This window comes from Pan troglodytes, chromosome 7 (assembly GCF_028858775.2).
Source record: "Pan troglodytes isolate AG18354 chromosome 7, NHGRI_mPanTro3-v2.0_pri, whole genome shotgun sequence".
Lineage (NCBI taxonomy): Eukaryota > Metazoa > Chordata > Mammalia > Primates > Hominidae > Pan > Pan troglodytes.
This window is the reverse complement of record NC_072405.2, coordinates 17,787,720-17,931,233: the sequence shown is the minus strand read 5'-3', so window position 1 is coordinate 17,931,233 and position 143,514 is coordinate 17,787,720. Positions and strand designations below refer to the sequence as shown.

Below are 143,514 nucleotides of genomic sequence, written 5' to 3'. Positions count from 1 at the left end.
GCCATATTGGGAGTAATATCATCCTGTCGACCTGAGGAGAGAAGCCATTTCTCTGCTGTCTCTTGTCTCTGAAGAGAAGGAGGAAGTAAAAGTTGAAAAACAACAGGAATGAAGTCGGTGGCAAGACCAGCCAGTGGCACTGATGAGCCGGCCTGAGGTGAAAAGATTAACCACCCCCACTCTAAGCGCATGTGCTCTCAATCCATCACGATTCTTTCACGTGGAACCCCTTAGAGTTGTAAGCCCTTAAACGGGCCAGGAACCCTGTCTTCCTTTGGGGGTTGGGCTCTTAAGACAAGAGTCTGCCGACACTCCCGGCTGAATAAAAAAATCTCTTCCTTCTTCAATCCACTGTCTGAGGGGCTTAAAATCTCTTCCTTCTTCAATCCACTGTCTGAGGGGCTTATTCTGCAGCTCCTCCTGCTCCATTTCTTGGTTCACGTGACTGGGAATCCAACCCTGGCAGCGGCAAAGCCTAACTACTAGACTACCAGGGGGACCTAGAACCTTGTGGGAAATAGATTGCTCACAATTAGAAGTGGGTTGGCCATACGAAGGAAGCCTGGACATGTCCCTTGTTTCTAAGGTGTGGCACAAGGTAACTGGTAAAGGATACCTAGACCAGTTCGCATACATAGACACTTGGTGACAGCTGGTGCTAGACCCCCCACAGTGGCTAAGAGGGCAGGCAGCAGCAATACTAGTACCAAAGGGACAGATGACTAAGGAAGGATCCCGCTCCACCCACCCAGAGAAATCAGCTCCTGAAGTTCTGCTCCACCCAGCATCAGAAGATCCATTGCAGGAGATGGCACCAGAGATCCCAGTGGTGCCCTCCCCTTACCGGGAAAAGAGGCTCCCCACTCTTGAGCCATCAGTGCTTGTGCCTCTGTAAGACAAGCGTATCCCCAGGCCACCCAGAGTAGACAAGAGAGGAGGCGAGGACTCAGGAGAAACCCCTCCCTTGGCAGCTCATTTAAGACCCAAAATGGGGATCCAAATGCCCCTGAGAGAGCAGCGGTATACTGGGATAGATGAGGATGGTCATCTGGTGGGGAGGCGTGTTTTTGGGTACCAGCCCTTCACCTCTGCCCACCTTCTCAACTGGAAAAATAATACCCCGCCCTATACTGAAAAGCCACGAGCTCTAATTGATTTACTCCAAACTAATATCCGGACCCACAACCCCACCTGGGCTGATTGCCACCAGTTGCTCATGTTCCTCTTTAACAGAGATGAAAGGTGGAGAGTGCTCCAAGCAGCAACTAAGTGGCTAGAGGAACACGCACCAGCTGATTATCAAAACCCCCAAGAGTATGGAAGGACCCAGTTACCAGGAACCGACCCCCAGGGGGACCCACATGAAAGAGAGGATATGCAAAGGCTAAACCAAGACAGAGAAGCTCTCTTGGAAGGACTACAGAGGGGAGCTCAGAAGGCCACAAACGTTAACAAGCTCTCTGAGGTCATTCAGGGAAAAGAAGAAAGTCCAGCACAATTCTAGGAGAGACTGTGTGAGGCCTATGGTATGTATACTCCCTTTGATCCCAATAGCCCTGAAAATCAGCGCATGATTAACATGGCTTTAGTCAGTCAAAGCGCAGAAGACATTAGAAGAAAACTGCAGAAACAGGCTGGGCTTGCAGGGATGAATACATCGCAATGATTAGAAATAGCCAACCAGGTGTTTGTAAACAGGGAAGCAGTAAGCCGTAAGGAAAACGGCAAAGAGAATGAACGTCAGGCCCAGATAAATGCCAACCTGTTTGTTAGCTGCAGTAATCAGAGGGGTCACCACAAAGGGCAAGGGAAGGGGGGCCCCGGGAAAGAAACTCAGCTTGGCTGTCAGAGTTTGCAACGTAACCAGTGTGCTGATTGTAAAGAAATAAGACAGTGGAAGAACAAATGCCCTCAGCTAAAAAGAAAACCAGGTGACTGAGAGCAGGAGGCCCTGGACAAGGAGGAAGGGGCCCTGGTCAACCTGGCAGAAGTGTTTCTGGACTGAGAGAGACCGGGCTCAAGTGTCCCCAAAAAGTCTCTGGTCAGAATGACAGTCGGGGGTAGAGACATTGATTTCCTTGTAGATACTGGTGCTGAACATTCGGTAGTAACTACCCTAGTGGCCCCCTTATCCAAAAAGGCTATTGACATCATCGGAGCCATGGGGGTTTCAGCAAAGCAAGCTTTCTGCTTGCCTCGGAGTTGTGCTGTAGGAGGACATAAAGTGATTCAGCAGTTTTTGTCCATGCCTGACTGTCCCTTGCGCTGGTTGGGAAGAGACTTGCTTAGCAAGCTGAGAGCCACTATCTCTTTTACAGAGCACGGCTCTTTGCTGCTAAAGTTACCTGGAACGGGACCCATTATGACCCTTACAGTCCCCTGAGAGGAGGAATGGAGACTTTTCTTAACTGAGCCCTGCCAAGAGTGAAGACCAGCTCTGGCTAAGTGGTGGCCAAGAGTACGGGTGGGACACAACCCTCCAGGGTTGGCAGTCAACCCAGCCCACATATTCATAGAAGTGAATCCTGGGGCCCAGCCGGTTATGCAAAAACAGGACCGGGTCCCCAGAGAAGCCCTTCAAGGTATCCAGGTCCATCTCAAGCACCTAAGAACTTTTGGAATTAGAGTTCCTTGTCAGTCTCCATGGAACACTCCCATCCTGCCTGTTCCCAAGCCAGGGACCAAGGACTACAGGCTGGTACAGGATTTGTGCTTGCTTCATCAAGCTACACTGACTTTACATCCAACAGTACCTAACCCGTCCACATTGTTGGGGTTACTTCCAGCTAAGGACAGCTGGTTCACCTGTTTGGACTGGAAAGACGCTTTCTTTCATATTGGATTAGCCCCTGAGAGCCAGAAGCTGTCTGCCTTTCAGTGGGAAGATCCAGAGTCAGGTGTCACTACTCAGTACACTTGGACCCGGCTTCCCCAAGGGTTCAAGAACTCCCCCACCATCTTTGGGGAGACGTTGGCTCGAGACCTCCAGAATTTTCCCACCAGAGACCTGGGCTGCGTGTTGCTCCAGTAGGTTCATGAACTTTTGCTGGGACACCCCACGGCAGTCGGGTGTGCCAAGGGAATGGATGCCCTACACTGGCACCTGGAGGACTGTTGGTATAAGGTGTCCAAGAAGAAAGCTCAGATCTGCTGACAGCAGGTACATTACTGGGGATTTACTATCTGACAGGGGGAACACAGCCTGGGATTAGCAAGAAAGCAGGTCATTTGCAATCTAGCAGAGCCTAAGAGCAGAAGGCAGGTGAGAGAATTCTTAGGAGCTGTGGGGTTTTGTAGACTGTGGATCCCAAACTTTGCAGTATTAGCCAAGCCTTTGTGTGAGGTCACAAAGGCGGCGGGGACCGGGAAGCTTTTGAATGGGGATCCCTACAATGGCAAGACTTTCATGACCTAAAGGAAAAACTTATGTCAGCCCCAGGCCTGGGGCTACCTGATCTGACAAAGCCTTTTCCATTATATGTGTCAGAGAGACAAAAGATGGCAACTGGACTTTGAACCCAAACTGTGGGGCCCTGGCCGAGGCTGGTGGCCTACCTCTCTAAACAACCAGACAGGGTTTCTAAAGGATGGCCCCAGTGTTTAAGGGCCTTGGCAGCAACTGCCCTGCTAGTACAAGAAGCAAATAAGCTGACTCTTGGGCAAAGCCTGAACATAAAGGCCCCCCATGCTGTGGTAACTTTAATGAGTACTAAAGGACATCATTGGCTAACGAATGCCAGACTCACCAAGTACCAAACTTTGCTCTGTGAAAATCCCCATATAACCACTGAAGTTTGCAACACCCTACACCCCACCACCTTGCTCCCGGTATCAGAGAGCCCTGTCAAGCCTGATTGTGTAGAAATGTTGGACTCAATTGACTCTAGCAGACCTGACCTCCAGGACCAGGCTTGGGCATCAGGAGACTGGGAACTATACGTGGATGGGAGCAGCTTCTTCAACCCCCAAGGAAAGAGAGGTGCAGGGTATGCAGTGATAACTCTGGACACTGTTTTTGAAGCCAGAATGTTGCCCCAGGCCACTTCAGCCCAGAAAGCTGAGCTCATTGCTTTCATTCGGGCCTTAGAACTCAGTGAGGGTGAGACTTTCAACATTTCCACTGATTCTCGTATGTCTTTTTGACCCTTCAAGTTCATGGAGCATGATAGAAAGAAAAAGGCCTATTGAACTCTGGGGGAAAAGACAGAAAATATCCACAAGAAATCTTGCAATGATTAGAAGCAGTATGGAAACCCCACAAGATGGCAGTTAGGCATTGCAGAGGACACCAGCGAGCTTCCACCTTGCTGGGTTTGGGGAATCCCCGCGCTGACTCAGAGGCTTGAAAAGCAGCATCTGCCCCCTTCCAGGCATCAGTGCTCCCTCAAGCACCTGATCTTGGACCTGCTTCTTCTAAAGAAGAAAAGGACTTTCTCCAAGTAGAGGGAAGGACAAGTGATGGAGGAAGGATGGATTCGGTTACCAGATGGGAGAGTAGCTGTGCCACAGCTGCTAGGAGCTGCAGTTGTACTGGCTGTGCAAGAAACCGCCCATCGAGGTCTGGAGTCACTGGAAAAGTTGTTAGGCCGGTATTTCTACATCTCGCCTTTGTCAGCCCTTGCCAAAACGGTGAGGCAGCGGTGTGTTACCTGCCGACAGCATGATGTGAGGCAAGGTCCAACCGTTCTGCCCGGCATACGAGCTTGTGGAGCAGCCCCCTTTGAAGGTCTCCAGGTAGGCTTCACAGAGATGCCAAAGTGTGGAGGTAACAAGTATATACTAGTTCTTGGGCGTACCTACTCGGGGTGGGTGGAGGTCTATCCAACACGAACTGAGAAAGCTCATGAAGTAACCCCTGTGCTTCTTCGAGATGTGATTCCTAGATTTCGACTGCCGTTACGGATCGGCTCAGATAACGGGCCTGCGTTTTTGGCTGCCTTGGTGCAGAAGACGGCAAAGGTATTGGGGATCACATGGAATTTGCATGACGCCTCCCAGCCTCAGAGTTCCGGAAAGGTGGAGCGGATGAATCGGACGATCAAAAATAGTGCTATTGTCTTCCCCGCTGGATATTTAAAACAACACCACAAGGGGCGTCAAACCACCTGCTAAATTTGAGGGAATGTTATCCTCTCCCCACCTCCCCCGGCCCCGGATATTAGAGACAATAACACAGGGGTAATGTACACCCACTGCTTTATTGGCAGTAATATCATCCTCTCCCTTCTTGGATATTAGGAACAATATCACACTGTGCGTGTACGCCTGTCGCGAAATTCAGTGGAATGTCATCCTGCGTCTCCCTGGATATGACGAACAATATCACGGGGGATGTACAACTTCTGAGATATTGGGAGTGATATCATCCTCTCCCCTCTGGAAGTTAGGGACAATATCACAGGGGTAGTGTACACCCTCTGGGATGTTGGGACTAATATCATCCTTCTGCCCACTGGATATTAAAAACCATATCACAAGGGGCATGTACACACACTTCGATATTGGTATGAATACCATCCTCTCCCACTTTGGATATTCGGTGCCATATTTCAGGTGGGGTATACACCACCTGATTTTGGTGTATACACCAATACACCACCAATATTGGAAGTAATATGATTTTCTCCCCGTTGGATATCAGAAACAATATCACAGGGGGTTGTGAACAACCCCTGCGATATTTGGAGTAATATCATCGTCTCCCCTCATGATTATTAAGAACAATATCGTAGGGGTGGGGGATGTACACCCCCTTTCATACTGGATATCGTCCTCTTCCCCCCTGGATATTAGGAACAATATCAGGAAGGGATGTACAGACCCTGCGACCTTTGCTGTCATATAATTGTCTCTCCCCTAGATATTAGGAAAAATGTCACTGGGGATGTGGACAGCCCTGCGATATTGAGAATAGTATCATCCTATGCCCCCTTGCATATTGGGAACAACATCACAGGTGGGGTGTACTGCCTCTGTGATATTGGGAGTAAAATTTTCCTCTCCTCCCCTGGACATTAGGAAGGGTATCAGAGGGGGAGGGTGTACATTCCCTGTGATATTCAACGTAACCTTGTCCTCTCCCTCCCAGGGTATTCAGAACAATATTACAGGAGGGGTGTACACCCTCTGCAATATTGAGAGTCATATCATCCTCTTTCGCTCTGGATGTTAGGAACAATATCACAGGGTTGTGTACACCCCCTGTGATATTGGGAGTCATATCATCCTCTCTCCCTGTGGATATTAGGAAGAGTATCACAGGGCTGTGGAAACCCTCTGCGGTACTGGGAGTAATATCATCCTCTCTCCCTCTGAATATAGGAAGATTTTCACAGGGGTGTGTACACCCTCTGCGATATTGGGAGTAAGATCATCCTCTCCACCCAGGAAATGACTAACAAGGTCATGGGGGTGTGTACTCCCCCTGCGATATTGGGAGTAATGTCGTCCTCCCCAAACCTGGATGTTAGCAACGAGATCACAGAGGGGCTGTACACACCCTGCGACATTGGAAGTAATAGGATCCTCTCCCCACCTGGATACGGGGAAAGATACCACAGCGCGGTTATACATTTCCTACGCTGTTGGGAGTAATATCATTCTTTTCCTTTCTGGATATTAGGAAGAATATCACAGGGGTGCTGTACAATTACTTCGATATTGGGAGTAATATGATACTCTATTTTCCTGGATATTGGGCACAAAAACACAAAAGGGTGTACAACCCCTGCGATATTGGGACTAATAGCACACTCTCCTTCCCTGGATGTTAGAAAACAATATCATCAGGGCTGAACACCCGCCGCGATAATGGGGGTCATATTTACTCTTTCACAGGCCATTTGGAACCATATCACAGGGGGTGTTTACAAACAGGTGTGGTGTACACCCCCTGTGATATTGGGAGTAACATCATTCTCTCCACCTCTGGATATTAAGAACAATATCCCGGCAGGGAGTGGTGCACACCCAGTGATATTGGGAATAATGTCATCCTCTCCTTCCCTGGATATTAGGAGCAATATCACAGGGGGGGTGTACAACTTCTGTGACATTGGAAGCAATATCATCCTCTCCCCCAATGGATATTAGAAAAAAATATCACTCACTGTGTACACCCACTGTGATATTAGGAAGAATATTGCAGGGTGTACACCCACTCTGACTTTAAGAGAAATAGCTCCCTCAAATGTCCCAAACAATATCACAGGGTATACAAGGATATTTTCCTAGGATATTACAAATACTATCACAGGGTGTACACGCACCGTAATATTAGGAATCGTCTCTCCCTAGGTGATATTAGGAGTAATATCTACCTAGTAGATAACAAATAATATGGCAGGGTGTACACCCACTTTGATATTAGCTGTAATATTTTTCTAAGTTGTTACAAATAAGATCACAGGGTGTACCAACATGGTGTACACTCACTATGATATCAGGAGTCATATCTCTGTAATATATTATGAATAATATCACAGGGTGTACACCCACTGTATTATTAGGAGTAAGATCTCTGTAGGATATTACAATTAAGATCACAGGGTGTAGAGCCACCGTGATATTAGGAGCAATATCTTTCTAGGATATTACAAATAATATCACAGGGTGTACGCCCACTCTACTGTCAGGAGCAATATCTCCCTAGGATATCAAAAATCCTATCACAGGGTGTCCAATCTCTGCCTTCCAGGTTCTAAGGGATTCTCCTTCTTCAGCCTCCCGAGTAGCTAGGGTTACCCGCCACCACGCCAGGCTAATTTTTTTTTTATTTTCACTGGGGACGGGGTTTCACCACGTTGGCCAGGCTGGTCTGGAACTCCTGACCTCAGGTGATCCATCAGCCTCGGCCGCCCAAAGTGCTGGGATTATAGGTGTGAGCCATGGTGCTGGGCCAGGAGTTATAGATTCTGTTCATTTGGAAACCCAGCTCCCATCTTTCAGTGTGCATGTACTTTTATGAAGAAATGATGTCAGAAAACCGAAGGATGATAATAAATATGAAAAGTAACAGGCATGTGAAAAGGTCTTCCGATTGAGAAGTATAAGGTTCGATTTCATTTTCAGATAATGGGGTCCTAGCTCTTGTGTCGTCCTTTTACATATTCTACATCAATGGAAGTTGTAGCACGGTGTCAGAATAAAATAGAGTGTATTTCATGGCTTCTTAATTTCTTTCAATTAGACTGGGATATTTTTCTTAAAGAGAGAAGGACATTTTCATTGCATTGTATTTTTTCTGAAAAGAGTAGGGCCGTATTTTACTGAGATCACGGATTTGTTATATATGAAGTTTTAGTCTTCTAATGTTCTTCAGTGGATATTCTCTAAAGTAGTATATACAGAAAGCCTCGTATAGCAAAAAAGTAAATCATGTAATAATTCTGAGATTTTTGGAATTGTCACAACTGAGAAACATTGCTGGCGGTGTATGGTCCGCAAGTGTGAAGATGTTCCTTGTGAATTGCTCGCATCTAGCATTAAGGGCTGGTTTTTATCTTTTATTTTTCCAATCCTCTTTCCTTCTCAAGGTGTCCAAGACACACAGAGCCACGGAATCTCACAGGTGTCTGAGAATTCCTCCTCTTGGGACTCTCAAAGGATCCAGAACTGCAGCCAGTCCTCGCTTTGCTGTCCCTGTCCCTGTCCATGTATCTGGTCACGGTGCTGAGGAACCTGCTCAGCATCCTGGCTGTCAGCTCTGACTCCCCCCTCCACACTCCCGTGTACTTCTTCCTCTCCAACCTGTGCTGGGCTGACATCGGTTTCACCTCGGCCACGGTTCCCAAGATGATTGTGGACATGCAGTCGCATAGCAGAGTCATCTCTCATGGGGGCTGCCTGACACAGATATCTTTCTTGGTCCGTTTTGCATGTATAGAAGGCATGCTCCTGACTGTGATGGCCTATGACTGCTTTGTAGCCATCTGTCACCCTCTGCACTACCCAGTAATCGTGAATCCTCACCTCTGTGTCTTCTTCGTTTTGGTGTCCTTTTTCCTCAGCCTGTTGGATTCCCAGCTGCACAGTTGGATTGTGTTACAATTCACCGTCATCAAGAATGTGGAAATCTCTCATTTTGTCTGTGACCCCTCTCAACTTCTCAAACTTGCCTGTTCTGACAGCGTCATTAATAGCGTATTCATATATTTCGATAGTACTATGTTTGGTTTTCTTCCCATTTCAGGGATCCTTTTGTCTTACTATAAAATTGTCCTCTCCATTCTAAGGATTTCATCTTCAGATGAGAAGTATAAAGACTTCTTCAACTGTGGCTCTCACCTAGCAGTTGTTTGCTGGTTTTAGGGAACAGGCATTGGCATGTACCTGATTTCAGCTGTGTCACCACCCCCCAGGAATGGTGTGGTGGTGTCAGTGATGTAGGCTGTGGTCACCCCCATGCTGAACCTTTTCATGTACAGCCTGAGAAACAGGGACATACAAAGTGCCCTGCGGAGGCTGCTCAGCAGAACAGTGGAATCTCATGATCTGTTCCATCCTTTTTCTTGTGTGGGTGAGAAAGGGCAACCACATTAAATCTCTACATCTGCAAATCCTGCCCCTTAGTCACGTTATTTTTGTGGCTTGATGGCTTTTATTCCTTTCTGCATTTCCTATGTGAATATTGTTTTCTTCTTTATGTCTTTAACTGGAATGGGTGAGGATTCTGGGATCCTTTGTTTAGCTTAAACCTCATGACTGAATCATCTATACCTAGGCGGCCTCCTTTGGTTTCTGAGCAATAACCCTGTCATCCAGGTGGAATCACAACCATCTTTTTATATACGTGAAGTCCTCACTTCATTTTGGAATTCCTTCAAAATTGACTTTATGGAAACAATGTACAGCAGGTCCTCCAACACCACTGGTTGTTCTAAGTTGTGTAGTTATAATGCTGGAGAGGAATAAGTGGTTTCACTATTCCTAATTTTGCCTCAAGGTGAAGTTTCCAAGAGACTTTCAAAGATGTTAAGTGAGGACATACTGTACATCAAATTCATATCCTCTTCCACAGTTCATGTGGAATTTCTTTATAAACTGCTTCTAGAGAATCTATTTAGGCAGGTTATGTGTAGAGATCCATGTCGCCGTTCCTCAATCTTGGCTTTGAGTCAAATCGCCTGGGGAGCTTACACATGATGAGGCCTGGGTCTCATTACCTGAGATTCTGATTTCTCTGCACCTGTGTGAGTGTGTGGATTTTTTTTTTTTTTTTTTTTAAGCACCAGAGGTGGTTGCAATGACGAAGTTTTTAGAGGCATCAAGCTCCAATGAGTAAGAACAGAAGTTAATTGTAATATGATTTCTTCAAATATTATCTTCCAATGCATTGTCCATCAACACCGTACCAATGTTTATTATGCTGTTGTTTCTTACCATTTAGCATTTTCTATTTTTTTCTTTTTCTTTCTTTTTTTTTTTTTTTTTTTTTTTTGAGGCAGAGTTTCACTCTTGTTGCCCAGGCTGGAGTGCAATGGCACGATCTCGGCTCACTGCAATCTCTGCCTCCCGTATTCAAGCGATTCTCCTGTCTCAGCCTTCCAAGTAGCTGGGATTACAGGCATGCGCTACCATGCCTGGCTAATTTTTTTTTTTTTTTTTTTTTTTTTTGGTATTTTTAGTACAGACAGTGGTTCTCCATAATGGTTAGGCTGGTCTTGAACTCCCGACCTCAGGTGATCCGTCAGCTTCCGCCTCCCAAAGTGCTGGGATTACAGGAGGGAGCGACCACGCCCAGCCACCACTTAGCATTTTCATTTTACATTTGTTGAAATTACAGATTTATACACACATTGATTGCTGCTTTGTTATACACTTGCATATACATAAGATGGGAAATAGAAAAGAATAAAATGGGCACAGTATCCCTGAAGTTTCACATTCCGAGACATGTTAAAAATATTTGCTTTTTAGAAATTTGTTTCAATTGAGAAACTGTGGTATACACACACAATGAAGTATTATTCAGCCTAAAAAGGAATAAATAAAATTCTCTCCACTGCAGACAAAATGGGTGAGATTGCAGGTCTGTATATGAAGTGAAATAAGCCAGGCACAGAATGACAACTATTTCATGTCCTCACTTCTATGTAGGAACAAAAAAGAAAATCTTGGCCAAGTGTGGTGGCTCAGGCCTGTAATCCCAGCACTGTGGGAGGCCGAGTCGTACGGATCCCTTGAGGCCAGGAGTTCGAGACCCGCCTGGCCAACATGGTGAAACCCCCGTCTCTACTGAAAACACAAACAATTAGCCAGGCGTGGTGACGTGTGCCTGTAGTCTCAGCTGCTCAGAGGGCTGGGGCCCAAGAAGCGCTTGAGCTGGGGAGGCAGAGCTTGCAGTGAGCCCGGATTGTACCTGTATACTCCAACCTGGGCAACAGAAAGAGACTCCATCACACACCTACACACAAAAGGAATCTCAGGAAGGTGGAGAGTGTAAAGGGGGTTAGCAGATGCTAGGAAGAAAAGGGGTGGGACGGGGAATGAAGACAAGTGGATAATTGGGTCCCAAAATACAGAAAGATGGAATAAGTGAGTTCTAGTGTTTGATAGTACAGTATGAAAATTTTAGTTCACAAGAATTGCTTGTATATTTCCAGATGCTTTGGTAAGAAGCTTCCTCATTTTCTCCTTATGCTGGTTTTTCAGCTACTCTCTTTCTGCTCTCGAAATCGTGCTGGATTTTCTGTTTTTGGCTTTTTGTTTTGAGACAGAGTTTCACTTTTGTTGCCCAGACTGGAGTGTCATGGTGCCATCTTGGCTCACCGCAACCTCTGCCTCCTGGGTTCAAGCGATTCTCCTGCCTTCATCTCCCGAGCAGCCGGGATTACAGGCATGCCCCAGCACGCTCAGCTAATGTTGTATTTGTAGTAGAGATGGGGGCTTCTTCCTGTCTGTCAGGCTGGTCTTGAACTCCTGACCTCAGGTGATCCGCCCGCCTCGGCCTCCCAAAGTGCTTGGATTACAGGTGTGAGCAACCGTGCCCGGCCCATGCTGTATCCTTATCTGTTGTCTGTTGTTGGTTTGTTCTGGAGCCCAGAAATAACTTCTCACCTATATGTTCAAATGATTTTTAACATGAATGCTAGGAAAGCTCATTGGTGGAAAAGCAGCCTTTTCAAGAAATGGTGTTGGAGAAACTTGATTTCCACATGCAGAAGAATGAAGGTGGACCCTATGTCACACCAGGTGCAAAAATTAACACAAACTGGGTCAAAGACCTAACCCCAAGTGCTGAAAGTATAATATGCCTAAAAGAAAATATTGGCCACACTTTCATGACATCAGATTGGGCAATGTTTTCTGGGATATGACACCAAAAGCATTGGCAACAAAAGAAAATTAGATTCCTTGGATTACATCTAAATGACAGACACTTCTGTGCATCAGCAAACACTGTGAACTGAGTGAAAAAATAACCCATGGATTAGGAAAAATATTTGCAAATCATATCTCTGAAAAGAGGCTGATATGCATCATATACAAAGAACAGCTAGAAATGAACAACAAGAAACCCAAAGCATCCCATTAACAATGGTCAGAAGACTCGAGTAGATGCGTCATTAAGAAGATATAGCAATGGCCAATAAGCATCTAAAATGATGTCCAAAATCACTCATCACAGGGAAGCGCAAATCAAACCAAGAATGTGATACCACACATTAGGATGGATATGATAAACAAACAAGCATTGGTGAGACTAGAGGAAAGTAGGAATGCTCGAATCTGATTGGAGGGAATGTAAAACCATTAAGGAACAGGGAAAATAGTATGGTATGTACCGGAAAAAGTAGAAACAGGATTATCAGATGTTCCCGCTGTTGCACTTGTGGGTACCTGCCAAAAAGAATTAGAAGCCAGGAGTGGAAGAGAGATTTGTACACCCAAATTCATAGCAGCATTATTCACAAGAGCCAAAATGTGGAGGCAACCCAAGAGATCGTGGACTGATGAATGAAAAAGCACACTGCAGTTCCTTCATACAATGGAAGACTATTCAGCCTTCAAAAGGCAGGCACTTCTGGCCGGTGCGGTGGCTCACGCCTGGAATCCCAGCATCTTGGAAGACCGAGATGGGCGGATCACCTGAGGTCAGGAATTCAAGACCAGCCTGGCCATCTTGGTGAAACCCTGTCTCTACTGAAAATGCAAAAAATGAGACGAGCGTGGTGACTTGTGCCTATAGTCACAGCTACTCGGGAGGCTGAGGCACAAGAATCGCTGGAACCCGGGAGGTGGAGGTTGCAATGAGCCCAGATTGTGCCACTGCATTCCAGCCTGTGCGACAGAGTGAGACTCCATGTAAACACACAACAAAACAAAACCAAAAAAAAAAAAAACACCCAAACACCCAGACAGGCACTTCTGACACAGGATGCAACACGGATGAACCTTGAAGACATTCTCATCAGTGAAATAAAGAAATCCCAAAAGGACGAACACGCTCAGGCTCAGTGGCTCGCACCTGTAACCCCAGCACTTTGGGAGGCTGAGGCAGGCGGATCACTTAAGGTCAGGAGTTCGAGACCAGCCTGCCCAATATGGTGAAAGCTTGTCTCTATTAAAAATACAAAAATTAGCTGGGCGTGGTGGCGCACGCCTGTAATCCCAGCTACTCGGGAGACTGAGACACAAGAATCGCTTGAACCCACGATGTGGAGGTTGCAGTCAGCCCAGACCACGCCACTGCACTCCAGCCTGGGCAACAGAGAAAGACTCTGTCTCCAAAACAAGCAAACCAAAAAAATTAAACACGGTATGATTCCACTTATATCACGTGTCTAGAGTAGTTAAACTAATAGAGTTGCAAACTAGAATGGTGGCCCCCAGGGGTGGGCGAGAGAGAGAGGAATGGAGAGTTTGTTTAATGGGTGCAATTTCCATTTTCAACGATAAAACTGTTCTGGAGATGATGGCGGTGTTGGTTGCTAAACAATGCAAATGTATCTAATGTGATTAAACTATAAACTGAAAAACAGTGGAAATTGTAAATGTTTATACTGGCCATTCTATATGAAATAATCTATATTTATAATTTTTAACATTTATACGTGGTATATTTTCCCATAATAAAAGATGAAAATTAAAGCAATTGGATCTTGTAAAAGAAAAGAAAGAAGCGAATAATACACACAAGCTCTCTCCTGATTAGAGGAAGAGCCCCAAAGCTTCTATGGACACTCGCTTTTCTCTTCTTCTTCTTGCATGATGATGAGGAAATCCTTAGAGCCTGGGGAACTTGGGTGACTCTGGCTAATGAGGGGCTCTGTGCCTTGAGCCCCCCAGGCCATAGAATAGTAAATACTCAGTCTGTGCCTCCAGCCCTGCAGTGTGAGGTTGCAGTCCTGTGGGCTCCACAACCGTCACCTGTATCGGGAGGCTCATGTCTCACCCTGTCTTCTGGCCAGCCTTGTGGACGGAGTCTGAGCCTCCAATGTGCACCATGCAGGGAGAACAGTGGACCTGTTCTCAGTGGTCATGGCCTAGCAGAGGGGAAGGGCAGTTCAGTGAGTGCTGAGGGACGGTTGGGAGCCTTGTTTGTTTCCTCATCCTCAGGACAAACAGGACAGTGCGGTGGGCAGACGGGAGGAGACCAATGTGCAAACTGTCAGCTCAGCAGACTGTGGAGTTTCTGTTCTTGGTTGTGGTGGGGGTCTCTCTCAGGAATCTTCTTCAAAATTTTGCTTCCCTCCCCCACTGGTTGTCATTTTCATAGACATCTCACCCATGATAGCAGGGAATGAGTCCCTCTAAACTGTTCCCTCAGAACAACAAAAAGACGATGAAGGTGATGATGAGGATAAAGAGGATGTTGACAGACACCATGGCATCATGAACCCTTACTGAGGGCTTCCTAAAGGCCAGGCTCTGAGCTCTGTGTTCTATGCAGCTTGTTTCATTTCATCTGCATAGTCTCCCAGTTATTAGTGCACATTTCATGATGATTTTACAGACTAGAAAAGGAGCAACAAATTTTCATAGAACTTGTACCAGATCATGAAGTCAAAAAGGGTGAAGCCCAATTTGATCCAGGCAGTCTAAGTCCAGACACATGGCATTTGGCCAGTCCTCTCCCTGCAATCAACCTGCCCTCTCAAATCCTCGTCACTCAGGCGGATGCCCCTGCTCACTGTGCCCTTCCCTTTGGGGGTTCCTTGTAGACCACAGCTAGACCAGTGGGTGCCACAATCACTGTGTCAAGAATGGAAAGGGCAGCTGAGATCACATCAAGGATTCCAGAAACAATTGGCACAGGATCATTCAGGATGCATCTCTCCCTTACCCCTGTTCCTGGCTTTCCGTACAGCTCTCGGCTTCCTCAAAGGACTCATCATTTCGGGGTTTGGCTTCCATTCTTATTGAGGAAGCTGGAAAGTGTTTCAAAAATGCTCCTCCGATGTGCCTGTGGTTAAGACCTCTGAGCTCTGTTGAAAACTTTTGGAAGCTGGGCGCGGTGGCTCACGCCTGTAATCCCAGCCCTTTGGGAGGCTGAGGCAGGCGAATCACAAGGTCAGGAATTCGAGACCAGCCTGGCCAACATGGTGAAACCCCTTCTCTCCTAAAAAGAGAAAAATATTAGCCGGGCATAGTGGCGGGCGCCTGTCATCTCAGCTACTCAGCAGGCTGAGGCAAGAGAATAGCTTGAACCTGGGATGCGGAGGTTGCAGTGAGCCGAGCTCACTCCACTGCACTCCAGCCTGGGCAACAGAACGACTCTGTCTCAAAATAAAAAACAAAAACAAAAACAAAAGACAACCCAAACATTTTGAGTGTTGGGAGACCATCAAGTATATTGCCCGGGACTTAGAGTCTGGCCATTAATTTTCAATACCACCCTTTCTACTTATCTGTATGGCAAAGGGTGAGACGTCCATCCTCTGAGATTCAGCACTCTCATCTGAGTTGATTTCTAGTTGATCCAATGGAAGTGAGCGATGATTAAACCAATCGTGGGTGCCCGCTGCGTGATCTCTATGTGATGGACGCATAAAGTAAAGGCAAAGTGAATTTTAGATACATTCATTAATATTTTAAGCTTAAACTCCACACGGTTCAACAGAAATGTCCCCTGACCTGAAGTTCTGGTTTCCCTGCATTCCAGACAGGACATTTTGTTTTGTCCTTCTCTCAGTAAGGACTGAGTGCTGTGAGAGGAACAAGTGATTCTCTTTTGTTTCTGATTCCCCAGAGCCTATATCTTGCTTGGCACACAGGAGACAGCAAAAGGAAACACCTATGTGAATTATTGCATTGACACTTCCTCGGTTCACAAAAATTGGCTGTCATCAGTGTGACGTCAGTGTCACAGAGCGTGTGTTTTTGGTTTTTTGTTTTTTGAGACAGTTTTGCTCTTGTTGCCCAGGCTGGCGTGCAGTGGTGTGATCTCCGCTCGCTGTAGCCTCTGCCTCCCAGGTTCAAGCCATTCTCCTGCCTCAGCCTCCCGAGTAGCTGGGACTATAGGCGCGCGCCACCATACCGGGCAAAGTTTTTGTATTTTTAGTAGAGGCGGGGTTTCACCATGTTGGCCAGGATGGTTTTGATCTCCTGACCCCGTGATCCGCCCTCCTCGGCCTCCCAAAGTGCTGGGATTAGAGGCGTGAGCCACCGCGTCCGGCCAAACTTTCTGATGAAAACTCTAAGTCCACCGAAGCTAATGACAGGAGTTAGAGCTTCCATGAATTTTAAAACAAGACCCACCGATGTGATTAAGCAATTACTCTCTCGAAGGAGAAAAGTCCGAAAACACAATGATGAAATCACTAGGACCTAACTGGCATGTGGAACTATTTTCTGCTTATGAACTATCAACTTTCATTTCATTTCTGGATGGCATGGTCTCAGCTGTTATACAGTGTTTACAAATGTTCTAAATCAAGGGAATTTGTATCAATCTATTCGAATCAAATAAAATATTTGAGTTCTTAATTTCCTTTAATTAGGATAACCATTTTCTTAAAGTGAAGAGAATGGTTTTATTACATATTTTTCTTCGGAAAAGATAGGCTGTATTTTCTAGCAATTACGAATTTGTTGTTCTATATGACGATCTGGTTCTTGGAGCATTCTTGAATCTAGTATCTCTAAGACAGGTGTGTATAGCAAGAAGTGAATAACACAGAAATCAATGATGAAAGCATTAGAAGACAATTGAGTTTGTCAGAACTGCAAAATATTGCTGAGTGTGGATTGTTCTGAAATCTGAAAACATTAATTGTGAATTGCTTCTATCCAAAATGCAGACACAATGCTGGGTGTTGGTTTAGTTGTTTCCGATTTTTCAACCCTCTTTTCTAGGCAAAAGCTGTCCAAACTCTACAGACCCACAGAATCTAACAGATGTCTCTCTATTCCTCCTCCTAGAACCTCAGAGGATCCAGAACTGCAGCTGGTCGTCGCTGGGCTGTTCCTTCCCATGTGCCTGGTCACGGTGCTGGGGAACCCGCTCATCCTCCTGGCTGTCAGCCCTGAGTCCCACCTCCACACCCCCATGTACTTCTTCCTCTCCAATCTGTCCTTGCCTGACATCGGTTTCACCTCCACCGTGGTCCCCAAGATGATTGTGGACATCCAATCTCACAGCAGAGTCATCTCCTATGCAGGCTGTCTGACTCACATGTCTCTCTTTGCCATTTTTGGAGGCATGGAAGAGAGACATGCTCCTGAGTGTGATGGCCTATGACTGGTTTGCAGCCATCTGTCACCCTCTATATCATTCAGCCACCATGAACCCGTGTTTCTGTGGCTTCCTACTTTTGTTGTCTTTTTTTTTTTTTTGGTCTTTTAGAAGCCCAGCTGCACAACTTGATTGCCTTATGAATGACCTGCTTCAAGGATGTGGAAATTCCTAATTTCTTCTGCGACCCTTCTCAACTCCCCCATCTTGCATGTTGTGACACCTTCACCAATAACATAATCATGCATTTCCCTGCTGCCATATTTGGTTTTCCTCCCATCTCAGGGACCCTTTTCTCTTACTCTAAAATTGTTTCCTCCATTCTGAGGGTTTCATCATCAGGTGGGAAGTATAAGGTCTTCTCCACCTGTGGGTCTTACCTGTCAATTGTTTGCTGATTTTATGGAACAGGCGTTGGAAGCTACCTCAGTTCAGATGTGTCATCTTCCCCGAGACAGGGTGCAGTGGCCTCAGTGATGTACATGGTGGTCACCCCCATGTCACCCTCTGTGACATTAGGAGTAGCATCTTTCTAAAATATTATGAATAATTTCAAAAAATGTACACCCCCTGTGACATTAGAAGTAACATCGCCCGAGGATATAAGAAATAATATCAGATTGTGTACCTGCATTGTGACATCAGTAGTAACATCCCTTTAGGGTATTACGAATATTATCAGAGTGTGAAGACCTTCTGTGACATTAGGAGTAACATCACCCTACAATATTGGGAATGATACCCCACAGTGTACACCACCTGTGACACTGGTAGTAACATTTCTTTAGGATATTACAAATAGTATGACAGGGTGTTCAGCCCCTGGGATATTAGGAGTAATATATCTGAAAAAACTTTACAAATAATATCACGGATTGTACACCACGTGTGACATTAGGAGTAACATCCCCTGAAACGATTATGAATAACTTCACAGATTGTACACCCTCTGTGATATTAGGAGTAAACATCTTTCTAGAATGTGAAGAATACCATCGCAGGGTGGACACCCCCGTGACATGAGGAGTAACATCACTCTAGGATATTAGGAATAATATAACAACGTGTACACAATTTGTATGGTAGGAGTAACATCCGCCTGGGATACTAGGAATCATAGCACAGAAAGCACACCCCCTGTGACAATAGGAGTCACATCCCCTTAGGATATTAGGAATAATATCACAAGGTGTACATGCACTGTGACATTAGTAACTATAACCAGCTAGTAGATTGGGAATAATATGACAGCGTGCACAGATTTGCGACATTAGGAGTAACATCCCCCTAGAATATTACGAATAATATCACAGGGTGTACACACCCTGCGACTTTAGGGTAATCATCACCCTAGATTACTACAAATAATTTCACAGGATGTTAAACCCCTGTGACAATAGGAATAATATACTTCCATGATATGATGAATAATATCACAGTGTGTACACCCACTGTGATATTAAAATTTATCCCTCCCTCAGATATTGTGAGTAATATCACAGGCTGTACACCATGTGTTCACACCCACTGTGATTTTTAAAGTACTATCTCCTTAGGATATTACGAATAATTTCAAGGGGTGTACACACCCTATGACATTAAGATAGCATCCCTTTAGGATATTCAAAATAATATCCCAAGGTGTACACCCCATGTGACATTGCAAGTAACATTTTCCTAGGATATTACCAATAAGATCCCACGGTTGACACCCTCTGTGATTTTAAAAGTAAAATCCCCCTAGAATATTGCTAATCGTAACACAGGGTGTACACCCCGTGATGTTAGGAGTAACATCCTCCCAGGATATTACAAATAATATCACAAGGTATACACACATGTTGACATTTGTAGTAATATCCCGTTAGTATATTGTGAATACTATCACAGGGTATACACACCTGTGACTTTAGGAGTAACACGCCCCTACAATCTTGGGAACAATATCACACAGTGTACACCCCTGTAACGTTAGGAATAACGTCCCCCCTGAATATTGCTAATAATATCACAAGGTGTACACGTATTGTGACATTAGTAGTAATATCCTGTTAGCATATTTTCAAAACTATCACAGAAGGAACACACCTGTGACATTAAGAGTAACATCCCCCTAGAATAGTAAGAATAATATCACGGGGTGTACACCCCCAGTGACATTAGGAGTATCATCTCGCTAGAATATTACGAATAATGTCAGAAGGTGTCATCTTCTGTGACAATAGGAGTATAGACCCCTGGGAAATTATTCATACTATCACAGGGTGTACACCCCTGTGACATTAGGAGTAACATCTTTCTAGAATATCACGAATAATATGACAATGTCTACAACCCTGTGTCATTGAAAGTAAAATTGCCCTAGGATATTACGAAATAGAACACAGGGAGTACACGCGTGTGACATTAGAAGGAACATCCCCCAAGGATATAACGAATAATATCAGAGAATGTACCTGCATAGGGACATCAGTAGTAACATCTCTTCAGGATAATACGAATAATATTAAAGGGTGTACATGCATTGTGAAATGAGTAGTGAACACCAGCTAGCATATTATGAATTTTATGACAGGGTCCACACGCCCTGTGACATTAGCAGTAACGTTTTCCTAGGCTATTACGAAGAATATTAAAGAGTGTACAGGACCTGTGATTTACGAGTAACATTTCTATAGAATATTGCACATAATATCACTGCGTGTACACCCCGTGTGACCTTAGGGGTAACATCCCACAAAATTATAAGGAATAATTTCACAAGGTGTACACCCTCTGTGACATTAAAAGTAACAATTCCCTAGAAAATGACGATAATATCACAGAGTGTACGCCCTCTGTGATATGAGGAGTGACATCTTCTAAGGATAATACGAGTAATTTGACAAAGTGTACAAACCCTGTGACACAAGGAGTGACATCCCTCCAGGATATGATGAATAATATCAAAGGGAAGATATCCAGTGTGACAATAACAGTAACCTACCCTTAGGAGATTAAGAAAAATACCACAAGGTGCACACACATGGTGACATCATTACTAACATTCCCCTAGGATATTGGGAATAACATCACAGTGTGTAGAGTCCTGTGACATCAGAATGAACATTCCCCTACAGTATTACAAATAATATCGCAGGGTGTCTATCCCCTGTGACTTTAATAGTGGTAACTCACTAGAACATGGAAAATAATGAACCAGGGTGTTAACCAAGTGTGGCAGTAGAGAAAAGATCATAGGAGTACTTGAGTAAAATCCCCCCCTCTCCCCCCCCCCCGGATATAACGATCCACACCGCAGGGGTGGGGGAGACGCCCCCCACGATGCAGGGAGTAATATCACCACCCTCTCCCCCTCTGGGTATTACGATCCACACCACAGCGGGGGCGGAGACGCCCCCCGCGATGCCGGGAGTAATATCTCCCCCCTCTCCCCCCCTGGATATAACGGTTCACGGTGGTCACACCGCTTGCGGACGTTATTGTCAGTAATATCTTCTCCGCCTCTGGAAATTACCAACTATATCACAGACGGGTGTGCATCCTCTGCACTAGTTGCAGTAACAGCATCCTCTTCTCCCTCGATATTAAGAACAATATCACAGGAATGTTTTTACCCCCAGCGGCATTGGGTGTAGTATCATCTTCTCCCACATTGAAATAAGGAGCAATATCACTGGGGGTGTGTCCACCCCATACGATATTGATAGTAGCATCATTCTCTTCTCTCCTGGAACACGGGAGCAATGTCACTGGGGTGGTGTACACTTTCTGCGGTATTGGGAGTAAGATCCTCCTCTCCGCCTTGGAATATGAAGGACCATATCACAGGGGGGCTGTACACACCCTGTGCTGTTAAGAAGAATGTTATGCTCTCCCGCCCTGCACATTAGAAAACATATCGCAGAGTGGGTGTACACCTCCTGCGATATGGGAGGTAATATCATCTTCTCTTCTTCTGGATAGTAGCAACAATATCACACGGGTTTGTACACTTTCTGTGGTATTGGGAGTAATATCAACCTCTCCGCCTTTGAATATTAAGAACAATATCGCAGACTGGATGTACAGCCCCTGCGATATTGGGAGTCATATCAGCCTCTCCTCTCCATGGATATTAGGAATAATATCCCAGAATGGGTGTACACCTCCTGCTGTATGGGAAGTCATATCGTCCTCTCCCTTCCTGGCTACTAGGAACCATATCAGAGGGTGGGTGTACACAGCCTGCGATATCGCGAATAATATCACCCTCTCCCCCTCCGGATATTAGGAACAATATCACAGGGGGTGTACTCCCCATATCCCAGGTTGTTGATAGTATCCCGATCTGTGATAGACTCCTCCATGATGCCGGGAGTAATGTCATCCTCCTCTCCTTCCCTTGCTATTACGATACACATCGCAGGAGGGCGGGCGACCCCCACGATGCGGGGAGAAATATCGCCCACCCACCCCCGATATGACGAGCCACATCGCAGGGGGGTGGACACCCCCAGTGATGCGGAGAGTCATATCTATCCCCTTTCCCCATGGATATAGGAGCCACATCTCAGAGGCGTGGACACGCTCCGCTGATGCGCAGAGTAATATCAACCCCCATCCCTCCCTGCATGTTAGCAGCCACTGAGGACATACAGTGTATTTACGATATTTCCAGTAAAATCACCTTTTCTAATGAACCTTATGAACAAGAACACAGAGGGGTGTACCCCTCCTGCGATATTGGGGGTAATATCATTCTCTCCTGCACTGAATACGGGGAACAATATCACAGGGGCGTGTATTCCTCCTTCCATGTTAGGAGTCATATCATACTTCCTTCCATATATTAAGAACAATAGCAAAGTGGAGGGGGGTGGACACTTTGACGATACTGGGAGTAACATCATTCTCTCTACCCCTGGATATTAGTAGCAATATCACAGGGGGATGTGCATTTCTTGTGATATCGAGAGTAGTATTATTGTCTTCCCCGCTGGATATTAAAAACAATACCACAAGGGGCATCAAACCACTTGCCAAATTTGAGGGAATGTTATCCTCTCTGCCCCACCTCCGCCCCCGGATATGAGAGACAATAACACAGGGGTAAAGTACACCCACTGCTTCATTGGGAGAAGTATCATTCTCTCCCTTCTTGGATATTAGGAACAATATCACGGGTGTGGGGGGCTGGTGTGCTGCCTCTGCGATATTGGGAGTAAAATTATCCTCTCTTCCCCTGGATGTGAGGAAGTGTATCAGAGGCGGAGGGTGCACATCCCCTGCGATATTCAATGTAATCTTATGCTCTCCCTCCCAGGGTATTAAGGACAATATTACAGGAGGGGTGTACACTCTCTGCGATATTGAGAGTCATATCATCCTCTTTCGCTCTGGATATTAGGAACAATATCACAGGGCTGTGTACACCCCCTGCGATATTGGGAGTAATACCATCCTGTCACCCTGAGGAGAGAAGCCATTTGTCTACTGTCTCCTGTCTCTGAAGAGGAGGAGGAAGTAAAAGTTGAAAAACAACAGGAATGAAGTCAGTGGCAAGACCAGCCGGTGGCACTGATGAGCCGGCCTGAGGTGAAAAGATTAACCCCCGCCCCCGCACTCTAAGCACATGTGCTCTCAATCCATCACCACTCTTTCACGTGGAACCCCTTAGCGTCGTAAGCCCTTAAACGGGCCAGGAACTCTGTCTTCCTTCGGGGAGGTGGGCTCTTAAGACGAGAATCTGCCGACGCTCCCAGCCAAATAAAAAAGCCTCTTCCTTCTTGAATCTGCTGTCTGAGGGGTTTTTCCGCGGCTCCTCCTGCTCCATTTCTTGGTTCCCTGACTGGAAATCAAACCCGGGTAGTGGCGGTGAGAGCGCCAAAGCCTAACCACTAGACCACCAGGGAGACCTAGAACTTTGTGGGAAATAGATTGCCCACCATTAGAAGTGGGTTGGCCATCAGAAGGAAGCCTGGACAGGTCCCTTGTTTCTGAGGTGTGGCACAAGGTAACTGGTAAAGGATAGCTAGACCAGTTCCCATACACAGACACTTGGTGACGGCTGGTGCTAGACCCCCCACAGTGGCTGAGAGGGCAGGCAGCAGCAATACTATTACCAAAGGGACAGATGGCTAAGGAAGGATCCCGCTCCACCTGCCCAGGGAAATCAACTCCTCAAGTTCTGTTCGACCCAACATCAGAAGATCCATTGCAGGAGATGGCACCAGTGATCCCAGTGGTGCCCTCCCCTTACCGGGGAAAGAGGCTCCCCACTCTTGAGCCCTCTGTGCTTGCGCCTCCTCAAGACAAGCATATCCCCAGGCCACCCAGAATAGACAAGAGAGGAGGTGAAGACTCGGGAGGAACCCCTCCCTTGGCAGCTCGTTTATGACCCAAAATGGGGATCCAAATGCCCCTGGGAGAGCAGCGGTATACTGGGATAGATGAGGATGGGCACATGATGGGGAGGCGTGTTTTTGGGTACCAGCCCTTGAGCTCTGCCGACCTTCTCAACTGGAAAAACAATAGCCCATCCTATACCGAAAAGCCACGAGCTCTAATTGATTTGCTCCAAACTAATATCCGAACCCACAACCCCACCTGGGCTGATTGCCACCAGTTGCTCATGTTCCTCTTTAACACAGATGAAAGGCGGAGAGTGCTCCAAGCAGCAACTAAGTGGCTAGAGGAACATGCACCAGCTGATTATCAAAACCCCCAAGAGTATGGAAGGATCCAGTTACCAGGAACCAACCCCCAGGGGGACCCACATGAAAGAGAGGATATGCAAAGGCTAAACCGAGACCGGGAAGCTCTCTTGGAAGGATTAATGAGGGGAGCTCAGAAGGCCACAAATGTTAACAAGCTCTCTGAGGTCTTTCAGGGAAAAGAAGAAAGTCCAGCACAATTCTAGGAGAGACTGTGTGAGTCCTATGGTATGTATACTCCCTTTGATCCTGATATCCCTGAAAATCAGCGCATGATTCACATGGCTTCAGTCCCTCAAAGGCAGAAGACATGAGAAGAAAACTGCAGAAACACGCTGGGCTTGCAGGGATGAATCCATCACAATGATTATATGGTATGAGGCCACCACTTCTCCTGTTGTCCTTCCCAGTTTCTCCACAACCTCCCCTTTTCCCTAGTTTAATAAGACAGGAGAAAAGGGAGAAAGCAAAAAGTTGGAAATAGAAGTAAGATAAATAGCTAGATGACCTTGGCGCCACCACCTGGCCCTGGTGGTTAAAATAATAATAATATTAACCCCTGAGCAAAACTACTGGTGTTATCTGTAAATTCCAGACGTTGTATGAGAAAGCACTGTAAAACTTTTTGTTCTGTTAGCTGATGTTTGTAGCTCCCAGTCACGTTCCTCATGCTTACTTGATCTATTATGACTTTTTCACATAGACCCCTGAGAGTGGTAAGCCCTTAAAAGGGCTAGGAATTTCTTTTTCAGGGAGCTCAGCTCTTAAGACACGAGTCTGCTGACACTCTCGGCCAAATAAAAAACCTCTTCCTTCTTTAATCCGGTGTCCGAGGAGTTTTGTCTGTGACTCGTCCTGCTACATTTCATGGTTCCCTGACCGGGAAGCGAGGTAATTGACGGACAGTCTAGGCAGCCTCTTAGGCAGCTTAGGCCTGCCCTGTGGAGCATCCCTGCGGGGGACTCCGGCCAGCTTGAGCAACACAGATGCTGAGTGCGCTCCCGGGTAGGCAATTGCCCCGGTGGAACGCCTCGTCAGAGCAGTGTGTGGTAGGCCCCTGTGGAGGATAAATGCAGTGGCTGAACACCAGGGAGGAAGAGGCACTTGGAGTCCGGACATTTGAAACTTGGTAAGACTGGTCTTTGGAACTTGCCCACTCCATTTGAGTGGAAGCGTGGCCTGATAACCCATGGCGTGCCTGTACTGGCACTTTGGTTTTTGTTTTTGACTTGACTTGAATTGCTTGATACTTTGGTTTTGGTTTGACCTGGCTTGGATTTCTGGATACTCCGATTTTGGTTTTGATTCTGGTTTCTTGAAAACTGAAAAAGTGTGTGTGTGCCCTTTTTACCCATTCTTTGTTCTGTGGCGTGCGTGTGGTGTGAGCTTGGTGTTTTGTCTCGAGGAAACGTGGGTCAGACACAAAGTAAGCCCACTCTGCTAGGAACTATGTTGAAAAATTTTAAGAAGGGATTTAATGGAGACTATGGGGTTACTATGACACCAGGGAAACTTAGAACTCCTTGTGAAATAGATTGGCCACCATTAGAAGTGGGTTGGCCATCAGAAGGAAGCCTGGACAGGTCCCTTGTTTCTAAGGTATGGCACAAGGTAACTGTTAAGTCAGGACACTCAGACCAGTTTCCAGACATAGACACTTGGTTACAGCTGGTGCTAGACCCCCCACAGTGGCTGAGAGGGCAGGCAGCAGCAGTGCTAATAGCGAAGGGACAGGTAGCCAAGGAAGGATCCCACTCCACCTGCCCAGGGAAATCAACTCCTGAAGTTCTTTTCAACCCAACATCAGAAGATCCATTGCAGGAGATGGCACCAGTGATCCCAGTGGTGCCCTCCCCTTACCAAGGAGATAGGCTCCCCACTTTTGAGTCCACAGTGCTTGTGCCTCTCCCAGACAAACATATCCCTAGGCCACCCAGAGTAGACAAGAGAGGAGGTGAAGCCTCAGAAGAAACCCCTCCCTTGGCAGCTCATTTAAGACCCAAAACGGGGATACAAATGCCCCTGAGAGAGCAGCGGTATACTGGGATAGATGAGGATGGGCACATGGTGGGGACGCGTGTTTCTGTGTTCCAGCCCTTCACCTCTGCCCACCTTCTCAACTGGAAAAACAATACCCCATGCTATACCGAAAAGCCACAAGCTCTGATTGATTTGCTCCAAACTATTATCCAGACCCATAACCCCACCTGGGCTGATTGCCACCAGTTGCTCATGTTCCTCTTTAACAGAGATGAAAGGCAGAGAGTGCTCCAAGCAGCAGCTAAGTGGCTAGAGGAACATACACCGGCTGATTACCAAAACCCCCAAGAGTATGAAAAGACCCAGTTGCCAGGAACCAACCCCCAGTGGGACCCAAATGAAAGAGAGGATATGCAAAGGCTAAACCGAGACAGGGAAGCTCTCTTGGAAGGATTACAGAGGGGAGCCCAGAAGGCCACAAATGTTAACAAGGTCTCTGAGGTCATTCAGGGAAAAGAAGAAAGTCCAGCACAATTCTAGGAGAGACTGTGTGAGGCCTATGGTATGTATACTCCCTTTGATCCCGATAGCCCTGAAAATCAGCGCATGATTAACATGGCTTTAGTTAGTCAAAGCGCATAAGACATTAGAAGAAAACTGCAGAAACAGGCTGGGTTTGCAGGGATGAACACATCACAGTTATTAGAAATAGCTAACCAGGTGTTTGTAAACAGGGACACAGTAAATCATAAGGAAAACTGCAGAGAGAATGAACGTCAGGCCCGGCAAAATGCCAACCTGTTAGCTGCAGGAATCAGAGGGGTCCCCCCAAAGAGGCAAGGGAAGGGGGGCCCCGGGAAAGAAACTCAGCCTGGCTGTCAGAGCTTGCAGCGTAATCAGTGTGCTGATTGTAAAGAAATAGGACAGTGGAAGAACAAATGCCCTCAGCTGAAAAGAAAACCAGGTGACTCAGAGCAGGAGGCCCCGGACAAGGAGGAACGGGCCCTGCTCAACCTGGCAGAAGGTTTATTGGACTGAGGGAGACCGGGCTCAAGTGTCCCCAAAGACCCTCTGGTCAGAATGACAGCTGGGGGTAGAGACAATGATTTTCTTGTAGATACCGGTGCTGAACATTCGGTAGTAACCACCCCGGTCACCCCCTTATCCAAAAAGTCTATTGACATCATCGGAGCCATGGGGGTTTCAGCAAAGCAAGCTTTCTGCTTGCCTCGGACTTGTGCTGTAGGAGGACATAAAGTGATTCAGCAGTTTTTGTCCAATCCTGACTGTCCCTTGCGCTTGTTGGGAAGGGACTTGCTTAGCAAGCTGAGAGCCACTATCTCTTTTACAGAGCACGGCTCTTTGCTGCTAAAGTTACCTGGAACGGGAGCCATTATGACCCTTATGGTCCCCCGAGAGGAGGAATGGAGACTTTTCTTAACTGAGCCGGGCCAAGAGAGAAGACCAGCTCTGGCTAAGCGGTGGCCAAGAGTACGGGTGGGACACAACCGTCCAGGGTTGGCAGTCAACCCAGCCCCCGTACTCATAGAAGTGAAGCCTGGGGCCCAGCCAGTTATGCAAAAACAGGACCCGATCCCCAGAGAAGCTCTTCAAGGTATCCAGGTCCATCTCAAGCACCTAAGAACTTTTGGAATTAGAGTTCCTTGTCAGTCTCCATGGAACACTCCCCTCCTGCCTGTTCCCAAGCCAGGGACCAAGGACTACAGGCCGGTACAGGATTTGTGCTTGCTTCATCAAGCTACACTGACTTTACATCCAACAGTACCTAACCTGTCCACATTGTTGGGGTTACAGCCAGCTAAGGACAGCTGGTTCACCTGTTTGGACCAGAAAGATGCTTTCTTTCATATCAGATTAGCCCCTGAGAGCCAGAAGCTGTTTGCCTTTCAGCGGAAAGATCCAGAGTCAGGTGTGACTACTCAGTACACTTGCACCCAGCTTCCCCAAGGGCTCAAGAACTCCCCCACCATCTTCGGGGAGGCGTTGGCTCGAGACCACCAGAAATTTCCCACCACAGATGTAGACTGCATGTGGCTCCAGTGGATTGATGCCCTTTTGCTGGGACACCCCATGGCAGTCAGGTGCGCCAAGGGAACAGTTGCCCTACACCGGCACCTGGTGGACTGTGGGTACAAAGTGTCCAAGAAAAAAGCTGAGATCTGCCGACAGCAGGTACTTTACTTAGGATTTACTACCTGACAGGGGGAACACAGCCTGGGATCAGAAAGAAAGCAGGTCATTTGCAATCTACCGAAGCCTAAGAGCAGAAGGCAGTTGAGAGAATTCTTAGGAGCTGTGGGGTTTTGTAGACTGTGGGTCCCAAACTTTGCAGTATTAGCCAAGCATTTGTATGAGGTCACAAAGCGGCAGGGACCAGGAACCTTTGGAATAGGGATCCCTACAATGGCAAGCCTTTCACGACCTAAAGGAAATACTTATGTCCGCCCCAGCCCTGGGGCTACCCGATCTGACAAAGCCTTTTCCATTGTATGTGTCAGAGAGAGAAAAGATGGCAGCTGGACTTTTCAACCAAACTGTGCGGCCCTGGCCGAGGCCGGTGGCCTACCTCTCTAAACAACTAGACAAGGTTTCTAAAGGATGGCCCCCCTGTTGGAGGGCCTTGGCAGCAACTGCCCTGCTAGTACAAGAAGCAAATAAGCTGACTCTTGGGCAAAACTTGAACATAAAGGCCTCCCGTGCTGTGGTGACTTTAATGAGTACTAAAGGACATCATTGGCTAACGAATGCTAGACTCACCAAGTACCAAATTTGCTCTGCGAAAATCCCCATATAACCATTGAAGTTTGTAACAGCCTACACCCCGCCACCTTGCTCCCGGTATCAGAGAGCCCTGTCGAGCCTGATTGTGTAGAAGTGTTGGACTAAATTGACTCTAGCAGACCTGACCTCTGGGACCAGGCTTGAGCATCAGTAAACTGGGAACTATACGTGGATGGGAGCAGCTTCTTCAACCCCCAAGGAGAGAGAGGTGCAGCGTATGCAATGATAACCCTGGACACTGTTGTTGAAGCCAGATCGTTGCCCCAGGCCACTTCAGCCCAGAAAGCTGAACTCATTGCTTTCATTCAGGCCTTAGAACTCAGTGAGGGTGAGACTGACAACATTTACACTGATACTCCGTATGTCTTTTTAACCCTTCAAGTGCATGGAGCGTGACAGAAAGAAAAGGACCTATTGAACTCTGGGGGAAAAGACAGAAAATATCAACAAGAAATCTTGCAATGATTAGAAGCAGTATGGAAACCCCACAAGGTGGCAGTTAGGCATTGCAGAGGACACCAGCGAGCTTCCATCTTGCTGGGTTTGGGGAATTCCCGCGCTGACACAGAGGCTCGAAAAGCAGCATCTGTCCAGAGCTACCTTAAACCAAGTCCAAAGTTTGATGTTCCTTGGTCCACCCAGGCAATGAGAACTTTAGCTGATAACCCCCAGAAGGACTGGTATATATCTGGTTTACCTTTACTCTAGAGTTGTGACCTTTTGCAATCCTAGCCTCTTGTAGGGGAAATTTCCTATTCAACTTCCCAACTTTCATGGGCTTAAATATTTATTTCCATGTGGCGTCATCCATGAGACGGTCAAAGGAAAGTCCAAATTTGTCAGGATCAAAAAGTGTCATCAAGGCAACAATGACTTCCAAATTCTGTTTACATCTCTCAGTACCTATTTACATGTCAGTTTTGGCCTAATAATTCGGTACTTACGTGGGTAAATCCCCAAACTCCTTCCCGTGGCTGAGCCCTTTCTGGTCACATCTCTGAGCTCTGACTCCATCCTTCCTTAGGCCTGAGCTGCCTGTCACCTCCCAGGCCCCCACTTCTGCCCCCACAGCCAGGAGACTGCCACCAGCCACCCGAGGCCACCCTCTTGGCTCTATCTGCAGCCATGTCTGGCCCGGGCATCTCTGAGAATCTCCCAGGCTGGGGCCAATGGGCATGCAGGCAGCGTCATGGGGACACCGTGGGGAGACAGAGGGTGCCAAGCAGTGGGAGATGAAAACAGGAAGGTGAAGGTGATAAGGAGAGAGTTTCAAGGGAACTATAACATATTTTTTAAAATACCAAGGTGATTAGGAGAGAGTTTCAAGGGAACTATAACATATTTTTTAAAATACCAAGGCTTGGGGAAATCCCGGCCTAAAGAATAGCAGTGCCTGGTCATCAGGATCAAAGCAAAGCTGAAACACCCCTTGGCACAGAGCTGGGAAGAAGAGGCAGCTGTGTGCTGTTGGGAGTGGCTCCTCCAGGAGGTGGGACCATTCGTTCATTCAATCCAACATTGATAGAGGTCTTATTTTTTTTTTTTTTGAGACGGAATCTTGCTCTGTCACCCAGGATGGAGGGCAGTGGCGTCATCTCCGCTCACTGCAAGCTCCACCTCCCGGGTTCATGCCATTCTCCTGCCTCAGCCTCCCGAGTAGCTAGGACCACAGGTGCCCACCACCATGCCTGGCTAATTTTTTTGTATTTTTAGTAGAGACGGGGTTTCATCATGTTAGCCAGGATGGTCTCGATCTCCTGACCTCGTGATCTGCCTGCCTCGGCCTCCCAAAATGCTGGGATTACAGGAGTGAGCCACCGAGCCTGGCTTCAAGGGCCTATTTTTTTTAGGTTTTGCACAAGCACAAATCTGGCAGGTCCCCCTGGGCCATGGCACCTGGCGAGTACCCAGGTTTACTTTTCCTGGGCATCCCAGGCACACTGCTGCCTCCACACCTTCGTACTCACTTTTCCTCTGCCTGGAGATCACTTTCAGTTATATCTACAGATACCACTCCTTTCCTCCTCTTCTTTAGTAAAATGTCACCTTCCCTGCCCATTCTACTTAAAATTGCAGTGACACCCCACCCCCCGTCTCCATATCTATCTTCCCAGTCCTGTCCCTAACATTTGGAAAGCCTGGAAATAGATTAAAAATGGGCTGGGAATGGGGGCTTATGCCGGTAATCCCAGCACTTTGGAGGCCGAGGTGGGCAGATCACCTGAGGTTAGGAGTTCAAGACCAGCCTGGACAACATGGTGAAACCCCATCTCTACTAAAAATACAAAAAATTAGAAGGCATGGTGGCATGTGCCCGTAACCCCAGCTACTCCGAAGGCTGAGGCAGGAGAATCGCTTTAACCCAGGAGGTGGAGGTTGCAGTGAGCCGAGATCAGCGCACTGCACTCCAGCCTGGGTGACAGAGCAAAACTCTGTTGCAAAAAAAAAAAAAAAGAATAAAAATGATGGTTTACCCCCTTTCTCTTCCCACCCCCATTTCCATCCTGCACCTCAGTCATACATGTGAACATCCCAGCTACATCCCCAGGAAACAGTCACCTCTTGACTGTACTTTTGGCTTACAGGTACATTCCACTCTCCAGGGTCAGACCTATGGGAACACAAACAAGCCCCGAACATGGGTTCAGTGCCATTTGAGCAGGAACTCTTGAGGTCTTGGATAACCAGAGTGAAACCTAGAGAAGGATCTTGGGCTCCCAGGGGCCACATCCCCTTGTCCTGGCAGACTCTTTGCCCTGGAGGGGCTTAGAGAAGGGTGGAGCTTGGGGAAAGGGTCCCTCTTACCCAGGTCTAAGGATAGGAGTGTCCCTTCCACTTTATTTTTCCCCAAACACTCAACACCGTCTAACATACTATATATTTTAAGTATTTACTTTGTTTACTGTCTGAATGCCTCCAGTAAAATGTAAGTCCCATAGAAGGCAAGGATTTCTGTTTTGTTCACTGTTATACTCTCTGAACTTAGTATCTGGCACATAGTAGGTGCTCAATCAATATTTGTTGAATAAATAATGGATTAGCAGCTTTGAGGTTCCAGGATAGAAGATAGGCTAGAGGCACCTAGTCTTCATAAAACTCCTTTGGTCTGCAGAGCGCTTCTGGCAAGAAGAGTGTTAGGTGCATGGTGCAAAACCCCATCTTTTCAAATCTGCAAACCCTAGAGAGGAATCTATGCATTCTGCTCGTTTAGAAGACGGCAGCACCCAGGCACGGTGGCTCATGGTTGTAATCCCAGCACTTCGGGTGGCCGAGGCAGGCAGATTGCTTGAGTTCAGGAGTTCAAGACCAGCCTGGGCAGCACAGCTAAACCCCATCTCTAGAAAAAGTAAAAAATTAGCTGCCCCTGAGGGTGCCATGTGTTCCAATCAAGTGGAGAGTTCAGATGCATAAACCAATAGCCAAATATAAGACAATAAGTACCAAAATTAAAGTGTGGTCAAGGTATCATCCACAGCCAGGTGAGAGGACAGTAAACACTGCCTGTGTGAGTCACAGAGACCTCCAGGGTGGAGTGACACGGGCTGCACTTTGAAGGATTGGTAGGAGCTTCCACTTTTGAGAAGCTCAGTAACCGGCTGCAGAGGCATAACTTCTCCACACTAAAAGATGGTTAGTACATGTGGTCCACGTATGTAAAATACATATATGTATTTGCACAGAAAAATGTTTTTAAGTCTAAGTAACACATTAATTAAAAATTAATAATAGGGGCACAGCGCAGTGGCTCATGACTGGAATCCCAGCACTTTGGGAGGCCAAGGAAGGCAGATTGTTTGAGGCCAGCAGTTCAAGACCAACCTGGCCAATACGGCCAGACCCTGTCTCTACAAGTATATATATATATAAAATAGTTAAATCAGAATAGTGGAATAATTCAGGAAAGTGGGTGATACTTTTTCTTTACACTTTTTGTGTATAGAAGAGCACATATAATTAGAAAACATTAAGATAGTAATACCCCGCATCTACACATCCAATATGAACATTTGTGTGGATCTCAGGAGGGCTGGGGGAGATGCCTTCCAGGCACCATGGATGGTGTGGAGGTGGGAAACCATGGAGATATTTCAGAGGGACAGTGAGCCCCTCTGGCTGAGTAAAAAGTAGATGGAATCGGCCAGGCGCAGTGGCTCACACCTGTAATCCTAGCACTTTGGGAGGCCAAGGCGGGTGGATCATGAGGTCAGGAGTTCGGGACGAGCCTGGCCAATATGGTGAAACCCCATCACTACTAAAAATACAAAAATTAGCCAGGCATGGTGGTGTGCGCCTGTAGTCCCAGTTACTTGGGAGGCTGAGGCAGAAGAATCTCTTGAACCCAGGAGCAGAGGTTGCAGTGAGCCGAGATCGTGCCACTGCACTCCAGCCTGGGTAACAAAGCAAGACTCCATCTCAAAAATAAAAAAGTAGCTGGAGTTGAGGCTAGAAGAGGAGGCCAGTCTTGGTGGCTCACGACTGTAATCCCAGTACTTCAGGAGGCCAAGGCAGGAGGATCGCTTGAGGCAGGAATTTGAGACTAGCCTGGACAATATAGTGAGACCTTCGTCTCTGCAAAAACTCAAAACTTGGCGGGCAGGTAGCACTGGCTTGTCCCAGCTTCGCCAGAGGTTGAGGTGGATCACTTGAGCTCAGGAGTTCGAGGTTGCAGTGAGTTATAATCGCCCCACTGCACTCCAGCCTGGGTGACAGAGTGAGACTTGTCTCTAAAAAAATAAATAAATAAAACTGGAAGAGGAGACTAAGGCCCAACTGCGGGGCCGTAAATTTCAGGCAAAGCCTTTTGGCCTCTGACCTACCTCCCTGGCATGGCTTGCAGCAAGAAGGTTTAGCTTTCAACCGGGGATGTCTCTCTGCACCCCATTTCCCAGATGGCAAGAAGCTCAGACGTGGCCGAGCTGAGCCTGGATCCCATCTCTGGTGACTGCAAGGCCTGGGTAGAAGGGCAGGGCAGGGGCAGCGGAGATGGAGGCGCAGGTGCCCCATCTGCCCGCAGATGCCCTCCAGGCACAGACAGGAAGGTCCCGAGACAGACCTCACAGGAGAGCTTCCCAGTCCCGCAGACACAGCCCCGGCCACAGACCCTACTCGAGGAGGGAACGCTTGCGTCACAACAGAAGCCACAGAGGCGGGCCTCAGGATGCTCCAACAGGCGTGTGTGTCGCCATCCGTCCTCGTGGGAAGGCTCCTCCCCGCCGGGATGGTGTCCACCGGATCGCGACCGAAGCGGGGCTCTCCCCACTCTCTTCGCCTCCCCGCTTCCTTGGAATGAGGTGGCCGCTCTTTCCCAGCTGCCCGCTTGGCGGCGCTGCCAGCATGAATCGAGGGCGGCGCCGGGCCCCGCAGCCGCTGGAGCTCGGTGGAGAAACGCTCCGTGGTGCCTTACAGTGGCCCAGAGGCCTGCGTCACGTTAGCCCTGCATTAGACTCAGATCCAGGCCTGGAGAGGCCTGTCAAACCCACATAAGGTAGATAGGACAGAAATGGTGGCTGTCCATCATTCAAGGACATGTGGTCCCTTGAGGTTATGAGATCCACTCAAGTTTCCTTGGCTCAAATATCCAGCAAGCCACCCGGGGCAATCTAACGAGACTCATCTCGACAAAACATGAAAAAAATTAGCCAGGCATGGTAGCAGCCTAGCTACTCCCGAGGCTCAGGTGGGAGGATGGCTTCAGCCTGGGAGAAAGAGGCTGCAATAAGGCATGACCACACCACTGCTTTCAAGCCTGGGCGACAAAGACAGACCCTGTCTCAAACAAACAAGCAAAAAGTCTAGTAAACAGAATTGCTTCCCTTTTTGTTGTTTGTTTTCTGAACAGTGCCTATTTGTGCAGTAAACAAAAAGGCAGGACTCAGGGGGATCAACGGGGTATTGGTGGGTCCAAACTGTCACCAACAGGACTCCAGTAGAGAACAAAAGCAGACAGTCTTGAACTTTGATTTCAGAGCTGGGAAACTGTGGGAGGTCGCTACTATAAGATGCAGGAGACATCGCTGGGAATGGCTCAACGTGGGTCTCTGGACTGAGGAGAGAGTCAAGGCCATGAAGTGAGCCTGACTCTTCCTCCCAGCCTCTCAGGACCTGGCTCACTTTAACTGTGAAGTGGGAACACTGGCCAGTGGCCTGCTCAGCTGGGAGGGAAGAAGTCTGGTAGGCAGAAAAGACTTTTAAAATTATTACATGCTCAATGAAGATAAAGAATTCTCAATATCACCATCTTCATCATCATTATTGGAAAAAGACATCTCATCCAGTGCCCAGGAACAGCAGAGCAAAGACCATGAAGCACACACTCCTGGCTGCTCCTACTTTACATGGACATTAACATAGATGGGATTCAACTATGGTCTTTTCACTCTGCAGCCAAATTTCCTGGTAATTTATAAGTCATCAGCTTGAGGGATACTCAACCTGGAGCCATTTGGGTACTGGGGCCAAAGGATTTCTGGAGGAACCCAAACTCAGTGACCTCCCCCATCACAAGGGCCCCATTTCAGAGGTTATGATGCCATAAACTTGACCTTGCCTCTCTCTCTTCTCTACCCTCTCCACCTCTGCCATATGACTTTGTTTGCCGCATTTGCCCCAGGTCCTCACAATTGCCCTCCACCTCCACCAACAGATTTCTAGCCACAATGGCGGCAGCAAGCTACAGAAGTCAGGAGCAAAACTGGACAGGGACCACTGAATAACTGTCGTGTTTATAACACCCTTTATATTTCTCATTTCACTCATGTAGAAGTAGACAAATGGCCCTATTTCAAAAAAGCCTTGAACAAACATCTCACAAATGATGTATGAATGGTTATTGAGCACACGAAAAGATGCTCAATGTCGTTAATCATCAGGGAAATGCAAATTGAAGCTACAATGAGATCCTACCGCACACTGACGAGAGCAGTTACATTAAAACGACTGACCACACTGATTGTCGCTGAGGATGTGGAACAACTGGAACTCTCATCGCTGCTGGTGGAAGTATAAAGTAGTACAACCACTTCAACACAGTTTGATCATTTCTTTAAAAGTTAAGCATGTGATCCAGTGGTTTCACTTTTAGATATTTACCCAAGAGAAATGAAAACACAAGAGTTGCAATAGAATGGCCGCTGTGATTTTCCTTATAATGGCCAAGAAATGGAAACTCAAACTTCTGTCAACAGGTAAGGAGATAAACAAATTGAAGTCTATCTATTTGATGGGATACTACTCAACAATGAAAAAGAATGAAGTGTTGATACAGGCCCCTGTATAAAGGAATCTCGAAATAAGAACCCAGACCCCCTGAAAAAAAAAAAAAGCATACTATGTGATCTCATTGATATATAATTCTAGAAAATGCAAATGAATCCCAAGTGAGAGCAGAATCAGTGGTTGCCTAGAGATAGAGGTGGAAGGAGCAGGAGGGAGGGATGATAAAGGGCCACCAGAAAATTCTGGGAGGTGATGAGTGTTTTCATTGTCTTGGTTGTAGGGATGGCTCACAATGTATATTCATGAGTTTAATGTTATTGGCAGGGCATGGTAGCTCATGCCTTTAATCCCAACACTCTTGGGGGCTAAGGCAGGAGGACCACTTGAGGCCAGCCTGGGCAACACAGCAAAACCCCACCTCTACAAAAAAATAAAAATTATCCAGGTATGGTGGTGTGTACTTCTACTCCCAGCTACTCAGGAGGGTGAAATAGGAAGATCACTTGGGTCCAAGAGTTAAAAGTTGCAGTGTGCCATGATCACACCATCGCACTTCAGCATGGGCGACACAGCAAAACCCTGTCTCCAAAACAAAACAAAACTTATCAAAGTGTACACTTTAAACACATGCAGTTTACTGTACGTCAGTTATACCTCATGAAAGCCGTTAGTATTTTTTTAATTTTTAAAAAAACAAACCACTGATACTTGTAACAGATGGATGATTGTCAAAATCATTCTGTTGAATGAAAGAAGCCAGACATGAAAGATAATGTTTTGTTTCGTTCCATTTATTCAAAATGCCTAGAAATGAAAACTAATGGGGGCCAGGCGTGGTGGCTCATGCCTATAATCCCAGCACTTTGGGAGGCCGAGGCAGGCAGATCTCCTGAGGTCAGGTGTTCAAGACAAGCTTGGTCAACATGGGGAAACTGCATCTTTACTTAAAAAAAAAAAAAAAATATATATATATATATATATATAAATTAGCTGGGTGTGCTGGCACATGCCTTTAGTCCCAGCTACTCAGGAGGCTGAGACAGGAGAATCACTTGAACCTGGGAGGCGGAGGTTGTAGTGAGCCAAGATCGTGCTACTGCACTACAGCCTGGGTGACAGAGCAAGACTCCATGTCAAAAAAAAAAAAGAAAAGAAAATTAATGGGAACAGACAATATCAGTGGCTGCCTGGGGCAAACGTGGGCGTAGAGACAGATTGCATATAGTTGTTGAAAAATATATCAGAGGCTTCAGGAGGCTGAAGCAGGCAGATCACTTGAACCCAGGAGTTCAAGACCAGCCTGGGCAACACGGTGAGACATCATCTCTACAAAAAAAAATACAAAAATTAGCAGGGCATGGTGGCACGCACCTGTAGTCCCAGCTACACAGGAAGCTGAGGCGGATGGATCACCTGAGCCCAGGAAGTCGAGCTGTGATTATGCCATTGCATTCCAGCCTGGGCGACAGAGTGAGACCCTGTCTCAAAAAAAATTAATAATAAAAATACATCAAAGCAGCCGGGCGCAGTAGCTCACGCCTGTAATCCCAGCACTCTGGGAGGCCAAGGTGGGCAGATCACTTGAGGTCAGGAGATCAAGACCAGCCTGGACAAAATGGTGAAACCCCACCTGTAATCCCAGCTACTCAGGAGGCTGAGGTAGGAGAAACGCTTGAACCCGGGTGGAGGAGGTTACAGTGAGCTGAGATTGTGCCACTGCACTCCAGCTTGGGCAACAAGAGCGCAACTCTGTCTCAAAAAAAAAAAAAGAAAATGCTATTCCTGTATTGACTGTTTTTCAGCAGCCAACACCGACATCCACGTTCGCTGGAGTCATACCCCTGTGCTTCCTCTCTGGACCTTGGTCCTGCCCAGCGACCTCAACATCTGCTGATCCTCCTGTACTGCACAGGGCCGGCCTGTGTAGCCACTGGGATATTGCAGAAATGACTGTGTGGCATCCAAGGCAAGGTCCGAAAAGACATTGCAGCTTTTGCCTTGCTCTCTTTTGTGTCACTCGCTCAGGGAGAAGCCAGCACCACGTGGAGAAGGTGCTCAAGCAGCTCAAATGAGGAGAAACTGGGGCCTCCTGGCAAGAGCCAGCACCAACTTGCCGGCCATGCAAGTGAGCCACCTCAGAAGCAGAAGCAGCAGCCTCATCAAGCCTTCAGATGACAGCAGCCCCCAGCAGACCCCTTACAGAGATTCCATGAGAGACCCTATGTCAGAACAGCCCAGCTACACCACTCCCAGATCCCTGATTCACAGAAACCGTGAGATCATAAATGACTGTTGTTGTCTTAAACCACTAAGTTTGGAAGTAAACTGCTTCTCAGCAAAAGATAACTGGGATAAGCAGTGATGGGCAAAGCACAAACCATGAGATAGCAGAGATGTGTTTCAGTTCCTGTGCTTCCACTTACTGCTGTGCCTGTTTGAGCCTCAGTGAACTCACCTAAAAAAGACAATAGTGTGAAAATACTACTGGCTTCACAAGTGTGTTAAAGGATCAAACATATATAAAGCGAACAGCACAGTGTTAGGCCCAGAAGGGTAATAAATGCTGTTTCTCTTCTTCAACCACGCTTCCCACCCCACCATTCTCCCACTCAGTGGCAGATTTTCTCATCTGTAAGATGGAGTTGAAACACCTACCATGAGATTGCTGTGGGGATCAAATCAAAGTCTGTCTTTGGAGAGGCTTTGTAAATCCTAAAGTACTCACCAAAGGCTCTTACTAGCACGTAAGGACCTGTCTCAGGAGAATCTGCCTAGCATGACTTCCTTTGTTGAAGATTACAATCAAGGGCTCCCCCAAAAATCTATTTTAGGTTGGAGTCACGTAGACATGAATGGAAAGTGGCAGGAAGACTGTTCCCCACTGCTGACACCAGGCCCACAAACCAGCTATTGGCAAAGAGTTGCAGTTTTGAAAAGCTCAAACTCCAAAGTAGATACGGGCATGTGATTCCATGGTCAGGAGATACTGAGGTCACTGTGCAGGCCAAAGATTCAGAGAGGAAGCAAAACTACAAAAATGAAAGCTCCTTTCTAAAGACTTGTGAAGAAACAAGTGGAGTTTCGCTGTGTTGTCAAGTTTGTGCCCTCTCCTTGCCTGTGCATGGACAGGTCTGACATCCATGGTTTGGCAGCTCCCCCCAACCCCCTTCACCCTGCCCTCAAGTCCTTCTGGGGAGGGAACTGGCCTGTGGGGGCCTCCACTCAAGCTAAGCAAACAACCCTCTTAAATCATGCCCTGACAGCAGGCCAGGAACCACGCAGATAGGGGGACAGAAAGAGAAAGAAAAACAATCTGGTCGAATGACCTGGTCAAATTATGCCTGAAAGTCCCTGTGAAAGTTTTGCTCTCTGAAATTTTGCTTCAAAACCTGGATTTCTTTAAAGATGGCTGCATCTGGGCCAGTTGAGCGGAGGTTGCAGTGAGCCCCGGTGTGGCTGAGGAAGACTGGAGAGGCACTGGCTGCTGGGAGAAGGGGAGTATAATGCTAAGATGCAAAGTCATCAACCAGATGATAGTATACTATCAAGGAAAATGTAGCAACATTCAGTATCATAACCAGAAAAATTAACCAACTTCCACAAGCAGAAAGGAATCTGTGTGAGCATGGGATCGACATATGTTGGACTGAACACTGCCCTTCATGGCTTCATACCAATGGCAGTGAGCCCCCCTACCTTTTTTTTTTTTTTTTTTGAGACAAAGTTTCACTCTTTCGCCCAGGCTGGAATGCAGTGGCACATTCTCGGCTCACTGCAACCTCCGCCTCCGTGTTCAAGCAATTCTCCTGCCTCAGCCTCCTGACTAGCTGGGATTACAGGCACCCACCACCATAATCGGCTAATTTTTTTTTTTTTTTTTTTTTTTGAGATGGAGTCTCGCTCTGTCACCCAGGCTGGAGTGTAGTGGCGCGATCTCGACTCACTGCAACCTCCGCCTCCCAGGTTCAAGCAATTCTCCTGCCTCAGCCTCCTGAGTAGCTGGGATTACAGGTGCCTGCCACCATGTCCATATAATTTTTGTATTTTTAGTAGAGATGGGGTTTCACCATGTTGGTCAGGCTGGTCTCGAACCCATGACTTCGTGATCCACCCACCTCGGCCTCCGAAAGCGCTGGGATTACAGGTGTGAGCCTCCGTGCCCGGCCATGATCAGCTAATTTTTGTTTATTAGTAGAGACGGGGTTTCACCATATTGGCCAGGCTGGTCTTGAACTCCTGACCTCAGGTGATCCACACGCTTCGGCCTCCCAAAGTGCTGGGATTACAGGCATGAGCCGCCGTGCCCAGCCAGTGATCCCCCTTTGGACAGCATGCATCTCACAAGGGGTTTGTGAGTTTATTTTTGCAGGCAGGTGATTTGAATTTTGAAACCTGTACCATCAAACGGCATGCATTGGCTGGCCTTGTTTTGGGTGGACTGTACCGGTTTCATAGGCTATACCTATAAATGGTGGCCTAGCAGTCAGGCATGACTCAACCCTGCTACCTGGGAAAGAAAACAGTTTACTGGATTAGAATTTCTATGCTCATCTCCAGAAACATGTTATTTCCCATTTTGCTTCAGACTGTGTTTGCAGTAAACATTGGAAACACAATATAGAAAATATAAACCACTTATAAAGATATAGAAAATATAAAGATATAGAAAATATAAACCACTTATAAAGATATAGACCACTTATAAAAACATAAGCCACTTATAAAGATATAGAAAATATAAACCACTTATAAAGGCCCTTCAGTTACCTGAAGCTGGCCTAGAAATTCACTGATTTTAAGGAAATATGTACACAAAAATAAAATGGTTCCCCCAAAAATGTTAATCTAAATTTCTTTTATTCAATTTTCCTATCATATTTTTCCACAGAAGTGAAATAATCAGCACATTAAAATTTTTTGTGTGCTTCTGCGAGCAGAGCTTTTAAATTTTTTAAATTTTAATTTTAAAATGTTTTTCTTTAAAAATTCTTGTCCAAAGTTGATGCAAAAAAATTTTTTAAATAGAGGTGGAGGCAGGTCATGGTGGCTTATGTCTGTAATCCCAGCACTCTGGGACGCCAAGGCAGGTAGATGGCTTGAGCCCAGGAGTTCGAGACCAGCCTGGGCAACATGGTGAGACACTGTCTCTACAAAAAATAAAAACTAAATATAAGTGGAGCAATATGGCCAAATAGAAGCCCCCACTGATCATACTCCATACAGGAACACCAAATTTAACAACTATCCACACACAAAATTACCTTCATAAGAACCAAAAATCAGGAGAGTAATGACAGTACCTGGTTTTAACTTCATATCGCTGAAAGAGTCACTGAAGAGCGTGGGAAAGACAATCTTAAATTGGCGATCACCTCCCCCCACCCCTCAACATCCCCTGGCAGTGGCTGGCTGCGTGGCATGAAGAGAGAATCTGTGTGCTTGGGAGAAGGAGAGCACAGCAATCGCGGGAACTTGAATTGGAATTCAGAGCTACTGACATAGGGCAGAACTCAGCCAGTGGCCCTGGAGGGAGCATGTAGACCAGTCCTAGCCAGAAGGATAGATTCCAACCCATCCCAGAGGTTGGAACTTGAGTTTTGGCAAGCCTCACCACCATGGGCTAAAGTGCAGTGGGGCTCTCAATAAACTTGAAAGATGTTTAGGCCACAAGGACTGCAAATCCTAGGCAAGTCCTGGTGCTGTGGTGGGCTCAGAGCCAGTGGACATTGAGGGGCACATGAGCTAGTAAGACACCACCCAGGGTGCCTAAGGGAGTGCTTGCAGCACCCCTCCCACAATCCCAGGCAGCACAGCTCACAGCTCCAAAACAGACCCCTTCCTGATGCATAGGAGAAGAGAAGGAAAACTAAAGAGGACTTTGTCTTGCAACTTGGATACCAGCTCAGCCACAGTAGGATAGGACACTAGTCACAGTCTTGAGGGCTCCATTCCAGGCCCTATCTCCTGGATGACATTTCTAGACACACCCTGGGCCAGAAGGGAACCCACTGACCTGGAGAGAAGAGCTCAGTGCTGGAAGAATTAATCACTTGCTGACTAAAGAGCCCTTGGACCCTGAATAATCAGCAGCAGTAACCAAGTAGTACAGGCAGTTGGCCTTGAGTGAGACTCTGAGACATACTGGCTTCAGGTGTGATCAGAAGCACATTCACAGTTCTGGTGGCTACGAGGAGAGAGTCCTTCTGCTTGAGAAAGAGAGAGGGAAGAGGAAAGAGCACTTTGTGATGAGCTTAGGTGCCAGCTCAGCCGCAGTGAGGAAGAGCACCAAAAGGGCCCTTAAGGCCCTCGATTCCAGGCTTGATCCAGCAGAAGAAAGAATGAGTGAGCTTGAAGACAGACTACTTGAAAATACACAGTCAGAGAAGACAAAAAAAAGAGAGAATAAAAAACAACAAAGCATGCCTATAAGACCTAGAAATTAGCCTCAAAAGGGCAAATCCAAGTAATTGTTCTTAAAGAGAAAATAGAGAGAGATTGGGTAGAAAGTTTATTCAATAAAATAATAACAGAGAACTTCCCAAACCTAGAGAAAGGTATCAATTTTAAAGTACAAGAAGGTTATTGAACACCAATCAGATTTAACCCAAAGAAGACTACCTCAAGGCATTTAATAATCAAACTCCCAAAGATCAAGGATAAAGAAAGGATCCTAAAATCAGCAAGAGAAAAGAAACAAATGACATCCAATGGAGCTCCAATCCATCTGGCAACAGACTTTTCAGTGGAAAGGCCAGGAGAGAATAGTATGACATATTTAAAGTGCTGAGGAAAGAAACTTTTACCTAGAATAGTTTATCTAGCACAAATATCCTTCCAACATGAAGGAGAAAAACTTCCCCGACAAACAAATGCTGAGGGATTTCATCGACTCTAGACCTGTCCTCCAAGAAATGCTAAGGGCCGGGGTCGTGGCTCATGCCTGTAATTCCAGCACTTTAGGAGACTGAGGCAAGCGGGTCACTTGAGGCTAGGAGTTCGAGATCAGCCCGGTCAACGTGGCGAAACACCATCTCTACTAAAAATACAAAAATTAGTCGAGCGTGTTGGCGTACGTCTGTAATCCTGGGTACTCGGGAGACTGGGACATGAGAATCACTTGAACCCGGAAAACGGAGGTTGCAGTGAGTCAAGATTGTGCCACTGCACTGCAGCCTGGGTGACAGAGTGAGACTCCATCTCACAAAACAAACAAACAAAAAAAAGCTAAAGGAAGTTCTTCAATCTGAAAGAAAAGGACATCAATGAATAATAGGAAATCATATGAAGGTGCAAAACTCACTGGTAAGTACACAGAAAAACAGAAAATATTATAACACCGTAATTATCATGTGTAAACTACTCATGTCTTAAGGAAGAAGACTAAAAGATGAACCAATCAAAAATAATCACTACCATGACTTTTCAACTCATAGACAGTACAATAAGTTATAAATAGAAACAGTGGGCCAGATGTGGTGGCTCACTACTGTAATCCCAGTACTTTGGGAGGGGGAGGCAGGTGGATCACCTGAGGTCAGGTGTTCAAGACCAACCTGGCCAACATGGTGAAACCCTGTCTCTACTAAAAATACAAAAATTTGCCAGGCATGATAATTTAAAAATTAGTACACACCTTTAATCCCAGCTACTAGAGAGGCTGAGCCAGGAGAATTGCTTGAACCTGGGGGACAGAGGTTGCAGTGAGCTAAGATAGTGCCACTGCACTCCAGCCTAGGTGACAGAGTGAGACTCTGTCTCAAAAAAAAAATAAATAAATAATACGTGGGGAGAGCAAGTTAAAGTGTAGAATTTTTATTAGTTTTCTTTTTGCTTGTTTGTTAGTTTGGTTTTTGTTTATGCAATCAATGCTGTCATCAATTTAAAATAATTGTTTACAAGATATTTGCAACCCTTACAGTAACCTCAAACCTAAAAACATACAACAAATACACAAAAATAAAAAGAAAGAAAGTGGCCAGGCGTGGTGGCTCATGCCTGTAATCCCAGCACTTTGGGAGGCCAAGGTGGGTGGATCACCTGAAGTCAGAAGTTTGAGACCAGCCTGGCTAACATGGCAAAACTCCGTCTCTACTAAAAATACAAAAATTAGCCAGGTGCGGTGGCGTGTCCCCTCCTGTGGTCCCAGCTACTCGGGAGGCTGTGGGAGGAGAATCACCTGAACCCGGGAGGCAGAGGTTGCAGTGAGCCAAGGTTGCTCCACTGCACTCCACAGCCTGGGCGACAGAGCAAGAGTCCGTCTCAAAAAAGAAAAAAGAGAGAAAAGAAAACAAAGGCTGGGCGCGGTGACTCATGCCTGTAATCCCAGCACTTTGGGAGGCCGAGGAGGGCTGATCACGAGGTCAGGAGTTTGAGACCAGTATGGCCAACATAGTGAAACCCCATTTCTACTAAAAATACAAAAAAAAAAAAAATTAGCCGAGTGTGGTAGTGTGCGCCTATAACCACAGCTACTCGAGAGGCTGAGGCAGGAGAATTGCATGAACCCAGGAGGTGGAGGTTGCGGTGAGCTGAGATCTCGCCATTGCACTCCAGTCTAGGCAACAGTGTGAGACTCTGTCTCAAAAGAAAATAAAATACAGAGGAGAGGAGAGGAGGGGAGGGGAGGAGAGGAGAGGGGAGGGGAGGGGATCTTGGAGAGCTATCCAAACTTCTCATTTCATCAGGAAGGAATCTGAGGGTTTAGTAACAAGGGGCCTCATCCCAGATGACTCAAATTTACTGGGCACTTCCTTTTCTGTTCAGGGAATCTGCCTCAGGCCAATACTAATTGGACCCCAGAGAGTCTTTATTCTACCATCTCAAAAACCTTGTTTAGGATTGTCTTAGCTATTTACTGCTGAGTGACAAAGGAGCACAAATTTGGCACCTAAAACAACACACATCGGCAGGGTGAAGTGGCTTACACTTGTAATCCCAATACTTTGGGAGGCTGAGGTATGAGGATCACTTGAGCCCAGCAGTTTGAGACCAGCCTCAACAACATAGTGAGATACCATCTCTACCAAAAAATAAAAGTTGTTAAATTAGCTGGTCATGGTGATGTGTGCCTGCCATCCTAGCTACTCAGAAGGCTAAGGCAGGAGGATCACTTGAGCCCAGGAGTTCAAGGATGCAGTGAGCTATGATCATGCCACTGCATTCCAGCCTGGGTGACAAAGCAAGATTCTGGCGCGCACACACACACACACACACACGTTTTCTCACAGTTTCTGTAGGTCAGGAATCTGGACACAGCTCAGCTGGTTCCTCCATTTTATGGTCTCTCACAAGACCACACTCAAGGTGTCAGGCAAGGTTGAGTCTTATCGAAAGGCCCAACTGGGGAGAATCTGCTTCCAAGCTCACTTTTTGGTTGTTGACATGACTCAATTGCTTTTAGGCAGTTGAACAAAGGGCCTTGATTCCTAGGTGTTTTTTCCCAGAAGGCACCCTGTGTTTCTTGCCTTGTGGGCCTCCCCAATCAAGCAACTTGCTTTATGATAGCTTATAAAGGAGAGAGTCTGCCACCAAGACACAAGTCGTCATCTTATATTTACAGAGGTGACATCCTATCATCTTTGCTCTTCTCTGTTTGTTAAAACCAAATCGAAGGTCCTGCTTGCACACAATTGGGGACATTACACAAGGGTGTGAACACCAGGAGTCAGGGACCACAGGGAGCCATCTCAGAGTTCACTCAACACAAAGATATTAATCTTCATTAAGCTCTTTCTGCCCCAGAAAGCAGCCCAGCTTTTGTGGATGTTGTGAGGCCTGTCTCCCAGAAGGGCATTTATTAACCAAACAGTATACAAGGTGGTATTAGTCCATTTTTATGCTGCTGATAAAGACATATCAGAGACTGGGCAATTTACAAAAGAAAGAGGTTTATTGGACTTAAAGTTCCACATGGCTGGAGAGGCCTCAAAATCATGGTGGAATGTGAAAGTCACATCTCACATGGGGGCAAACAAGCGAAGAGAGAATTTGTGCAGGGAAACTCCCATTTCTAAAGCCACCAGACTTCATGAGACTCATTCACCATCACAAGAACAGTGCAGGAAAGACCTGCCCCCATTATTCAATCACTGCCCACCGGGTTCCTCCCACGACACATGGGAATTCTTGCAGTTACAATTCAAGATGAGATTTGGGTGGAGACACAGCCAAACCATGTGCAGTGGCACAAACTTGGCCTACTGCAACCTCTGCCATCCAGGTTCAAGCAATTGTCATGCCTCAGCCTCCTGAGTAGCTGGGATTACAGGCATGTGCCAGCACACCTGGCTGATTTTTGTATTTTTAGTAGAGACAGGGTTTCACCATGTTGGCCAGGCTGGTCTTGAACTCCTGACCTCAAGTGATCTGCCCACCTCAGCCTCCCAACATGCTGATGCCTGGCCCGATTTCCTCATTTTCAATATAATATGGAATTATCTGATATCTGGATCCAATTTAGTTGTTTATGGAACTGAAACTTCCATTTATTTTGTGGATTATTTCCAAAAACTGATTGGGACTTTGTGTCCGATTTCATTCGTTTCCGTGTGTCATCAAAAGCTGTATTTGTTATGGAGATTAATAATATGTTCTAATTCCCCAGAACTTAGCCATGTCTAACCCTGATATGGACAAGCTTCCATCACCTTTTATAAGACCTTTACAGTAAGTCTTCAATAAATATTTGTTGAATGAATGAGTAAATGACTGAATGGATGGGTGAATGGACACTTTCACTGGCTTGGGTTTGGGCAGACAGTAGGAAGTGGGGGCCACTGTTTCACCAAAGGAATCATGCTGGAGAAAATCCCTGCATAGCATTGAGTTGTGCAACTATAAATCTATTCCCATAAATTCCAATCAATCCTGTAAACTTCAGAGCAAAAATGCCAGGCTGTGTTAGTTTGCTCAGGCTTCCGTAACAAAATACCACAGGCTGGGCAATTTAACAATAGGCGTTCGTTTTCTCACAGTTTTGGAGGTTAGAAGTCTGAGATCAAGGTGTTGGCATGGCTGGTTTCTCCTCAGGCTATGCCTTCTCCGTGTCCCCACATGTTGTTGGGTTTTTGTTTTTTTTTTTTCCTGTGTATGGGCAGCCTTCATGTCTCTCCCTCCTCCTATAAGGACACCAATCAGATTGAATTAGAGCCCACCCTAACAGCCTCGTTTAACTTAACTACCTCTTTAAAGACCGTGTCTCCAAAGACTGGGTGTGGTGGCTCACAATGTAATCCCAGCACTTTGGGAGGTGGGAGCGAAAAGATTGCTGGAGCCCAGGAGTTTGAGACCAGCAGGGCAACATAGTGAGGCTCTGTCTCTACAAAAAGTTTAAAAAAACAGCTGGGTGTGGTGGCGCATGCCTGTAGTCCCAGCTACTCAGGAGGCTGAGGCAGGAGGATCACTTCAGCCAGGTAGAAGAGGCTACAGTGAGCTATGATCATGCCACTGCACTCCAGCCTGGGCAACACAGCAAGATCCTGTCTCTAAAACAAAACAAAAATCAAAACCTTATCTCCAAATATAGTCACATTCTAAGGTAGTTGGGCTTAGGACGTCACTGTGTGACTTTGAGGGAAGTCACTATTTAGACCATACCACAGACCAGGCCTCGTTTTCGCAGGCCTTCCTGTCCTTGCCTCTCACCATCAGACCCTGTCAGTCCCCAAGTCAGTTGACTGAGGAGACTTCTATCAGCAGCCCCAGACCATTCTTATGGGGGTGTGAGGGGACAGTGCAGGTCCATAGAGGATATGTCCATCTTCTTTACTCTGGGGATCAGCCCAGAGTCTGGGGGCCACAGTGGACCCCTCTGAACAGCTGCTCCCCAACCCACACACTCCCACTCCCTTCATTGGGACACCTCCCTACACGCCCGGCCCTCCTGCACTGCTCCTCAATTCCCATCCCTAACCTTGTCTCCTCACACAACTCCAAACCCTGAACTGCCTCCCAGTGGCCCTCAGATTTAGCAGTGGCTGTAGACAGATTCGTGCAGGCACAAACCCTGATAGTAGGAAGCTCCCGAGGTGCCACTCCGCCCGAGCCCACGAGCATAGCGCTCACCCTTCCGGCGGTCCTCCCTCCCTCGTTGCTGTTCCTCGTCTTCCCCTTCCTGATCCCTCCTTGGATGGCTGACCTTTCAGCTTAAAGTTTTTGGCTCATTCCTGGGACCTGTGGAGAACGTTTTGGTTTGGTTTGGTTTTGGCTGTTCTCGCTACGCTGGTGAACTCTCAGTCCCATGGAACTGATGCCATCTGTGCACTGATTGATTGCAAATCCATGTCCCCAGCTTGGCTCTCTGTGAACTCCAGACTCAGCTCTGTTCAGTGACTTGGCTCGAATGTTTAATAAGGCATCTCATTCTTGACATGCCCCAAACTGAGCTCCTGCTCTCCCCCATAAAACTTCCTCCTCTGAAGTCTTCCCCACCCATGTTTATAGCATTCCCATTGTTGCACAACCATCTCCACCATCCATCTCCAGAACTTTCTCATCCCCCAGCTAAAACGCTACACCTATTAAACACTAGCTCCCCATTCCCCAGCTCTTGACAGCCCCCATTCTACTTCCTGGGCCTGGGCTTTTACTTTGATGGTGTGGGCGCGATTGGTGGCCTTTGAGCAGAGGAGTGTATGATTTGACTTGGGTTTTAAAGAAGCCCTCGGGCGCTGCGTTGAGACTGGCACGCCAGGCGTGAGGGAGAAAGCAGGAGGCAGGGGGTCATTAGGAGGAGCCCAGAGGCTCAGCCAAAAAAAAAAAAAAAAAAAGAAGCTGGGCGCATTGGGTCATGCCTGTAATCCCAGCACTTTGGGAGGCTGAGGCTGGTGGATCACGAGATCAGGAGATCGAGACCATCCTGCCTAACACGGTGAAACCCCATTTCTACGAAAAATACAAAAAATTAGCTGGGTGTGGTTGCGGGCGCCTGTAGTCCCAGCTACTCGGGAGGCTGAGGCAGGAGAATGGCGTGAACCCGGGAGGTGGAGCTTCCGGTGAGCCAAGATCACGCCACTGCACTCCAGCCTGGGCGACACAGCGGAACTCCGTCTCAAAAAAAAAAAAAAAAAAAAAAAAAAAAAACCAACTTGGAATCCTCCTGCTTCCTCTTTTTCTGTCTTTTTCTCTCATAGCCCACACCCAACCCATGAGGAAATCTCTGCCTTCAGCATATTCTCACTTCTCACACCTCCCTGCAAGCCCCCTGCTCCAAGTCACCCTCTCCCCTAGCCTGGATTCCTGTTTTGTCTTTCATTTGAGCCAACATTTAAAAAGCAGGAAGCTTCATCCAAAAATACGGATTTCTGCTTCTAGCGAATAAAGAAGCAGCCATGGCAACATTCTGCTATCATCCTCTCTTGGCAGGAATCTGCTAGAACTAAGTAGAAGCTACCCTCTTTATTTAAGGCTTACACGTTCCACTTTTCCTCCTCCGTCCTTTAGTTTCTCCGCAACATTGAGGCCACGTATGAATTACCACTTGTCATTGTCACTGAACTTTTTCTTTTAGAAAAAAGAGAAATAGGGATAGGCGCTTTGAGGGTTCAAGGTGATAGGATCACTTGATACCAGGAGGTCAAGACCAGCCTGGGCAACATAGGGAGACCCTGTCTCTACAAAATAATAATAACTAATTAATTAATTAATTTAGCTAGGTGTGGTGACACACACCTGTGGTCCCAGCTACTTGGGAGGTTGAGGCAGGAGGATTGCTTGAGCCTAGGAGTTTGAGGCTGCAGTGAACCATGATTGTGCCACTGCACTCCAACCTGAGCAACAGAGTGAGACCTTGTCTCAAAAAAATAAAAAATAAAAATGCTGGATGCGGCAGCTCACACCTGTAACCTCAGCATTTTTGGGAGGCTGAGGTGGGAGGATCACATGAGTCCAGAACTTTAAGACCAGCCTAGGCAACATAGCAAGACCCTATCTCTTAAAAAAAAATAATTAGCTGGGATCTTCAGTTGTCACATAGGTGGAAAAAAAAGAAAAAAATTAAAATAAAAAATTAGGTAGGCATGGTGGTGCATGCTTGTGGTTCCAGCTACTCAGGAGGCTGAGGTGGGAGAATCAGTTGAGCCCGGGAGATTGAGGCTGCAGCGAGCCGTGATTGCACCACTGCACTCCAGCGTGGATGACACAGCAAGATCCTGTCTCGAAACAACAGCAACAAAAGCCCTGAATTGCCAACCCGGGGAGCCTCTGATGGACTCCACCCTGACAAGGACTGTTATGAGCTGTGGACGGGGCTCATGGGCTATTGCGTTCCATAGTGCAATTCACCTCACCATTTATGTGAGTGGCACCCCCTAAGGTTATGCCATGGGCAGTCACACAGCCATCCAGTGCATCCTGGAGACAGAGGAAAAGTCAGGTGCGGTCTGGGCCCAGGACCAGGACAGCAGGGTGGGCAGGCATGGCCAACAGAAGGAGCCCTCTAAGCTTCACTGGGAAAATGAACAGAAGGGAGGAAGGAAGGCATGGGGCTGGTTGTGGGGTCAGACTCTGCTTCCGTGACCCTCAAAGCAGAGATGGCAAAGCAAACCTCCAGGGCCTCCAAAGGCCTCACGAGTCCTGGCTGTGGAGCAGGGGCTTGCAGGAGGCTGCAGGCTCAGGAGCACCCAGGACATCAGTGGCCTCTCCAGACCAGCCTCGTCTGAATGCTTCCATCACAGTAAAGCGGAAGTTTCTGGACACCAAGAGACAGAGGCCAGGCAACATGTTTTCACAGTCTCATTAGTCCCTGTCCAAAGTAGTGCCATGCAATACGGGGCAGTCCCACACCGAAGGGGCCTCTTCACTGCCCGCCTGTCCAGGGTCCTTACCACCATTGACGGGTCACCTGGACCCTGCAGCCACACTCTGGAAGAGCCTCTGCAGAGAGGCTTCAAGCCCCTTTTCTTTCTTCCCCTGCTGCAGAGAAGGGGCTCACGAAGGCATCCTGTCATGCTTCTCTTGCCTTACTTAGAATAATGACAGGCTAGATTTTTGTTTTTCAACTGTCAAATCGAAACAGAAAAAAAGCAAATGTAGATTGTAGACCCAGGGGACTTTTGCAAGGGATCCTTCTGGCATGAAACTTTCTCCTTTCTCTGCCTGGCATATTTTCTGGTAAAGGGGAACACACATCTTGGGGAGGTATCTCGAGAGTCGATAATAGTCATGGTTCAGTTCCGTCTGCTTCCCAGAGAATTCTAACTGTATTGCATAGTGAGTGCCAAGACCTCCTGAGGCCAGTGGGGGATTGCCTGAGGGGCTCCCATAACTCATCCATGGACTTATTTAGCAGGAAGGAGCTGAGGGAGGAGGCAGGCAGGAACCAGTCCTGAGTGAGGGCAGGGAAGTGTAGGGTGCCATCTCTCCCTTCAGGGCAACCCAGGGTAGTGGCACTTATGCTGCAAGGTACAAGTACCTGCAAGGCCACTAGCAAGGTGACGACAGAGAATGAACTCCAGCAGGCTTAGGAAAGGGAGAGTTCACTTCCCACCACAGGGATCAATAACACTGCGGAAAACAGATGCATTCATTCTTGGCCTGAGCTCCCAGGTGCAAATGGAGAGAGGGGAGGGCATTGGAAGTACAGAGAGCAGCAAAAACAAATTTCAAAGGCATGGCTATGAAAGGCTCCACGTGAAACTTCTTCAAAAGAATGCCCCATGGTCTACTGTGGCCGCCATTCCTTCCTGGTGCTTAACCTCCCTCCCTCAGCTGCTCTTTCCAGCCACATCTAGTCCCCTTGCCAGCTAGATTCTACTGTCAGAAGATTCAAAGACAGAAATCCCCCTGTCTTCCAGTCTAACTCCGAAGCCTGTATGGTAAAGCCTACCTGAGTCTCTCAGTCTGAATTCTAGCCTCTCCTCCCCACCCTCCCTGACACAGCATTTCTGAGTATGTGTGTACTGAAGTGCTAACTCATGCGGATCCTCAACTAGAATTCCAGCTCCTCGAGGGAGTCTCTGGGGCTCACTCTGCTTTCTGTCCCACCCCATGTTCTTCCCACCCGGCTGCCTCAAGAAGAGCTCTCCATCTCTCTCGGTCTGTCTCAGTCTCTCTCTGTCACTGCCCCGGCCGTCTTTGCTGAATGCTAGTCACCGAATTGAGTTCATGTCCTGACTTTACTGCTGACCTATCTGGGATCTTGGACAGGTTACCTCATTCCTTGTGCCTCAGTTTCCTCATCTGTTAAAAGGTCTTAAAATTGATGTAAGGACTGAACGATATTGTGCATTGAAAGTACATGTTAACTATTACTATCATTTACATTTACTTGTTATGTATACAAAACATATATCTTTAAATCTGTCTTTGAAAATTCCAGAGCTATTTTTACCTTACACCCAGAGATAAAAATTTGCTTTGATAACTACAAGAAGAGAGTGACCTATCCTTGAGCTCACGATGATCTGAGACTATTCCAGAAAGAAAAAGGAATTCCTGCCATCCCCTTTCAGCTCAAACCACAGAGTCGGCTTTTAGAAATCCATAAAATATTTAGGACAGGTTTGCTACACCAGACTTGCCGTAACTGGCCAACTTTTTACAAGTGGACCAATGTAATTATTTATAACAACAAAGGGCACAATTTCATAAGGCTACTTGAATGTAAGGAAGGGGGAAGTGCAGGGATTGAATGGTGAGTCTGAATGTTAGAAATTTGAGGAAAAAATACTCTTTTTTCCCTAGTGTTGATAATCTTATTGCTTCCTGAAGAAATAGCACCTGGATCTGTGTGAGAACCACTATCCCCCCTATTTCTTCTCCTCCTCTGACTTGGTTGCAACACATTTCTGTGAATTCCAGAAAAAGCAAACAATTCCTCAGTACTCCTAGCCCAAGAAAAGTACCAGAGTAGACCCTGCATCTAGACGGTGCTGAGCAGGCTTTACACGTTTTTCTCCTCCTGACATCAGTTTTTCCCGTGAAACTCTGAAAAATACTGCAAGCACTCCCTGCAGAATCACCAACTCCCAAACCATGGAAACAGTCCAGAATTAGGAGGAGCCGCGGGAAGGAATGAGAGCTCTTGTAATAAGAGCAGCTAGACCGAGCGCAGTGGCTCACACCTGAAATCGTAGCATTTTGGGAGGCCGAGGTGGGCCAATTGCTTGAGCTCAGGAGTTCGAGACCAGCCACAATGTGGCAAAACCTCATCTCTACTAAAAATACAAAAATTAGCTGGGAGTGATGGTGCATGCCTGTGGTCCCAGCTACTCAGGAGACTGAGGCAGGAGAATTGCTTGAGCCCAGAAGGCTGAGGCTGCAGTGAGCCGTGATTGCACCACTGCACTCCAGCCTGGGCGACAATGAAACTCTGTCTTGAACAAATATATAGATATAAAATGAACAGCTATAATGGTGAACTGTGTCCCCCAATAATTCATACATTTAAGTCCTAAGCCGCAGTCCCTCAGAATGTGGCTATCTGGAGATAGGGTGTTTGAGGAGGGATACAGACTCATGCCTGTAATCCCAGCACTTTGGGAGGCTGAGGTGGGTGGATCACTTGAGGTCAGGAGTTCGAGACCATCCTGGCCAACATGGTGAAACCCATCTGTACTAAAAATACAAAAATTAGCTGGGCTTTCTAGTACATGCCTGTAATGTCAGCTACTAGGGAGGCTGAGGCAGAAGAATTGTTTGAACCCAGGAGGCAGAGGTTCAGTGAGCCAAGATCGCGCCATTGCACTCCAGCCTGGGCAACAGAGTGAGACTCCGTCTCAAAAAAAAGAGAGGTTTGAAGACAGATACATACAGAGGAGAGAGCATGTGAGCACATAGTGAGAAGGCACCCATCTGCAAGCCAAAGAGAGAGGCCTCAGAAGAAATGAAACCTTCTGACACCTTGATTTTGGACTTGCCAGCTTCCAGAACAGTAAGAAAATGAACACATAGTTTAAGCTGCCCAGTCTGTGGTATTCATTATAGTGGCCCAAGCAAAGTAATACACCTGTTGTATTTCATTTCACCCTTAGAGCTACACCGATTCTTTTTTTCTATCCTGCAGAAGAAATCAAGGCTCAGAGAAGTCAGCTAATTTGATTCAGCTCATAGTAAGTGTCAGAGCCAGGCTCTGCAATGAGGTTTGTATGGTCGCAAAACTGACATTCTTTTATTTTTTCTTTCTTTTTTTTTTGAGACTGAGTCTTGCTCTGTTGCCCAGGCTAGAGTGCAGTGGCTCAATCTTGGCTCCCTGCAACCTCTGCCTCCTGGGCTCAAGTGATTCTCCTGCCTCGGCCTCCCCAGTTGCTGGGATTACAGGTGCCCACCACCACGCCCAGCTAATTTTTGTATTTTTAGTAGATACAGGATTTCACCATGTTAGCCAGGCTGGTCTTGAACTCCTGACCTCAAGCCATCTGCCCACCTCAGCCTCCCAAAATACTGAGATTTTAGGTATGAGTCACTGCACCCAGCCAAAATGCATATTCTTTTTACCATATCAAGTTGCCTAGTCAAATGAACATTTCACTAAAAATATTCTAGACTCTAACTGAAACTAGTTACTAGCTAGATCAGTCATTGGAGGACCTTCCAATGGGGTGATTTCTTGCTAATCCTACAAGTAGGCTGGGCATCACCAATTTAACGCCTTTGCCAGCTTCAGTCTCACCCACAGCAAAGTTCCATGGGCCTGATGACCACTGGCATGAGGAGGAAAGTCCATCAAGTCCTCAATACATTTTTTTTTCTTTTTGAGACAGAATCTCACCCTTCCCCAGGCTGGAGTGCAGTGGCACGATCACAGCTCCCTTCAGCCTCGACCACCTGGGCTCAAGTAATCCTCCTCCCTCAGCCTCCCCAGTAACTGGGACCACAAGCAAATGCCACGGGGCTAAATTTATTATTTATTTTTTTGGAGATGGAGTTTCGCTCTTGTCGCCCAGGCTGGAGTGCAATGGCATGATCTTGGCTCACTGCAACCTCCGCCTCCTGGGTTCAAGTGATTCTCCTGCCTCAGCCTCCTGAGTAGCTGGGATTACAGGCGCACACCACCATGCCTGGGTGATTTTTGTATTTTTAGTAGAGATGGGGTTTCACCGTGTTCGCCAGGCTGGTCTTGAACTCCTGACCTCAGGTGATCCAGCCACCTCAGCCTCCCAAAGTGCTGGGATTACGGCGTGAGCCACCGTACCTGGCCAAATGTTTAATTTTATGTAGACACAGGGTCTTCCTATGTTGTCCTGGCTGATCTTGAACTCCTGGGCTCAAGTGATGCTCCTGTTTCGGCCTTTCAAAGTGCTGGGATTACAGGCATGAGCCCCTGTGCCGGGTCAAGTCCTCAATACTTAAGTCCACCTTTAGCCATTCCTTGCATACTCTGAAGGTGGTGCTGACTGTTACACAAACTCTCATCTCAGTCCCTGTCCTCATTGGTGTCAGAGAACGGGGTTCCTGGCGGAACAGTAATAATTATGGTGCCAACTATTACCTGCAGCCTAACCCCTCCAATCCACTGAGCACAGTGCTAGGCACATGACATATGCTATGTCTAATCTTTTTTTTTTTTTTTTTTTTGAGACTCAGTCTCGCTCTGTCACTGAGGCTGGAGTACAGTGGCATGATCTCAACTCACAGCAACCTCTGCCTCCCGGGTTCAAGCGAGTCTCCTGCTCAGCCTCCCAAGTAGCTGGGAGAAACGTGCCACCACATCCAGCTAATTTTTTGTATTTTTAGTAGAGATTGTTTCGCCTTGTTGGCAAGGCTGGTCTCGAACTCCTGACCTCAAGTGATCCACCTGTCTCAACCTCCCAAAGTGCTGAGATTACAGGAGTGAGCCACCGCACCTGGCCCCTGGCTGGTTTTTGTATTTTTAGTAGAGACTGGGTTTCACCATGTTGGCCAGACTGGTCCCAAACTCCTGACCTCGGGTGATCCGCCCACCTCAGCCTCCCAAAGAACTGGGATTACAGGTGTGACTCACCACACCCGGCCTGTTGTGTTTAATATTTCCCTTTGTTTTGTGAAGAATATACCATCCCCATGCTGCAGAGAATAAACCTGGGCCTGGGAAAAGCGGTGTGACTCACCCAGGGAGGCACCAACGGGGCAGCACAGAGCCTGGGTTCAAGCTCACCTGTGCTGGCCCCCAAAGCCTGTTCTCCCTCCTCCACCCCGCCCTGCCTCGCAGTGACAGAAACCAAAGGACACTAAGGCATCCCTGTGTGGCTCATTCGGGCTGCCCCAGAGACCCCTAAGAAGATCCTCAGGAGGTCCCTGAAGCCCCTTCAGAGGGGAAACCAATATAGGAGTCAAGGGAGCTCCAGGGTTGTCATCTACCTAATTAAAGAAAGTACCCAGCCAGTAATGGACCAAAGATGGTTCACAGAGAGCACATTCCTGCCAGCCCATCCCAGTGGCTCCTAGCACCCTGCTCAGCCCCACACCCTTGACCCACCCTCCAACAGGCAGCCAGGGACCGGGGGAGTGGTGGGATCAACACTATGACCTTGGCATTTGTTATCTCTGGCCCAGGTAACAGCAGCATGAGGATGACCCTCATCATGTGAGTGTCTCTGTCATGTTTGTGGACATCTGGGTGTGTCTCAAGGACAGGCAAAGTGGGGCAGGGGACTGCAGGAGTTCCAGCTCGAATGAGCCACAGGCCCATGTTATCTCTCTGAGCCTAATCCTCCTCAACTCTCCATTAAGGGTGTGCCTGATCCTCTCTGAAAACCCTCAGTGCAAAATGATTTTGCATTCCATTCCCTGGATTTTAGCCCTAACCAATAGTGGCTATACCATGCTTCTAGATGAGAACCAGAGTTGGACTTTATAATTCACACATTTACCACATCCAGCTGATGTCTACTAGGTGCTGCTGTGGGCCTGATGTGGGAACAGCTACAGAAATCCCTTGGAGAAGCATAAGACAGCACTTGATAACCCGGGTTATCAGGCCCCCGAGGGTCTGCAGCTGGGAGATAAGTACACTGTGTCTGGTTGAGCTGACTGATTGACGTCTGTCTTCTCCAACCTAGACCCAAGTTCCATTCCAGGTGGGCTGACATTCAGTTCCCACTGCCTGGTGCAGTGCCTGGCACACAGGAGGCAAAATAATAGACGAACACTGCAAGCCTAGAGAAGGACTTTTATTTTATTTTATTTTATTTATTTATTTATTTTTATTTTATTTTATTTTATTTTATTTTTTGGGACAGAGTCTCTCTCTGTCACCCAGGCTGGAGTGCAATGGCGTGATCTCAGCTCACTGCAACCTCTGCCTCCTTGGTCCAAGTGATTCTCCTGCCTCAGCCTCCCAAGTAGCTGGGAATAAAGGCACACACCACCACCCCCAGACAATTTAGAAGGACATTATTTTCACATGAATACAAACATGGATATCTCTGGAGTACAAGTCCAATTTCACATGTATTTTTAAGATGAAACTTTAGGGCAAATTGCCTAAGTGGGTACGTTTGTAGAACAAGGTTATTCTTCTGGGAGAGCTTATGGGACACCAGCACCAGACCAGGCCAACAGAGAAAAAGGGGCCCACCCCACGCCCATTATCTCCCTGCTGGGCGCCCCTTTGGCCAGCCCGTCTGCTTCCTATAGGCATATCGGGAACCATGGAAGCCACAAGAAGATTGGGTGTTCAGGCCCACATGACCCCACCAGCAGTCCTGCCCTGACCCCCTCCGCTGAGCTAAGCAAGGTTGCAATTTCTTAAGAAGCTTTTCTAGAGAAGCGAACTTAAAAAGAGAGAGAACAGCTGGCCCCAGAACTCTAACCAGGGAAGGAACTATCTTTAGCGTAGAGAGACTTGGTTGGGGAAGATGACACCTTGTAGGACGAAAGTCAGCTCTGAGCCTGCAGATCGTGAGGGAGGCTGTTCTTGGGGGAACAGGGAAGAAATGAGTTGTTTTGCCGCTGAAAGGAATGGAGAGAAATCTGAGAATGAGGGCGAGAGGGAACCAAAAAGATGGGAAGTTCAGAGTGAAATGAAATCTAGCCTGGAAGGGTCACCAAAGAACATTAACTGAAAGGCAATGCCTGCGTTCTGGATGCATTTCTACCAAGTAAATCTCTCCTCTATCTCTTGGTCACCCCCTCCTCATCCTCATTGCCTACCCCTAAGCCTCCAGAAAAGTCTAAACTCACTATGATTCCAGTGTACATAGAAATCAAGCAAGAGGCTGAATTTTATAGCCGGATCAAGCATGCCCAAGAGACAAACATGCAGAAAGTGTCCTCTTAGAGACAAGACATCAAAGCATGAATGAAAGACAACCACAGCCTCCTCCACCAGCACTTTCTTCTTTGCCTGGAGGCTTGCAAACATCTTAGGGACAGTGTTAAGCCACCAGACACCATGAAAACGGAAGGTTTTTGTCCATTTTACCTAGATCTAAAAGGAGGAGAGACCACAAATGGAAACCTAAAGCCCAACCGTGAAAAGAAAAAAGAATAAAAGGGATAAATGAACAGAGCACAATAGTTCTGTATGAATTAACTCAGGACTGTCTGAGACACACAGACCCTGGTTCACTTCCTGCCCCGGTCTTGAGCTAATGCGCTGATTCATCATGAAGGCTTGGGCAAAGCTCAGTCTCCACCCTTGGCTCCAGATTTGCATCTGGCCCAGTAGTACCACAGCCACTCTGATGGCAGGCCCGGCCACGCTCCCACCCTGCCTCTGTATGCCAGCGCCCCCTCTGTTGGCAGGAGGCTCCATTCTCTGACAGGCTTACTCGCCTGCAACCCCTAACCCCAGTCAATCTTCCAGGAAGCTCCTGTTCCAGTTCCAGTTCTTCTTCTTCTTCTTCTTTTTTTTTTTGAGACGTTGTCTCACTCTGTCGCTCAGGCTGGAGTGCAGTGGCGCAATCTCAGATCACTGCAACCTCCGCCTCCCGGGTTCAAGCGATTCTCCTGCCTCAGCCTCCCTGACTAGCTGGGATTCCAGGCACCTGCCACCGTGCCCAGCCTGATATTTTTGTATTTTTGGTGGAGACGGCGTTTCACCATGTTGGCCAGGCTGGTCTCGAACTCCTGACCTCAGGTGATCTGCCTGCCTTGGCCTCCCATGGGATTACAGGAGTGAGCCACCTCACCCGGCCCGGTTCCAGTTCTGAAGGACACTTCCAGTGGAAAGGCAGTCAACTTGAGCTCTCGTTAAGCCAGCTGACCTGAGACTGAAGATGTACCCTGCCCCTGTGGAATGTTCAAGCCCTTCCCAGCTCTTGTTGCAAAATTTCACCAGCTTCCCACATGTTCCCGGGTGACTAATCCACCACTTCCCCCCATACACACAAACAAGATGGCTAACAAAAGAAAAATGTCTTCTGTGTCTAGTCACAGACACATCTGCCAATTAGGTCCTCTTGCCCACACAGAGCCCTAAATAAATAAATGAGGGTCATATGCTCAGGCAGGTAAACATCTGGGAAAACAAATTATTTCATGCCTCAACATGGATTTCCAAACTCCAAAGACATCCTCAACCAAAGCAAAATTCACAAATAATAAAAACACTTCTTTAAAGATGAGGACATTTTTGAAAATGATTTCATGGCCATCTACAGCGAGCATGCCAATGATAATGAAATCCATAAAGCCCTTAGACCTTCTCCATGGATGATCTCCCTGGTATCTAAGTAAGTCAGAGCAGGTCAGGTGTGGTGGCCCACACCTGTAATCCCAGCACTTTGGGAGTCCGAGGCAGGAGGATTGCTCGAGCCCAGAAGTTTGAGACCAGCCTGGACAACATGGCAAAAACCCATCTCTACAGAAAAATACAAAAATTAGCCAGGTGGCCAGGCATGGTGGCTCACACCTGTAATCCCAGCACTTTGAGAGGCTGAGGCTGGTGGACCTCATGAGGTCAGGAGTTCGAGACCAGCCTGGGCAACATGGGAAAACCACATCTCTACTAAAAATACAAAAAATTAGCCGGGTGTGGCAGTGCACACCTGTAATCCCAGCTACTCGGGAGGCTGAGGCAAGATAATCCTTTGAACCCGGGAAGCAGAGGCAGCAGTGAGCTGAGATCACGCCATGGCACTCCAGCCGGAGCAAAAGAGCAAGACTTCATCTCAAAAAAAAAAAAAAAAAAAAAAAAAAAAAAAAAAAAAATTAGCTAGGTGTAGTGGCACACAATTATAGTCCTAGCTACTTGGGAGGCTGAGGTGAGAGGACTGCTTGAGCCCAGGAGGCTGGGTCTACAGTGAGCCATGATTGCACCACTGTACTCCAGCCTGGGTAACCCGGTGAGATCCTGTCTCAAAAAAAAAAAATTAATTAAATAAATAGGCTGGCTGTGGTGTCTCACACCTGTAATGCCAGCACTTTGGGAGGCTGAGGCTGGCAGATCACTTGCAGTCAGGAGTTCGAGACCAGCTTGGACAACATGGTGAATCCCCATCTCTACTAAAAATACAAAAATTAGCTAGGTGTGGTGGCATGCACCTGTAGTCCCAGCTACTCGGGAGGCTGAGGCAAAAGAATTGCTTGAACCCAGGTGGTGGAGGTTGCAGTTAGCTGAGATCGCACCACTGCACTCCAGCCTGGGTGACAGAGCGAGACTCCATCTCAAAAAATAAACAAACAAATAAATAAGTCAGAGTAACAATGATGCATGGAAATGGGAGTGGTTTACTGTCCACCTTTACTCCACCTACAAAAGGAGTCTCATTCAGAAGCTTTTTCTGCTGGCCTGTGGTACTGAAAAGTCTCTTCTGTTTGGGTTTTTTTTTGAGATGGAGTTTTGCTTTTTCACCCAGGCTGGAGCGCAATCTCGGCTCACTGAAATCTCCGCCCCCGGGCTCAAGCAATTCTCCTGCCGCAGCCTGTCAAGTAGCTGCGATTACAGGCACCTGTCACCACACCTGGCTAATTTTTTTGTATTTTTAGTAGAGCGAGGGTTTCGCCATGTTAGCCAGACTGCTCTTGAACTCCTGACCTCAGGTGATCCACCCACCTTGGCCTCCCAAAGTGCTGCGATTATAGGCATTAGCCACCACACCTGGTCTGTCTCTTCCATTTGGACCATGGACTGGACCAAAAATGATTGAGAAATCCAATTGTTTCCTCTTCTTGTCCACAGAAACTGAACTGATAAGTTTGCCAGGTGGACATTCAGTGTCCACCGTTGACAGCACAGATCTATTTTTCACAGACAGCGAAGTCAAATTTACTACCTAGGATAAAATACTCCAAAATATTCCATGAAACGCCAAGGTATAGGATCTGAAGTAGATGCCTCATTTTTCTGTGACTCAGATTTCTTCGCAAACTTCCCAGCAGCTTTGGGGTGGGCCCAGGGGGCCACACTGCACTCAAGTTGGGAACTGTGATCTCAGCAAAGAGACAGGAAAAGTGCTGGACTGAGTCAGGAGGCTGAGCTGTGTAAGTGCCATGTGACCTTGGCAAATCTCCCAGCCTCTCTTCGGTTTTCTCATCTGTGAAATGCCTACCCCACAGCTTGCTGAGAAGCTAAAAGTAGAAACAGTTATGAAGATGAGAATGCATTGTAAACTGCAAGGAGTTGTAGGAGCACAGGTGGTTTGCAGGGCTGGGTGGTAGCTAATGTTAACTGAGCTTGTTCTCACTGAGTACCAGGGGTACTAACTCCCTCATCTCACAACAGCCTTGTGACACCAGCCCATCGTCACAACCCTTCTGCAGATGAGGAAGGCCCCAGGGAGTTTAAGGAACTTCCCCAAGGAACCATCGGGGAGGTGGTAGTACCAGGATCATACACCTGTGGCCCAGATAAGCTGGAGCCCACCAAACCGTATTTTTTTCCCTGGGAATGCAGCTTAACCACATTCCCCAACTCTGTGACATTCAAATAGTTGTCATCAATGGAGCACATATCCTGCTCGCAGGCTGGGACAGTTTTCAAGACAGGAGGGTTTTTCCCATTCTCTCCCTCCCCTGGAGCAGGGACCCTGGCATCCATGTGTAGGAGATGGTGGTGCATCCCAAAGCAGCCCGAGTCCCTCAGGAACCTCAAAGTGCAGCATCTCCCCCCTTACGAACCCTCACGGTCTTCAACCTGAATAAGAAATTAACCATTGTTGGGTGGGCTTGTTTATTATAGCAGCTTGCATTATTACCCTGATGAATACATCTCCAGTCCCCAAGAGTCCTTCTTAACAGGGACTACTGAACCCTCTTCTGACTACAGCTACAGGCAGCAAAGAGGTACTACCATTTAGGATGGCTTAACAGCGTAAAGGTAGAAATTTAGTATCAGCCAGGCAGCCAGACCAGAATTATATGTGAAACCAATGAAGATTCTTGGCTGCAGTATAAAAGAATGAATGAATGCTACCTCTAATTATGAATCAGGAAACAACACAGAGTTTTCTTTTTGTTTTTTGGAGACAAGGTCTCTGTTGCCCAGGCTGGAATGCAGTGGCACAGTCTTGGCTCACTGCAGCCTCCAGCTCTCAGGCTCAAGCGATCCTACCAAGTAGCTGGGACCACAGGCATGCACCATCATGCCCAGCTAATTTTTGTGCTTTTTGTAAAGACGGGCTTCACCATGTTGCCCAGGCTGGTCTCGAACTCCTGGGCTCCAGCGATCCTCCTGCCTCGGCCTCCTAAAAATGCTGGGATTACAGGCATGAGCCACCATGCTTGGCCAACACAAAGATTTTTAAATGAATATAGGAAGGATCACTTGCTATTGCACTTACGTTCAAGGAAATTTATTGTGATTACTAATACATACGGCACCAAACCTAGGTGGCTTATAGCAAAGTTTCCCTTTAACTTCCAGTTTGCAGTGCCTGTCACAGGCCAGGTTCTCAGCTAGCATTTGTGGAGGGATGACTGGCCTTGCCCCTCCTCGTTTTGTGCTCACTACCTTGTTGACATAAAAAATGTTCTCAAGATCAGGCGTGGTAGCTCATGCCTGTAATCCCCTTACTTTGGGAGGCCAAAGGCGGGAGAATTGCTTGAGGTTAGGAGTTTGAGACCAGCCTGGGCAATATAGCAAGATCCCATCTCTACAAAAAATAAATATTAGCTGGGCATGGTGGCATGCACCTGTAGCCCCAGCTAATTGGGAGGCGTAGGCAAGAGGATTGTTTGAGCATGAGAGGTTGAGGCTGCAGTGAGCTGTGATCAGGCCACTGCACTCCAGCTCCAGCCTGGGAAACACAGCGAGACTCTGGCTTAAAAAAAAAAAAAAAAGAAACAGAATGTTCTCACCCCGTTTTTCTCCAGAGTTTCCAAACAGCCTGCCTCTGAAGCAGCCCTCTTCTCAAGCATAGTATTATGGGCTGAATTAGGCCCCCAAAAGTTTGTATGTTGAAACCCTAACCCCTAGTACCTCAGAATGTGACCGTATTCAAGGTCTGGGTGTGGTGGCTCATGCCTGTAATCCCAGCATTTTGGGAGGGCAAGGCGGGCACACTGCTTGAGCCCAGGAATTTGAGTCCAACCTGGACAACATGTCAAGACCCAGTGTCTGTAAAAATAAAATAAAAAACAATAGCCAGGCATGGTTGTATGCGTCTGTGATCCCAGGTAGTCCAGAGGCTGAGGTGGGAGGATTGCTTGAGCCCGGGAGGTGAAGGTTGCCATGAGCCAAGATCCTGCCACTGCACTCCAGCCTGGGTGACAGAGCGAGACCCTGTCTCAAACTTTTTTTTTAATTAAATAAATGAAAAATAAAAATAAATAAAACTACAAGGGCAACTGAAACCCCAAGTGAGATAATACATTTGCTCCTCATGGAAGAGGACAAGTGAGTAAACCCTGCTCTTCTGTGGTGGGGAGGCCATAGTTAGAATTGAAGGGGCCCCACCAGAAACAGAAATGGTGGGAAGTGGTGGCCTCTGGAGGCAAAGCTTTGGGGGCTGTGGACATCTGCTGAGACCCTGGCTGCAGACATGGCTTCCCTCCCGAGGGAGTTCATGTGAAAGTCGAGGCCCCCACCGGTATTAGAGGAGCTGCCATCTCTTTTGCTCGCAGTTAAACAAGTGCACTCGCAGTAGGATAAGCCACAAAGGAGACACTGTAGGAGAATAAAGAGGAATCCTTCTGGAAGCCAATAGAAAAAAAAAAAACAATGTGGTCAGCCCTCATAAGGCTAGAACCAGAAACTTAGTTCTCTGAAGCCAAGGCACTGTAATTTCCCTCCCTCTGATGACAGTCACACCACAGAAAGGGAGCTGTCGGGAGGAAGAAGAAGGAGCCCAGAGGCACGGCTCATACCTCCCTGCTGGAAGGAGGGGTAAAGGGCACGAAAGTCCTTTGAGAAGAGAGGAAGGAGAAATAGAAATGAATAAGACAGCACCCTACACCAACCAACTTAGAGTTTACATAGGAATGGAGACATATTTCTGAAAATACTGGAAACAATCACAGCCAAATAAGAAATCCAGTTCATTTCAACACTGAATAGTTGGGCACTGTAGCGTATTCAAGGATAATTTTTAAAAATTAAAAAGTAAAATCAGGCTGGGCGAGGTGGCTCACACCTGTAATCCTAGCACTTTGAGAGGCGGAAACAGCAGGATCATTTGAGCTCAAGAGCTTGAGACCAGCCTGGGCAACATGGCAAAACACCGTCTCTACAAAAAATACAAAATTAGGCTGGGCCCTGTGGCTCACGCCTGTAATCCCAGCACTTTGGGGGGCCGAGGCAGGTGGATCACGAGGTCAGGAGTTCGAGACCAGCCTGGCCAACATGGTGAAACCCTGTCTCTACTAAAAATACAAAAATTAGGGGACTGTGGTGGCGGGTGCCTGTAACCCCAGCTACTCAGGAGGCTGAGGCAGAATTGCTTGAACTCGGGAGGCGGAGGTTGCAGTGAGGCGATATTGCACCACTGCACTCCAGCCTGGGCGACAGAGTGAGACTCTGTCTCGGAAAAAAAAAAAAAATTCATATTAGCCCCCAGAGAAAGCCCACACCCTTTAGCTGTCACCTACCTAACCTCCCATGTGGATTTCATGGAATCATACAATACTGAGTCCTTTGGACCTGGCTGATTTTACTTAGTAAATGTTTTCAAGGTTTATCGATGTTGTAGCATGTGTCACTACTTCATTCCTTTTTACGACTGAATAATACTCCATTTGGTGGATTTATGACAGTTTGTTTATTCGTGCAATGGTTTTTAATGGATGGACATTTGAGTTGTTTTCACCTTTTGGTTACTGTAAATAATGCTGCTATAAACATCTGGTGTAAGTTTATACATATGTTATTAACTTTTGTTTTAGAGTTGGGGTCTCACTATTTTCCCCAGGCTGGTCTTGAACTCCTAGGCTTAAGCAATCCGCCCACCTCTGCCTCCCAAAGTGCTGGGATTACAGGCGTGAGCCCACTGTGCCCGGCGGATTTTTGTGAGGACATATGTTTTCACCTCTTTCAGGTGTTAACTTAGGCCTCTTTTACGGATGTTCATCAAGCAAACAGCTTTTACACACGTGAGTCAAGGCCTCTCTGTAAGTTCTGAGAGCTGTTCCCCAGGCCCTGAACCCTGACCCCCAAATCTAGCAGGTTAAGCCAAAATTCTCCTCAACTTCAAGGCCTACTTCATTCATTATGCATCCACTCAACTCACATTTCTCTATCCTCTGCTATGGGCCAGACACCCTGCAATGAGCTGGGATGAAGCAGGGGAACACCACAGGTAAAAATGCTTGCCTGGGTGGGGCTTAAGATCCAGTGAGGGCAGGAAGGAACATATACAAGTAAATATGCTGTATGTTCCTTTCTCCATGAAGCTTTCCTGGATGTTCCAGGAAGGGACGAATTCTACTCTGGTAGTAATATATTTCTTTTCTTGTCTTTTGAGGAGTCTTGCCCAGGTTGGAGTGCAATGGCGTGATCTCGGCTCACTACCACCTCTGACTCCCTGGTTCAAGGGATCCTCCTGCCTCAGCTCTCGAGTAGCTGGGATTACAGGCCCGCAACGCCACACCCAGCTAATTTTTGTATTTTTAGTAGAGACGGGGTTTCACCATGTTGGCCAGGCTGGTCTTGAACTTCCAACCTCGTGATCCGCCTGCCTTGGCCTCCCAAAGTGCTGGGATTACAGGCGTGAGCCACTGCGCCTGGCCTATGTCTTTTTTTCTTTTCTTTTCTTTTGAGATGGAATCTTGCCCGGGTTGGAGTGCAATGGCGTGATTTTGGCTCACCGCAACCTCCACCTCCCGGGCTCAAGTGATTCTCCTGCCTCAGCCTCTCAAGTAGCTGGGATTACAGGCGCATGAACCACCACGCCCAGCTAATTTTTGTATTTTTAGTAGAGACTGGGTTTCACCATTTGGGCCAGGCTGGTCTGGAACTCCCGACCTCAGGTGATCTGCCTGCCTCAGCCTCCCAAAGTGCTAGGATTACAGTGGTGAACCACCGCGCCTAGCCTGTTTCTTTTGTTTCAAAAGTGATTTTTACCTCTCAAAAGTGATTTCTATAATGACACTGATGGAAAATTCCATCAAATAGCCATAACGCATGTCAAGCACTCTGCTCTGCATACCTTCTGTCACACTCTAAGGATGAGAGAGGGGAGAGAGTTATCCTGGTTCTGGCTGTGTCCTCCCCATTTTGGCCATCTTATGAGCTCCTTATAGAGGTCTGAAATGATTTGGAGTCCAGAGTCCATGGCTGTCAGGATATGACTAGGGTGAGCAGGCAATTGGGACCACCTTGACCTCCAGCCTCCTGGTCCTCAGTTCCTCGGGTATCCCACTCTGCTGGGGGCTTAGTGACCATGTTTGGGCTCCAGAAATTATTTTTTCCTTCCACTCCTATCCTTAGTTTGTTACTAACCAGGCGGGAGTACAGGCATGTCTCTGAAGACAGGCTCAGGGCTGTGTGACAGCTGACGACCAGGCTGCAGGGAACCAGGTCCCTTGCAGTCCTACCGCCTTCTTTTTTTTTTTTTTTTTTTTTGAGGCGGAGTCTCGCTTTTCGCCCAGGCTGGAGTGCAGTGGCACGATCTCAGCTCACGGGTTCACGCCATTCTCCTGCCTCCGCCTCCCGAGTAGCTGGGACTACAGGCGCCCGCCACCACGCCCGGCTAATTTTTTGTATTTTTACTAGAGACGGGGTTTCACCGTGTTAGCCAGGATTATTTTGATCTCCTGACCTCGTGATCCGCCCGCCTCGGCCTCCCAAAGTGCTGGGATTACAGGCGTGAGCCACTGCACCCGGCTACTGCCTTCTTACTGTCGCCACAGCCTGGATAAAATACGATTCTTCTGAGCCTTTTTTTTTTTTAATACCGAGTTTCACTCTTGTTGCCTAGGCTGGAGTGCAATAGTGCGATCTCTGGTCACCGCAACCTCCGCCTCCCGGGTTCAAGCGATTCTCCTGCTTCAGTCTCCCGAGTAGCTGGGATTACTGACACGCGCCACCACGCCCGGCTAGTTTTGTATTTTTAGTAGAGACGGGGTTTCTCCATGTTGGTCAGGCTGGTCTCGAACTCCCGACCTCACGTGAGTCACCGGCCTCGGCCTCCCCAAGTGCTGGGATTACAGGCGTGAGCCACCGAACCCAGCCCCTCTGAGCCTCTTGAATACAACTGGGGTCATGCCTGCTTTGCAGGTTTGTCTTAAGGATTAAAGCTGTTTGGGGAGTGTCTGGAGGAGGGTGAGTCTTGAGCCAACCCCTGCATCTCCCTTCCAGGGCCTCCCGGTAATAAACCCCAAGTAAATGTGCACTTTGTCCGTCCTCTCCGAGCAGGTCTCCGGGTACTCCTGTGCCAAACCGATTTCCGCCCCCAAGGTCCTTCTCCTCTTAGAAATCCTGACTCAGCTCCTAGGTTCCTTCGCGGTGACAGCCACTCTTTTCTATTTGTACGTAGCTGTAGTGTTTTGTGGGTACGTTCTCTGAACAACAAAGTGGCGCTTCTAAAGGCTGTTCTGTGGGGTCCACAGCCTCGCCACCCCCAGCCCCTGCAGCGGCTTCTGAATGAATGAAATAAGCGACGGCGCCCTCTCCACCACCCCACCCCCGCCAACTCGGCAGGCAGGGATCCCAGGCGCGGGTTCTGGCGGAGGCGGTCCCGCGAGGCGGGGGGACTTTTCTAGGCGGGGTGGGGGCCTTGGGATCACGTTTAGGGGCTTTTCCCCCATCCCCTGGCCCCATTTCGCAGCGTTTCGCCACCCAGGGCCCGCAGGGCTCCAAGCCCCTCTTCCCCAGCCCGCGCGCTCAGGCCCCCGCCCGCCCCCGGCGGTGGCCCCGGAGCCCGAGCGGAAGGGGGCGGGGAGTGTGCGGGGCCGGGAAGCGGGGAGCGCGGGCGGCGGAAGGTGGCGGGAGGGGGTGGGGGCTGGGAAGCAGCGTGCGCGGGCGGCGGGAGGGCCCGGGCGGGGCTGCGCGGTGGTCACGTGGGGCGGGGCCGGGAGGGTACTTAGGGCCGGGGCTGGCCCAGGCTACGGCGGCTGCAGGGCTCTGGCAACCGCTCCGGCAACGGCACCCGCAACGGCACCCGCTCCGCTGCGCGCAGGCTGGGCAGCAGGCTCTCGGCTGCAGCGTTGGGTGAGTGCTGGGGACCCGGGGCCACCGCAGCGTAATGACCTTGGCGGGGACGGTGCTACCCGGCCGCCGAGACGGGTTCCTCTGCGCCCCCAGTCGGGCCCAGGCGCGGCCCCGCGGCGTCCCTGGGGGCCGGCGGGGAGCCGGGACCCTCGGGACTGTCCCTGACGGGCGGACTGGGGTGGGAGTCCGCGCGCTCCGAAGCGTCGGCGAGAAAAGCAGAAAACAGCTCCGCCCGCCAGCCCTCTGCCCTCCGCTCCCCTCCCCGGGCTGTGCGCCGGACCCCGGCCCTCGGAGCGGGGACGCGGCCAGGACCGCCGAGGCAGGCGCCTGCGAGGAAGAGCTCGGCCGGGTCCGGAGGCTGCTGCCTGGGACCGCGCTCCCATCGCCTGGGCCTCGGTGTCTCCGGGCCAAATTGCCGACATAATCGCATCTGCCGGCATCTATTTTCGGTTTATTTCTCCCTCATTGCGAAGGATTTGCCTGGCCAACTTTCTGCGCAAGATCCCACGCAATTCCTGGGACCCCAGAAGACAGGTCCTGTTGAAGAACAGGAATCTGGCACTGGGTGGGCTGGGGAGGAACCCGCACGGTGTTAAATCCATAAACAGGAAGAGAAAAACGAAGCAGCGAAACCAAGAGGCGAATGGGCGATTGGATGCCGGTGGGGAGAATGCCGGGGGCGCACCCTGCTCCTGGACTCCAGTAAAGGGAGGCCGGGCAGAGTCCCTGGGGCGCCACCTCCCCCTCGGTTAGTAGCCCTGGAGGCCGGGGGGAGTTGGCCTCTGGGGAGCAGTGGGTGCTGGGTGTGGGGCGTTGCAGGCAGGCTGGGGTGGGCGACCCAGGTGGAGGTGAATTGCACTTGGCTTCCTGGTGGGCCTCTGTCACCCACTTCCCAGGCGTTGAGAAAGCCAGCAGGCTGGCAAAGAAAAGGACCCTAGCGCAGGCCCCACACTCCTCCTCCTAACGGACGAGAGACCCCCAAACCCACTGGAGAAGTGACGCTGTGGGGTTCAAATGCAGACCTGGCACCGTTTTGTAGCCTGGAAAAACATCCCCACTGCCTGCCGCCGGAGGAGAGGATAGCTGAGATGCACTCTCTTTGAATCCAAACGTTCAGGAACGTAAGGCGAAGAGGCCTAAGAGGGCGTTGGCTGGCTCTGTCTTTCAGGCTGGAGCACAGTGGCGCGATCTCGGCTCGCTACAACTTCCGCCTCCCAAATTCAAGCTATTCTCCTGCCTCAGCCTCCCGAGTAGCTGGGATTACAGGTGCCCGCCACCACGCCCAGCAAATTTTTGTATTTTTAGTAGAGATGGGGTTTCACCATGTTGACCAGGCAGATCTTGACCTCCTGACCTCAGGTGATCCGCCTGCCTCGGCCTCCCGGTGAGTCACGGTGCCTGGCCAAGAACTGTTCCTTGTTGGCTCTGGTGCTGGTGACTTAGAACCCGCCAGCTCCTGGAGAAAGGGGCTGGGCCGCCCACCCTGTGTAGCTTTCCCAAAGACAGAGTCAAACGTCTCCTGGAGAACAGAGGCTTCCCTTCCTCTTTGGTCATTTGTACTCTAGCTGGGGGTACCCCCTGGTGGAAAGGCACAGGTCCCTTGCTCCCCAGGTGGCAATGCAGGGCAGACACGGCCCTGGCACACCTCTCCTGGGTGTTGGCTCAGGACAGCCCTGTTTCCAACTGGTTAGGCGGTGATGGGTGGCGGCCCTTTGGCTCCAGGTTGAAACTGCCCATGTGGTGCTGATTTAGCAGATTGGTGAGGCTCTTTTTGTAGGCAGGTTCTATTCTTTCCCCAGCTGCTGGACCTGGGAGTTGGAAGAGAAGTTGCAGCCATTTTAGGGGTAACAGATATTTTCTGTTGCTCTTGGTTGGATTGGGAAGTGAATTGAAGGGAGGTCACGTTTCAGGGGTGTCTTGGGATGTCTGTCAGTGATTTTCTTTTCTTTCTTAATTTCTTTTTCTTTTTTTTTTTTTTTTGAGACACACTCCCTCTGTCGCTCAGGCTGGAGTGCAGTGGTGCGATCTCGGTTCACTGCCACCTCCGCCTCTCATGTTGAAGCAATTCTCTTGTCTCAGCCTCCCTCCCAAGTAGCTGGGATTGCCAGTGCCCATCACCACACCTGGCTTTTTTTTTTTTTTTTTTGTATTTTTAGTAGAGACGGGCTTTCACCATGTTAGCCAGGCTGGTTTTCGAACTCCTGATCTCAAGTGATCCGCCTCGGCCTCCCAAAGTGGTAGGATTACAGGCATGAGGCACCGCGCGGTGGAGGGGTAATTTTCTTAAATCTGGTAATGAGTTGTGGTTGTGTAGAGTAACATACCGTCCTTTCGAGATATGGACTGAAACATTGAGAGGGAGGAGTTACAGGTATGCCGATTCTTCTTTTCTCTCTCTCCTTTTTTTTTTTTTTGAGGTGGAGTCTCACTCTCTCACCCAGGCTGGAGTGCAGTGGCAAGATCTCAGCTCACTGCAACCTCCGCTTCCTGTGTTCAAGCCATTCTCCTGCCTCAGTCTCTCGACTAGCTGCGATTACAGGCATGCACCTCCACACTCAGCTAATTTTTTTATTTTTAGTAGAGATTTTTTGTCTCTCCTAAAAAAATCCAATGTAAAAAAATCCCAATGTGGGGTTTTTGCCACGTTGGCCAGGCTGGTCTCGAACTCCTGACCTCGTGATCCGCCCACCTCGGCCTCCCAAAGTGCTGGGATTATAGGTATGAGCCACTGCGCCCCGTCTGCTGCCTCTTTTCAATGGTCTGGCCTAAGGAAATTATTGGAAACATGTGCGGTTGAGTGATATTTACTGGGCACTTCCACATGGTCCATGTAAAGGGAGATGGTTGGGGTGACAGGCAGTTGAGTCTAGGGGAGGCATGTCCAGATGTGCTGTGCCTCTGGGATATCAGGGTGGCAGGCAGCAGTCTCTACATCTGGTCCCAGGCTGCCTGAGAAGGAGCGTGTGGGAGGCAAACCTTGCGCCCTGGCATGGTTGTTAATGTTTATATTTACCCTAGCTTGTGTGGGGTAGGAGGTTTAGGGATCAAATTCCACTCTGTGTTTAGACTTTTTTTTCTTTTTTTGTTTTTTTTGAGATAGAGTTTCACTCTGTCACCCAGGCTGGAATGCCGTGGCACAATCTCAGCTCACTGCAACCTCACCTCCCAGGTTCAAGCAATGTTCCTGCCTCAGCCTCCGGAGTAGCTGGGATTACAGGCATGCACCACCATGCCTGGCTAATTTTTTGTATTTTTAGTAGAGACCTCAAATGATCTGCCCGCCTCGCCTCCCAAAGTGTTGGGATTACAGGTGTGAGTCACTGTGCCCAGCCATGTGTTTAGACTTTTAACTAATCTCTTTTTTAGCTTCAAGCCTTATCCTCTGCCTCTATAGACCACTCCTGTGCCTGTTTCCTGGTCCTTCCAAGGGCCACTGTATTCCCTGTCTGCTGCCCCTCTTTTGGATTCTCCTGCACATTTTTTTGTTCATGCATTCATTCATTTATTGTTTGATTAATGACAGGGTCTTGCTTTGTCTCCCAGGCTGGTGTGCAGTGGTGCGACCACGGCTCACGGCAGCCTCAGCCACCCAGATGTAAGCGATCTGGTTCCCACCTCAGCCTCCCGAGTAGTAAGTAGCTGGGACCACAGGCGGTGCCCAGGTTTTTTTTTTTTTTTTTCGTTTGTAGAGACAGGGTCTCACTGTTGCCAGGACTGCTCTGAAACTCCTGGTTTCAAGTGATCCCCTTGCCTCCTCCCACTTAGGCCTTCCAAATGCTGGGATTACAAGGCATGAGTCACCTCCAGGCCTTTTTGTACTTTTAAAACTCTGCATCAGTGTATAAACAATGTTATTAAAGTTTATATGACTTCAGTTACACTACATGGATCCTTTTTCACTCACGGTTGTGAGATTTATTTCTGTTGCTACATCCAGTTCTAGTCCATTTGTGTTAAGTGCCCAGTGTGTTTATCTTCTGAGGGACAGTTACGTTATTTCGTTTTCACTATTATCCCATGCTACAATAAATATTCTGTGTCTCTCAGATACTTTGAAGAGTTTCTGCAGGGCACATGTGGGAGAGCTTGTTTCTGGGTCATGAGGTGTGTTCATCTTCCATCTTGCTAGATGGTGGCAAAGGGTTCTCCAGTGTGGTTGCATCAATTTACACGCCCAGCAGTGTGCAGAGTTCCTTTTCCTCACATTTACCAACACTAGATAGTACCAGACTTTGATTTTTGCCAATCTGATGGGTTTGAAGTGTTACCCCTGTTTTAATTTCATGACCAGAAATTCAAATTTAATCTTTGCCATAGGACAACAGTAACCCACTTATGCCTAGTGTTCCATTATTGGAACGCTAAGCATGTGGGAGTTTTTACATCCTGCTGCTCAAGGTCATCGCCAAGGTCTGATGTTTTTACTCATGCAAAAATTTAAAAAATTGCAACCTCTGGCATAAATGGGTTGAGTGACACTTTTCCTGTTTTTATTGTTGGTCAGTGATGGCATATGTGCTGGTTTTTTGGTTTTGTTTTTTTTTTTTTTGAAACGGAGTCTTGCTGTGTCGCCAGGCTGGAGTGCAGTGGCGTAATCTCGGCTCACTGTAACCTCCGCCTCCCGAGTTCAAGTGATTCTCCTGCCTCAGCCCCCTGAGTAGCTGGGATTACAGGCGTGTGCCACCACGCCCAGCTAATTTTTGTATTTTTAGTAGAGACGGGGTGTCACTATGTTTGTCGGGCTGGTGTTGAACTCCTGACCTCATGATCTGCCTGTCTTGGCTTCCCTAAGTGCTGAGATTACAGGCCTGAGCCACCGCTAACCTATTTATTTTTTATTTTAAATTTTAATTTTCTAAATAGAGACGAGGTCACTATCCTGCCCAGGCTGGTCTTAATCTCCTGGGGTCAGTCAATCTTCCCACCTTGGCCTCCTGAAGTGTCAGAATTATAGATGTGAGCCACTGTGCCCAGCCCAGAACTGATGTTTTGTAAATGCTGGGTGCTGAGAAGGATGTGTGGCTGGCAGTCTTGACTGTGTTATCTGTCTTTACCAGGCCAGTAACTTCTTTGGTCTGGTCATCAAGATAATCTAGCATCACCAGCAAGCATGCATGGAGGAGGATGGGCCCAATGTGGCCAAGATGGTAACGGGACCAGTAGAGAGCCCTGTAGAAGACATCTAGATATTCTGCCCTAAGAGCCCGGAGGGCCAGGCTGTCTCATGACCCTCTGACGTGCTGACCTGGACTCTGGCAGAATGTGCACACACACATAGTCACACAGCTTCCTGGCTTGCGCAAGTCCCAGGAGGGCGGTGCCAGCCACAGGCTTTTCCCATTCGAGGGTTGGAAGCTTATCATCAAACCACATCAGAGTGCTGGGGGCCACCTGCCACCCATTCCCAACCCACTCAGCCTTCCTGGTGTTTGGGACATGCTTTGCTTTGGCAGTCAAGACAGCAGAACAAATCAACTTTTAAGGCCTTGTCACTGATAGTACAATTGCCATTATTTTTCATCCAAATGAGGATACTTCTGAAAATAGAAATGATGACTCTGGGACGCAAACGTTGGCTGTCCTATGTATAAGGAGATGGCTTTTCACGCTCCCAGTGACTGAGGAAGTTTCTCCCAGATGGCGCTGCTCTGAGCCTGGTGCAGGGTAGGCACTTTCAAAAGAGTGTCTCCTTGCATCTTCCATCAGCCTTGCGAGATGAGTATCTGTTCCCAGGGCCCCAAGGGAGGAAAACAGGACCTAGCTGGATCCAAGAGCTAGGCCTTTCTTTTTTTTTTTTTTTTTTTTTGAGATGGAGTCTCACTCTGTCGCCCAGGCTGGAGTGCAGTGGCGTGATCTCGGCTCACTGCAAACTCCGCCTCCCGGGTTCACGCCATTCTCCTGCCTCATCCTCCCGAGTAGCTGGGACTACAGGCGCCTGCCACCATGCCTGGCTATTTTTTTGTATTTTTAGTAGAAACGGGGTTTCACCGTGTTATCCAGGATGGTCTCGATCTCCTGACCTCGTGATTCGCCCGCCTCAGCCTCCCAAAGTACTGGGATTACAGGCGTGAGCCAGCATGCCCGGCCCAGAGCTAGGCCTTTCTGTGGCTGGCCTTCGCGTCAGCCTCAACTGCCCTGGTTTAATCTCGCCTGCGGTTGAATTAGGGAACCGCCGTGTTCTGCAAGCTGGAGAGGCAGAACACTAATGAGCAGAACACTAATCTCATTGCAATCTCAAAGGATCTCTAAAAGCTTTTATAAAGCAGGCCCAAGGTCCTTTGGTATCCGATGCAGACGTGGTGAATGCATTGGTTCTGTCAGCATCTGAGCAAGTCAGTAACAGAAATGGGGAGCAAAAGCTTTCAGAACTTTCTAGAATATTGACTAAATTGTCTTGTTTACAACCAACAATGACAACAAAAAATAACTGCTGAGGGCCTTCGTAGTGTCTGCTGTTTCAAGTGTACGGTAGTCATTTTGTCTGCAGGATGTGGGGTTGCTGTGGCTGACCTTGTACAATATTCCACTCATAGGTGTCTTCAGGCCTATGGAGAGCAGCTTGCGTGGGCTGGGCCTGCAGTACCTGGTTTGCATAGATGATGGGCAGGTGGGCAGCACGGGGAAGGACCTGTGAGTGGCCAACCTGGTTCAGGTGAGGGAGGTGGAGTGGGGCTTCTCTGCTTCCCCTGGTTCCCTGGAAGCCTCCAAGGCTGGTGAGCATCACTGCTGCCTCTGCACAGCTGTGTGCTGGGTGGGTTTTCTGACAGGTTTTCAGTTGCTTCGGGGCTACAGCTGCAGGGAGCCCGCTCCATGGGACAGATGGGCCTCTGGTGCCCGTTCATCAGGGGACTGATGAGACCCAGGCCTGAGAGCCCTTTGGATTTTGTTTTTGTCCTTAATTTAATCATAAGCCAAGAATCTACTAAACACGGTTCCATTAGGGGCAAAGACGTAACACATCAGAGGCCACAGCAAGGCTGTGATTCATACTCAAAAAGGAAAGGTCTCTGGGTCACAACAGAGCATAGTTGAGGTCAGCACACTCCCACCCAGTGCAGGGCTGCTCCAGCATTGAGGTGTGTCTGGCAGGTTGAAATAGGGGAAGATGAAACTCGCCGAAGTCTTGTTTTGTGGTTGCACTTAAGTGGTCAAAACTTTAGGAGCAACTGCCGTTATTAGCGGTGAGTGCCAAGACTAGTTTTTATAGAAGAGAAAGAAACAGAGTTCTCTGGGAAGGTCTTACTGAGCCTTCATAGTCTCCCCACCTTTCCACTGTTCCCGTGCTCTTAGCCGCTCTGCTGGCCTATAAGGCACAGTCTTCATTTGTGGCTTCTGGCAAAATGTAAGCACTTGACTTTTGTTTTTGTTTTGTTTTGTTTTTTTGAGACGGAGTTTCCCTCTTGTTGCCCAAGGTGGAGTGCAATGGTGCGATCTCAGCACACTGCAGCCTCCGCCTCCTGGGTTCAAGCAATTGTCCTGCCTCAGCCTCCCGAGTAGTTGGGATTATAGGTGCACAACCACCAAGCCCGGCTAATTTTTTGTATTTTTAGTAGAAATGGGATTTCACCATGTTAGCCAGGCTGGTCTCGAACTCCTGACCTCAGGTGATCCACCTCCTTGGCCTCCCAAAGTGCTGGGATTACAGGTGTGAGCCACTGCACCCGGCCAACTTTCAATTCTTCAGAGCTGACTATGAGAGGAGCCAGCAGTATAGCCACAGCACCAACGAATGAGGAAGAGCAAAATACTGCATGACAGCTTTGCTAAGAATTCTTTCACTTTTTTTCTCTATCAGCCAGGGGCTAGCAACTTGGCTTATTTGGAAATTTTAAGTGTACATATCCTGTCTCCTTAAATCCTTTACAGATTTAAAGTGCAGTCTACCTGAGGGCTCTGTGACCATGTAAGAAAGCTTTTTCTTTCTTTTTTTTTCTCTGAGACAGAGTCTTGCTCTGTCGCCCAGGTTGGAGTGCAGTGGTGTGATCTCGGCTCACTGCAACCTCTGCTTCCTGGGTTCATGCAATTTTCCTGCCTCAGCTTCCTGAGTAGCTGGGACTACAGGCACCACCACCATGCCCGGCTGAGTTTTGTATTTTTAGTAGAGACGGTTTCACCATGTTGGCCAGGCTGGTCTTGAACTCCTGACCTCGTGATCCACCTGCCTCAGCCTCCCAAAGTGCTGGGATTACATGTGTGAGCCATTGTGTCCGGCCTCTTTTTTTTTTTTTTGAGACAGAGTCTCGCTCTGTTGCCCAGGCTGGAGTGCAGTGGTGTGACCTCAGCTTACTGCAACCTCCGCTTCCTGGATTCAAGTGATTCTCCTGCCTCAGCGTCCCAAGTAGGTGGGATTACAGGCACCCACCACTGTGCCTGGCTAATTTTTGTATTTTTAGTAGAGACAGGAGTTTCACCTTGTTTAGTAGAGACAGGAGTTTAGTAGAGACAGGCTGGTCTCGAACTCCTGACCTCAGGTGATCCGCCTGCCTTGACCTCCCAAAGCACTGGGATTACAGGCATGAGCCACTGTGCCCGGGCAGAAAGCCTTCTTTATTGAGCTTGGTGGCAGCCCAAAACTGATTATTTAAGGGTGTCAGGACTTAACACCTCCTGTGACTTAGCAGCACCTCCTCTCCTTTGACTTTCATTCCACCTCCTTCCAGGATCCCAAGGTCCCTATTTGTCCTGGAAATGGCTTCAAGGTAGTCTAGGGTGCTGGTTGCTGGGGGAGGAAGGTGCTCTGGTTGATAGAGTCGCTTGGCCACACACTCTTTTTGGCACATAACAACATTTTACAGAGCCGGAGTGGAGCGTGCTTTCTCATAAGTGCTCTGCAGGTTTGGAGAGAGAGGATATGAGGAGCACCCTTTTCTGTTTTTTTTTTTTTAACCCAAAGATTAGCTTGGAAAAGGGGCAGAGGGGTGCACTGGAACTCAGGTCTGCCCAAGCAGCCCAGCAGACCAAGGTCTAGAGATGACATCTGCTCGCAGCTGTTCTTCCACCAGCCCGCATCCTGGAAAGGGGTCTTGTGGCACACAAGAGTTCACATCCTTCCCTCGTGAAATAAGGACTTTGTGTTCATCATCTCTTGTAAGAAGCAGAGCAGAAAGCACAGAATTAAGAAATAAAAGGGAAGTGGGTGCCTATATAAAGGGAAGTGAAAATGGGTTGCTGTCCCATGCAAAGACCCTGGAAACCTGTTAACAGCCCAGCTTGTCACTTTCACCATCTGCATTTGTCCAGAGTGATTGAGATTTGCGTTGTTGTGGAGAGAAAGGCGCCTGTTGCACAATGGAGTGAGATTGCCACTGCTGTCAGGACCTCTGTGTTTGGCTTCACACTTTTTGAGTTCTCAGCAGTCTCGGGACCCTCAAGAGTGGAAGCATTTTTGGATGTTAAATGCTGGGGTTAATTGAAGTTAAGAGCTTGTTTTACTGGGCATGGTGGCTCACACCTATACTCCCGACACTTTGGGAGGCCAAGGCAGGCAGATCACTTGAGTCCAGGAGTTTGAGACCAGCCTGGGCAACATAGCAAAACCTCATCTCTACAAAAAATACAAAGCTGGGCGTAGTGGTGTATGCCTGTAGTCCCAGCTCCTTAGGAGGCTGAGGGGAGCAGATCTCTTGAGCCCAGGAGGCACAGTTTGCAGTGAGCCATGATCGTGCCACTGCACTCCAGCCTGGGCAACAGAGTGAGATCCTGTCTTAAAACAAACAAAAAAAAAACAAACTTGTTTTCATTTAGACTCTTCCTGGCGTTGGGGACCTACTGGAATAGGTTTAGTGTGAACTGAGAGCTAGAAGTGGTAGAGGAGAGAGGAGAGAGGGAGGGAACAGAGCCCACTGGAGCGAGTGCCCTTCCTATCTTATCACTGCATGCCAGGCACGTGCCGGCGCTTTGGTCCTCCTCATTTCATTCTTGACTGCCACTTGAGACACGATGGTTACTAGCTCCATTTTATAGGTGGTGAAACTGAGGCTTGGGGAAGGTCAGACCCCAAGGGTGCCATTTAGTCAGTGGCAGAGCCAGATCCAAATGCAGGTCTCCTGACTCCAAATGCAGGTCTCCTGACTCCAAGTGCAGGGCTCATTTTATCGTCCGGTTGCAGCACGCTGGCGGCCCCTTGAGCCCCAACCTGGATACCATAGGGGAGGAGCAGAGAAGCCAGGAACACCACAGCCCTGGGCCAAGGTGTGGGGCTGAAAGAACTTCCCAGTGCTCAGCCTGGGACTAGTGGAATGGGCTGGGCCCTGGGGCTGGCAGCGGTGGCCCCGGGGAGCCTGGGAATGAGTAGGGAGCAGAGGGAGGTGTGGGAGGGCCTGGGAACCATGAAAAGGAGGGCGGGTGCAGGGAAGCCGCCTGCTAGTGAAGTGGCGAGGGGGCCCTGTGGGACTCCAGGGAATGGCCGCGGCAGGTTGTCCTCCAGGAGTTGAGAGCCACTGGACATGGCAGCTGCCTGTGTTCTCAGCCACCACAGTAACCAAAGAAATCTTGGTTTTAAAATTCAAGTTGCCATGGAAACGCTCCCATCCTCGACTTGGCTTATTATTTAGAATAACATCTCTACAGCACAAAGCCCCCGGGTACATCCAAGGACACTGCTGTCTGCCCACGAGACATGCTAACCTCACAGTGTGGAAGGCTGTGTGGGTCACTGACATGCATGGCCACGTGAGACGCTGCCTACCCACGAGTCACGGAAAAGGGGAAGATTATTAAAGTCACTAGGGGCCAGGTCCAGTGGCTCATGCCTGTAATCCTAGCACTTTGGGAAGCTGAGGCAGTTAGATCCCTTGAAGCCAGGAGTTCAAGACCAGCCTGGCCAACATAACGAAACACCGACTATACTACAAAAATTAGCCAAACGTGATAGCACAGGCCTGTAATCCTAGCTACTCAGGAGGCTGAGGCACAAGAATCACTTGAACCTGGGAGGTAGAGGTTTCAGTGAGCCAAGATTGCGCCACTGTACTCCAGCATGTGCCACAGAGCGAGACTCCCATCTCAAAGTCACTAGGGAGGAAGCCTCATTGGTGGGAAGGAAGACCAAATTGGAAATGCTCTGAGGAATCATTAAAACAAATGTCCTTTTATCAGTTTGGTGGCTCAGGGCCTTTAGTAATACTGCCAACTATTTTTCCTAGAAGAAACGAAACTGAAATAATAGGAACATACTTTTTTTTTTTTTTTCTTAAAAGTAAGGGTATGTTGTGAAAAAAAAGTCTCCCCACCGTAGTAACTGACTGCCGTACATCTTCCTTGGCATTTTGCATGTAGTGGCAGGAGTGTTCCTACATGTGTAGATTGCTGAGAGGGTCAGACGCTTATGGTCCTCAGTCACCCACAGCTTGCTTTTTCCCCACTTAACATTGGGACTTGGGGCATTTTTACTTTGTTAGTACAATAGAATTCACTTCAACTAGTTGGTTTTTTACTTTTATTTTATTATTATTATTATTTTTAGATGAAGTCTCAATCTGTCGTCCAGGCTGGAGTGCAGTGGCGCAATCCCGGCTCAGTGCAACCTCTGCCTCCTGGGTTCAAGTGATTCTACTGCCTCAGCCTCCCAAGTAGCTGGGATTACAGGCATGCACCACCATGCCTGGCTAATTTTTTGTATTTAGTAGATACAGGGTTTCACCACCTTAGTCAGGCTGGTCTCTAACTCCTGACCTCAGGTGATCCAACCGCCTCGGCTACAGGCATGCGCCACCGTGCCCCACCAACTAATTGCTTTTTTAACGGTTCCTTCATATTCTATTTAACCACTTACCGTAATTTAACAGTTACTCTGTTATTGGATACTTGCTTCATTTCTGGTCTTTTTCTAATGCAAAAATTATTTAGCGAGCACCCGTGTGCATGTATCTTTGCATTTTGTGGGATACATTTTTCAATGTCAGGTTGCCGAGTCCCAGGACATGCAGATTTAGAAACTGGTGGGCGTTGCTGGTTGATGTCTCGGTGGTTGTGCCCACCCACCCCAGGCACTCATTATCATGCCTTCCGTTTCCCCACTTCCTAAGCCCTGCAAGAAGTGCCAAACTGTCCAGCCTTTGCCAATCTGATACATGCTGAACACCTCCTTAATTTTATCTGCATCTCCCTGAGGTTGAACTTATTTTATTTTTGAGGCAGAGTCTCACTCTGTCACCCAGGCAGGAATGCAGTGGTGAAATCTTGGCTCACTGCAATCTCCATCTCCTGGGTTCAAGTGAGTTGAAGCAATTCTCCTGTCTCAGCCTCCCAAGTAGCTGCGATTACAGGCACCTGCCACCACACCTGGCTAATTTTTGTATTTTTAGTAGAGACGGGGTTTCACCATGTTGGCCAGGCTGGTCTCAAACTCCTGACCTCAGGCGATCCACCTGCCTCAGCCTCCCAAAGTGCTGAGATTACAAGCTTGAGCCACCATGCCGGTTGAACTTATTTTTATCTGTGTTGGCCATTTGTAGTTTTTCTATTATGCTGGTTCCATTTTTCTGACTTTGAAGAGCCTTTTGTGTATCAAGGAAACGAAGTCTAAAGTATATGTGAGTACTGCTTTGTTTTGTCAGTTTTTGTTTTAAAGAGACTTCTCAGTGTAATGCAAGCATTTTCCCTTGAAGGCTGTGTTTCCTGTCAATCCTAAGCTTTCCTCCAGCATTACCTTTTTAAAAAACTTTATTTTCTATAGTGATGGGGTCTCACTATGTTGTCCAGGCTGGTGTTGAACTCCTGGCCTCAAGTGATCCACTTCCTTGGCCTCCCAAAGTACTGGGATTATAGGCGTCAGCCACTGCACCCAGCCTGTTTTTCAAAGGGCGTTGATTTTTTTCATAGAACTTTTTAAATTAAGATCTGTGGGCCTGGTGCGGTGGCTCACGCCTGTAATCCCAGCACTTTGGGAGGCTGAGTCAGGTGGATCACGAGGTCAGGCGTTCGAGACCAGCCTGGCCAAAATGGTGAAACCCTGTCTTTACTAAAAATATGAAAATTAGCTGGGCATGATGGCACATGCCTGTAATCCCGCTGCTCGGGAAGCTGAGGTAGGAGAATAGCTTGAACCCAGGAGGCAGAGGTTGCAGTGAGCCGAGATCATGCCATTGCACTCCAGCCTGGGCGACAGAGAAAGACTCCGTCTCAAAAAAACAAAAAAATTCTGTGTTGCATGTGGTACTTTTTGTGTGTGAGGAGTCCAGTGTGAAGATTCAGACTTCAGGCAGCCATTTGTACAAGCACTGTCCTGTTTCCTCTCTGGCCTCACCTAGGTAAGGCTGATTGCTCCACAGAGGATGTGCTTCTGAGTGGTCCGTTGGGTGCTGTGCTGATGAGCATCACCCAGCATTTTATGACACATTTGCTGCCCCAGAGGGCTGGGCTCCTGTCAGAGCTCTTTTCCACTGGCTGGGTGTGGTGGCTCACACCTGTAATCCCAGCACTTTGGGAGGCTGAGGCCAGTAGATCATCTGAGGTCAGGAGTTCGAGACCAGCCTGGCTAACATGGTAAAACCCCATCTCTACTAAAAATACAGAAATTAGATGCGTGTGGTGGCGCACACCTGTAATCCCAGCTACTTGGGAGGCTAAGACACAAGAATTGTTTGAACCTGGGAGGTGGAGGCTGCAGTGAGCCAAGATTGTGCCACTATACCCCAGACTGGGTGACACAGGTGACAGACCAAGACCCTGTCTCAAAAAAAAAAAAAAAATTTTTTTTCCAGAGCCATCTTGCTGTCCTCTCATATGTTTATTCTCCTAGATGAATTGTTGCTTAAGCAACAATGAAGTTTAAATTGTTCTTCAGATAGAATCCCCTAGGTGCCAGGCAGTTTGTTAAGCACTGACACCACAGTCCTGTGACTTTCATGACGACCTGTGACCTGTGGGAGGTAGAACACCTCACCCACCCGTGGAAGCCCCTGGAGTGAGGGACAGGAACCCCTGCCTCACCCAGCTCCCCACGCCGCGGCTCTCCCCAGCCCTGGATGCAGGTGCCCAGGAGACATGTATTGCTTTTGTTGAGCTGCTCGCTTAGGAGGGTGACTCAGAGTTCAAGCTGGAAAGCACTGGCTTGTGACTCATGAGCCAGTGCAAGATCAAACGGCTGGGGCATCGAGGTGAGAGTTTTCCTTCTCAGAAGCCTCATCTCCGCAGCCGGAAGCAGAGCCCTTGGCTGACTGGAAAAACCAGAGAGGCCCCGGGAGTGGGTGGATGGCCAGCCCAGCCCCACCTCTCAGCCTCCACCTCGACCAGCCCACACCGAGCTTGTTTGTCTGTGTCCTGTCGAAACTAGGACTCCTGGATTGTAACTTTTCTTACATTTCCCTGTCCCCTGGGTCCTCCACTTAGGGTGTAATCACACAGACAGGCTCTTCACTGTTTCATATCACTCACTTGGGAAAGTGTCTCAAGCTGTTCTACAAATCCATGCAAAGGGCGTTTAAAAATAGCAGCGAAGGCCCTGGACTCGGTCTCGTCCAGCACAGCCCCTTGGCTCTCTCCGGGCTCTGGCCGCCTGGCCCCCGGGGACCCACACGAGGTCATGGCGTGCTGCAGGCACCAGGGCAGGGGGGCGGGGATCCCATGGACACCTCAGCTCCTTAGAGTTCTCCGCCTGGGCCAGGACGAGCATGGGGGTCCCTACTGATGCCCGAGACGGTGCCCCTGTGTGTGTGAGCCCTCGACCCACATAACAGAGAGGTGTCCTGATGCCCTCTGTCCTCTCCAGGTGGATCTAGGATCTGGCTTCCAACATGTGGCAGCTCTGGGCCTCCCTCTGCTGCCTGCTGGTGTTAGCCAATGCCCGGAGCAGGCCCTCTTTCCATCCCCTGTCGGATGAGCTGGTCAACTACGTCAACAAACGGAACACCACTTGGCAGGTAGGCTGTGGGGCTGTGTCCTATGTATGTCCCCTCCCAGGTCGGTATGTGCACACTGACTCCAGGAATGGGAAGCCAGCCCTCAATGTGGCCCACAGAACATTGTCTTGGACTGTTGAAAAATGGCCCTGACCCTGAGTCATGTCGGCTCTGGACCACGCCTCCCTCCTCTGTCCCATACCCCATGTGTGTGCATGAGTGTGTATGCATGTGTATGAATATATGGTTGTGTGCACGTGGAGGTGTGTGGGGGAGTAAGTGAGCTTCGGAAGTGTTCAAAACCAGCTAGCCCCTGTGACGCCTGCCCTGGCAGAGTGGCAGTTTATCAGTCCCGCCCCTGATTGCCTTTGTCTCTGCCCAGCCCTGACCCTCGGACTGAGAACCAAGAATGAGGAGTGAGCCATGTTGAAGGCTGGAGAGGGTCTCTGTTTGTCAGCAAATGGGAGCAGATCAGGGGAGACACCCACTATGCCCGTGTGTCACTCTGGGCTGTCCCCCAGTGCCCCCCAACCTTTGGGCCCTTGAATGGGGTAGGGCCTCTGGTTTTCCCTGGGTTGGGCTTCGTGTGTGGGCAGCGTGCTCATCCACCGCTATCCCGGGAGACCCTTCAGTCAGTGGGTGACTCTCTTCCAGGCCGGGCACAACTTCTACAACGTGGACATGAGCTACTTGAAGAGGCTGTGTGGTACCTTCCTGGGTGGGCCCAAGCCACCCCAGAGGTAAGTGCCTGCTCCCCTGCACCGCTGTAATGTGAGTGGCAGGCGTTGGTTTGGGGCAGTGGGAAGTGGGAGAGTGAAGGCCTCTCTGGCGTCCGCAGGGCTCATGCCGCCCAGGGCTGCCGACACCGCTTGAGGTACAGTACTTGTTTCTTTTCATTTTTGTATTACTTTCTCTTTTTATTTTATTTTTTCTTTCTCAAGTTATTAGTAGAGAAGATGCTGGTGCTTTTTTTTTGTTTGTTTTTGAGAGAGTCTCACTCTGTCACCCAGGCTGGAGTGCAGTGGCGTGATCTTGGCTCACTGCAAACTCTGTCTCCCGGGTTCAAGCGATTCTCATGCCACAGCCTCCTGAGTAGCTGGGGCCACAGGCTTGCACAACCGTGCCCGGCTAATATTTGTATTTTTAGTAGAGACTGGGTTTCGCCATACTGGCCAGGCTCGTCTCGAACTCCTGGCCTCAGCAAGTCATCTGCCCACCTCGGCATCCCAGAGTGCTGGGATTACCAGCATGAGCCACCCCCAGTGTTTTCTATTGTGCTTCTCCAAGGTGTCTCAGTCGCAGGTGTGACAGACAAGGTCTGGGTCTCCACTATGTGGGCAGACTCAATCTTGAGTAAGGGAAATCTAAGAAAAGCCAGATGAGGCCAAGTATGGTGGCTCACGCCTGTAATCCCAGCACTTTGGGATGCCAAGGCAAGCGGATCACCTGAGGTCAGGAGTTCGAGACCAGTCTGACCAACATGATGAAACCCTGTCTCTACTAAAAATACAAAACTTTGCCAGGCGTGGTGGCGGGCGCCTGTAATCCCAGCTACTCGGGAGGCTGAGGCTAGAGAATCGCATGAACCCGGGAGGCAGAGGTTGCGGTGAGCTGAGATCATGCCACTTCTCACATGAGGATGGGGTAGTTAAGTTGCACGACACTGCCTTCTGCACAATGGGGATGATACGAGAAATGATGAGAGGATCCTGGGCAGAGGTTGAGGCAGGAGAGCAGGGCAAGAAACACGATCTGGACTGAATAAACTTATTTAAAAATGAGTTTATAATTTGTGGATAAATTCATTTTAAAAAATCCATTACATAAGCCTAGAGAGAAGCGTACAATATCGCAAGTCAGGCCAGGTGTGGTGGATCATGCCTGTAATCCCAGCACTTTGGGAGGCCAAGGCGGGCAGATCATTTGAGGCCAGGAGTTTAAGACCAGCCTGGCCAACATGGTGAAACCCTGTCTTTACTAAAAATACAAAAATTAGCCAGGTGTGGTGGTGCATGCCTGTAATCCCAGCTACTCAGGAGGCTGAGGCACGAGAATCGCTTGAACTCAGGAGGCAGAGGTTGCAGTGGGCAGAGATCTCGCCACTGCACTCCAGCCTGGATGACACGGTGAAATTCTGTCCACTCCCACCCTCCCGTCCCACCTAAAAAAAAATCAAAAGGTGCATTGAGCAACAGAATTTCCTTTTGTTTTATGAAATTACCAAGGACACCTGTCTGCAGCCTTCTTCGGCATGTCTTGTGCTCATTTCCTTGTTAGGGGAGTGTGGCCCAGCCAAAGTGGCCTTTGCAGGGATTGGGGAGGGAGTTGTGGGATCAGAGCTTGTAATGAAGACCTTCCTTTATCCAGAGTTATGTTTACCGAGGACCTGAAGCTGCCTGAGAGCTTCGATGCACGGGAACAATGGCCACAGTGTCCCACCATCAAAGAGATCAGAGACCAGGGCTCCTGTGGCTCCTGCTGGGTAAGGCCCTGCTGGCTGGCGGGGAAGCGCTGGAGAGAAAGTGGGAGCAACACTGGAGAGTCTTGGGGGATTCGGGGTGGGGACAACTCTGACAAGGCAAGTTATAGAAACTTTCTGAGTCCCAGTTTCCGTCAGTACAAAAATCACAATCCCTCTGGCCGTGAATGATGGCGAGGATTAGGCAGAGTGGCGGGCAGAGCATCCAGCAGATTGCAAGTCCATGTGTACCTCGAAGCAGCTCCCTTTCCCTGACATGCTGGCCCGTCCGCAAATACCAGGAGCTCTCACTGCTACTCAGCTTCAAGAAAGCATCCCTTTAGTGTCAGTGAGCTGTCTTAATTTTGTCACTTAATTGTGGTAAAATACACGTAACAGAAATGTAATAATCTTAGCAATTTTCTTTTGTTTTGTTTTTTGTTTTTTTTTTTTTTTTTTGGAGATGGAGTCTTGCTCTATCACCCAGGCTGGAGTGCAGTGGTGGGATATTGGCTCACTGCCTCCTCTGTCTCCTGGGTTCAAGCAATTCTCCTGCCTCAGTCTCCCCAGTAGCTAAGATTACAGGCATGTGCCACCACACCCAGCTAATTTTTGTATTTTTAGTAGAGATGGGGTTTTGCCATGTTGGACAGCCTGGTCTCAAACGCCTCACCTGTTGATCTGCCCTCCTCGGCCTCGCAAAATGCTGGGATTACAGGCGTGAGCCACCGTGCCCAGCAACTATTTTCAAGTGTACAGTTCTGTAGCATTAAGTACATTCACAGTGTTGCTCAGCCATCACCACCATCTGTCCCCCGAACTCTTTTTCACCTTGCAAGACAGACAGTCTGTCCCCATTAACAACAATATTGTAGCCCCTGGTAACCCCCACTCTACTTTCTGTCTCTATGAATTTGACTCCTAGGGACCTCATACAAGTGGATCACAACAGTATTTATTTTCTGGGTGAGCTGTGTTTTTTGTTAAGAAAAAAACACAGCCAGGTACGGTAGCTCACGCCTGTAATCTCAACACTTTGGGAGGCTGAGGCGGGCGATCACCTGAGGTCAGGAGTTTGAGACCAACCTGGCCAACATGGTGAAACCCTGTCTCTACTAAAAAGACAAAACTTATTAGCTGGGCGTGGTGGCAGGCACCTATAATCCCAGCTACTATGGAGGCTGAGGCAGGAGAATTGCTTGAACCCAGGAGGCGTAGGTTGCAGTGAGCTGAGATTGCGCCAGTGCATTCCAGCCTGGGCAACAAAAGTGAAACTCTGCCTCCAGAAGAAAAAAAAAAAACCACACACACACATACAAACTAATACTACACATTTTACAGATTTCAGAAATGAACCGAGTTCCCAGGCGGAGGTTCACGGTGGTGCTTCTCTTGCTTTAAAAGCTGAGTTGGGCAGATGTTGAGGCAGGAGAGTGGGGCAAGTGGCTCATCACGCCTCTAATCCCAGCACTTTGGGAGGCCGAGGTGGGCAAATCACTTGAACCCAGGAGTTCAAGACCAGTCTGGCCAACGTAGCAAGACCCCATTTCTACCAAAGAATATAAAAACTGAGTTTGAGCCCCAGGAGCCTCCCCTGGTGTTGAGAGATCAGTTGCCTACAAGGTCTGAGGTGCCCCTGTGGCCCTTTGAGGGGACTGCTGCAGAGGGCCCAGCATGGCGGCCTCACCCGGTGGGGCTCGTTCCTGCAGGCCTTCGGGGCTGTGGAAGCCATCTCTGACCGGATCTGCATCCACACCAATGCGCACGTCAGCGTGGAGGTGTCGGCGGAGGACCTGCTCACCTGCTGTGGCAGCATGTGTGGGGACGGGTGAGTCAGGCTGTGCTTCCACAGCGGGTTTAGTGCTGAGAGACCCTGGGCCCCAGCTTCTCATTGGAGGGGACTTTGAGGACTTCCTGGGACTGCTGCAAGTCAGAAGTGTTTCGGGGAGACGCCGAGAGTCTGGCAGGCAGGGCCTGGCAAGGCTGCCGCTTCCTGGGAGGTGCCTGAACCAAGGCTGGCCCGGCAGAGCTGTCTGAGGGGTGGCGTCCCAGCAAAACAGACAGTCTCAGAAAATGTGGTGGAATGTCTGGCCCCTGGTCTGGTTTGTGTCATCGCATGTTCCTTTTTCCTGGTTGGGGAAGCAGTTTGGGGCAGTTCCTTATGTGTAGTTAGCGGGGATGGCGCCACCTTAACAAGGTGGTGGCACAGAACTTTCTGCTTCAGCTGCCTGCAGCCTCGCCTTGGTTCTGCGGTAGTGGTGTTCACTGGCAGCTGCAGATCGGAAATGCTTGAGGTCTTAAAAAAATGCATGGGCTTCTCCCCAAACTAGTTAAATGGGAATCACTGGCGATTCTCATTTCAGAGAACTGGTGGTTTTTTCTAAGTACCTCAGGGAAGTTTAGCGTCTGCTCAGTTGAGAATCAGTGTTCTACCCGGAAGGGCACTCGTAGCCTGGTTTCGTATGGACATGAACAGGAGAGCCTCCTGTCTTCTCCCGGATCTTTGTGGGCAAGGGTGGGGCTGGCGGTTATTCCCTGCAAGCTGTGCTTATCTAGGGAGCGTCCCTGGGAGGGTTTGGGGTCTGGGAGGTCTGCTCGCACCACTTGCTGCAGCTGGGGGTGGGTCCACGAGTGGCCTCGGGCACTTGGGTAGCACACAGTGGTCTGGAGAGGTGGTGGTGCTTCTCTCAGAGGTTTTCATTAGAGGCTGTCTTTTCAGCTGTAATGGTGGCTATCCTGCTGAAGCTTGGAACTTCTGGACAAGAAAAGGCCTGGTTTCTGGTGGCCTCTATGAATCCCATGTAGGTAAGTGTGTCCCCTCGGCCACTTTCTGGCCAGATGGATTGTTTGAGCAATTAACCATCATGGCTTTATTTGCCTTTATAAACTGGGGGTTGAGACAGAGGGGCCAGTGAAAGGTGCTAGCCAGGTGCACAGGCCTCTGGCAGGACCTGCCTGGCGTCCATGCGGCAGGCACGAGGCTTGCCTTGCCCCAGGTCTGCCTCGCCCAGCTGGGGCTTCTCCGTGGGGACTGTAGGTTGACTCCGCTTTCTCCCGGGTCCCATCAGGGTGCAGACCGTACTCCATCCCTCCCTGTGAGCACCACGTCAACGGCTCCCGGCCCCCATGCACGGGGGAGGGAGATACCCCCAAGTGTAGCAAGATCTGTGAGCCTGGCTACAGCCCGACCTACAAACAGGACAAGCACTACGGTAAGGGGCCTGGGGCCTGGCCACGGCGCACGTGGAGGCTGGGGAGCTGCTGCATCCCTCCTCACGCTGCAGCGAAGAGGTCAAGGCTGAGGAGCCTTGGGGTCCCGGAACTCTAGGATAGAGGAGGGGGAGTGATGCCCTCTTGCCAGGAGAAGTAGCACTCTCTCCACTTTCTGCCTGTTCCACCCTGAATTCAGCCTCAGCCCTTCCAAACTGGAAGGGACCAAAGCCCTCCTTTTACAAGGGAGTGGCGTGTCCTGGAGTCTTGAGGTATCTTGGCCTCTTTCGGGGCCTCGTGTTCCTTGCTCCCTTCTCCCATTTCTGAGTTTCCAGCCCCAGCCCTGTCCTTAGTTCTTCAGGGGAGCCTTCCTTGAGCTCCCCTGGCGGGGCAAGTCCCCTTAGATGCAGTCTTCCCCTGGAGGCCACCAGAAATCAGTGAGTGGCTGACAGTGGCATGGCACGAGGCACTGTCACTGCACTCCCCAACCCCGAGCTCGGTTCATTTTCCAGGATACAATTCCTACAGCGTCTCCAATAGCGAGAAGGACATCATGGCCGAGATCTACAAAAACGGCCCCGTGGAGGGAGCTTTCTCTGTGTATTCGGACTTCCTGCTGTACAAGTCAGGTGCGTGCTCATGGCTGACGGCAACAAAGGGTGGGGGTCGGGAGGGGAGCCTGGGTGCCAGGATGGTTCATGTTGACTGATAGTGCTTGACTGGGCAGGCAGGGGAGGGGCTGGGGAAGAGGGCTGTGTGGGGCCTTCCATATAGGCTCACTCCTCTGTGGACCAGCCTGGCACCTGACTGTCTTTGTCCAGGTGTTGTGCCAACACACAGAATTCCAGAGGCCTCTCCCAGAGCCTCTGGGCTAGTTCCTTCCCATCCATTAGAGTCCAGCTCATACATGTTCTCTGTGGGAACGCTGCCCTCCCTGGTGGCTGGCCACGCCGGCCCTCGCCTTCCTGGCTTTGCATTGCTTTATCAACATGTTTCTGTTATAATGGCAGGCAGTTCGTGTCTGCACTGGGTGACACATTTTCTTCATCTTTCTCTTTGCAAAGGCCTAGATCGTGCCTCACACCAGTGGATGAACACACAGGGAGGACCTTGCCCTGGGTAGTGCCATAGGGACTCGAACCAAGGAATCTGGACAGTCCCCATCCCCAAGTCCTGTCTTAGAAATCCCTTGCTCCAGATGAACAGTCTTTGCTGACTGCATCTATCCGATTAATATTTTGCTAGATTGGAAACTCCAAAGCTCTCAGCTCTTGTAAAAACAACAGTTTTACAAAGGAAGACGATTCTGGCAAGAAAAAGTTTCTGTAAAGATGGCACTTCTTAGCGCAGTCCTCGCCCATATTATTAAAAGATGCATTTCCACTTTGACAGTGATTTCTCCACCAGAGGAGAGCCTGGTTGGGCAGCCCTGAGCCCCTTAGCCAGTATCTTTCCCATCAGCTAGCATTAGCTACCACCAGTTCTCCCTTCTCCTCCCTCACCTCTTCAGGGTGTACCTGGAGCAGCTATTAAAACTCTTTAAGCCGTGTAATGCTTTTCACAAACCCTTACTTACATGGAATCCCAGTATATAGAACAGATGAATCAGTCATCTAGCATTAAATGTTTTATAACTTAGAATGTATTAGAAATTCTATTTTTAAACCCAACCAACAAGCACATTTTATAGGAATCTATTTCAATATTTAGTCAACAAATTTGAGTGTGTTGGGCCTTCAGAAACATATTTAATTCCCCAGTACTGTGGGACCCCCTGGAGCCTCCTGGTGGAGCAGCAGGTTCCCTCTGGAAGCTGTTTCTCCTTCCCGGAGCATGACCAGCTGAGTGTGGGGGGTGCTGTGGGGTGTGGGACAGTGGCCCGGTCTGGGTCTCAGCCAGTTCTTCCCTTCTCAGGAGTGTACCAACACGTCACCGGAGAGATGATGGGCGGCCATGCCATCCGCATCCTGGGCTGGGGAGTGGAGAATGGCACACCCTACTGGCTGGTTGCCAACTCCTGGAACACTGACTGGGGTGATAATGGTGAGTGGCGGCCCCCTTCCTGCTAAGAACAGTGAATTGTGAGCCACACCCAGTGGCCAGCTCAGCTTTCTCTGTTCTACCCACTGCACAGCCTCAAACCGTGGACCTATGGCCAACAGCCAGGCTGTGAGCTCCTCCTAAGTGCCAGGCACTCAGGAGTTCCCTTTTGCTGTGAGGGCAGACTCTGAGCAGCTTCAGAGCCAACGCCTGCAACAGTTCCCACAGCATCAAGCCAGATGCTGTGATGGGAAGGGTGACCGGACAGGGGGCTTGCCAGTGGAGGTGTGCCCCACGGGTCCAGCAGCCTCGTGGTGTTGAGGGCTGTGCTAGTGGGCCAACAGCAGGAGCAGTCAGGGATTAGTGACTTACAGGTCTTTTAGGGATGAGTCTGACTATACTGACTGACCCTTGTCACACTTTAAAAGCACCTTACTTTTTATTCCCAGGCTTCTTTAAAATACTCAGAGGACAGGATCACTGTGGAATCGAATCAGAAGTGGTGGCTGGAATTCCACGCACCGATCAGTACTGGGAAAAGATCTAATCTGCCGTGGGCCTGTCGTGCCAGTCCTGGGGGTGAGATGGGGGTAGAAATGCATTTTATTCTCTGAGTTCACGTAACATACAAGTTTTAGACAGGGTCTGAAGGACTGGATTGGCCAAACATCAGACCTGTCTTCCAAGGAGACCAAGTCCTGGCTACATCCAAGCCTGTGGTTACAGTGCAGACAGGCCATATGAGCCACCGCTGCCAGCACAGAGGGTCTTTCCCCCTGTAGACTAGTGCCGTAGGGAGTACCTGCTGCCCCAGCTGACTGTGGCCCCCTCTGTGATCCATCCACCTCCAGGGAGCAAGACAGAGACCCAGGAATGGAGGAATGGAAAGCGGAGTTCCTAACAGGATGAAAGATCCCCCAGTACCTCCAAGCAAGTAGCTTTCCACATTTGTCACAAAAATCAGAGGAGAGATGGTGTTGGGAGCCCTTTGGAGAACGCCAGTCTCCCAGGCCCCCTGCATCTATCGAGTTTGCAATGTCACCACCTCTCTGATCTTGTGCTCAGCATGATTCTTTAATAGAAGTTTTATTTTTTCGTGCACTCTGCTAATCATGTGGGTGAGCCAGTCGAACAGCTGGGAGACCTGTGCTAGTTTTACAGATTGCCTCCTAATGACGCGGCTCAAAAGGAAACCAAGTGGTCAGGAGTTGTTTCTGACCAACTGATCTCTACTACCACAAGGAAGAAACCAGCTTTTACTGTTTTTTAAAAATTACAGCTTCACCCTGTCAAGTTAACAAGGAATGCCTGTGCCAATAAAAGGTTTCTCCAACTTGAAGTCTACTCTGATGGGATCTCAGATCCTTTGTCACTGCCTATAGACTTGTAGCTGCTGTCTTTGTCCCTGCAGAGAATCACGTCCTGGAACTGCATGTTCTTGCCACTCTTGGGACTTCATCTTAACTTCTCGCTGCCCCAGCCATGTTTTCAACCATGGCATCCCTCCCTCTTAGTTCCCTGTCGTCCTCGTCAACCTTCTCTGTAAGTCCTTGGTAAGCTTGCCCTTGCTTAGGAACTCACAACATAGCTGTGCTCTATTTTTTTTGTTGTTGAGACGGAATCTCACTCTGTCGCCCAGGCTGGAGTGCAGTGGCGCCTTCTCGGCTCACTGCAACCTGCGGCCTCCTAGATTGAAGGGATTCTCCTGCTTCAGCCTTCCGAGTAGCTGGGATGACAGGCACTCACCAATATACCTGGGTAATTTTTGTATTTTTAAGTACATACAGGATTTCACCATGTTGGCCAGGCTAGTTTCAAACTCCCGGCCTCAGGTGGTCTGCCTGCCTCCCAAAGTGTTGGGATTACAGGCGTGAGCCACTGGGCCCTGCCTGTATTTTTTATCAGCCACAAATCCAGCAACAAGCTGAGGATTCAGCTCATAAAATAGGCCTGGTGTCTTGGTCATCTCACATAACCAAGCTGCTACCCCGTGGGGAACCACATCCCCCTGGATGCCCTCCAGCCTTGGTTTGGGCTGGAGTCAGGGCCTGTATACAGTATTTTGAATTTATATGCCACTGGTTTGCACTGCTGGTCAGGAACTCAAGTGCTTTGCATAGCCCTGGTTTAGAAACATGTTATAGCAGTTCTTGGCATAGAGCAAACTAGAAGAACCACCGATCATTCCACTGTCCTGCCAAGGTACACCTCAGTACTCCCCTTCCCAACTGAAGTGGTATGAGGCTAGCTCTTTCCAAAAGCATTCAAGTTTGGCTTGTGATGTGACTCAGAAGTTAGGAACCAGAAGCTAGATCAAATAAGCTCTGAAAATCTGAGGAACATTGGAGGAAAGGTTTGTTATGCTCATCATGGCACTTAAGAGATGGCTCACGCCTGTAATCCCAGCACTTTGGGAGGCCAAGGTGGGAGGATCACAAGGTCAGGAGTTCAAGACCAGCCTGGCCAACATGGTGAAACCTCACCTCTACTAAAAATACAAAAATTAGCTGGGCATGGTGGCACATGCCTGTCATCCCAGCTACTTGGGAGGCTGAGGCAGGAGAATCGCTTGAACCCGGGAGGCGGAGGTTGCAGTGAGCCGAGACAGTGCCACTGCACTCCAGCCTCGGTGACAGAGCAAGGCTCTGTCTCAATAATTTAAAAAAAAGGCCGGGAGCAGTGGCTCACGCCTGTAATCCCAGCACTGTGGGAGGCCGAGGCGGGCAGATCACCTGAGGTCAGGAGTTTTGAGATCACCCTTGGCAACACGGTGAAACCCCATCTCTACTAAAAATACAAAATTAGCCAAGCATGCTGGCATATGCCTGTAATCCCAGCTACTCGGGAGGCTGAGGTACGAGAATCGCTTGAACCTGGGAGGCAGAGGATGCGGTGAGCCGAGATCACGCCATTGCACTCCAGCCTGGGGGACAAGAGTGAATCTGTCTCACCAAAAAAAGAAAAAAAGAAAAAGATGCTTAACAAAGGTTACCATAATCCACAAATTCATAACCACTTATTCTTCCAGTTTCAACTAGAATATATTCATAACCTCAATAAAGTTCTACCTGCTCCCAAACTGAGTTGATTCATTCCATGCGCACTGTCTCCCTCACCTCCATCGTATACGCACCTGCAGCTCCTTGCCTGCTTCTGCATGGAGCCAGCGGGGATGTGCTGGTGAGTGAGAAGGAATTGTGGGGCATCTCGACATCAGCTCAAGGCTTTGTTAGAAACACCTGCCTTCCAGTGTTTGTGACTGGGAAAGAGCTCAGTGTTTTAATACACCTCAGATCACCGCATTGATCATAACTTTGTCACCTCAGTTCAATAGATTCTCCTGGATTCTTGTCCAAGTGACATGACAGGTGGAGGTAACAGTGCCTTTTCAGTCTTTACCTAGACTCTCCAGGGAATCACTCCAGAATAGAAATTAGAGTATAGGTAGGCAGTCCAACCTCTGCATTAAAAAAAAAAATGTTTGAGATGGAAGTCTCTCTGTCACTCAGGCTGGAGTGCAGTGGCATGATCTTGACTCACTGCAGCCTCCGCCTCCTGGGTTCAAGTGATTCTCCTGCCTCAGCCTCCCGAGTAGCTGGGATTACAGGCACCTGCCACCACACCTGGCCTAATGTTTGTATTTTTAGTAGAGACAGGGTTTCACAATGTTGGCCAGGCTGGTCTCGAACTCCTGACTTCAAGTGATCCACCTGCCTTGGCCTCCCAAAGTGCTAGGATTATAGGCGTGAGCCACTGTGCCCGGCTGCCACTCTTTTTAAAAAAAGCCACTTTTTTTAAAGAAAGCAGTAATTTGTCCTCTTTAATGTGCTTCAGCCATACTGAAGTGGTCCACAGACCAGGAGCACGGCCGTCACCTGAAAGCCTGTTACAAATGCTCATCAGAGTGTGAGAAGGCCAGACCTCTGAACCAGCATTTGCATCTCCCAAGACCCCAGGTAGTTTCCCAGGTACATTCAAAGCTCACAATACCTTTCCAGCTGCTCCCTGATTAGAAAACTGCCTCAGAATTTAGGAATGCAACCTCTTGGGCACCCCATCAGACCTACTGTGTCAAAAGTCTCTGTTCCCAGCAATCAGGCAATTCTGACAAAGTCTGAGAACCACAGCCTTAGAACTGTTTCCAAAACTGCCAAGAATAACCTAGAATGCTTGTTAACATGCCTGACTCGCCCTCTTCCTCCTATACACACCCCTGAGCCCCTGGGAAATGGCTCAGTAGATGGAAGAAGGGGCCCTCCCCGCACTTGCCCACAGGGATCCGGAAGTTCCCATATGCAGATATAAAGCTCTTGCTCCCAAGCATTCTAATTGTTTATGGTCCTAGATTCAGATGGGTCACAGGCTCCTCTGAGGAAAACAAAATATTGCACCATTAGGTCGGATCCAAATAGACTGTATGCCAGAGATGCTATAAAATTATATTAGAAGTGGGGAGTAGAGGGTAGTGTTGCCAGAGTTAGCAAACAGAAATACAGGATGGCCAACTACTTTTGAGTTTTCAGATATGCAAGTTTGTTTGTTTGTTTTTTGAGACAGAGTCTCACTCTGTCGCCCAGGCTGGAGTGCAATGGCGTGATCTTGGCTCACCGCAACCTCTGCCTCCTGGGTTCAAGCAATTCTTGTGCCTTGGCCTCCTGAGTAGCTGAGGCTACAACCATGTTCCAAGCCTGGCTAACTTTTGCATTTTTAGTAGAGATGGGGTTTCACCACGTTGGCCAGGCTGGTCTCCAACTCCTGACCTCAGGTCATCCACCCCCCTCCCCCCCCTCAGACTGCTGGGATTACAGGCATGAGCTACCGTGCCCAGCCATGCAAGCAAGTTTTTTAGTCTAAACATGTCCTATGCAATATTCAGTGTAATTCTATAAAAAATAAGATTGTTGCCCGGGTACGGTGGTTTACACCTGTAATCCCAGCACTTTGGGAGGCCAAGGTGGGCGGATCACCTGAGGTCAGGAGGTTGAGACCAGCCTGACGAACATGGCAAAACTCCATCTGTACTAAAAATAAAAAAAATTAGCCAGGCATGGTGGCATGTGCCTGTAGTCCCAGCTACTCTGGAGGCTGAGGCAGGAGAATCGCTTGAACCCAGGAGGCAGAGGTTGCATTAAGCTGAGATTGTGCCACTGCACTCTAGCCTGGGCAACAGAGCGAGACTCCATCTCGAAAAAATAAAATTGTTTATCTGAAATTCAAGTTTAACTGAGCATCCTGTGTTTTATGTTTTTCTTTTCTCTTTTCTAATATAATGATAGTTGATATTTTATATTTATATTGAGACAGGGTCTTGCTCTGTCATCCAGGCTGGAGTGCAGTGGCACAAACACAGCTCATTGCAGCCTCAACCTCTTGAGCTCAAGGGATCCTCCTGCCTCAGCCCCAACATCCTCCGAGTAGCTGAGACCACAAGTGTGAGCCACCATGCCCAGCATCCCCTATTGTATCTGGCAACCTTAGTAGAGAAGATACTTAGAAGGAAAACAAGCTTTCAAAGAGCTTCAGAATGGAATGAGAGCGAATACCTTTCTACAACTCAGTGAGTAGAAAAAAGTACATAGCTTTATAGATAGAAAAAATCTGAGATCACCCAAACCACACAGCTCAGGAAGTGGTCCCACAGGTAATGACCAAGTCAGGAAAGAAGATTTCCGCAGGCCCCACCCAGACCAAATCTCTTTCCAGCAGGTTGTTCTGTCTTAACGTGAACTGTGGCAGAATTAAATCTTAGATTTCAACACACAGATTTGTAACAACCTACCCTGAAATCTCAAACCAAGTTTTGAGGCTTTAATTCCTTGGAAAATACTGTTGAGTCTAGCTCAGTGGTCCCCAAGCTTTTTGGCACCAGGGACCGGTTTCATAAAGACCATTTCCCAAGGACAGAGGGAGGGAAATGGTTTTGGGATGAAACTGCCACCTCAGATCATCAGGGACTAGATTCTCACAAGGAGCATGCAACCCAGATCCCTCACACGCGCAATCGCACCTATGAGAATCTAACGCCGAGTGGCGCTCACGTGATAATGTTCACTCACCCGCCGCTCACCTCCTCCTGTGATGCCCGGTTCCTAACAAGCCACGTAACAGAAGGTTTAGTGCCGGTCCTAGGCTTGGGGGTCGGGGACCCCTGGTCTGGCTGTATTCCATGTGGCAAGTTATCTTGGCTGGTGACAAATGAGTCCAGGGCTAAGCCTCAAATGAACCAATTAACTGAAGTCTCCCTGGGCCCAAACTAATTTTGGTGTCAGTGGTCACAGCAAGAAAGTGTGCTTACAACAATGCAAATCCAACGTTGCAGCTCGAAACAACTCAAATTCAATGATTAAGCCACCATCCACGATGGGCTGCAGAAGAGTAGACTTTGTATTATGAGTACCTGTAGCATTAATGGCTTCTAGAAAGTACCGAATGCCCTAGTACACCAATTCTCAACTCGAGGGTCCACAGGCCTCCTTGCTGCACTGAGCACCTCAGTGAGAGCACATCACAAGCTCTGCTGCACTGGAGTAGAGAGGAAGGTGAAACCCCGAGCAGAAGTACTGTTCTGCCCCCAAGCCAATCACCTGAAGACAGCTTTTGCCTTTCTTAAGAACTGAATATATAAACTGATAACTTTAGAAAACAAAAACTGCTGGGGGAAAAAAAATTAATTTTTTTTTTTTTTACAATTTTTTTTTTACAATTTTTTCCCTTTTTTGAGATGGAGTCTCGCTCTGTTGCCCAGACTGGAGTGCAGTGGCGCGATCTGAGCTCACTGCAAGCTCCGCCTCCCGGGTTCAAGCCATTCTCCTGCCTCAGCCTCCCGAGTGGCTGGGACTACAGGCACCCGCCACCACGCCTGGCTAATTTTTTTTTATTTTTAGTGGAGACGGGATTTCACCGTGTTAGCCAGGATGGTCTCGATCCCCTAACGTCGTGATCCGACAGCCTCAGCCTCCCAAAGTGCTGGGATTACAGGCATGAGCCACCACGCTGGGCCATCAACTCCATTCTTGAGCTCCATCTTTTCCACAGTCAGGCAGGCTGGCTTTCAAGCGAACTGTACTTGACAAATTCAGAGCAATTAAATCCTTTATTATAAAAATCTCAAAAATGTCCACCTTTACTGGAGACCAATCTTCTAAAAGGTCAAAAGCAATCCTGCTGTTTCTCTCTGAAAGCTAAACTCCTTTAAATGAGAATACGAGAATACCCAGAAGTTTATTCCCAGCCTTTGTGTGGAAAAGGCAGTTTGCACTCTTAGGAAACATCTAACTGTTACCTAAACCATAAATATTTCTATCTACTCCATTCAACCCAATTAAAGAAAACAAAATGATGAGAAAAATAGGAGCCGAACAGAAAGAAAATTCACGTCATTTTCTACTATTACAAACATTCAAATGGTGCTTCAAATTAAATACTTTTAATTATCATTCTAGCCAGGATCATACTAAGTAGGATCTCATGACAGTCACATATGCAGCGACTTCACCTAAACCGTGGCACTGAATGCTCTGCCATGAGCCACAAGCAGCACAGTGATCATCACCCACAAGGACAGGTTGCTGGGATGAGGCACCCTTTCCTTTCATGTTTAGGTTCTTCTCACCTGCATTTCACTTTCCTAAAGTTCCCAGCCACACAGCGTTCTTTTAGGGATTAAAGTAGTAGGAAAAAAATAAAGAGAACACAACATCCATCCTTAAAGAAAAAAAGTAAATCCACTTTATGGTGGACTTCAGCTATGGTCAAATTTGGGATCAGTGTTCTCCAGTCTGAACATAGTCTTCTGTTACCTGGGAGAGAGTGGTCAGGTACTGCCAGCTCAGGGCAGCCAAGAGCATGACAAATGACAGGTAGATGGGGGAGTAGTGGCTTCGGGAAATCAGCTGACAGTTGGGAAGATTCTGTGTCCGGATGGTGGAGATGATCTGCCTTGTTTTGCTAGAAGATGGGTCTGAGTCGGGGATTCTATGATAAATCTGTTAAAGACACAGGAAAAAATGATAAGTGCTATGTGCTTTACATTTTCCATGGCTACTTACAACAACCCTCCACTAGCAGGTATTTTATACCCATTTTACCAATGAGGAAAGGGAGGCTCAGAGAACATGAACATAACTTACCCAAAGCCATCCAAATGATAAGGTGGGGATGTCAGCCCCAGCTCATCGCAAAGCCTGTCTTCCTGAGCAAACAGGAGGCACAGGTGTGCATACTGCCCCCAGAGGCCCTCGAGAGCAGCGGCTGAGCCACAATGATCTTCACATCCCCAGCACCTCACAGTGCCAGGCCCAATAAACGTCAGCATAGTTCACGTAGACAGGCACAGACTAACATGAAGAAAGGGAAATGCTGGAAAGACTGGGCAAAAGCAGCTTAGAAACAAGATGGAACACACAGTACAGACCACAGCTTGACAAAGGGGGACAGGAACAGAAGCAGGGAGCCGTATGAACCACCCTGGAGTCCTCCCTGTGCCTCCCTCCCCACTCCTCCACAAGCCTCCCAAGTATGTGCAGAATCCATCTCTTCCCCTACATCCCTAGAATTACTGCCTGAGATTAGGCCGTCAGTGCCTCTCAGATGAGCTATCTCAGTCTCCAACGTGAGTCTAAGTTTAAATTCCCAAATCTACCTGTCTGCTCTACACTGTCACCAAGGAGATCTCAAACGTCTGCTTGATGCCTCAGTGGCACCAGCCCTCTCACCTGAAGAAAAAAAGCCTGAGCTCTGTAATGTGTAGCGCAAGGCCACCCATGGTCCAGACCTACTGCACCTGTCTAGTGTCACCAGCCCTTGCCCACCTCCCTCTCTACAGTCTAGTAACAGTTGCCGGGCCAGGCACAGTGGCTCATGTTTGGAATCCCAGCACTTCAGGAGGCTGAGGCACGTAAACTGCTTAAGCTCAGGCGTTTAAGACCAGCCTGGACAACACGGTAAAACCCTGTTTCTACAAAATGTACAAAAATTAGCTGGGCATCATGGCATGCACCTGTGGTCCCCCAGCTACTTGGGGACTGGGGTGGGAAGATCACTTGAGCCTGGGAGGTGGAGGTTGCAGTGATCCGAGATCATGCCACTGCACTCCAGCCTGGATGACAGAACAAGACCCTGTCTCAAAAAACAAACAAAAACAAAAATACAACTGTCTGCTGTTGTTTCGCCCATGCGATGCTGCTGCACACCTCTGTTCCAGTCTCATACCACTCCTTCTCTCTGGAATGCGCCTCCCACGTCCCTTCAACTGGCTCCTACCTAGGCCCCCAAGTCTCAACTTCAGGATTATGCCTTCTAGAAAACCTGTCTGCACCTCCAGGTTCAGCCAGGAGCCACCCTATTGTATATACCTTTACCTTTCCACTTACGTGGAAATGGACCATCTGTAGTTTTCACCCTGACTACACCGCACCTACTTACTCACCTTTTTATCTCCAGCCTAGCCCTGTGCTGGCACACAGCAAGCGTGCATCCCTGGCTAATTTTTGCATTTTTAATAGAGACAAGGTTTTACCAGTGTTGGTCAGGCTGGTCTCAAACTCCAGACCTCAAGTGATCCACCCACCTCGGCCTCCCAAAGGGCTGGGATTACAGGCGTGAGCCACTCCACCCAGCCAAGACTTTTCAATACAAGCATCCATAAAGTAAAATATATAGTAATGAGATAATTATATTAGAAGTCATCCTTCTGCCTGCCCATGTTGCTTTACTGCTTGTCTTAGCCTTCCTCCTAAAAGCAGAACCTGAGGCAAAAGCTTGCATGCAGCCATTTATTTGGAAATGAGTGGAGAAGTAAAACAGAAGGCAGGAAGGCCTATCAAGGATGTGTTGAGTTGACTTGATCTTGAGGGACCTTCAAGGAGCCTTATGAAAGGTGGCCCTGAGGAGCAGAGGGGTGGCCCTCACCTCCTCTGGGTTGTGGGGACCCACGTGCCAGGCAGTTCCTGCAGCTCGTCAGAAGCCCAAGGGCAGGAAGCGAAAGGTCTCTGGAGCAGAAGGCAAGGTCCAGCCCTACTTGGAAACTGGTTGCTACAGCAGTGGCCGAAGGCCAAGATGAGTGGCAGTGACACACAGGGTCTCACACACTACTCTTGTAAATGACCTGTGTGCCCTGATGCCATCAAAAGCCATAAAATAGGCATTCACTGCAATGACCCTGAGAATAGTTTCTAAGGTAAGTAATGGTTTTGGTATATTGTAGATTTTTTTTTTTTTTTAAGATGGTGTCTCGCTCTGTCACCCAGGCTAGAGTGCAGTGGTGCAATCTTGGCTCACTGCAGCCTCCACTTCCCAGGTTCATGCGATTCTCCTGCCTCAGCCTCCCAAGTAGCTGGGATTACGGGCACCTGCCACCATGCCCAACTAACTTTTGTATTTTTTTTTTTTTTTTTTTTTTTAGTAGAGACAAGGTTTCATCACATAGGTCAGGCTGGTCTCGAACTCCTGACCTCAAGTGATCCGCCTGCCTCAGCCTCCCAAAGTGCTGAGATTAGAGGCATAAGCCACCATGCTCGGTGACATTTCACTTTTGAAAATTTAAGACTTACCTTCTCAGAGCAACTGTACAAGCAATGTACAAATAAAGGATGATAACATCAGCACCAAACTACACACTTATTCATTCCTGGGTTAATTCTGTGGCTCCTATGACTTTATTTCTTCATTTTACTTTCTGATCTACTTGTACTTCGTTATCCTGTTGTACTTATAACCATAAGCCATCTTATATCCTTTTGGGAAAAAAGATTTACTTATTTGGAATCAATCGCTGGCACCCAAGTGAATATACACAACCAACAAAAACCCTTTTAGAGAACTCCAAGAGCACTTCAATATGCCCTTCCGGGAGATAAGTAAGGTGAATAAATTAAGAGAAATCTTGGTTGTGACAGTCCCCGGTAATACAATTAGTGGCAAACTTTTGAGTCCTTTGATGATCATTTCTAACATATAAGCATGACAGCACAACCGGAAGAGCTGCAGTCACTGGTACTCAGACGTGGACTTACCTAAAACAGAGCCGGTAAGGCTAAAGGGACCTTCTAGATGCTTTGTTGCCAGACCAAACCCCACTCTCTCCATTTACCTGAAGGCACACAGTAGGTTTCTGCAAACTCAATTATTCAGGTCTTAAAAACCTACTAGCCTCAATCAAGGAGTTACATCTGCTTGTCAAGGACAGGTCATAGCAGACTTTTCGTCTACATGCCCGGCATAAAGTTGAAGCCACATACTTGAGGGGTTTGAGAAAGGGCCTTCACTCTGTTGCCCAGGCTGGAGTGCAGTGGTGCCATCTCAGCTCACTACAACCTCCACCTCCCGAGTTCAAGCGATGCTCATGTCTCAGGCTCCGGAATAGCTGGGATGACAAGTGTGCACCACCACACCTGGCTAAATGTTGTATTTTTAGTAGAGACAGGGTTTTGCCATATTGGCCAGGCTGGTCTCAAACTCCTTACCTCAAGTGATCTGCCTGCCTCAGCCTCCCAAAGTTTTGGGATTACAGGTGTGAGCCACAGTGCAAGGCTTGATGATTAAATGACACAGGCCCCTATAAATGTTTACTGGACTGAAATAAGCTCTTGTGCAATGCTGTGCTACAGCAGCTCCTCTGTGAGTCCATGTGGTACTTCCACGTCTCAGCAGTTCTACTTACAACAGCAGAATATGGAATCAGCTTGATAATCATTTAAAACTCTTGTCTATGAACATCTAAACTTCCATTAAAGCAAAAACATCATTTGGGAAAAAAAAGGCAGATTCTGATTCGATAGGTTTGGGTGGGGGCTGGATGTCTTAACGGGCTCCCAGGAGATTCCTGGCAGCTGCTGGCTGGGGACCATCCTTGAGCAGCTAGGCACCTGGGGCTCAAAGAGCCGGATGATTCTCTGACTTAACCACAGGAGGGCACAGGAAGTGTGCAGAGACACGAACAAGATTCTCCCTGCCAAGGAATTCACTTTGGCAGAGAGGGGAATGGGGGTTTCTGGCCGTTTGGCTGAGCATTTATTTCTATCCCAAAATAGCAGGTTGATCTTCTCCCCAGCTGACAAGCATCCAGGCTGGTTTGAAGCGGAGGCTGCTCCAGAGTGGGGTGAGGGCCCTGCAGAGTGTGGCCACCTGCTCGTGAAGACCCGGGGCTGCACTCCAAGCCCCCACTAAGCACTGGAGAAGCATGAGGAGGTCCTCTGGCAAGTCCCTCCCAGGTGCATGCTCGCTACAACACTAAGTCCAGAGATCGGACAGAGTCAACGTTTCTTCCTTTCTTACTACAAAGGACAGACTTGGTCAGCAAGGAGAAATAGGATCAGTGTTAATATCTGGACACCAGCAAGAGGCCAGACGACTTGCGGCTTCATACAGAATGTGTTCATTTAAAACTTTACTTGTAAAATGTCCTTACTGCTGAAACTAAAACCATTAACAGGTTCTACTGCTTAAGACTTAGAAATCTTCAAAGATTTCCCTAAATCAAATCAACTTAAGTATTAATATTAACATTTCTCCCCTAATGCCTTGAGTTTTACCGGGATAACTTTAAACACAACAACTGATGCCCTAAGTCAGAAGTCAGCAAACCTCTTATTCAAGGGCCAAAAAATATTTTCAGCTTTACAAGTCATCCCCTGTTGCAGCTCCTCAACTGGGCCGTCACATTGCAAAAGCAGCCACAGACGACATAGAAGCAAATGGGTGTGGCTGTGTTCTGATAAAATTTATTCACAAAAACAGGGCTCAGCCAACTGTAGATTGCCCACCCTCGCCCTCAAACTATGAATTACAACCAGGATTTAATCCCAATAGTTAAGGAAAAACCAAATAAATCTGAATTTTAATACAGTAATGGAATTGGCCACAAAGTGTTTAAAAACTGGTTTCTAAAACTAGTGATCAGAATAAAACTGCAAAACCGAAACACTCCCAACTACTTACTACATAAGATGTTTCTAATTTATATAAAATGAATAAACAGTGCTTAATATAGCAGGATTCCATTTAGAAAGGGTAGTTGAACCCCTTAGAATTGGGGTTAACATCATGGATTGTGATGTCAGACAGACCTGGGTTCAAATTATGACCCTAGCCATGAGGCTGGGGCCTCAAGTTTCCCTGAGATTACTCCTACCCACCTACTTGGTCACTACCCCAGGCACATAGATCAAAATAAGTTCTGGCTACATGGCAAACTGGAGAGTCTCATTGGTAGCAATTTTTTCGGTCACTGGCTGAATACTTTCATCTAGTGACTACAAAATTTTAGGGTTTTTAAAAGCGATTTGGTCTTCCCTTAGACTTCCATAGGTGCCTCTGATAGAAGTTCTGGACATACAGCATTTCCGTGTCAGATAGAAGGTAGGGAGGAAGTATAAGAAGAATGTGCAATATGCAAGAGAAATCAGAAATAGCGATTTTGTATAATTCTATTTAGATGAAAACACTGTTGCAAACCATATTCCTGTAAACGCATAACAAGGGGACTACATGGATGTACAAAACCATGAACAGAGGTAACCTCTGGGGAGGGAGGTCAGGCAAAGGAAAAATGATGAGGGTCTTGTATGTTTTCATGAAGTCTACAGTGTTTCAATCTCAACAGGATCACACCTGAGGATCACAGCATCATCCTGGGCCTCTACTCACCAGATGCCAGTAGCACCCGATTCCTGCCGGTTAGGACAATCAAAAATGCCTCCAGACATTGTCCAATGTCCTCTGGGGGGAGGGGAGCAAATCACCTCCATTTACAAACCACTGCTCTAGGGCCTAGAGATTATTAGAGATTACAGAGACTTCTGGTCTCTAAGAAATTTTTTTTTTATTTATTTTTTTTTTTTTGAGACAAAGTCTCACTCTATCACCCAGGCTAGAGTGCAATGATGAAATCACACAGCTTACTGTAGCATCGACCTCTCAGGCTCATGTGATCCACCTGCCTCAGCCTCCTCAGTAGCTGGGACCACAGGCGTGCACCACCATGACAATTTTTAAATTTTTTGTAGAAATGGGGTCTTGCTATGTCGCCCGGGCTGGTCTTGAATTCCTGGCCTCAAGTGATCCTCCCACCTTGGTCTCCCAAAGTGCTAGGATTTCAGGAGTAAGCTACTGTGCCTGGCCAGAAATAAACTTTTTGAACCTAGTCAAATATTAGAGATTTGACCTGAGAAGGTATGTTTTCTTTTTATAGGATGTTTTTGGTATTTGAAATGAAATTTTCCAAAGAAAATTTAGGAAATAATTGCAACTTGATGGCTTTCCTTGGCCTAAATTCCCTACTGTGATTTTTCAATTGAGGCCTGTGGCATAATGAAAGTACCAGACTGGGTGTCAGGACACATGGACGGGAGCCAGAGATCCACTCAATCACGCACTGCATCAGCACAGACAAGCTTCAACCTCACATTCCTCACCAGCAACAAGAAGCTTGGTTGGCCTCCTGCATCATCTTGCAGCTCAAAATCTATGATTCTTCTGAGGGGCTCCAACCTACAGCCTTGCTCCATTTATCTCCTCTCACCAGGGTACTACACAGCAGTGAGCAATCTGCTCGGCTCCTGTGAATAGACTTTTTTCCTTATAAAGGATATCAATTCCTGTCTCTTTAGGCCATAGGATAGTGAATTGTTAGGATCATCTAATATCCAAACCTGGTTAAACAGTGACATTACTAAATCATAAAAGTAGCTACAAATTATCCAAGTAGTTAAATAAAAACCCACCTCTTCCATATACTGATATATGATGGCTTTGACAGCTGGCATATTGGTGGCATCCATCATCAGGGTCACTGCTTGCCCTTTCCGAATCTTCACTGCCCCTTTGAACACCTGCTGGTTATTATAACAGGCAGCCAAAGTGGCAATGGCCATCACCTACAGACAACAAGAAGAGAGGGAAAAAAGAAGAAATGATGTTGTTAGCTATCATTATCACAAAAAGGTAAGAAAACCTTCTGTTGAATGGGCAATTGCTAACTGCTAATCAACTAAGATGGAATCGGCCAAGAAAAAATACCCACAAAGAAAGTATGTCAAGATTTTTACCTTCCCCATTCCTCCCTTTCTCAACAACACACAGAATTAAGCAGTCTAAAACAATTCTATAATGTAGCCACAAAAGTTCCATTTTATTTGGAAAAAGCAAACACAAGTAAATCCAACATTTTCCATGCTAGTGCAATGGATTATCGGATCGGAAATATGTATTTCAAAATAATATATGGGAAGAATTTTCTGTTGTAGTTGTTTTTCTATTTTTCCTACAACAAACATAATCATTATATATTTAAAACTAATGCCAGGGGGAGAACAACCAGAAGGGGATTAATTTCCTGTGCTCAAAGGTAAAGTATTTCTAGGTAAATGGAAACATAAGACGGCGATATAGATTTTACTTTCGACCACCATTCGAAGTTGGTCACTAGAACAAGATCAAACCAAGTTCCCAAATCAGTTAAATGCTGTTACTTTCTTCACTTATTTGCAGTAGTATCTGAAATACTTGGTAAAGGCAACTAAAAAGTGTAAGTTCCTAGCATACTGAGAGGCTAGGTCTACAGGACCAGGTTCTTTTTATCCCGGGTCTAGGAAAAAGATAGCAGTAATTAGGTGCTTAATGAAGACTTTTTAATGATAACAGCTTCACCCAGGTTTTACCCAGCACTCCCCATAAATCTAAGCCAAAGACCTTGACTTAACTGTGAGGAAAAGAACCTAACTAGTTTAGGATAGCTGTAGAAAATAGTAAATCCAGAAAGAAGGTTCTGAAAAGGAGCAGGCTTAACCTCAAGGCTGAGCTGAGTTTGGTGGCTGGAAGCAAGGGGGGGTGCTATGAAACTCCCAGCGTAATAAACTGGAGTCATCGTCTTTTTAAGGGATCATATCCTTGAATATAGCACAGCAAAATCCACCCTTACTCCTACCCCACTCCCTTTAGCCCCGCATCCACCCAGAGGAGCCCTGTTCCCTACCTGTGGAATAGCACAGAAGTTAAACACACTCTGGTTTCTGAGTCTCGAAAGGTAGGTGATGACATCTGGGATGTGGTGCAGTGCATTGGTTATAAGTTCATTCAGGCACTGCACGGCCAAGTCAATATTCTCCGGCTTAGCAAAATCCCCTAACTTCTTAACATACCTGCTCCAAACCTAGACAGATAAGAAGATTAAGGAACAGGTCAGCGTGTGCATAGGGGAGAAGTTACAAACAATATTAAAGGGTCTTTGTGCATAAGAACTATGATACAGGCTGGGCGCCGTGGCTCACGCCTGTAATCCCAGCACTTTGGGAGGCCGAGGAGGGTGGATCACGAGGTCAGGAGTTCAAGACCAGCCTGGCCAAGGTGGTGAAACCCTGTGTCTACTAAAAATACAAAAATTAGCCGGGTACGGTGGCAGGCGCCTGTAATCCCAGCTACTCAGGAGGGTGAGACAGAAGAATTGCTTGAACCTAGGGGGCGGAGGTTGCAGTGAGTCAAGATCGTGCCATTGCACTCCAGCCTGGGTGAAAGAGTGAGACTCCGTTTCAAAAAAAAAAAAGAACTATGATATACAGTAAAGTCTCTTAGCTGCAGACTCATCTTTCACGAAGATCAAGTTCATTTTAAGCTCCACGCAATAGCTATTTCTGACTACCAGTAAGGGTCCAGTTGCAACCTAGAAGTGAGTTACGTATTGGGGAGCATGTCCCGAGGGACAATTAGTGCAACACTGCACTACTTGGACGAATACAGGCTAAAGAGGCTCCTGTTAGAGCTATTGGTCTACTTCTGAAAAAAATAACCCAATATACAAAAACAGTTATAATTGTACTGCAGACTAAACAGTAAACATTCTCAAGATGGCCAGGCCTCTAAATAATGACTAATATTATATTCCTACTCTGGTAAGAATGCTGCTGAAAGGCATAGCTGGGAAATGGGCTGAGTCTATCCTCTAAGTGTATTACACCTCCCTGGATCCTGATAACTTGAAAGTGAAATAAAACCTTTAATACTAACAGTGGGATTCAGCTTGATGATTTTTAATGATATTATCTAGAGGAGTCTCTGAAGCTAGCAAAAGTTCTGGAAACATAGTGTTGATGGTTATATAACATCATTAATGTACTTAATGCCACTGAATAATACACTTAAAAATAGTTAAAATGGCAAATTCTCTATTATGTACCTTTATTATAAATAAAATGTTAAGTATATATACATACAGTTAAAAAGAGATGACAACAAGTGCTGGTGAAACTGGAACTCTCACACAGCTGACGGGAATGTAAAATGGTGGAGCGACCTTGGAAAAGCGTCTGGCAGCTCCTCACAAGGTTCAAGCTGCTGTATGAACCAGCAATTCCACTTCTCAGCATAGACCCAAGAAAAAGGAAAACACACATCTACACAAAACCTTATATGCAAATGTACACAGTACTATTCACCATAGCCAAAAAAATGTAAAGAACCCAAATATCCTTCAACTGATGAATGGATAAATGTGGTCTATCCACACAGTGGAATAATACTAGGCAATAAAAAGGAATAAAGCACTGATGCAATGCCCCAGCATGGAGGAGCCCTGAAAACATGCTAGCAAAAGAAGCCAATCACCTAGGACCACATTTGGCATGATTCAACTACTATGAAATGTCCAGAACCTTTACTAAGCACTCTATGCGAGAAGTTCATCTCATTTTATTCACACCACCACCTTGTGGTAGAAATGATTCTATTTTACAGATAAAGGAAGTGAATGAGAAGAGCAGGGCTCTGCTCCTGTGTGTGCAAGATGGTGTGCCTCATGCTCATGCATCACATGCCCGTGGCTGATGTTCTGTCTGGGAGACAATGGAACAGTGGTCAGGTGCTGGCCTAGGAGCCGGGAGACTGAGACTCCACTTCCAAGGCAGCCACTGCCTCACTATACATCCCCAGACAATCCCCTTCCCTTCTCTGAGCCCTATTGTCTGCAAAAGAGAGTAAGACAAGAGTGGTTTCTCAACCCTGGCTGCACACGAGTCACCTAGGAAACTTAAAAGGCCATGTCTGAGCTGAGGGAAGTGTTTTGTTTTTTTTTTTTTTTTTGCTTGTTTGTTTTTTTTGAGACAAGGGTCTTGCTCTGTCTCCCAGGCTGCTAGAATGCAGTGGTGTGATCATGGTTCACTGCAGCCTTGAACTCCTGGGCTCAGGCAATCCTCCTGCCTCAACCTCCCAAGGAGCGAGAACTATAGGGGTGTGCCACTATACCCAGCTAATTTTTAATTTTTTTTTTTTAAATGGAGTCTCGCATCAGCCTCCCAAGTAGCTGGCACTGCTGGCATATGCCACCACACTTGGCTAATTTTTGTAATTTTAGTAGAGACGGAGTTTTGCCATGTTGGCCAGGCTGGTCTCAAGCACCTGACCTCAAGTGATCCACTCACCTGGGCTTCCCAAAGTGCTGGGATTATAGGCGGGAGTCACTGTGCCCGGCCAATTTTTACTGTTTTTTTTTTTTTTTTTTTTTTTAAAGAGATAAGGTCTCATTACGTTGTCCAGGCTGGTCTCGATATCCTGGCTTCAGTGATCTTCCTGCCTTGGTCTCCCAGTGTTGAGATTACAGGTGTGAGCCACCTTGCCCAGCCCCCGGCGTAGTTTAAATGTGAATTTTTCTTAGGAGTAAGACTCAGCATCTTTTCAGATTTTTAATAATCATCTGTGTGTCTCTTCCTGTGAACAATCTTGTTCTTATCTCCTTGCCCATTTTTCTATGGGGCAGTTGGCCTTTTTCTTAACTTTTAGAAGTTTTTTTTATATTAGGAATATGAACCCTGTATCTGCTCTATGAATTGCAAATATTGTTTCCCTCTGTCACTGTTTTTTTTCTTGAGACGGTTTCATTCTGCCACCTAGGCTAGAGCGCAGTGGTGTGATTATAACTCAATACAACCGTGAGCTCCTGCGCTCAAGGGATCCTTGTGCATTAGCCTCCCGAATACCTAGGAATACAGGTGCATGCCAGCATGCCCAGTTAATCTTTTAAATTTAGTTTTATTTTTTCTACTTTCTTTAATTTTTATTTTTGCTCTTTCAGCAGAATCATTTTCTAACAATTTTTTATAGAGATGGTATCTTGCTGTGTTGCTCAGGCTGGTCTTGAATTCCTGGCCTCAGCACTGGGATTATAAGTATGAGACACCACACTTAGCCTCACCCGTCTTTTTAAAATTTTAAAGTACTTGGCTGCAGGAAACAATTTTATGGAAAGCAAAAGGTAAATGCTGGAATAAATTCAGGGAACAGTCATAAAATTTTCTAGTTTCCTTCTGAACAAAATCAATATCAAAAGCTTTCTGTTCCCTGTCCATGTTTTAATTAAGTTAAAGATCGACCCTGTCCCTTATTACAGACACCTGGAGTTTTTGTCTAGCTGCCATCCCTTTCCCCTTCTTGCCGCAGAATTCTTTCTTTAGGGGAAATCCATTCTGTGTGTACTGTGTAGACATAATCCAGGTGAGGCCAGAGAACTCAGCTGTGTAGCAACAGTAACTGATTCAGGGCTGAGCAGAAAGAAGAACCAAGCCCTTCCTCTTCTTTTGAGACGCAGTCTCACTCTGTCGCCCAGTCTGGAGTGCAGTGGCACAATCTGAGCTCACAGCAATCTCTGCTTCCTGGGTTCAAGCGATTCTCCTGCCTCAGCCTCCCAGGGAGCTGGGATTACAAGCCCTTGCCACCACGTCCAGCTAATTTTTGTATTTTTTAGTAAAGACGGGGTTTCACTATGTTGGCCAGGCTGGTCTCGAACTCCTGACCTCAGGTGATCCGCCCACCTTGGCCTCTCAAACTGTTGGGATTACAGGTATGAGCCACTGCGCCAGGCCCAACAAAGCCATTCCTAAGAACTTTTTGTTAAGCTAGTGCACATGGGTTGTTATCATATCCACCACTTGGAGAAAGACCGTCTGAAAGAAAGCAAGGACAGCAAGGCTTGAATATACTGATTACGTGCTGTAAATCCTGGGATTCAGCCAGTCTACCTGAAGCAAACTCATGTCAATCTATCCTATTTTCCACATGCCCTTATGTTGCCTGGGGGAGGTCTGACTTGTTTTTCTGTCACTCGCAACCACAAGAGTTAAAGGATTTTTCAGAGAATGTCTAAAGTTATTTTCCCCCAAAATACCATGAATCTGTTACCTCTTGAGGCCAGAACTCTCTTCCTCCTTGCTGGTCTTCCAGATAGTCACGAATGATGTTTGTTTTCTGCAGAAACAGGCCCATAGAGTTGGCACGTTCTGTATCTTCACCAACTAAGGGGTCTTCAAACTCTGAGGCTGAGAAGAGACGGGAAAGGCCAATTCCGACCAGCCCAGCAACATAGTGGCAGTACTGTAAGAGATGATTTTTAAAAAGTACTTTAATAATGGAATTTTTACTGAAACGGACACACTAGAGATCATTAGCTACAAAAAAGCAGGTTCAAAAGAGAATGGGTAAGAATGCATTTTGATTTTAAAATACAAATATACGTACCAGGATTTAAAAAACATCCAAGAAGGATGGGCTCAAAACATTTCACAGCAGTCTCTGGCTGACAGGAATTTGAGGTTTTTATTTTTCACTTGTATTTTCTAAATTTCTACAATGCACATGTACTGCTACTATAATAAAAGGCTACTGAAAAAAACTAGTAAACATTTTTATTTATTTATTTTTTTTGAGATGGAGTCTCATATATTGCCCACGTTAGACTCAAACTACTGGACCCAAGCAATCTTTCTGCCTCAGCTTCCCGAACAGCTGGGATTGTAGGCAAATACCACCGTGACTAGCTTTACAATAACTTTTTTTTTTTTTTTTTTTTTTTGAGATCAAGTCTCACTTTGTCCCCTGGGCTTGAGTGTAGTGGCACAATCTCAACTCACTGCAACCTCTGCCTCTTGGGTTCAAGTGATTCTCCTGCCTCAGCTTCCTGAGTGGCTGCGATTAAAGCACCCACCACCACATCCAGCTAATTTTTGTATTTTTAGTAGAGACGGGGTTTCACCATGTTGGCCACGCTGGTCTCGAACTCCTGACCTCAACTGATCTGCCAGCCTTGGCCTCCCAAAGTGCTGGAATTACCAGCCCAAGACACCGTGCCTGGCCTAGCTTTACAATAAACTTTTTGATACATAAAACCATGAGAGAAGGCAACGATGAAAGATGGAATATTCTGGTAACAGGAACTAAGACAATACCACCTATGGTTTAATCTTTTTTTGACCAATCTGATAACATGTCAAGATCCGCAGGCCCTCAAAATCATCATTATATGAAAGAACAAATAACTATTTTATGTTCTTGACACTGTTTTAAGAACTCTGCACATTCAGCCGGGCACGATGGCTCATGCCTGTAATCCCAGCACTTCGGGAAGCTGAGATGGGCGGATCACGAGGTCAGGAGATCAAGACCATCCTGGCTAACACGGTGAAACCCCGTCTCTACTAAAAATACAAAAAAATTAGCCGGCCTGGTGGCGGGTGCCTGTAGTCCCAGCTACTCAGAAGGCTAAGGCAGGAGAATGGCGTGAACCCAGGAGGTGGAGCTTGCAGGGAGCCAAGATCGCGCCACTGCACTCCAGCCTGGGCGACAGAGTGAGACTCCGTCTCAAAACAACAACAGCAGCAAAAAAGAACTCTGCACATTCAATCCTCACAAACATTTTATCAGGTACATAGCACTATGATCTCCATTTCAGATGAGGAAACTGAGGCACAAAGAAGTCGATTTAACTTGCCCAACATTGCCCATGTGAGAAACAAAAAAAATTAGCCAGGCACAGTGACACAGGCCAGTGGTCCCAGTTACTCAGGGGGCTGAAGTAGGAGGCTCGCTTGAACCCAGGAAGGTTCAAGGGGCTGCCGTGTCTGTGGCAGGGGCTAAGAGTTCAAAACTAGGTAGTCTGACTTAAGTGTCAGGCTTTAACAACTTTGCTAAAACTTCCCCTTTTCTTTTTAGTATTTCTTTTAGAGACAACGTAACTTCCCCTCTCTCAACAGAGATTTCAGTAAATGCAACTCTTAATTGCCAAATACTTTTTTTTCCACGACAGCCATTTGTCAAAAGCTATCCTCCTCTGAAAAGGGTATCCTAAGACAACTTAACGCAATATCCACATACAATAATTGTCTATTAGTTAACTTAAGAAGCAAAAGTAAAGAAGGTAAGCTCTGGAGTGTCATTAGGAAGGGTAAAAGTTAGGCAATGACCAAAGTTCATGCCTGTAATCCCGGAATTTTGGGAGGCTGTGGAGAGGGGATTGCTTCAGCCCAAGAGTTTTAGACCAGCCTGGCCAACAAAGCAAGACCTCATCTCTGTAAAAAATTTTAAAAGGCTGAGTGTGGTAGCTCACACCTGGGAGGCTAAGGCAGGTGAATCGCTTGAGCCCAGGAGCTCAAGACCAGCCTAGACAACATGATGAAACCCTGTCTCTACCAAAAAATTACAAAAATTAGGCTGGTGTAGTGGTGTGGACCTATAGTCCCAGCTAATGGGGAGGCTGAGGTGAGAGGACTGCTTGAGCACAGGAGGTGAAGGCTGCAGTGAGCCTTGATCATGCCACTACACTCCAGCCTGGGTGACAGAGCAAGACCCTGCCTCAAAAATAATAAAAATTAAAATAAATTAGCCAGGCATGGGGGCAACGTGCCTGTGGTCCCAGTTACTCAGGAGGCTGAGGGCAAGGAAGATTGCTTGAGCCCAGAAGGTCAAGACTGCCTTGTCTGTGCCACTGCATTCCAGTCTGGGTGACAGAGTGAGACCCTGTCTCAAAAAAAAGAGTCGTCTCTGACTGAAAGTAATACAAAGCCAGAGACTAATCAGGGGGAAGAATGAACAAGCGAAGAAAAAGCACTTGAAATTTGTTCTGGGACAAAAGTAACATGAAAAGAGTGAAATCTTGCTGAAATTAGGTAGAAAGAAATTGGCTTTCGACAGCTATACAAAATCTTAAAAAGAATTACTAGAAATTTTTTTAAAAATTAGTATATCTATAGTACTATCCAAAAATATATTTGAAGATAATAGTTCTTTTGGTAGAAATACTCCTAAAATGGAGACTTATATAATTCATCTTCCCCCAAAGTAGAAGAAAAAAAATAACTCCTTGAAATATTTGGCTGGTCATGCCTGTAATCCCAACATTTGAGAGGCCAGAGTGGGAGGACTGTTTGATACCAGGAGTTTGAGACTAGCCTGGGCAACATGGCAAAACCCTCTCTCTACAAAAAATGTACAAAAATGAGCCTGGTATGGTGTCATGCACTGTAGTTACAGCTACTCGGTAGGCTGAGGTGGGGGGATCACTTGAGCCCAGGAGGTTGAGGCTGCGGGGAGCCGTGATCACACCACTACACACCAGCCTGGATAACAGAGCAAGACCTTGTCTAAAAAAAAATTTTTTAAATTCAATTTTATCTGATCAAAACTTCTATTCAACAACCTAAAATTAAGTTTCCTGAATAAATCTGCACAACAGAAAATGAGTTACTATCATAACCAGTGCTGGTTCTTGGCCAGAAGTTTTAACTTCAACTTTATTTTCTTTCAGATGGTGTCTTGCTCTGTCACGCAGGTTGGAGTGCAGTGGCACAATCATGGCTCACTGCAACCTTCAACTCTTGGGCTCAAGCAATCCTCCCACACCTCACCCTCCAGAGTAGCTGGGACCACAGGCACAGGCCACCAATGCCCTGCTCATTTTTTAATTTTTTGAAAGACGGGGTCTCGCTATGTTGCTTAGGCTTGTGTCTAACTCCTGGGCTCAAATGATCCTCCCACCTCAGCCTCCCAAAGTGCTGAGATTACAGGTAAACCATAGTGCCCGGCTAACTTCACCTTAAATGCAGAAATTGATTTCTAGCAGTCATTGTATGCTGTTAACTTAGGAAGCACAAATCAGCAGTTCCAAAGATAACTGCTGTCAAGTTTTGAGGTTTGAAAAATTAAGAGGCCCAAGACCTTGGACCTACACTAACTTGGTTACCATGTAGCAGCATCTTTTCGGAGATCCTAATTTAAGCACAGTTAAAGGTATGAAATACATCAACACTTCAGATGTTTGAAATGTCTCTGCCTGCTAAATCTGACTGGCTTTAAAATAAATAAATAAAATATCTTTGCTTCCACAGAAGTGATGAGTAAGTCTCACAAACACCATTCCTATGAAAACTAGGCAAGACTCCTAACCCTACCTTATGTTTTGATGTGTACTTTTAATCTTCATGGTCAATTACATCCCTTTGTCTAGATAAGCACTTCTCTCCAGTACCCTACTCCTAGCCTGGCCGATATCCTACATAGCTGCTGGTTTGGAATTAACTCTGGAATAAACTGTGTATGATGAGACATTCAACCTAAACAGACGAATTGTAAAACCAGAGGGGCTGAAAATACTGGACAACTTTTCTTGTTCTGAGCTTCACTCTGAGGACTGCCAGCTCTGTCTAATACATCACACACAGACACTGTTTTATGAGACTAACCTTGTCCCACTCCTGTTCAGAGGTCACATGCTTATCCAAAAACTCTGCCATCCCAATGCCCATTCTCCGGCAAATGTCGGCAATCACTGTTTGGTATTTCTCAGCCAGATTTCTAAACTCAAGGGAGATCTGAAATGGAAACCGTAAAAACACAGACATCATGAAATATGTACAGACATGGCACCAAAGATCACAAGGCAAACAATGGTGGAATTAATTATGACTCTGCAATGGTTCATCTATAAGCCTAATTCAGGTCATACATTTTTTTGTTTTTGTTTCTGTTTTTGAGATGGAGTCTCGCAATGTTGCCCAGGCTGGAGTGCAATGGCACGATCTCAGCTCAGTGCAAACTCCGCCTCCCAGGTTCAAATGATTCTCCCGCCTCAGCCTCTCCAGTAGCTGGCATTACAGGCATGCACCACCACGCCCAGCTAATTTTTATATTTTTAGTAGAAGTGGGGTTTCACCATGTTGACCAAGCTGGTCTCAAATTCCTGACCTCATGATCCACTAGCCTTGGCCTCCCAAACTGCTGGGATTACAGGCATAAGCCACTGAGCACAGCCTCATGTTTCTTATTATTTCATAAATTTCATAAATATTAAAATAGAATGGTCTAAAAATGCTAATGTTTCTAGATTCAAAAGAAGATTCAAAGTCTCACTACACATTTCATCTTTCCAATGTATAATGAGATGCTTCAACATAAAGCTGGGTAGAAGAGTTTTTGGGAGAACAGCTTGTTTAGAGAAACCTCATTATGAGAAAGATTCATTTGTGCAAACATGGATCAAGCACTTCCTATGTAACAAGTATCATTCTAGGCACTGGGGATATACAATCAAGGCAACAAACAGAAACTCAGACCCAGAGTTGCTTCCAAGATGCCCCAAGTAGGAACAGCTCTGGTCTACAGCTCCCAGCAAGAAGGATGCAGAAGATGGTTGATTTCTGCATTTCCAACTGAGGTACCTGGTTCATCTCATTGGCATTGGTTGGACAGTGGGTGCAGCCCATGGAGGGTGAGCCAAAGCAGGACAGGACGTCACCTCATCCAGGAAGTGCAAGGGGTCAGGGGATTTCCCTTTCCTAGCCAAGGAAAGGCGTGAGTGACTGTACCTGGAGGAACAGTATACTCTGCCCAAATACTGTGCTTTTCCCAGTCTTCGCAACTGGCAGAGCAGGTGATTGCCTCCAGTGCCTGGCTCGGCGGGTCCCATGCCCATGGAACCTTGCTTGCTGCTAGCCAAGCAGTCTGAGATCAAGCTGCGATGCTGGAGCTGGTGAGGGGAAGCGCCTCCCCGCCCTTGCTGAGGCTTCAGTACGCACTTCTATGCTCACAGTGTAAACAAAGCAGCAAGGAAGCTTGAACTGGGTGGAGCCCACCGCAGCTCAGCAAGGCCTACTGCCTCTCTAGATTCCATCTTTGGGGGCAGGGCATATCTAAACAAAAGGCAGCAGACGGCTTCCGCAGATTTAAACATCCCTGCCTGACAGCTCTGAAGAGAGCAGTGGTTCTCCCAGCTCGGCATTTGAACTCCAGTAACGGACAGACTGCCTCCTCAAGTGGGTCCCTGAGCCCCATGTAGCCTGACTGGGAGGAGACACCTCCCAGTAGAGGCCGACAGACACCTCATATAGGTGGGTGTCCTTCTTGGACGAAGCTTCCAGAGGAAGGATCAGGCCGCGATATTTGCTGTTCTGCAGCCTCCACTGGTGATACCCAGGTAAAGAGGGTCTAGAGTGGACCTCCAGCAACTCCAACAGACCTGCAGCTGACGGGCCTCTCTGTTAGAAGGAAAACTAACAAACAAAGGAATAGGATCAATATCAACAAAAAGGACACCCACACCAAAACCCATCTGTACGTCACCAAAATCAAAGACCAAAGGTAGATAAAACCACAAAGATGGGGAGAAACCAGAGCAGAAAGGCTGAAAATTCCAAAAACAGAACGCCTCTTCTCCTCCAAAGGAACGTAACTCCTCACCAGCAAAGGAACAAAACTGGATGGACAATGAGTTTAACGAGTTGACAGAAGTAGGCTTCAGAAGGTTGGTAATAACAAACTTCTCCAAGCTAAAGGAGCACGTTCTGACCCATCGCAAGGAAACTTAAAACCTTGAAAAAAGGTTGGACAAATGGCTAACTAGAATAACCAGTGTAGAGAAGAGCTTAAATGACCTGATGGAGCTGAAAACCAAAGTACAAGAATTTCACCAAGCATACACAAGCTTCAATAGCCAATTCGATCAAGCAGAAGAAAGGATATCAGTGATCGAAGATCAAATTAATGAAATAAAGTAAGAAGACAAGATTAGAGAAAAAAGAATGAAAAGAAATGAACAAAGGCTTCAATAAATATGGCACTATGTGAAAAGACCAATTCTATGATTGGTGTACCTGAAAGTGATGGACAGAATGGAACCAAGTTAGAAAACACTCTTCAGGATATTATCCAGGAGAACTTCCCCAACCTAGCAAGGCAGGCCAACATTCAAATTCAGGAAATACAGAGAACACCACAAAGATATTCCTCGAGAAGCGCAATCCCAAGACACATAATTGTCAGATTCGCCAAGGTTGAAATGAAGGAAAAAATGTTAAGGGCTGCCAGAGAGAAAGGTTGGGTTACCCACAAAGGGAAGCCCATCAGACTAACAGCAGATCTCTCAGCAGAAACCCTACATGCCAGTAGAGAGTGGGGGCCAATATTCAGCATTCTTAAAGAATTTTCAACCCAGAATCTCATAACCAGCCAAACTAAGTTTCATAAATGAAGGAGAAATAAAATCCTTTACAGACAAGCAAATGCTCAGAGATTTTGTCACCACCAGGCCTGCCCTAAAAGAGCTCCTGAAGGAAGCACTAAAAATGGAAAGGAACAACTGGTACCAGCCACCGCAAAAACATGCCAAATTGTAAAGACCATCGAGGCTAGGAAGAAACTGCACCAATTACTGGGCAAAATAACCAGCAAACATCATAATGTCAGATCAAATTCAAACATGACAATATTAACCTTAAATATAAGTGGCCTAAATGCCCCAGTTAAAAGACACAGACTGGCAAATTGGATAAACAGTCAAGGCCCGTCACTGTGCTGTATTCAGGAGACCCGTCTCACGTGCAGAGATGCACATAGGCTCAAAATAAACAGCTGGAGGAAGATCTACCAAGCGAAAAAAAAAAAAGCAGGGAATGCAATCCTAGTCTCTGATAAAACAGACTTTAAACCAACTAAGATCAAAAGAGACAAAGAAGGCCACTACATAATGGTAAAGCGATCAATTCAACAAGAAGAGCTAACTGTCTTAAATATATATGTACCCAATACAGGAGCACCCAGATTCATAAAGCAAGTCCTTAGAGACCTAGAAAAAGACTTAAAGTCTCTCATTATTATTGTGTGCGAGTCTAACATCCCACTGTCAATATGAGATAGATCAATAAGACAAAAGGTTAACAAGGATATCCAGGACTTGAACTCAGCTCTGGACCAAGCAGACCTAACAGACATCTACAGAACTCTCCACCCCAAATCAACAGAATATACATTCTTCTCAGCACCACATCGCATTTATTCTAAAACTGACCACAGAATTGGAAGAAAAACACTCCTCAGCAAATGCAAAAGAACAGAAATTACAACAAACTTTCTCTCAGACCACAGTGCAATCAAATTAGAACTCAGGATTAATAAACTCACTCAAAACCACACATCTACATGGAAACTGAACAACCTGCTCCTGAATGACTACTGGGTACATAATGAAATGAAAGCAGAAATAAAGATGTTCTTTGAAACCAATGAGAACAAAGACACAACCAACCAGAATCTCTGGGACACATTTAAAGCAGTGTATAGAGGGAAATTTATAGCACTAAATGCTCACAAGAGAAAGCAGGAAAGATCTAAAAACAACACCTAAACATCATAATTAAAAGAACTGGAAAAGCAAGAGCAAACAACTTCAAAAGCTAGTAAAAGGCAAGAAATAACTAAGATCAGAGCAAAACTGAAAGAGATAGACACACAAAAAACCCTTCAAAAAAAAAAAAAATTAATGAATCCAGGAGCTGGTTTTTTGAAAAGATCAACAAAACTGATAGACCGCTAGCAAGAAGAAAAGACAGAAGAATCAAATAGATGCAATAAAAAATGATAAAGGGGATATCACCACCAATCCCACAGAAATAGAAACTACCACTGGAGAATACTATAAACACCTCTATGCAAATAAGCTAGAAAATCCAGGAGAAATGGATAAATTCCTCGATACATACACTCTCCCAAGACTAAACCAGGAAGAAGTTGAACCTCTGAATAGACCAATAACAGGCTCTGAAATTGAGGCAATAATTAATACCCTACCAACCAAAGGAAGTCCAGGAACAGACAGATTCACAGCCGAATTCTACCAGAGGTACAAAGAGGAGCTGGTACCATTCCTTCTGAAACTATTCCAATAGAAAAAGAGGGAAAACTCCCTAACTCATTTTATGAGGCCAGCATCATCCTGATACCAAAGCCTGGCAGACAAACAATAAAAAAAGAGAATTTTAGGCCAATATCCCTGATGAACATTGATGCGAAAATCCTCAATAAAATAATGGCAAATTGAATCCAGCAGCACATCAAAAAGCTTATCCACCACGATCAAGTCCGCTTCATCCCTGGGATGCAAGGCTGTTCAACATACACAAATCAATAAACATCATCCATCACATAAACAGAACCTATGACAAAAACCACATGATTATCTCAATAGATGCACAAAAGGCCTTTGACAAAATTCAACAGTCTTTCATGCTAAAAACTCTCAGTAAACTAGATATTGATGGAACGCATCTCAAAATAATAAGGAGCTATTTATGACAAACCCAAAGCCAATATCATACTGAATGGGCAAAAACTGGAAGCATTCCCTTTGAAAACCTGCACAAGACAAGGATGCCGTCCTCTCACCACTCCTATTCAACACAGTATTGGTAGTTCTGGCCAGGATAATCAGGCAAGAGAAAGAAATAAAGGGTATTCAATTAGGAAAAGAGGAAGTAAAATTGCCTGTTTGTAGATGACATGATTGTATATTTAGAAAACCCCATCATCTCAGCCCTAAATCTCCTTAAGCTGATAAGCAACTTCAGCAAAGTCTCAGGATACAAAATCAGTGTGCAAAAAATCACAAGAATTCCTATACACCAATAACAGACAAACAAGGAGCCAAATCATGAGTCAACTCCCATTCACAATAGCTACAAAGAGAATACAATACCTAGGAATCCAACTTACAAGGGATATGAAGGACCTCTTCAAGGAGAACTACAAACCACTGCTCAAATAAAAGAGGCCATAAACAAATGGAAGAACATTCCATGCTCATGGATAGGAAGAATCAATATCATGAAAATGGCTATACTGCCCAAGGTAATTTACAGATTCAATGCTATCCCCATCAAGCTACCAATGACTTTCTTCACAGAATTGGAAAAAACTACTTTAAATTTCACATGGAAGCAAAAAAGAGCCTGCATAGCCAAGACAATCCTAAGCCAAAAGAACAAAGCTGGAGGCATCATGCTACCTGACTTCAAACTATACTACAAGGCTACAGTAACCAAAACAGCATGGTACTGGTACCAAAACAGATATGTACACCAATGGAACAGAACAGAGGCCTCAGAAATAACACTACACATCTACAGCCATCTGATCTTTGACAAACCTGACAAAAACAAGCAATGGAGAAAGGATTCCCTATTTAATAAATGCTGCTGGGAAACCTGGCTTGCCATATGTAGAAAGCTGAAACTGGATCCCTTCCTTACATCTTATACAAAAATTAACTCAAGATGGACTGAAGGCTTAAATATAAGACCTAAAACCATAAAAACCCTAGAAGAAAATGTAGTCAATACCATTCAGGACATAGGCATGGGCAAAGACTTCATGACTAAAACACCAAAAGCAATGGCAACAAAAGCCAAACTAGACAAATGGGATCTAATTCAACTAAAGAGCTTCTGCACAGCAAAAGAAACTATCATCAGAGTAAAAGGCAACCTACAGAATAGGAGAAAATTTTTGTAATTTATCCATCCAACAAAGGGTAGTATCCAGAATCTACGAAGAACTTAAAAAAAATTTACAAGAAAAACAACAACCCCATCAATAAGTGGGCAAAGGATATGAACAGACACTTCTCAAAGGAAGACATTTATGCAGCTAACAGACATATGAAAAAATGCTCATCACCACTGGTCATCAGAGAAATGCAAATCAAAACCACAATGAGATACCATCTCAAGCCAGTTAGAATGGCTATCATTTAAAAAGTCAGGAAACAACAGATGCTGGAGAGGATGTGGAGAAATAGGACTAAATTTACACTGTTGGTGGGAGTGTAAATTAGTTCAACCATTGTGGAAGACAGTATGGTGATTCCCCAAGGATCTAGAACTAGAAATACCACTTGACCCAGCAATCCCATTACTGCGCATATACCCAAAGGATTATAACTCGTCCAACTATGAAGACACAAGCACATGTATGTTTACTGCGGCACTATTCACAATAGCAAAGACCTGGAACCAACCCAAATGTCCATCAATAATAGACTGAATAAAGAAAATGTGGCACATATACACCATGGAATACTACGCAGCCATAAAAAAGGATGAGTTCATGTCCTTTGCAGGGAGATGGATGAAGCTGGAAACCATCATTCTGAGCAAAGTATCACAATGACAGAAAACCAAACACTACATGTTCTCACTGCTAAGTGGGAGTTGAACAATGAGAACACATGGACACAGGGAGAGGAACATCACATACTGGGGCCTGTTGTGGGGTGGGGGGCCAAGGGAGGGATAGCATTAGGAGAAATACCTAATGTAAATGACGAGTTGATGGGTGCAGCAAACCAACATGGCACATGTATACCTATGTAACAAACCTGCACATTGTGCACATGTACCCTAGAACTTAAAGTATAATAAAAAAAAAAAAAAGAAAAAAAAAAACTCATACCCTTGAAGAGCTTAGATTCTAGTGAGCAGATCTGCCAACCATTTTATCTCATTAGTTACCCAATTTATATTATGAAGCTATAGAGTCTCTCTCACTATTAAGGCTATACTTTTAAATTCATTAAACAACTCAGTATGAGGCATGCTGCCCAATACTTTTTCCATAGTCCAAGCCCTAATGTAAACAAGTTGAATTGATGTTTTTAAAATTTATTGTTACTGCCCAAATATCTTGTTTTAAGTTCAAAGAATTGTTTATAGGTTAGCAAAATACAATATAAAAACACCATAGGAAGTCTTAAAACATGAGAGCCTACACATAATACTGCAAACAGTGAAGAGATTTGGTTAAACATTTAAAGTATGCAATATACCTGGTCTGTGTTTAGAGAAAAGTTAGAAAAACTTCCTCGGAAAACACCTAAAATTAAGAGCCCAGAGGAAAACCAAGTGGCCGGCTGATTGCAACATACCAGGAATTCACATAATTTAGGATTTCTGATTAACATCAACTGTCAATACCCCCATGTCCCTTCGGGGAAAAAAAAAAAACCTATAAAATCAATCTGGTATTTCCAGAACTCTTTCCAAAAAGTTTTTCTTTGCACAACAGCTGTTCAAGCCAATGTCAAAAGGTAATTCCTTCTTGTGGCTGAAACAAACTAGTGATTCTACAAGAGGTTATTAGAATCCCTGAATCTCCATTGGACTCTGCTCGTTCCACAGATCCTTGGTTAGACCAGTTCTATTTATTAGAGAGGAAAGGCCAATGAGGGTGGGAAGGAGCTTAGACTCCTCCAGAACACTTTCACTTCTGAACTTCACCTATCCTTCCAATGACTTTTTATTATTTATTACGTAATTGTACAGTTCTATAAGTAAAAACAAAAATATACAGGAGAAAGTGACAATGAAGAGGTCTACGTTTTTCCCAGAAACCTAGAGGATGGACAGGGCTTTCCTGACTCCGCACTCAGTGCCCAGTTTCATATGTTCCCCGGGTACAACAATAAGCCATGACATGTGAATTGAGCCAGGAGGGCTTTTTCTGCTTCCAGGTAATTCTGTTTCACAACACAGTAGATTTCCATGTTCTCAGATCACTTTCTGATGGTTCCAAGTACAAGAAGGAAGGTACCAGAGCGAGTCCACAGGGATAATGGAGAAAGGCCAAATCCCACATAGAGGGTAAGAGTAGCAGGGAATACAGATACAAATTCCTCTGATTAGAAACCTTAGAGGTAGTAAAGTATGCGAGTGACTAAGCACAAGAGATCTGAAGCCAGACCTTCCAGATTCATTGATTCTGTCACTTAACTTCACGAGTAACCCTAGGCAAAGTACTTAATTTCTCTGTGCCTCAGTTTCCTCATCTAGATAAAATGTAGATAATAACAGTACATTATGTACTAGGTAATTTCCCTGTTAAACGATGTTATAGATCAAATAACACAAAGAGTAAATTAACGATGAAATATATTTAGTAAGTAACTCATAGTAAAATGCTAAATAAGTGGACACTATTATTGCTATTATCATTTAAAAATAAGGCTGTATTATTACTTAAGCTATGTTTACAGGTAGACTTCTAAGCCTTCTAGCTTTCCACTAGTACCAGGTGAGAAAGATACGTGCTCATGTACTGTATAATGATGTTTCAGTCAACGGAGACTGGAAATACAATGGTGGGCCCTTAAGACTGTAACACCCTATTTTTACTATACCTTTTCTATGTTTAAATACACAAATACTTACCACTGTGCTCCAATTGCCTACAGTATTCAGTACAGTACCATCCTGTAGAGATGTGCAGCCTTGGAGCAATGGCCTGTACCACAGAGCCTACGTCTGTAGTAGCTATGCCATCTTGGTATGTGTAAGTACACTCTATGATGTTCACAGAATGATGAAATCATCTACCAATGCGTTTCTCAGAATGTATCCTGTGGCCATTCATTAAGTGATGCATAACTGTACTCTAATCGAACCCCTAACATACAATGAGAGTTCTAGAAAGCCTGACTTGAACTGGTATCAACTAATGATCACTAAAGTATAAAGCATCAGGTTCAATCTACTGTACATTGAGGCGGAGGTCACTTGGTTAGAACACTGTATTGAGGCTTATTCCTAAATTCCGCAAGGCCTGGGATAAGAGGACAAATGGAGGCCCACATACTATATGTAGCTAAAAATTTAAAAATGATCAATCGAGCTAATAACTTAAGTAAAATATATTGTATCCTCCTGCACTGACAAACATATCTTCATAACAACCTGGTTGATTCGGGTTTGAATTTAGAATTCTTAGTCCCTCAGAGTTTTACTCCAGAATGCAGCAGGGCACCGACAGCTGATCCCCATATCCCAGGCTCTTCCCTTCCACTGCTTCCTGAATCCCGCTCTGTCCAGCACTGGGAGGCACCTCACATTCATTTCAGAGGATATCCCAGCCCTCGGTGCCAGGATCCATCCACAACACTCCCCAACACAGCCCTTGGCCATCACTCAGGCCCAAGGGCACAGTCAATGGTGGCACATTCCCACCTGGAGGAGATGGACTGACCTTAGGAAATAGACTGTGCGGACGCAGACGTGGGCTCAGGGATTTGGGGCAAGGAACTCCAGATGTCCAGAACGTGGTACAGAAGGAGAGCCCACGAGAGCTGAACAAGCACATTCCCATGGCCCCAGTGACCCCTCACCCCTTTGGGAGTGAGGGGGCCTAGAATGGGGCCCTCTAAAGTGAGGAGTTCCACTTGCCCCAGTCTAAGAGCAGTACTGTGTGTGAGGCCAAGCTATCAGTCCCCTTTCACACTACTTGTTCCATCCTGGGACCTCTTAGCCAAAAGCTGATTGCAGGCCTAGCCCCACACAACTGGTTTCAAAGACATACTGAGCTGTATCAGCACATACACAAATCACTCCTTAAGAAGACAAGGCACTATTAATTCCCATACAGTCCCATCTCAAACTGAATCACAGACTGGAGGGACCTACAATTCAAGTAGCTTAAAATTATATATGCGCGCAAAACACACAACTTAGTACATCTTTATATTCGTAAGGATACAAAAGGTGAACAACAGTGAAAACAGCCGTGCCTGGCTTACGCCTTCTGCTCCCTTTTACTCTTCCCGGGGCAACTGTGCTTTCAAGAGGATGGAATCTCTAACTCTACTACCCAAAAAAGAAAACGATGAGTTCAGTGTTCACATCTGAAACCTTCCAGAACTAAGCATTATTTTTCCACTGGAACACTGTATGAACACAGGAAGACACTGAAGTTTCACAAACATGTTGGAATATCATCTGGAAATCTGACGGCGATATTCCCCAAAATTATGTTAGCATTCACACACTTTCATATTCCCTCATTTCTGCTGAGTGGCTAGGGCTGCCTTGACTTAGCAATACCTAAGACATTTATCCCATGCCCCAGAAATTTTTTAATTATTATGAATCCACTCAAGTCAAATGTACCTTGGCTGTTTTTAGAGGCTAGGTCCAGCTAGAATAATATTAGTTGTTTTTAAGTGAGAATGCACTTCCATTATAAATGGGGTATTACTACCTCCTCTGCTTCAGCAGAATTCAGAGGCCCATCAATGAATGGCCACAGATTTCCCATCAAAGGAAACCCATCCTCTGGTCATCAGGTGTCCTGTGAGTGTCAAATCACCAGGACCTTCCCAGGGTTACAGTTCTAATTCTCACCCAGCTAGTTGTCATAAATTTTCTTTCTTGTCTTAAATTGTACTGTATAAACTCGAATTATTCTTCAGCTATTTTCTTCTCATTTGTATTATGTTGTACTATATTTGGGCTTTGGTACTTAAGGTCTGATCTTGGCAATCTGAAATAGCCTTTGCACCGCAAGAGTCTTCCCCAAACATTCCTTTTTTTTTTTTTTTTTTTTTTAAATATTGCTCCCATTATGCCCAAGAATCAAAGATTCTTTTGTTTGGTGGAGGACTCTCTGTCTGTCCACTTAGCTCCCTCCCAACTCAGCTATAGATTAGGTTTGTTTCAATAACATAAGGACTGTTCTCCAAAAGCTCTGGCAACTGTGGACAAAAAGGGCTTCTTCGAGCTATTACAGAACATGTGACTTTGCTAAATCAAACCTTTATTTGTAAGATATGGAAGAATCAGTTATTTGTGTGATAAGACATGCGAATTCTAGGATAGTAGGACCTAGGCAGATGTCCACATGAACTTGAGGGACTTTATAAAGCTTAGGATTTTAACTATAATCCACTTTACTCCAACAAAATAGACCAAATAGCTAATATTTACAGAATACTTACTCTGTACCAGGCACTAAGTACTTTACATGTGCGAAATTAATCCTCTCAGCTCTAACTTTACAAACGAGGAGACAGAGACACAAAGCAGATAAGGAACTTGCCCAGGATCACAAGTGAAGTGGCAGAGGCTCACCCTGCTTCTCAATGCTCACCCTAGCTGCCAACAGACACCACCCCCTATGCCAGGCTGCTACCCATCTTGAGCAGCAGTCCCATGCTACCAGGCTCAGGGTAGTCAAGAGGCCAGCAGTGTTACAGGTAGGCTGCATTATACAGTCAGCAGGCTTTTGTGAGCTAGCCTGAGAATCTTTCACAACACTAAAATGTGAGTGCGTCTTCCCACAGGAAGAAACACTGGACTTCCAATACTGATAATAACAGCAGTAGCTAACATTCTAAGAGCATTACCTACATTAATTCTTTGAATCCTCAGAATACCATGAGGTAGGTGTTATTATTACCCCTATTTTATAGATGAAGAAACTGATGCACAGAGAGTCTTTGTAAATAACCAACAGTTTAGTAAGTGGGAGATTTGAGATTCCAACCCAGGCACCCTGGCTTCAGAGTCTTGGCTACCAGAGTTCTTAACCCTCACATTATGCTGCCCTCAGACTGCTTATTTAACCTTTCTCCACGGGTATGGAGGCTACCGGACAACCACATTAGCAATTATGAACACAACAGTCCGTAGACAAGACGCGTAACTCCACTCACCGTTGGGAAGTCCTCCAGCACCTGGCGATCCTTCTCCTTGCTCTCCATGAACCGCCAGTCTGGTTGGTAAAGGAAAGAGTGAAAGTTGTGTAACAGCGGGACCTTCTTTTCCACACTGATGGTCATGTCATCTTCCAGTGTGTCCAGAGCTCGGAGAACCAGATAAAATATGCAAACTGCGTTGCTGTAAAAAAAGGAAAAACTATTAATATATTGGAACAAACAGCCAAAGATATTTTATTTTAAAATAACTTGTGCCTGGCCACTTTCTAAACCCATCTCACCCTTAACTCTAAAGAACTATAAGGATATCCAAAGCTTTTCATACTTAACGAAACTTATATTAGTTTTCCTTCCTTACATGAGAGTAATGAACTTCTGTAGTTTATTAAAAAGCCTACTAGTTGAATGTCACTACTACTCCCAGAAGTGAGTTGCATTTAACCAATGTAGAACTATGGAGACCAAAAGACCAAACGTTTAGACCGAACTAATATTTAGCAAATAGAAAAGAAAGTCAAAAAACACACTAACTTCTCAGTATAAATACGATCATACATAAAGGCAACTGGTCTAAGTTCATGGGTGTAATCTGCACAGAGACAGCTTCTAAAGAATCAACCCAATATGCTAGAAATAGAAATGCAAAGTTGGATAAGGGAAGCCGAGAAAATACACGACCTGCTCACAGGCAGGTTCAGCTGCCAGGACTAAAAAAAGTTAATAAACATCATCCCCTCCCCCCTCTTCTCTGAAAGGCTGGGCCCGCAGGGACTCTACTAGGTGGCAAAGAGCCTGGAAGGGCTTTCTAAAGTAAACACATAGGGCCGGGCTATGTTCTGGCTAAGGCACAGCAACGAGGCTGCAACGCTGAGCGCTATATAAAAAGGTAGGTTCCAACACACTCAAAGGTCCCTGGACAAGCTTTCCTCCAAGCCAGAGACGCTGCCTCCATCACTCACCGCATTTCCCCATCCAGCGCCTGGATAACAGCTGCGAAACTGCGACTGGTCTGATTGAGATATTTGTAGCAAGTTTTCAGGCTGCTGCTGAGCGAGTCCTGCGGGCAGACAACACACACGGCGGTGGGAGACGTCGAGGAGCAGGAGTGGGAGTGGGACTGCGGCAGGCGGCTCCACAGCCTGCCGCCCTCTCCCCGAGACCAGTCCTTGCAGGGCCAGGCGGCAGGAGGCAAGCAGCAGCCCCGCGGGGCGGTGCCTGCGCCCGGGCCCCTGGGCGCCGCGGCGGGACTCAGCACCAAGGTGCGCTTGAAGAGGGCCATGGCTTTGGTGCCGCAGGCGGCTGCGGCCATGGGAATCGCGGACCCCCCGGAGTTTTTCCTCCATAGACTCAAGCAGATCTGGGAAGCGCCCGACGAGGGGCGGGACGGGCTCGCCCTCTATTCGAATACGCGCTGGGCCGACCCACAACGGGCCCGCCCCGCAGCCCCGCCCCCGGCCTCCCGCTCCGCACCGGCCCCTCCTCCCGCTGTTGCCCTTCTCACCAGAACCCACTGGCCGCTAAGGGAACCCAGAGCACTTCCGAGCGGCTCGCTCGTCCTCCCAGTGACAGAGTCTCCCTAGACCAAACTCTACTCGGGCTCCGCTGAATCGTCTTCCCAACAAGGCCTGGACTTTGTATTCAACGCGTCTGTCTTTGCGTCGCCCACTTTTACCAAGAATCCTGCTAAATTGATTTGACCAGAATCCCCCAACTTCAGTATCTGATCACCCTAGACAGCCGATCAGGTTCCACATCCCCCTCCATCCCTCAGGTGATGTCTGATAACTCTGGCCTGCCTTCATCAAGAATGCACACCCCTGTGTTTCCTCGTAATAATTTTCCATCCACTGACATCCGGCTCCCCCGCCATCAATTCCTACTTTTCTTTGCATTCGGAGTGGAGCAGTTCTGTACCGAGGTCTCTCTCCTCTTACTGCGGTAGTTTTTCTGAATAAAATCTGTTTTGCCGTTTTACTACCACTGTCCAACCCTGGTTTTTCTATGACACCTGTTAAGCCTCTACTGTTCTCTAGAAAGCCAGCCATTCCTTTCAAGATGTCTTGTCATCTTTCCCTTCGAAATTAATGGAATGCAGCGCACTGACCTCTACTCTTCCCTAAAGCAAACAAGGACTGTGTTTTTCCGAAAGGGAGAAAAAGCCTTATTTTAAATGCAAGCATATCAGAAAGAGTTGCTGTTTGTAGTGTGTATTTTTTCATGGACTATTTTTTAGAGCAGTTTTAGGCCCACAGGGAGTGGAAAATACGGCGGGTTCCTATTTGCCCCTTCCCTCCCCTCACCCCACAGTCTCACAACAGTTCTTTTTGGGAGACACTGGAATCATTTATCCAACAGGGCCGGGTGCGGTGGCTCACGCCTGTAATCCCTGCACTTCGGAAGGCCAAGGTGGGAGAATCACTTGAGCCCAGGAATTTGAGGGCAGCCTGGGCAACATAGTGAGACCTTGTGTTCATAAAAAAGTTTTTAAAAAAATTTTTAAAAAGCCAGGTGTGGTGGCGCCCACCTATAGTCTAGCTACTCAAGACTAGCTACTCAGGAGGCTGAGGTGGGAGGATCGCTTGAGCCCAGGAGATACACGTTACAGTGAACTATGATATTGTATACTGCAGAGTGGGACCCCATCTCAAAAAAATAAAAAACAAATATCTAACAGGAGTGGTTAAAAAAATATGGCATATCCACTTCTAGGAAATTCCATAGTCACTTCAGAATGATAACAGTGAACCCTGGGCTCTGGTGGGAGGTTTAAGTGAACTATGTTGTTTTTATTTGTATATATTTCCTATCATGAATACGTATTTTGCCAAAAGGGTCAATCTTTTAAATCACATGATCCTGAAAAAGTCATTTTATTGCCATAAAAAATATTAGTAAAAACAAGTATTTACTGGGCACCATAATATTAGTAAAGTTCAGCGTCTGGCACATAAATATATTCAGACATGGTGTAATGAATAAATGAAGACATTCATCGAGTATTTTAAAACAATTCACCAACTCCTTCCTTCTCAAAATATCGAGAGGCAAGATTTCAGAGTGAAAGAAACAGAATACCCGCTCTGGACTGAGCTCCAGAGCAGCTCTTCACATAGCCTGACCATTACCAGGCTACAGCAGGCAGGGTTTTTAACTGCACTGCCAAATGTCATGTTCAGTCCAACTAACAGTTTGGGGGCTGATGTTAAGCCACGAGTTTCAATCAATGCCAAGACACAGTCCCCCTAGATTTAAACCCCAACACTCTTCAAGAACACTACCCCTCCTTTCCATACAGCCCTCCATTCTGAAAGGGAGCAAGCTAAGCCACTTACTCCTCCAGCTCGTACCCTGCTGCTCTTTTTCCTGTCACCTATTTGTTTCAGTCCCTTACCTTGTAAACAGGTTTATTCAAATCAACAATAACAAAACAGGAAGACACAACTAGTAAGCACACTATGGAAAAAAACACTCACTAAAAATTTCTACTGCTTGATTCCCATGAGCCAGGGGAGAAAGCAAGCTCAGGCTACTGGTGCCTGTCCCTCTTGGGTTTATCTATTGCAGTCTGAGATTCAGTGCACTCCCAAAAGCTGGCAAGTGGGAGAAAACAGGGATGGAGGGAATTTAGAGGAAGGGTGTGGGGGTGGTCAGGAGAGGACAAGACCAGACTCCCAGGAAGGGGCTCCAGCCTCAGGCTGAAAGTTCCACAAGTGAACAGCTACCAGCTACCAGCCCTCCATGGAGCCTTCCTCACTTTAAAATAGAATAGATTTCTCCAGGAGGGGAAAAAAAACCACAAACTTGAGAACTGAATTTACATAAATTTACATAATCAGATTGATAACCACCATTTATCAAGCACTTAACTCCATGCCAAGCAGAATGCGGACATCACCTGTGATCCTTACTCAATCAACCCTTTAAGGTCTCACAGGCCCATAGTCCACTGAAACATCTGTGGCAAGACCTGGGGCAGAATTTAGCATTTTTAGTGTTTTAGAAAATAGGCAATAAAATGCATATACAACCCTAGTCAGTGTGAAGTAGCACCTCATGATTATTTCTTTAGCAAAACATTTGAATATACTAAGTGGGATGAATGAAGCCTCAACTTCAATTCAAGTCAGGTTTTGCTGCCAAGTGATTCTGAGCCAAACTCACAAAAAATTGTTTTCAGACCATCTTAGAGTTGGGAAGTTGTGGTTAAAAAATCGTTACCATACATACATCCCTATTTTACAGATGAAGTAACTGTGGTTCCGAGGTTAAGTTACCAAGGTTGTTCACCGAACTTAATAGCGTCAGAAATCGGACTTAATAACAGACTTAAGAGAAGATATTAGTCTAAATAACAGGATTTAGATTGGACAGAAGCCAGATCTGCCTGATTACAAACAGCCTGCTCTTTCCATTACTCTCGGCTTTTGGGTGATGCCACACAACTTGCAGGCGGCATATGCCCGTAGATTTACTGTTATGCACCTAAAAATTCAGTGAAAATCAAGTTTACTAAACCTTGAAATTCTATAGCCAAATGCTTCTGTGATAGAAATAATCAGCCCTCAATATCTGCTAAGTGTAAATTTTTTCCCTAGTTTGCAGAGAGAAACTGGTTGGGTGCAGTGGCTCACACCTGTAATGCCAGCACTTTGAGGCTGAGGTGGGAAAATCGCTTGAGCTCAGGAGTTCAAGACCAGCCTGGGCAATGCAGCGAGACATTGTGTCTACAAAAAAATTTAAAAATTAGCCATGCATTGGTGACACGTGCCTGGAGTCCCAGCTACTCAGGATCAGGAAGCCGACGTGGGAGGATGGCTTCAGCCAAGGAAGTCAAGACTGGAGTGAGTCATGTTCAGGCCACAGCATTCTAGCCTGGACGACGGAGTGAGACCCCCTCTCAAAAAATAAAAATAAAAATAAAGGCCGGGTGCAGTGGCTCACGCGTGTAATCCTAGCACTTTGAGAGACCAAGGCGAGCAGATCACTTGAGGTCAAGAGTTCAAAACCAGCCTCGCCAACATAGTGAAACCCCGTCTCTACTAAAAATACCAAAAAATCAGCCGGGCGTAGTGGCAGGTGCCTGTAATCCCAGCTACTCGGGAGGCTGAGGCAGGAGAACTGCTTGAACCCAGGAGGCGGAGGCTGCTGAGGTCACGCCACCACTGCACTCCAGCCTGGGTAACAGAGCAAGACTCCATCTCAAAAAAAAAAAAAAAAAAGAGAAACTAAGATAATGTTAAGTGAAGGGAAATGTGTTTTTCCAATTTATTTCCCCTAATTAAAGGTTCAGGTATTTTTTTTAACGGCTCATGGGGATGTAAAAACTGCCCAGAAAGACTACAACTAACAAAACAAATACTGCACCATATTATCAGAGCTAGAAGAAATAGCTCAAGTCTCGCTTTTAAAAAAATTCAAAATGTACAAAAACAGTATACTGTGAAGTCTTTCTCTACCCACTTACCATGACCACCCACTTTCCCTCCCAACAGGTAACCAATGCTACCATTTTCTCTAAGTCTTTCTGTAGAAAGGAAAGAGACATAGAGGAATGAAGTCTGGACCCAAATGAGGTCTGACTGCACTCAGATCCCTTGCCCTGCTAGTATCTTCCTCTGCAGTGCTTTTCTCCACCTGAAAAACTCTACATTCGCTTTTTTGAATTGTCTCTCTTCCACTAAAAAGTAAGTTTTATAAAATCAAGGTCTTCACACCTAGCTTGTTCACTGTTGTACCTCCAGCACCTAGAACACTATCTGATATACAATTGGTGGTCAAATATTTGTTAAATAAATGAATGCTACATCTAAATATAAAAAGTGACATCTGCCATATCAAATAATAGAAGTTATTCTGCAGCAAAATAATTAAAATAATGTAGCACCGGCAAAGAAAAAATGAAGAAAATTGAATGTTCTACAAATAGACTGAAGGATGTACCTGTATTAAAGATAGCATGTGAAAAATAACACCAAATGAGGGTGTAGTCTACTGGGGACAAAAACCAGAAATTTATTTGCTAGTGTGTTTACTGAAGCACATGGACACTGAAAGAAAGACTCCGATGTTCAGGCACCTATCAAGCCTCGGCCTGAGTCACATTTGCTACTGTCCTGTTGGCCCAAAAAAGTCACAGAAATCAGCCAGGCTGGTCCAGACCAGAAGAACTTGGCTGAATTTGTCTATTCATTCAATAATCACGTACGAATAATTTTCTTGTTGGAATAAAAACACCTCCTATGCATTCATTAAACAAACAGTACAGGCATGAGGCAGATAAAATCTAACTAAAACCAAGTTCTGACCTTCCACCAACCACCTAGCTAATCCATAGACGTACAGATAACTCATTGGAACTTGGAAGCGTAGATAGGCGATTTTAAAACTCAGGAAGCACCGAGGATGAAGCAATGGAAGGCAGCAAGGCGGGGAGAGCTCCGGAGGAGGTGGTGAAACTGTTGGAGTCAGACTTCATTCCAGAAACGGCCTTCATGTGATGTTATCTGCATAGTTCATTCCGCTTACCAAAAAACTCACTCGTCCTCTCCCACGTAACCCACCCACATTGCCTCAGATGTGTAACCCTCGGGTTAAAACACCGGTAAGCGCCGATGCTCACGGAGGGGACGAAACGGGGAGCGCAACCACCGGGAACCACGCAGAAGTCGCTCATGCACAGGGCGGCTTGCGGGGGCAGGGACAGGTCAGCCACGACGGCCGCGTCCACCCGGGCCGACAGGGAGAAGGCTCGAGGGAAGGGGGACGGGAACACCCAGGCGTCGGCCCTGCTCGCCGCGCCCCTTGCCCCAGATCCGGGCCCGGCCGCTCAGGCCCTGAGGCCGGCCCAGCGAGCTGCCTCCCCGCCCTGGGCAAGCAGGGATGCTCGGCCCACCTGGTCCATCTTGGGCATCACCTTCCGCTTGCCCCCGATCCGGAAGCGCACCAGGTTGTAGAACTCTTCGGGGTGGCCCAGGCATTTCACGAACTCCATCCTCGCGCAGGCGGCGGACTCCCGGGCGCGACTCTCACCTCTGCGGTCCCCAGGCTCTCACCGGCCGGCTGGACCTGTGGAGTAGGTGCTTCGAGGGGCTGGCCGGACAGGGGGCAGGCCTAGTACGGCGACGCCCCGCCCGCCGCTCCGCCCACTTCAACCGGCCTCGGCCGCCAGCGGGGCTACCTGCGGCCTCGTGGGGTGGGCTGATGGGCGCTGATTGGCCAGGGCCGCTCACACTAGGAAAACCCTGGCCAATCAGTGGCGGAAGGAGCCTGGCGTGATAACACCCTAGAAGCTCATTGGAGGCCGAGAAAGAGGCCGATGAACGGGATTGGTGCCCTGATGGAGCCGGGCCTTTGTTTTCTTCCGCTTACCCCGGCTGGGAGCACGAACGCTGTGGGGACTGGAAGTGAGGCGGTGGGGCTTAGGGTGCGCAGGAGCTCAGCGGTGTTCGGAGTCGGCAGAGCAGTGCGGGGCTGCTTCGGAGTCGGGAGAGCAGTGCGGGGCTGCTTCCTCCCCACTTGATCAATAAGTCGCCCACGTGTCGGGCCTTGGTGGCCCCTGCCAGCCGGGTGAGCTCTGCAGCCCCTCTCTGTAGAGCCTAAAACCGTGAAAAGGCCGGGCCAGCGCCAAGCTGGGCGTCTTTACTGTAACACACCCGAGCACAGCCCAGCTCGCCTGCCCGCCACCGCCATCCAGCCCCAGGGAGCCCCGCACACTCCTGGAGCTTCAGCTGCCCCCTCTTTAGTGTTTACTTGAGATCCAGCTTAGTCCTAGAAAAAGGAGCTGAAGCCTTAGCCTGTAACAGGAATGTGGAAACTTCTCTCATCCTAGATCTCTCCAGCCCTAGAAACTACTGGCTACCCGGCCAGGCGTGGTGGCTCACGCCTGTAATCCCAACACTTTGGGAGGCCAAGGCGGGTGGATCACGAGGTCAAGAGATCGAGACCATCCTGCCCAACATGGTGAAACCCGTCTCTACTAAAAATACAAAAAAGCCGAGTGTGGTGGTGGGCGCCTGTAGTCCCAACTACTCCGGAGGCTGAGGCAGGAGAATCACTTGAACCCGGGAAGCGGAGGTTGCAGTGAGCCAAGATGACACCACTGCACTCCAGCCAGGCCAACAGAGCAAGACTACGTCTCCAAAAAAAAAAAAAAAAAAAAAAAAAAAAAAAAAAAAAAAAAAAAAAAAAACCTACTGGCTACCTAAGCCATCCTGCACTCTGTTTTAACACAGCAACCAGTAATCCTTTTAAAACCTGTCAGGTCTAGCCGAGCGCGGTGGCTCATGCCTGTAATCCCAGCACTTTGGGAGGCCAAGGCGGGCGGATCACCTGAGGTCCGGAGTTCAAGACCAGCCTGGCCAACATGCTGAAACTGCGTCTCTACTAAAAATACAAAAATTAGCCAGGCATGGTGGCAGGCGCCTGTAATCCCAGCTACCTGGGAGGCTGAGGCAAGAGAATCGCTTGAACCCAGGAGGCAGAGGTTGCAGTGAGCTGAGATCGCGCTACTGCACTCCAGCCTGGGGGACAAGAGCGAGACTTCATCTCAAAAACAAAAAGGAAACCTGTCAGGTACGTTCACTGCCCAAAGCTGTTCAGTGTCTCTCCAACAAAAGCCAAAGCACCTACAGGGATCCTGAGAGGCTGCAGCCTTCCACCCAGATTACCTCTCTGGCCTCCATCTCTTATGGTTTTGCTTTCTCTGGCCCCAGGACTTTTTGCCTAGCTGTTCACTATTCCTGCACTATCCCCCAGATACTGGCTTGACTAACTCCTGTGCCCCTCGAGTCTGCTCACACCTCATCTAGACCCACCTGTTTGCCCTCTCTCACATTTCCACCACTGCTAATCCCAGGGGGGTCTACTTGCCTATATTTACCATATTCTAATACATCATTTACTTATGTAGTAGATTACAGAGTGTTTCCCCTACTAGTGTAAACTAAAAATCCTAAGCCCCTACCACTGCACAGCCCTCCCACTCCCCACCTCGGCCAAGGGAACCCCAAAAAATCTTAAAAACTTAGTTTCCAGCCATGACGGTATAAAAAGTAAAGTAGAGGTTCCTCTTCAAAGACTTTCCTCCCCATTTAATTAGGAATAAATAGTAACTTCTCTTAGAAACAAACTTTATTCAAAGACCTGTGCTAACATTCTTAAATATCTGCTAGCTATGATAAAGAAATCAATGTACTTCATGTTCTTAGCTCTCACAATTTAGCCTAAATACTTGCCCTGGCATGCTTATAGTGGTCCAAGCAAGCATTAGGTCATAGCCTGTTCCTCTTCCTTATTTGAAGGTGTTTTTACCTTTCTCAGCATTCCACAAGTTACTTCCTCCTTCCTTTGTTCTCCTTTACCTTTGCCTCTTTTAAAAACTTCTAAGTTGCTAGCCAATCGGGACAAATACAGAACGTGAGGCACCGTTCCAGCCAATGGAAACTAGACACAAGCAGTGGGTGGACGAGTCAGGTTATAAATGACCCTGTCTCCTTTGTTTGGTATACTCCCATGGCAAAACTGCTGGCGAGTGTACCCTTTCTGCAGGAAGTAAAAATGGCCTTGCTTAGTAAATTAATGTTCAAGCGCCTTTTTTTTTTTTTTTTTTTTTTTTTGAGACAGAATTTCACTCTTGTTGCCAGGCTGGAGTGCAGTGGCACAGTCTCGGCTCACTGCAACCTCTGCCTTCTGGGTTCAAGCGCTTCTCCTGCCTCAGCCTCCCGAGTAGCTGGGATTACAGGCGCCCAACCACCACGCCTGGGTAATTTTTCGATTTTTAGTAGAGACAGGGTTTCACCATGTTGGCCAGACTGGTCTCGAACTCCTGACCTCATGATCCACCCGCCTCGGCCTCCCAAAGTGCTAGGATTACAGGCAAGCCACTGCGCCCAGCCTTCGAGTGCTATTTCTTCTTCATTTTTTTTTTTTTTAAATGGAGTCTCACTCTGTCGTGAGGCTGGAGTGCAGTGGCGCGATCTTGGCTCACTGCAACCTCTGGCTCCCAGGTTCAAGTGAGTCTCCTGCCTTAGCCTCCCAAGTAGCTGGGACTACAGGCATGTACCACCACGGCCAGCTAATTTTTGTATTTTTAGTAGAGACAGGGTTTCACCATGTTGGTTAGGATGGTCTCAATCTCTTGACCTCGAGATCCGCCCGCCTCAGCCTCCCCAGGTACTGGGATTACAGGCGTGAGCCACAGCGCCCGGCCTACAAGTGCTATTTCTTTATGGCACCAGGGAACAAGCATTTCAAATAATGGGACAGGAGATCAGATAGCCCTCATTGTACCCCCTTCCTTTTGGAGTTCATACACAACTGACCGGCATTAACATTAAAACAGAGATCATAAGACTAACGGAACAGACTCTGCGGCAGTAAGATACCCAATTATAAACAGGACCTAAGGCTGTGCAGGCAATGGTGAAGTCAGGCACACCTACACTTAAAGAATCAACTAAGCTCTAACTGCCACAGGGTTCTTTTTCTCCAGCAGCTAAACGCTGGCCTTCAGATAAGCAACAGTAAAACACTTGCAGCTCCACCAGACAGTGACTAATTGAACCCCTGTTCCACCAGCCATAACTACAGCTTTGACTGGTCAAGAGACTGATTTCAGTAACTTTCTCCTGATAAGACCACCGACCGTGGACTGGTCTGGCCGGTTTACAGGGACTGTACACTCAAGGCGCCTTCCTGTCCTAAAAAGACCTTTTGACATATAGGGCGTAATTGTAATGCATTCACATGTTGAGTCTCTATCCCAAAGTGAATATGGGTCATATATTACATACATGTTTCTTCAATGTGTCAGGTCCGCCATCATAAATATTCGTAGCTCCTCTTGTAACCTGTTAAATATGTACATTTAGCCAACCCAGTCAGCATAAAGCTCCTACCTCAAACGCCTTTTCCTTCAAAGTGCCCGTCTTTGGTCTAAGCTGGAAGCATGCTGTAACCCTTTAGAAGAAATAAAGTCTCTCCTCCCTTTCTAAATTGATAAATCATATTTTTTAAGTCAACACTAGAAATCTAAGCTCAATGACGACACACCTTTGTTTTGCTCACTAATGTCCCCTCAAGCATCTGGAATAGTGCCCAGCACATACTGGCTCAATGAATATTTATTGGGTGCTCAATGAGTATTTATTGAATTGAGCTGCGTGTAGGACACGATGGTGCCTAAACAATGCAAAGTTAGTTAACGTGCCCATTCTTTAAATCTCTCTTCCATTAAATCTGCTTCTCCTGTGGATAGCATTAACAGCCTCTCAGTTTTGTAATCACAAAATCCAGGTGTCATTGATAACGCCCTTTCTCTCCTTATATTCACCCCTTCAAAATCATTCATCAAGTCCTGTGGAGTCCAAGAAAACAAATATCTTTCATTTTAATCTCTCCTCCCTGCTCCATCTTGGTTTAAGCCACATCTTCTTCCCCAAACCATGTTGAAGTTGACTTCCCCTGTCCTTTCCCATATGGCAAGTAGAGTTACTCGTCTAAAACACACACTGGGCTGGGTGCAGTGGCTCACACCTGTAATCCCAGCACTTTGGAAGACCGATGCAGGGAGATCACTTGAGGTCAGGAGTTTGAGACCACCCTGGCCAACATGGTGAAACCCTGTCTCTACCAAAAATACAAAAATTAGCTGAGCATGGTGGTGGGTGCCTGTAATCCCAGTTACTCTGGAGGCTGAGGCTGGAGAATCGCTTGAACCCAGGAGCCGAGATCACGACACCACACTGCAGCCTGGGCAACAAAGTGAGACTCCGTCTCAAAAAAATAAAAAATAAAAACAAAAATAAAAACACACACTTGATTATAATCCTTCCATTTTAAATTCCTCCAATGAAATGTCTTTTTTTTTTTTTTTTTTGAGACCGAGTCTCGCTCTGTTGCCCAGGCTGGAGTGCAGTGGCGCGATCTCAGCTCACTGCAAGCTCCGCCTTCCGGGTTCACGCCATTCTCCTGCCTCAGCCTCCCGAGTAGCTGGGACTACAGGCGCCCGCCACTGCGCCCAGCTAATTTTTTGTATTTTTAGTAGAGACGGGGTTTCACCGTGGTCTCGATCTCCTGACCTCGTGATCCGCCCGCCTCTGCCTCCCAAAGTGCTGGGATTACAGGCGTGAGCCACCGCGCCCGGCCTTGAAATGTCTTCGAATCAATGGATTGATTTAAAGGAAATCAAGCTTTCTGGCATAGAATAAAAACGTCCTTGCCATTTGGCATCTACATCCTTTGTTGGGATTTCAGCCTCCTGTCCACCCATTCTTGTACTACTTTCACACCCTGATCCAGTCCTAGCAGCACTTATTGTCCCCCCAAACAGGCTACAGTACTTCACATCCGGCCTTGGCCCAAGCAATTCACCTGCCTTCAATACGCTTCCTGCTCCTTGCCTAGCCACCTGCCACACCTCCATTACAGCTCAGGTGGAATCTGCTTCAGGAATCCTTTTCTGGTGTTTCCTGGCCTCTCCTTTATCTGTTCCCCTCCCCCACCGTTTTGTTTGTTTGTTTTTGAGTGTGTGTGAGAGACAGACAGGGTCTTATGTTGTCCAGGCTGGCTCAAACTCCTAGGATCAAGGATCTTCCCATCTCAGCTTCCCTAGTAGCTGTGATTTATCTGTTCTTTAAATGCAACAAACACCTGAACATCTACAATGTGGCAGCAGACATGGGAAAAAACAAAGATGAGTAAGATAAGGTTCCACACCCAAAGAGCTTACAATGCAGAGGAAGAGACAGACATGTTATGTGATGGTCCTATTTGTTAGAGACACAGTTGAAGCCCCTAATCCAGCTCCCTCAGTCTGACTTAGGTGCCCACTTGGAAGCTGAACATAGGAATGGATAACAACCAGACCCTATATAACAGAACTATGGCTTAAACAACCGCTGCTGCAAGCAGTCCAAGGAACTCAAAATGAGATAGGAGGCGAGATTCAACTCCAGAGGTGGGGTTCAGACAGCCGACCAAATTGAGGACTAGCTAAAACAGGGAGGGGCCGAAGCAGCCTTCCGTAAGACACGCGCACCAGCGTGCCATATCAGTTTACCATTGCCGTGGCAACACCCAGGATTTACCACCCCTTTCCATGGCAATGACCCAACAACCCAGAAGTTACTACCCTTTTCCTACAAATATCTTCAGAAACTGTCCTTTAATCTGCGTGCAATTAAAAGTAGGTATAGATCTGACTGCAGAACTGCCCTGAGCTGCTTTCAGCACACTGCCTGCGGAGCAGCCCTACTCTGCAGGAAAAGTCACGGAGCTGTCACACTGCCTCTTTAACGAAGTTGTTTTCTTCCACCTTACCACTGGCTCACCCTTGAATTCTTTCCTGGGGAAAGCCAAGAACCCTCATAGGCTAAGGCCCAATTTGGGGCTGCCTGTCCTACAAGAAAACCACAACCTCAGCAGCAATCAGCCCCAAATGGTCAGGACTCTTGCAACTCAGAATCAACCACAGAAAAACAAATACGCTCCTCAAACCAATCACTGAAGACACCTACCTCTATCAGCTGCTTCCAACTTCCCCAGGCCAGAAGCCTCCAGTCAGAGCACTGCTGCAGCCTTCCCCTTTTCCACCGTAAAGCTTCCCACTCCCCTGCCTGCCTCGGAGTGTCCACTAAGTACAAAACTCCCTTACTACAGCAAGCTCCGAATCAAGAGCCTCATTTGTTTGTGTTCATTGGGCTGATCTTTACTTTCACAGACCTCAGTACTTCTACCATGTTCAGTGGTTCCTCCCAACCTGAACTTTCTGTATTCTAATCATCTCTTGTCTGTTTCGCCACCTCACTGTGGCCCCCTCAAGCGCAAGGGCTGGGCCTACACAGTATCTGGCCGAGTGTTTACAGCGTAATCAGATCTGTTCTAGAACGCTCAGAACACAAACAGTCCAGTCACTTAACCCCCATCCTCACACAGCACTTTTTCCATTAACAGAAACACTTTACATACTCCCGTTACAGTAAGATTTGGCTTTGTGTTTTGTTTAGCTTTGTATTCCCAAATCCTAGCATTTAGGAGGCATTTAAGAAATATTTATGAAATGTCTAAAGCCACTGTGAAAATCTACGTTAAATCCCCCGTTTTTCACAATGTCAGTTATCACAAAACCCCAACTCATGAACTAAACCAATCTTTCACCTTAGAGTCTGTCTAGTCTAAGTGTGTCCGGAATTGGTGGGTTCTTGGTCTCACTGACTTCAGGAATGAAGCCGCCCACCCTCGCGGTGAGTGTTACAGTTCTTAAAGGCGGCGTGTCCGGAGTCTGTTCCTTCTGATGTTCGGATGCGTTCGGAGTTTCTTCCTTTTGGTGGGTTCGTGGTCTCGCTGGCTCAGGAGTGAAGCTGCAGACCGTCACAGCGAGTATTATAGCTCTTAAGTCGGCGCGTCTGGAGTTGTTTGTTCCTCCTGGTGGGTTCGTTGTCTTACTGGCTTCAGGAGTGAAGCTGCAAACCTACCCCGTGTTACAGCTCATAAAGGCAGTGCAGACCGAAACAGAGAAGTATTAAAATTTATTGCAAACAACAAAGCTTCCCGGGCGTTGCAAAGGGACCCCAGCATGTTGCCACCGTTTTTTTTTTTTTTTTTTTTTTTTTTTTTTAAAGGCAGCTCGCTTTTATTGTCTTATCTGGCCCCACCCACACCCTGCTGATTGGTCCATTTTACAGAAAGCCGATTGGTCTGTTTTACAGAGAGCTGATTTGTCCGTTTTGACAGGGTGCTGATTGGTGCGGTTACAATCCCTAAGCTAGACATAAAAGGTCTCCACCTCCCCACTAGATTAGCTAGATACAGAGTGTCCATTGGTGTATTTACAAACTCTGAGCTAGACACAGGGTGCTGATTGGTGTGTTTACAAACCTTGAGCTAGATACAGACTGCTGATTGGTGTATTTACAATCCCTTAGCTAGACATAAATAGTCTCCAAGTCCCCACCAGACTCAGTAGCCCAGCTGGCTTCACCCAGTGGATCCCGCGCAGGGCCGCAGGTGGAGCTGCCTGCCACTCCCGTGCCATCCGCCCGCACTCCTCAGCTCTTGGGCGGTCGATGGGACTGGGCGCCGTGGAACAGGGGGTGGCGCTCGTCGGGGAGGCTTGAGCCGCGCAGGAGCCCACGGCGGCGGCGGAGGGGAGGCTCAGGCATGGCGTGCTGCAGGTCCCGAGCCCTGCCCCGCGGGGAGGCAGCTAAGGCCTGTCGAGAAATCAAGCACAGCGGCTGCTGGCCCAGGTGCTAAGCCCCTCACTGCCCCGGCCGGCGGGGCCGGCCGCCCGCTCCAAGTGCGGGCCCGCCGAGCCCACGCCCACCCGGAACTTGCGCTGGCCGGCAAGCGCCGCGCGCAGCCCCGGTTCCCGCCAGTGCCTCTCACTCCACACCTCCCCGCAAGCTGAGGGAGCCGGCTCCGGACTAGGCCAGCCCAGAGAAAGGCTCCCACGGTGCAGCGGTGGGCTGAAGGGCTCCTCAAGCGCGGCCAGAATGGGCGCCGAGGCCGAGGAGGCACCGAGAGCGAGCAAGGGCTGCAGGGCTGCCAGCATGCTGCCGCCTCTCACACGTATCCCGCCTCTCCTTACTATGATGGAAACCTA

The 143,514-nt window shown here is 47.3% G+C and overlaps 2 protein-coding genes, 1 long non-coding RNA gene and 2 pseudogenes across 18 annotated transcripts; 3 read left to right on the top strand and 2 right to left on the bottom strand.

The window, feature by feature from the left end:
• The first annotated feature begins 8,052 nt into the window (after positions 1 to 8,052).
• LOC134810817 (olfactory receptor 7E24-like) lies at positions 8,053 to 9,892 on the top strand (annotated as a pseudogene).
• Positions 9,893 to 13,551: 3,659 nt separating this feature from the next.
• LOC107976197 (uncharacterized) lies at positions 13,552 to 36,809 on the bottom strand. Of its 2 annotated transcripts, XR_010159414.1 has the most exons (3): positions 33,972 to 34,287; positions 15,287 to 15,975; positions 13,552 to 15,195 (listed from the first exon to the last, which is right to left on the bottom strand). It is a non-coding gene; the product is annotated as an uncharacterized LOC107976197 (long non-coding RNA). The 2 variants fall into 2 exon arrangements; XR_008536618.2 differs by having other exon boundaries at positions 13,552 to 15,975; positions 33,972 to 36,809.
• LOC134810706 (olfactory receptor 7E24-like) lies at positions 16,666 to 18,620 on the top strand (annotated as a pseudogene).
• A 31,871-nt stretch (positions 36,810 to 68,680) lies between the features above and the next one.
• On the top strand, positions 68,681 to 92,699 carry CTSB (cathepsin B). Of its 5 annotated transcripts, XM_054656528.2 has the most exons (12): positions 68,724 to 68,812; positions 72,356 to 72,443; positions 83,523 to 83,673; positions 84,307 to 84,392; positions 86,020 to 86,134; positions 87,820 to 87,938; positions 88,830 to 88,915; positions 89,179 to 89,322; positions 89,833 to 89,949; positions 91,235 to 91,363; positions 91,810 to 91,939; positions 92,212 to 92,699. In XM_054656528.2, the coding sequence occupies exons 3-11, from the start codon at positions 83,548 to 83,550 to the stop codon at positions 91,905 to 91,907; spliced, it is 1,020 nt and encodes a 339-aa protein (XP_054512503.1). In that variant the 5' UTR covers positions 68,724 to 68,812; positions 72,356 to 72,443; positions 83,523 to 83,547; the 3' UTR covers positions 91,908 to 91,939; positions 92,212 to 92,699. The 5 variants fall into 5 exon arrangements, with proteins under 5 accessions (XP_009438527.2, XP_003317964.2, XP_054512503.1 ...); XM_009440252.5 differs by lacking the exon at positions 72,356 to 72,443 and having other exon boundaries at positions 68,681 to 68,812; XM_003317917.7 differs by having other exon boundaries at positions 91,810 to 92,699.
• FDFT1 (farnesyl-diphosphate farnesyltransferase 1) lies at positions 91,781 to 142,364 on the bottom strand. 11 transcript variants are annotated; one of them, NM_001280152.1, is given in 11 exon segments: positions 91,781 to 91,933; positions 99,160 to 99,345; positions 106,081 to 106,233; positions 107,331 to 107,507; positions 111,521 to 111,712; positions 115,852 to 115,980; positions 127,914 to 128,097; positions 128,876 to 128,973; positions 134,809 to 134,981; positions 138,707 to 138,763; positions 141,636 to 141,755. In NM_001280152.1, coding segments are annotated over 9 exon segments (1,248 nt in total). In that variant the 5' UTR covers positions 134,908 to 134,981; positions 138,707 to 138,763; positions 141,636 to 141,755; the 3' UTR covers positions 91,781 to 91,903.
• Between the last annotated feature and the right edge of the window lie 1,150 nt (positions 142,365 to 143,514).

What these genes read in the sequence shown, in the direction of transcription:
- FDFT1 (XM_009440222.5), bottom strand. Translation starts at nt 129,225, where the DNA reads ATGGCCGCAGCCGCCTGCGGCACCAAAGCCATGGCCCTCTTCAAGCGC. An exon ending in CTGAACAGGAGTGGGACAAG is followed by an intron (nt 111,713 to 115,851) that starts GTTAGTCTCATA and finishes CATCTCTTACAG; the next exon opens with TACTGCCACTATGTTGCTGG. An exon ending in TATATCAGTATATGGAAGAG is followed by an intron (nt 99,346 to 106,080) that starts GTGGGTTTTTAT and finishes TGTCTTTAACAG; the next exon opens with ATTTATCATAGAATCCCCGA.
- CTSB (XM_009440252.5), top strand. Translation starts at nt 83,548, where the DNA reads ATGTGGCAGCTCTGGGCCTCCCTCTGCTGCCTGCTGGTGTTAGCCAAT. An exon ending in GGGCCCAAGCCACCCCAGAG is followed by an intron (nt 84,393 to 86,019) that starts GTAAGTGCCTGC and finishes TCCTTTATCCAG; the next exon opens with AGTTATGTTTACCGAGGACC. An exon ending in CTTCCTGCTGTACAAGTCAG is followed by an intron (nt 89,950 to 91,234) that starts GTGCGTGCTCAT and finishes TTCCCTTCTCAG; the next exon opens with GAGTGTACCAACACGTCACC.